Consider the following 137,827-nt stretch of genomic DNA (forward strand, 5'->3'; position numbering starts at 1 on the left):
ACAAGGGCCAGGGCAGCGGTCTGCACCGGAATGTGTGATGTGTGACTCAGGCGGCAGCTTCGGATTCGGGAGACAGCAGCTACACAGTACTACCACGTTTAGACGATAACCCAAATATCATGACAACTGGTGGCTTGATATTCAACCCTTTGACGGGACGGGATGCTTACCAATTTTGAGATACTGTCACGCCGACGCCGTCAAAGTAAAGACGATATGTTATATAAGCTTCTCCCACTCCTAAAAATAACTGCCTTTAACTTTTAAGTGCAAAAAGGAGTTTACAGTGGAGTACTAGTTTGGAGGAACCAGAATAACATGATCGAACAAGGACCGTCGCTATTGGTTGGGAGGAGATCATTGTAGAAGAAAGGCCAGTTGAAGAATAGGTTGGTGAAATCAATTACAATGTTGGTTGAACCGGAAAGAACATAGGGACACAATGGGGTTGTCTGATGAAAGGTCGGACGTGTGGGGTTGCTAGGTTGCCGCATAGCATCAGAATGATGGAGTTCGACTATGGAAACGAGATCGTCTGGTCGGTCGCGTGGAGGATGTCAGATCCGTTGGTTGCCGAGTGCAGAATATATCATAGAAACCTGAGGCCGATTGCAAATATATCGAATGGTTGTAAGTCAATCTGAGGATGTTGGGACTGCAGATCAGGTGCAAAGGTAGTAATGGCTGTACATACACCAATGTCGTTACGTGGACGCCGGCTAGTATGGAAGGCGTGAATCGTGACAAGGACGGGAAAGTATAATTATAGGTAGGCCTAACGTGGTTCGAATGATGTGCGCTGGCCGATAGTAAACATAGAGACAGGCACGTGCTCTCTGATGGTGGTGTTTAAGCCGTCCGCAACCCCTTCACGGACCAGGGCCATCGCTACTGAGCAGTGCTGTGTCACCCTACTGCACATTCCACTCGCCCATGGTGTCGCTTGACACACGCTATTGTTCGCCACGCAGCGTTGAGTGGGGAAGCGTCTCGCCTGCTCTGGCAATGAGCGTGTCCACGCAATGTCGACAGCAGGGTATTACCTGGATATGCGCCAGTTTTACTGTGGGCTTCATGCAGTGCATCGGTTCAGGAGTTCGCATTGTGCGGCTATTAATTTTGAAACACAAGGGCGTGTACTCAGCAATGGAAGGATTTGAACATAATTTAACTTTCACGCGGAAAAGTGGTTGATACAAAAGCAGGGAAAGTCATAACTGTAGTCATGGACAAGATGCAATTATTGTTGATATACTCAGAACGCGCCGTGAACTTCTCATCAATAATATCTATTTTTGTATGAGGTTTATGGTCTTTACCTTAAAACATCAATGATACTTAAGACATGTTTGCAATGCACTCCTCTTCAAAAATATATATTTGAAATTAAGTCAAAATCTCAAGACCTTAGGGGATATGCTCCGGACAAGAATATATTTAAACAAACAAAGGGCAATAATTCTACAAATAACAAAGACAGAGTTATGGTTCCTGAATACTTCATCAATAAGATATATCTGTGAAATACATCTGGAGTCATTACCTCAAAAGGCGTTTTAAGTATGGACCGGGCAAAAAATAAACTTAAAAATCAAAAAGGGCAATTATTAGAAAAATACCAAAGACAGAATTATTCATCTTGTGAACTGCACTCCTCCTCAGTTAGATATATCTAATTACGAAGTCAATAACTCAAGACTTTTGGAGTTATTCTCTTGACAAAAACAATTTTACAAAATATGGTGAAGGAAGATAATAAAATAAATGTTAAATATAGGATTAAAACTTTTGCGTACTTTACTTCCCCTCATATATTTTTTCATCTATTTTCCAAGTTTCATTGAAACCCCTTGAATATATATTTTTTGTCCGGCGAAACAGCTTCTTTATTAATGCATAAAATAAAAGTGAAAGGGGAAGAAAATTTATTCATGTGCACTGCCGTTATGTATACTGCCCTTTGCCAATGGTTTAAGTTTCGCGGAGTGAGCGAAGCGAGTGAGCCCTTCTTAATATTTCAACTATTACTTCAGGCCACCTAACTGTCTTTGAATACTACCTCATTGGCTGTCAAATTGCCAACACACAATCTGACGCAGGGATTGTGTATCGGTTGAGTGGCAGTAGGTGGACCCTTTAACGCGCGCGGAAGTTGAAATTCTGCCTAGTACATAATGATTGCCTATCTGCAATTTCATTGGCTGAAAATGTAGGTTGTTTTCTAAGTTATTTATATAAACCCGCTGTATGGGAAATTATATAAAACTGTGTGACGTCATTTCCAGTGTTGTTGTTTAATGAAACACTACCACACTTGAATTATGCTTCTGGTGTTATTATTACAGATGTTGTTCAGTCTCCAAATACGGAACTACATTACAAACGAGTCGGACATTAAACTGCATGTAGAACTACTTGTTCTTATAGTTCTAATATTAGCGAATGCTTTCATTGTTAAGCGCATCTCCAGCCGAGCGGTCATTGTTAAGATATTAAATTTGAAATTTGAAAAATTGCGTCTGGTTGTGCGAGATTGAAGATCGCGGTGGATGTTGAGGGTTCCATCCGCGACCTTGAGGAAAAGGGTGAGCTATTGTCCCGGGAATTGCTAGAACTTACCCCCAGAGCAAAATCGTCAAAGAAATCGAACGAACTTGACTTCGACGATCTGCTGAAAGAGAGGGACATTCTACGAAGGCAATATATATTTATTTATATATGATATCAAATGTACTTTTATGAAAAAGACAACTAGCTTTCTAACCTTCAAGCCTTTTTGTATATATATGCATGTCATCATATAGTAATAATTCAGTAAGATACATGTTGTAACTTATCCTTATCTATGATTTCTCATTCCAAATTAATTCCATTGCAACGGTAATTGCCAATTTATAAAGGCTTTTCTTTGGCAGTAAGTAACGTCATAGTAAGATAGAAAATCAGCTGATAACACCAGAAGACAGTGATTTTTTGGCGCAATTTACAGCCATCTAAATGCTGTTTCCCCTAGCGAAAAACTGCTCATTTCCCCCAAAAATCGATAATAAAAATAAACACAATCTTGATAAGACTAGCTCTTTTACAGCATAATGTATGCATACAAAAGTAGAACCATGTATATTTGCAATTATATTTTTGTGTTTAGCATGATTTTGTATTTTTCCCAAATTCGGTGAAAATAATTCCAAAAAAATCACTTCAAGAGTATAAACAATTAATGCAATGAAGAAATTGAGAGAAGGAAAATTAAAAAAAGAACTAGTTAAAGGCACAATTCATCTGGATGTGGTTGCAGACTGAAGGGAGTCATACTTTTTTGTAGGGAATACTACATTTGCTTGTAACCTCTGCTTTAGTTATGAAGGCTTTCATCGGGGATTTCAGCTGTAGGATACGAGCAATATTGAACAAAGTGTAATCAAGACATGCGAACTTCCTCGATGATTGCATTGTTAGAACCTGATACTAGGAGTAACGCTAAAGAGGATAGTAAAATCAGAGTCTGGCCCTTCATGACAAAATGCATTATGTTGGGCAAGAGTTTCGAAATTGGTAGAAGAGATATCTCACAACATGTAAATTTCATGGCTGAAAGTGGAAAATCTATAACAAAAGATGTTACTTACTGTTTAAGGTTGACCCAAATATGGCTAGATAAATGAGGAAGTTTTCTGCAAGAGTGAGCCTCTAGATGAAACAGGAAAAAGGTGGGAGAACGTTTGCAGTCCCAGATGCAGTGCTTAGCTTCATAGATCTTCACATCAATTGCTTATACTGTACGGGACAAGAAAAGCACAGAAATATAAATTTGGTACCTTTGAATCAAACAAGTCTTGTAGAGTTTGGTGTTCTTCAACTAATTGAAAAAGACAACTAGTCACTACAAATTTAAGGAAATCATTGTACTTTTCTTTTTAACTTCGAACTTATGTATGTTATATGCTAGTTTTGCAGAATTGTTTAACTAGCTATACAGCGGATGTTATATCATACAAGTTATCAGTCAATGTGTTAGTATGCTTATTTTCAAAATTGTCGGTTCTCTGATGAGCATGTAAGGTACTGGACTTTGTTTTATTTATTGTAACTTTTAAGGCAAGCCATAATTATTTTTTCGAATTACTGCTTGTTGTGTTAGTTACTTGTCACATATGTATTCGTAATTTCAATTATTTTCTGTTTCTCTGCAACTGGGTCTTTTACAGCACGACCTACGGGCATTGTTATTCATAAATGTTGTCACTGGTAACATGTGTACTTTTAAATATCTTAAACGGTTATGGCCAAATAACCCCAATAAGAACCCATGCTAATACAATACTAGTAACTTTTTTGTTTTTAAATCGCATCCTTTTGTTAGCTTGTTTTACTTCTTTGATCAGGAGAATACATATTTCTCATTAATTGCTAAATTAATCATCTAAAGCTACTACTTAAATGTTCTCATATGAATATTAACGTTTGCACATAAGATGGACTAACGATACTGGTCCAGCATGCTTTGCCAATTTGAAAAGAAGTTCGCTCATAATTTCAGGAATTTTACCATGAATGAACTCAGACGTGTTTATCACTTTATCATGCGAATGGTCATAACTCAGGAACCACTTACGCAAGACAAATACAACGTCAACATTTAGCAATGCCATTTGGTACTCTCCCATTAATTCCTAAATTGCTTTTGAAATATTTTTTCACAATTGTTCATCTTAATATTTAAGCCATGTTGGTAAAAGGGTCAAGGTTACACTAAAGAGACAAATGCCATGCCATTGTTTGTATACTCAATAATCCCTAAAATCCATCAACTGTTTTTTTTAAAACTTCGCACAATTGCTCATCGTCTAGGGACCCTCATTTCAAACTGACTCATGGTGCATTCCTGGGATCTCTAAAAGAAACATGTGTTGAGTATAAACTGTACACTGGGATCCAGTAAAATTAACAGAGATCCCCGACTTGTCAACCATGAGCACCCATGCACCCATCAGCTGAAAACTCATATAGAAAACCCTGCAGCATTCTACTTAACGTCTGAAATTTTATAACATAAATAAGAATCAAACGTCATGAGCTGCTAGATTTATTACAAATAAAGTATACAACAAAAATAAGAAATGAATTATCTTAATAAGCAAATAAAATACAACTTTTTAAACAACGTTTGTTAAAATATCCATGACTACACCATTACAAAGTCAAAAAGCAAACAAAGAAAGAAAACAATACATATATATATGCTATTAAAGCAAATGTGAGTACTAGCTGGCGTAAAATACAAAGCTACCTCGATATCACAGATGGTAGCGTTACGAAATCCACTCTTACACTTATTTGTACAAGCACATCAATCAACAAAAACGTACGATTAGTTTACCTTCTTTAGAAATAAACAAAATAAGATAATACATGTACCTATACCAATATTTAAATCTAAATTTATTTGTAACAAATTATCATTCAAATTATGAGAAATGGAATTAATATTTTAAGGCAAGCATCTTAAATTGATTTGCAAGTATTGAAATAATGAAATTTTAGTGATGACCCTCAACCTATCGCGATATCGTAATCAGAAAGGAATGTGTTTTAATGATAATAAAAATATTAGTAATAACGGTAGCAATCCTTATTAATGCACAATGTACAAGTGAAGGGTCAGATAATTCAGCAATGACTGAAAGGTATAAGTATGGTTTCATTGAAATCCAATCCGTAGTTTTTAAAGTATTCCCCGGCTAATTGTGTGTGTTAGTACCAATAAAATTAAAATTCTGGTGAAGTGTTGAGAATTCAATAAGTATGTGAGGTATAATTAAAGTTTTTGCGCACTGCACTTCCTTTCATTTTTATTTATATTCAAAGGACGGACAACGCGGCGACTATATTTTCTCCCTTCAGTGAGCATAAAAAAGCACAGTCATATGATATAAAAGCAAGAATTATCAAATACAAACATGATCTTATAATATCATTAATATGACGTCATATATTTTCAAGGTGGACTTTTCTTGACATATTTCGTTGTAGAACATCTATACACATTGGGCTAGTGATATTATAGGGAGGTACACATACTTGCAATATAGTGTAGCTCCATTTTAACGTAGCAGTTGAGTTTACAACTTGCTTTAAGCTTGAACTTGAAGGATCGCTGATTATAACTCGCATAAATCACTTTCCTCCTGGTACTGTAGATATCGTTCTATTTTCGCATACTCAATGTATATTTATATTACATACATTATGTTTATATGATGATTTTTTTTTTAATTTGTCCTATTCTGCTACATCACAGTGTTCTAGTGTTACAGTAAATGTGCACTCATATAAATATCACATAAAAACACACACAAATTTATGACGGTAAAGTTGGAAGGTAGTTGGTAGTTGGGGATTCGAATAATCAACTACTTACCAGTTGCCAGTTGGGGATTCGAATATTCAACTACCTGCTAGTTGCCAGTTGGGGATTCGATAAACACTGTTTTAATTCACTTTTATTCGTATATTCGCCAGTCGGTTATTCGACCATTTCCAGTCGATTATTCGCGAATGTTCAACTGCAAACCAGTCAGTAGTTGGGGATTCAGTTTATGCCTTTATGTATGGTTTTAAAGGTCACATATGGGAAAATTAATCGCCAAATGTTTCTGTATACATGTACACATGTTTCTTTGCGACAAGCACTGTTTTAATTCACTTTTATTCGTATATTCGCCAGTCGGATATTCGTACATTTCCAGTCGATTATTCGCGAATGTTCAACTGCAAACCAGTCAGTAGTTGGGGATTCAGATTACGCCTATATATATGGTTTTAAAGGTCACATATGGGAAAATTAATCGCCAAATGTTCCTTTATGCATGTACACATATGTATCTTTGCGACAAACACTGTTTTAATTTACTTTTATTCGTATATTCGCCAGTCGGATATTCGTCCATTTCCAGTCGATTCTTCCCGAATGTTCAGCTACTGACCAGTCAGTAGTTGGGGATTCAGATTATGTCTATATATATGGTTTTAAAGGTCACATATGGGAAAATTAATCGCCAAATGTTTCTTTATGCATGTACACATATGTATTGTTGCGTTGGGTTATGGTGCGTTGAAGTACAATTCGAAAACAGTTTAACTTTTAATCAACTACATATTTTAGGTTCTAGACAACATACATCCATAATGATGCAGACAACAGTTTTACATCAAGTCTATAGTGCCATGAATTATATCCCTTGCTAGATACTATAGCTACAACTCCTCCCTTCTTTAGACAATTGACGATGATTATTATTCTTTAACAATCATTAAAGATCTCACTAATGCAATAATAAACTCTTATAGCAAATGTCTGCATAATGTATCTTAAACATCTTTAAACAATTAAATGTAACTATAATATTCAGAATGAAACAAAATCATACATAATCTCATAAAACAATTATGAATAGCACAAGAATTTCAAATAAATTTTTCAATGGACCTTACTTAAGGCAATCTAAACAATTATAACAATGAACAGTCTCTATGTCTTGCACAATAACCAATTAACTTTATCAGCCCATGTCATAGTCTTTGAATTTAACCGGTACACGTCGATCCCGCTGTGGTCTAGTTGGTAGAGTATCCGACAGCGTAGATGGAACATCCGTGAAAGCATCAGCGTCTCCATGTGGTAGACTTAACGCAGGTGGATCATCATTGGTTACCTCTGACGTCTCAACTTCTGGTTCCCGGAATTCCTTCACATGTGTGGAGTTTCTGACTCGCGTTACTCCAGATGGCGATTCAAGTGTTACTTAATTTCCGTACTTCTCCACAACTCTATACGGTTCTGGTTCATAATTAGTGCTCAGTTTGTTCGTTTTGTCTTGTTTCAACAACACTTTCTGTCCTTGTTGAATATTTCTCTGTTCAGCACTTCTCTTAGTATCTGTATATACCCTACTTTTCTCTTTCCTGAACATGTCTCTATCTCGTACTTCCCCATCATTCAACGAAAACTGAATTTCAGGTAACTTAGTTCGGATCTTTCGGTTGAACATCAATTCCGATGGTGGTACACCTGTCGTACTGTGTGGTGTTGTGCGGTAAGCTAGGAGAAACTTTCGGATTTCAATCTTCCAATTCTTCCCTTCGGCATTCGCAATCTTGATACGTTTCAGCAGAGTTCGATTTTGCCGTTCTACTTCACCGTTGGCACTAGGATGAAGTGGCGTTGTTCGTCTATGCTCAATATTGTTCTCGAACAAATACTTCTCAAACTCATCTGACACGAATTGTCTACCATTGTCACTAGTTATGGTCACTGGCAGTCCATGAATGATAAACATTTTCTCTAAACAGTCAATTATCTTCTCAGACGTAATAGTCTTGATAATGTATATTTCATAGTATCGACTATAATAGTCCACACACACAAGTATGAATTCTCCTGAAGGTAATGGACCCATCAGATCTATCGCAACATCCTGCCAAGGCCCAGCTGGCAATGGAGTTGGCGTCATTGGCTCCGGATTACTTGATCCACTGGCTAGTTGGCATCCGTGGCACGTTTTGACAAAACGTTCAACGTCTTGATCCATCTTAGGCCATCACACTTTAGTCCTAAGATTTTGTTTAGTCCCTACGATTCCTAAGTGTCCCTCATGTGCCAATTCTATGCACTTAGTTCTCAGTTTCTTTGGTACCACTATACGCGTTCCCCTCAACACTAACTTTCCTAGAGTGCTAAGTTCGAATCTCACCGGCATATATATCGAGTTTTGCCACTGATCAGTATGAATTGACTCATACAAGTCACACAGTTCTTCATCTGTAGCTGAAATTCTCTCGACTTCCCGTGTAGACAACGCACTTGGAGTTGCATTGGTTGCAACAAACCGAATAAATCCCTCTGTTTCACTCTCGTCTTCGCTCTTGTGTACAAGGCGATCCTTGTCAACTTTAATCCTAGATAAGAAGTCTGCAATGTTTGCTTTGCCTGGTGCATATCTGACAACGAAACTATATGGCAGCAATCTTAACATCCATCTCTGGATTCTTGCAGATAGTTTGGACTTTGCAGAGTAAATGACTTCAAGCGGTTTGTGGTCCGTAACAAGTTCAAAATCAACACCATACAAGTATACATGATGTTGATCTTGTACTAACACTGCTCCGAGACCAACATTACTAGCATCTGTCACTAATTTAGTCTTACATCCTGGCTTAAAGTATGCCAATGTTTCTGTGTTTGCCATTCTTCTCTTAATCTCATTAAATGACTTCTTTTCTTCACTTTTCCACTGAAACTGTGCATTCTTCTTTGAGAGTTTTCTCAATGGTTAAGTTACTGTAGCAAGATCAGGTATGTATCGCGCACTAAAGTTCACCAATCCAAGGAAACTTCTGACTTCTGAAGCGTTCTTAGGTTCTGATGCATTGATAAGGTCTTTAACACGCTCTTCTGTAGGCCCTATGCCTTTATCAGACACAACATGTCCCATGAAAGTTATCTTATTCATGTTGAACTGTGACTTTTCAAGGTTCACCGTGAGACCTTTAGCTTTCAGTGTTTCCATACAGGTTTTGAGATTTGCATCGTGATCTTTCTGACTTTGACCATGTACTATACTGTCATCTGCAATGTTTGCAACTCCGTCACATGACTGTAACACCTGAGTTATTATGTGCTGGAACATTTCCGGTGCTGCGTTTACTCCAAAACTTAACCTCTTGTAGCGGTATAGGCCCTTATGCGTGACAAAAGTAGTTATGAAACGTGATTCTTCGGCCAATGGAATTTGGTAGAATGCCATATTTAGGTCAATCTTACTAAAATAACAGCTATTATTCATCTGTACCAATATTTCATCTACAGTTGGAATCGGATGTCGCTCTCTGGTTATAGCTTTGTTGGCTTGTCTCATGTCAACGCAAATTCGTATGTCCCCTGATGGCTTTGGCACCACCACCACCGGACTCACCCACGGCGTCGGACCCTCGGCCTTTTCTATAATATCTTCTTCTTCAAGTTCTTCAAGCTTTTCAGCCACCTTCTCTCTTAGTGATATAGGCACAGAATAAGCTTTCTGAGCAACAGGCTCTACATCTTCATTAATGTGAAGCTTCAACTCAAAGTCCTTGAGCTTGCCGATACCCTGAAAACAGTCACCATACTCAGTCCTTATGTCTTCAACATTATACACTGTCCCTATTTTCAGAATGCCTAACTTCTCGGCAGTTTCCTTACTGAGCAGAGCTGGAGCTTTCCCCTTTATAACATAGAAAGTCACATTGGTTAAATTGCTAGAATTGTCGTTTAGCCACACATCAGCTTCAAATTCTCCCAACAAATTTAAGGGTGTGTTGCTCCCATATGCATACAATTTCTTCTTAGTTCTTTTTCGCAAAACCGTAAAAGGTGCTTAATATATATATCAAAAGGTATTATGTGATGGACAAAACCTACCCTATGGGCCACAAATGACCAAGTAAAGAGCCAAAACTCAAAACAATTTTGTTGCATGTAAATGATCAAATAGACTAGTAAATGATAATATCATGATGGTAACGTTTGTCATTTCTAAATGAACACAACACTATACAAGTATATGTTGTAGGTGTAGCCATGGATCACCAGTCTCTTAGTCTCTAAGATGGAACAAGCAGCACCATCTCATTAACTGGGCGTACATATGTAGTCGGTTTCCCATTTTTGCCAACAGTCCGCACTTCCGCAGTCCTGACAAGTCCATCGTTGCTGGGTTCTGCCCGCACCACTAGACCCATAGGCCAATAATTTTTGTGTTCTTGCTTGTCTCTGAACAACACTACATCACCACACTGAAGATCTCTCTGCTCTGCTGTCCAATTTTCTGCGTACTTGCAATGTTTGAAGGAACTCAGACCTCCACCGCTTCCAGAACTGTTCTGCCAGGATTTGAACCCGCTTCCACTGTGCCCGATACATGTCTTTAATATCAGTTGTTATAACTACGTCCACAATACACTCACTTTTTTGTGTAAGGATCAGTGCTAGATTTAATGGAGTAGGGCAAGAAGAATCTGCACACACTGGCACTAATGGTCTTGAATTAATAATGGCACTCACTTCCGCCAAGAACGTAGTTAAAACCTCATGTGTAAGGCTGTTTCCAGGTAGATCCAACAACATCGAATCAAGAAATCTTCGCGTGACGCCGATTATTCGTTCCCATACGCCTCCACGGTGTGATGAATGAGGAGGATTCAAAATCCACACTGCACCTTCCTGGTCCATATATCTTCTAACACTGTCATTGACGTTGACGCCTAAAACGTCTAACGCTCCCATGAAGTTGGTCCCGTTGTCTGAACGATATACCTTGACCTTGCCACGGATACTGGTGAATCTACGTACAGCATTGATGAAAGAAGAACTGCTCAATTCCTCAATTACCTCGATATGGACTGCTCTTGATGTAAGGCAGGTAAACAGAACAGCCCAACGTTTGTTTGCAGCTTGACCGCCCCTCGTACGTCTGCTCACGACTTGCCATGGACCGAAACAGTCAAGCCCAACTGACGTGAAAGGAGGACCTGGCCTCAAACGATCTGTTGGCAGATCAGCCATCTTCTGACATCCCAATCCTCCACGAAGTCGTTGGCATTTCACACAATGATGGATGACAGACATAACAAGCCGCTTGGCTCCTGTTATCCAGAACCCTGCTTCTCTAATGGCACCTTCTGTAAAGTGTCGACCCTGGTGTTTGACCCTCTCATGGTAATTTTGTACTACCAATCTAGAAGTATGGTGTTTACCCGGAAGGATAATGGGATACTTTTCGACAACTCCCAAGTCTGAATTTCGAAGACGCCCTCCGACCCTCAACGTCCCTTCTTCGTCTATAACTGGATTTAAGCTTACAATTGAACTGTCTTTTGGTATTCGACTGTTATTCTGTATAGAGTCAATTTCTTTGAAATACACCTCTCTCTGGACTGACTGAATCACAATTTTCTCGGCAAATTTTTAGCTCATGATTTTCAACGTGCTCATTGTCAATGGAGTCACTGGCGCCATGTAGCTTCCTATAAACACGTCGCACAAATCTTTTCAAGACCACCAGTGCATTCACCAATCTACTCCACTGAGAGAAAGTTTCAAAGCCTCTTGTGTTTAGATATGTCTTAGACACAATATTTGTTTTTATGCACTGTATGACTGGACGTATCTCTGGGTCGTCTGCTGGAGAGTGAAGCTGGTACATGTCTTCTGTGTCGCGTGTCTCGGTGAGAAGAAAACTTGGTCCGCAAAGCCAAATGCTGTCTTAAAGTGTTTCTGCCGGTGTGGGTCTCGTACCCAGGTCCGCCGGGTTTTCTTTAGTAGGCACAAACACCACTGATCAGGTCTCGAGAGTTTTAGAATTCTACTGACACGGTTTTCTACGTACACATAGAACCGTCTCACACGGTTATGGAGGTATCCGAGTACCACTCTACTGTCTGTGTAAAATCTCATTTGTCCAACTGGCATGTGTAAGTGTTCACAAATGATGTCCGCTAATTCTACAGCTAATACCGCTGCACACAACTCTAACCTTGGAATTGTATGTCCGTGTTTGGGTGAAACCTTAGATTTTCCTATGATGAAGCCAACACTCGTGTCTCCATTTGCATCTATTGTCTTAAGGTAGGCGACAGCAGCTATTGCTTTCTCGGATGCATCCGAAAATATGTGAATCTGTTGGTCAACTGTAGCACTAAGTGACCCTTCAAGGTAAGTTCGTGGGACTTTCAAGTCCTCAAGATGTTTTATTGATTCGCACCATTTTACCCATTTATCCCTAGTGTCGACTGGCAATGGCTCATCCCAGTCTGGAGATTTCGACATCAGGTCCCTCATGATGATCCGTCCATGGACTACGACAGGGGAGATAAATCCCAGAGGGTCAAAAAGACTGTTCAGTGTAGACAAAATACCGCGTCTTGTGCATGGCTTGATTTCTTCAGAAATTGTGAACGTGAAATAATCAGAATCTAGGTTCCAGTTCATTCCAAGACTTCTCTGTACAGGGAGATTCTCATGTCCCAAGTCTAGATTTTTTAGATCTTTCGCCAGATCTTCTTTCGGGAAAGCCTTCATGACCTCTCTGCTGTTTGATGATATCTTGTGTAGCTTCAACTTTCCACCAGTATCCAGTGCCTGTTGAGTCCGTTTCATCAAGGCTATCGCCTCTTGTGGAGTCTGCAGTGAAACAAGACCGTCATCAACGTAGAAATCTTGTAGTACAAAATTAGCCACATCTGACCCGTATGTGTCTTCCACCATCACTACACTCTTGTGAAGCCCGTAAGTAGCTATTGCAGGAGACGGGCTGTTCCCGAACACGTGCACACACATTCTGTATTCTACTAGTGGCAACTCAGGGTTGTTGTCCTTGAACCAAAAGAACCTCAGGTAGTTACGGTCCTTCTCTTCAACATGGAATTGGTAGAACATCTGTGGGATGTCGGCAGAAACTGCAACGGGCTCTCTTCTTAATCTCATAAGGACACCAAGCAAGCTATTATGTAAGTCTGGTCCAGTCATTAGCACTCTGTTCAGTGATAGACCCATATATGTGGCTGAAGAGTCAAAGACCACTCGAATCTGATCAACTTTCTTAGGGTGGTATATACCAAATATAGGTAGATACCAGCATTCAGTGTCCGACATTACTGGAGCTGCTACTTCAGCATGGCCATTGTCTATCATTCCCTGCATAAACTGCATAAAATGACGTTGCTTTATTTCATTCTTTCTCAAATTGTCAACCAAGCGGTTCATTCTGTTCAGCACCATGTTCCTATTGTTTGGCAACCTTGGTCTAGAAGATTTGAATGGCAATGGTGCAGTCCAACTGCCTTTACTGTTTTTCTTGAACCCTCTGTCCATGATTCCTAGAAATTCCTTATCTTCGATAGACGTGCCTATTTTCTCATCTCTATCAGTCACTAGGAATACTTGTGATTCCTCATCGCTGTCCAAGTTGTCATTCAAATGTCTACCAACGTTTTTGACTATCAGCTTATTTTGGCACTCTGGAAACACAGAACTTCTCCCGTCTACGTGTACGAATGTCTTCTTCACAGTGATGGTCGGCTGATGAACCTTGCCTAGACATGTCTCGCCAATCACAACCCAGCCTAGACTTAACTTCTGTGCATACGGTGAACCTCTCGGACCAGTCCTCTGTTCAAGTACGTGGTGGGCCTCTGGCAAGTCCCTCCCCAATAGAAGCAAAATCTCTGCTGATGGATCGACTTCGGGTATATGAGCCGAAATGTCTTCTAGATGTGAATGGTAAAGTGCGCTGTCTGGCGTTGGGATCTCATCTCTCATATTTGGGATCTGATTGCATTCAGTCAGGGATGGCAGATTCAGTGAGGATGAACCATCAAAACTACTGGTGACAAACATATCAGAGTCAGCCCTAAAACCTGTATGGCACTTCAGTGTATCCTTCTTCAAATAAGTTGAAGAACTCGGGCCGAGCTAGCGACCTATTGCTTTGGTCGTCTATGAGGGCATACATCTTTTTCTTTATGACTGGATTGTTTATGCTATGTACTGTCACTAGAACTACCTTAGCACATGATTTTCACATGGAGATGTTGCGACCACAGATCTTTGTGCATGCAGAGCGAATGTCGCCACTCCCACTGTCGGCTGAACGAGCCTCCCCGCCATGCGCATGTAGGGCTGTTGGATGGCTGTTTAAGTTACACACAGTGCATATCACTCGTTCCTGGCATGAATTTGCCCTGTGATTGGTCGACAACCCACATTTGAAACATAATTTATTGTCTCTAAAGTACTTTTTTCTGACTCCAAAGGGCTTGTTAATGAAAGACCTACATCCATTTAGGTTGTGGCCAACCACATTGTGGTAACTGCAAGTATTCATGTCAGTAGGTGCCACTGCCACTTCTGTTTTATAACTTCGGATTCTTTGTCCTTCGTTGACACTATCTCTAGAGTTCTTGACCTTTTTCCCAATACTGTCTTTTTGTGTGTTTTGCTCGTAAACAAAGCTTGGATTGTTCAACATTGAACTCATGTCACAAACAAACATTGCAAACTCTGAGAATGGTGGATACACAACGTCATTTCTCTTCATGTACTTGATTGCTCTATGTGTCCATTTTGACTGAATGTGGTATGGCAGCTTCTGGACAATGGGGTTAACGCCTGTAGATGAGTCGAAGTACGCCAACACAGAACTATACGTGGGGCTCTGCTTGGTAGCCTGTATCTCCGCCAAAAGGTCACTGAGATCATATAATTTGTGCTGATCTTTAGTTGTGATTCTCGGGAACTCTGACAGTTTACGTTTAAGGGTCATTTCAATAACTTCCGGAGCACCATATCGCTCGTCAAGTCTCTTCCAGACCTTAACAAGGGCTTGCTGAGGGTCGCTTATATAGGCCGTTTTGATGCTGATAGCATGTTTCTTTGATTGAGGGCCAAGCCACTTCACTAATAAATCTAGTTCCTCTACACATGTGGCATTCAACTCACTCACTACATTGCTGAAGCCCTCTTTCCACATCAAGTATTTGTCTGCAGCATCATTAAAGGTATACAGTCTATTAAACAGTAGGTCTTTCTTTATCAGAAATTTTGACAGTTCGGTTGCAAGCGACGGGATTTGTTCATCGGACTCACGGTGAGACACTGACCCAGCAACACTTTCGACATAGATTCTCGTTCTTTCCTCGGGTCGAACCTCAGCGATTTCATGGACACTTATAGACCCCGGATTTGTTTCAGTCTCTTCTTCTTCACAGGCCCTTTGTTCCTTCAACGTATTCAATTCTGCCTGAATCTCCGACATCTCCCTCTCTATCTTAGCTGCGGCCATGGCCTCCTGCTCTCTAAGTGCTGCTTCCTTCTTTCTTAACAGTAACTCTTTCTCTGCATAAGCAACACGTCTCTTCGCTCCTTCTGCCTTTATCATTGCCTTTGATGCGTTTGAGGTATTTGATCTATTTGATCTCACTGACTTGACCTCAGCTTCTAACATTGTCTTTGCATGTTCAATGTCCTTTAGCACTTTCTCGACATGTCTATTATACTGACTGTCTATCTCGTTATATTCACTAATAAGTCTCTGACCTTCATACGAACGTGATTGTTCCAGAAATGTCACATAGTCTCTAACCATCAGTTTGTACTGAGCGTAGCTCAAACATAATGTGGAATGTATGTCCTTCAATAGGTCTCTATTTTCACAATTTGTATCTACCTTTGCAATGATATTGTCAACTGTATGCTGTTCTGCTGACAGCTGGCTTTTGTATCGTTCCACTTTCTCTGTGAAATTATCTAATGCTTTCCCCGTGAGCCGTATCAGGCGTCTTTCTTCAAGGTCGACCCCAGGGTCCTCTGTGTCTTTACTGGCCATCTTGCTGTTCGTAGGTTATTCACTGTTCTGTGGCACGAGAAACAACTAGAGTGCGGCAGCTATCTTTTATTCTACTCATTCGTTCGATCGTGAATAACTGAAAATAGAACCAAACCAATGTTCAAGATTCAGTTAACACAACATTTCACATAAGCAATTTCTTAAACAAATAACAAACAATAATCAAAATATGAGACAAGAGTGAGTAACAGAGCTTACTTAAGCTATACATCAAGAAGGTACGTGCCATACTAGCTTAAACAGCAATATGTCTCCATGCTAAGCTGAAAAACTGCAAAAGTAGCTTGCAAACAGGTTTCACGAAAACTACTTACAAAGTGATTCGACTCGCAAAATACAAAGAAATGCATGGTATTATCGCAAAACCGTAAAAGGTGCTTAATATATATATATCAAAAGGTATTATGTGTTGGACAAAACCTACCCTATGGGTCACAAATGACCAAGTAAAGAGCCAAAACTCAAAACAATTTTGTTTGCATGTTTCTTCACGCGGTAAATATGGACGACAAATTTACCTCCTCAAGAAAGAGCTCCCAAATACAGAACAAGCGGAGTAAATCATGGCACGAACGAAGCGACAGTCAATACAGAGTTGTTCCCCTTATTAAACTGCAGCACAAACTTAGAACTGTAACTATCTGTTACAGAACATGTATCTTTGCGACAAACACTGTTTTAATTTACTTTTATTCGTATATTCGCCAGTCGGATATTCGTCCATTTCCAGTCGATTATTCGCGAATGTTCAACTACTAACAGGTCAGTAGTTGGGGATTCAGATTATGTCTATATATATGGTTTTAAAGGTCACATATGGGAAAATTTATCGCCAAATGTTTCTTTATGCATGAACACATATGTATCTTTGCGACAAACACTGTTTTAATTTACTTTTATTCGTATATTCGCCAGTCGGATATTCGTCCATTTCCAGTCGATTATTCGCGAATGTTCAACTGCAAACCAGTCAGTAGTTGGGGATTCAGATTATGTCTATATGTATGGTTTTAAAGGTCACATGTGGGAAAAATAATCGCCAAATGTTTCTTTATGCATGTACACATATGTATCTTTGCGACAAACACTGTTTTAATTTACTTTTTCACGTATATTTGCCAGTCAGACATTCGACCATTTCCAGTCGATTATTCGCGAATATTCAACTGCTTACCAGTCAGTAGTTGGGGATTTAGATTATGTCTATATATATGGTAGATGCATAAAGAAACATTTGGCGATTAATTTTCCCATATGTGACCTTTAAAACCATACATATAGACATAATCTGAATCCCCAACTACTGACTGGTTTGCAATTGAACTTTCGCGAATAATCGGCAGGAAATGGTCGAATATCCGACTGGCGAATATACGAATAAAAGTGAAATAAAACAGTGTTTGTCGCAAAGAAACATATGTGTACATGCATACATAAACATTTAACTATTAATTTTCCCATATGTGACCTTTAAAACCATATATATAGACATAATCTGAATCCCCAACTACTGACTGGTTTGCAGTTGAACTTTTGCGAATAATCGGCTTGAAATGGTCGAATATCCGACTGGCGAATATACGAATAAAAGTAAATAAAAACAGTGTTTGTCGCAAAGATACATATGTGTTAATGCATACATAAACATTTGGCTATTAATTTTACCATATGTGACCTTTAAAACCATACATAAAAACATAAACTGAATCCCCAACTACTGACTGGTTTGCAGTTGAACATTCGCGAATAATCGACTGGAAATGGTCGAATATCCGACTGGCGAATATACCAATAAAAGTAAATAAAAACAGTGTTTGTCGCAAAGAAACATATGTGTTCATGCATAAAGAAACATTTGGGGATTAATTTTCCCATATGTGACCTTTAAAACCATACATAAAGACATAAACTGAATCCCGAACTACTGACTGGTTTGCAGTTGAACATTTGCGAATAATCGACTGGAAATGGTCGAATATCCGACTGGCAAATATACGAGAAAAGGTAATTTTATTCAGCGTTTGTCGCAAAGATACATATGTGTAGATGCATAAAGAAACATTTTGCGATTATTTTTTCCACATGTGACCTTTAAAACCATACATATAGACATAATCTGAATCCCCAACTTCTGACTGGTTTGCAGTTGAACATTCGCGAATAATCGACTGGAAATGGACGAATATCCGACTGGCGAATATACGAATAAAAGTAAATTAAAACAGTGTTTGTCGCAAAGATACATATGTGTACATGCATAAAGAAACATTTGGCGATTAATTTTCCCATATGTGACCTTTAAAACCATACATATAGACATAATCTGAATCCCCAACTACTGACTGGTTTGCAGTTGAACTTTCGCGAATAATCGACTGGAAATGGTCGAATATCCGACTGGCGAATATACGAATAAAAGTAAATAAAAACAGTGTTTGTCGCAAAGAAACATATGTGTACATGCATACATAAACATTTGGCTATTAATTTTCCCATATGTGACCTTTAAAACCATACATAAAGACATAAACTGAATCCCCAACTACTGACTGGTTTGCAGTTGAACATTCGCGAATAATTGACTGGAAATGGTCGAATATCCGACTGGCGAATATACGAATAAAATTAAATAAAAGCAGTATTTGTCGCAAAGAAACATATGTGTTCATGCATAAAGAAACATTTGGGGATTAATTTTCCCATATGTGACCTTTAAAACCATACATAAAGACATAAACTGAATCCCGAACTACTGACTGGTTTGCAGTTGAACATTTGCAAATAATCGACTGGAAATGGTCGAATATCCGACTGGCGAATATACGAGAAAAGGTAATTGTATACAGTGTTTGTCGCAAAGATACATATGTGTAGATGCATAAAGAAATATTTTGCGATTATTTTTCCCACATGTGACCTTTAAAACCATACATATAGACATAATCTGAATCCCCAACTACTGACTGGTTTGCAGTTGAACATTCGCGAATAATCGACTGGAAATGGACGAATATCCGACTGGCGAATATACGAATAAAAGTAAATTAAAACAGTGTTTGTCGCAAAGAAACATATGTGTACATGCATACATAAACATTTGGCTATTAATTTTCCCATATGTGACCTTTAAAACCATGTATATAGACATAATCTGAATCCCCAACTACTGACTGGTTTGCAGTTGAACTTTTGCGAATAATCGGCTTGAAATGGTCGAATATCCGACTGGCGAATATACGAATAAAAGTAAATAAAAACAGTGTTTGTCGCAAAAAAACATATGTGTTCATGCATAAAGAAACATTTGGGGATTAATTTTCCCATATGTGACCTTTAAAACCATACATAAAGACATAAACTGAATCCCCAACTACTGACTGGTTTGCAGTTGAACATTTGCGAATAATCGACTAGAAATGGTCGAATATCCGACTGGCAAATATACGAGAAAAGGTAATTTTATACAGTGTTTGTCGCAAAGATACATATGTGTTCATGCATAAAGAAACGTTTTGCGATTATTTTTCCCACATGTGACCTTTAAAACCATACATATAGACATAATCTGAATCCCCAACTACTGACTGGTTTGCAGTTGAACATTCGCGAATAATCGACTGGAAATGGACGAATATCCGACTGGCGAATATACGAATAAAAGTAAATTAAAACAGTGTTTGTCGCAAAGATATATATGTGTACATGCATAAAGAAACATTTGGCGATTAATTTTCCCATATGTGACCTTTAAAACCATACATATTGACATAATCTGAATCCCCAACTAATGACTGGTTTGCAGTTGAACATTCGCGAATAATTGACTGAAAATGGTCGAATATCCGACCGGCGAATATACGAATAAAAGTAAATAAAAACAGTGTTTGTCGCAAAGAAACATATGTGTTCATGCATAAAGAAACATTTGGGGATTAATTTTCCCATATGTGACCTTTAAAACCATACATAAAGACATAATCTGAATCTCCAACTACTGACTGGTTTGCAGTTGAACATTCGCGAATAATCGACTGGAAATGGTCGAATATCCGACTGGCGAATATACGAATAAAAGTGAATTAAAACAGTGTTTGTCGAATCCCCAACTGGCAACTAGCAGGTAGTTGAATATTTGAATACCCAACTGGCAACTGGTAAGTAGTTGATTATTCGAATCCCCAACTACCAACTACCAACTACCTTCCAACTTTACCGTCATCACAAATTTTCCATATGCGAACTTCATCACAAAAATTTTGTGGTCAACACTAGCAAGTTCTAAATAATTATACCCGCACTGACAAATTACTGTTCACCTTGTGAAATGTGAACTAGATATTACAATTGCACTTAAATGACTTTTTCCACAGTACTCTTCGATAAGTCAATAGGTTCATTTACTGTTGTCTTGATGGGCTGAAATGGAAATATTCAAGCGATAAATTCATTGGCTATTGTGGTCACAAGATTTGGAAGCCAATATAAAACGACTGTGTAACTGCATATTTTTATGAGTTTAGAGTCTTTATTTAATCAACATAGGGTTGGAACGCCTTGTTTGCACATATATTATAATAACTATGGTATCTTATTACAGCTTCATATTCTCCGTTCTATATTCTGGAACAATGTATATTGTATTGGCAGTTTCTTGAATGTATGGCTAGTTTTAAACCAACAGGTGCCCATCTATACAACAAGAGCACCGCAAGCGGATGCCAGTGCTTGTCTTTTTTTCTCAGTCAAGCAAAGCAAATATAAAGTCAGAAGCATGTGGTCTTGTGTACATGTGTAAGTCTTATTTTCCTAACTTTTGTTTCAAGATGTAGCCAAAAGGGGCTTCTTAAGATGGCGATAATGATAACAATTCTGCCCCTGTATATCACCAAGTCTGCGGCTTTTACCAAAGAATGACTCGTGTTTCTAAAGAGTACTCACTACATATCAACTGTATATAACTCCATCGCTGTAAAGTATTGACTTCTTCCCCACCATCATGCTTGTCTTGACGTCGATTATTTCTCAAACTGTATAGAGCACAAACAAAACAGTTTCAACAAGTGTACAATTTCTATAGTGAAAGACAGTAAGTTTAAAGGAAAGGGTAATATGTAAGAGTTATAGATTTGTCTTTGTCCATTTTAATGACCTATGTTAAGATATGTCAATTCCCTGCTGTACATCCCTTGTTTATGGCTAGTGTGTCAAAGCAGTGGTCGAAATTCGTGTGTATTTGTTAATTAGCTCAGGAACATTTAGAGACGACACATTCAGATTAGATAATCTCATCGTCTCACTAAAAATGACAATTTTTGTATAAATAATATGCATAGCCAATGTATTTTACGTATATATGACCGATGGAAAAATCAATGACAAACAAAAGAAGAAAGATGTGTTTTAACAGTTGTATAAGTGATCTATTTCCATCCATTCTAGATACATGTTAACTATTATTATATCTATATTTTGAACCATCATGGTTACAGCAGGACATTCAGATCTGATATTGATCGACAGCAGTGGCCAATAAAGATTAAGATCAATACACGGAAGTTGTGTACAATACACGAATCTGGTGTGGGTCCCTAATATTGAAGGCTTAAACTATGCCTTTAAATGTTTAACACTTAACTTGTCTTCATTCTGTCTAGCATATATTTGAATCGCCCCCTTCCTCAACCACCACTTATCTCCGTAATAACTACTTCTCTCCATATTCAGTTTCTGGTTTGAACGTTCGAGAAATAAACACCTCTCATGTTTTATTTAAAAATTTAGGCAAATAATGTGTTCAAACATAAGGCAACATACGAGACACAATAATAACACACACAGGTGGGTAACAAAAAAACTAAGACAACTTGCCACGCGCAGAAGTAGTAGGTTGTGTCTTATTAACATAATGCATTTAATATGCATACTCCCAGGAACCTTTTCAAGTGTCTATTATTGCATGTACACACAATTTAAGTCGTGATGGCATCACGGCGGGGTCAAGCCATAATGGACACAGGCAGACCTTGATAAACTCAAATAAACAAACAAACAGTACAAGCGTATGTTATGGTCTACAGAAAATTACACAGGCATGCATTGAGTAAGTCGATGGCCATGCTGCTTGCCTTAATGATTTAAACGAAGTTCAGTATAAGTTAAACACTTATGAAGATAACCATATTATCACATTTTTGAGGTCTTGTAATATGATCAAATGGAAAAAAAATATGTCTAAAAAAAAATAATAAAAAATAAAGAAATGACAGAAAGAACTGGACAGAAATCTTACAAAAAGTACACTATTGGTTTCATTCTACAGTGGAAACTAACTCAACCGGACAAGGTCCGGACTGGGCAAAATTTCCGGTTTAGTGAGGATTCCGGTTTAGTGAGGATTTGATGTACGGAGTAAGTTTACTCAAAATATTAACTTAGTTAACCTTAAAAGGCTTTTGTCCTCTAGGGACAGTTCAATTCTCCGACGTTTAGACGGAGGTTCAGACATGATTAAAGCACTTGCGAAAGTGATAAGCATAATTGAACATTTCTGCGTTTTTATAATCATCTTTATAATGAAAGAAAGGCTATTAATATTATTTCCATAACTCACTGGACACTGGCTTAGTGAAATTGAAATGGTACGCTATTTAGATAAGTAAGCTAAACAAATACGTTAAATATGTAAGATGTCTAGTAAACTTTAGTAAACTTTTGAATATTTTTACGTTGTTTTTTTCCGACAGATGAAGACGATGATCACAATGATGATCACAGATATCGCAAGTATGCCAACGGTCACTCCCACATAAAGTCCAACCTTGACGTCCTCTTCTTCGTCTGAAATAAATCTATGGAATACAATATATATTATTAATGTTGTTAAATGTATGTGTGTTTTAAATTCAGGTCTTCTTTTAATGATAATAAAGCTTTAATTGCTTGGTGAGTCGCATTCATTAATATGAACTCCAGCAATGAGATTTTTAGCATGTATTTGTCAACATTTGTTGAGAGTGTTCATAATTTTTCTATTTTTTCCTTGTATAGAATAAGCATATATAATATATAAAACGCAAATTTGTTCTCGACATCGGATCGCCCGCCCAAAGCCCGCCCGGTTTTCTATATCCCGGAAATTTTCGATGAAAGATCCGGCTAATGCTTTGTCAAACATTAATTGATTGTTAATTAATAAAATCCATTTTACTTGTCATACGTTTTTGTACTGACACCAAAGATGGTCAAAATCTTAGTTAAAAAATCTAGGGTAAAAAGGTGACATAACTGGTTAAAAATCGAATGCCAACGGTAGTCTGTTTTTAATTAAGTTCAACAAAGGGAGCAAATAAACACATTTAAAACAGTTATAAACCTAATGCTATACATGTGCGTATCGTATTTGGCAGCATATGTAAACGGTTTCCTGACGGCTTTTATGGCCACGTTCAAAGCGTTTTCACGACGCCCTTATCGACGACTTCGACACGAAGGATGTGGCATTACGTCAACTTTTATTTCGAATAAGGCAAGTTAATAAGCTTAAAAAATGGTAATGTTAACAATAATAAATCACCTTTTGGAATGCACACAGTGTCTTCAGTTTCGTGACATGACAATTTCTGCACCCATCCCTCAGGACAAACTGAACAGTTCTGACATGGTGTCACCTCGGAATTGATGTTGGAGAAGGCCTTCCCATTAACACATCTCTCGCATGTTGTATCAGTGTGACTGTTCGCTGTAAGTAATGAGCATTAAGATTAGTCCTCTTTTATCAAGCAATAAAAAGAACATGAGAATGTTATTATTTTGCATATGTTTTTAATTATGCACTTTAATTTCCTGGTGAATTACACAAAGTCGAGACTTTGCTAACTATTAAGATATAGGAATTATGTTTGTGTAATACAGATAGCGATTGATATTATCATGCAATCACCATAAATACAGTCTCAATAATCGATCCGAAACAATTAAAAAAAAACCGGCTACATGTAAATGAAAAAAAAATGACTTAGCAGAGAATTAAAAAAAATCAAAACTAATGTATTCACAATCAATCAATCAATCAATCAATCAATCAATCAAATCTTTATTTCCTCCTATACAGAAGATATGCAAATACATTTACAATTTGTGCTCTACCATTGGGCGATATAGAACAAGTATGTACATTGGATGCTTTTGTTTTCAGGTTTTGTATTCTATTTTTTTCATCCTATAACGGGTCCACATTGTTATTTGAGCTAGTGATTTAATAAGTGATTATAAACATAGCGGAGATGAGTATAATAACAGGTATATATAAGAATACGATACGTATGCATTGCATACAAGTATTGCTGTGTAACCACCCTAATGAAACAGAACAGGAGGCTTTTACGGCAATAGGTTTCATGCTGTTCGGTTTAACTGTATACGTAGATTAGTTTAGGTAGAAGTGATTAGGATTATGGTTATACTCGGTAGTTGATTAGCAACCAAGCTACAGTTATTGTGTTAAGCGCTATTAAATGTCGCTTAAGCAAACTCTAGTCAAAGTATGCACGTATACACCGTAATGTATAGTTGTATGAACATTGCAGAAGTAGTGCGTTGTTGTCCGTGTCTATAAAAGCTTCTAAAGGTGCTCCGAGAAGTCGCAGAGTCCGTTGTATATGTTCGAAGGTCTGCACCACACTTTTGCTATAATCCTTGCTGTGTGACGAAAACAACTTTTTCTGGAAATAGTATACATAATAGCAGGTGATATACATGGATGAAGAATACGAAATAACACAAAATCGCAATCATTCGAAGTACGGAAATCACAGCATAACTTGCATTTAAGTTTTACAGCATTGTTAACCATGCGTTTCCAAGTTTGTTTATCTGGGGTGGCTCTTTCTACGGAGAAGTAGCTATTTAGCACAAATTGTATTTGGTCAACAGCTTACATATACTAGTATCCGGTATAAATATTCCGACATATTCGATCTGGTAGAGATAGGCAGTCCTTGTATCTTTTTGGCTACGAAGTGCTGGAGACGGTTGATGGCTAAGGTGTCAACGTTAGTCATTGAGTTCCAGAGTTCGGAGCCGTAGAGAGCAATGGGAATTACTCTTTTTTTGTAAAGACTTGTGGATACTAAGGGATTCACACCGAGAGGGTGGACACCCTGGCCCACCATTGAAAAAAAAGCATTTCTAGCTTTCTGTTAACGTTCTGAAATGCGTGTACGTATTTTAAGACTGCCCTCTTGGGAAATGCCTAGGTGCGTTATTGATGTAACCTGTTTTATTTCTTGGTCCCCATAGATGATGCATATTGGTGGGACTCGGCGGGCTTGAGTAAATACGAATACGTTAGATTTATCGACATTGATATCGACGTGCCAACGTTTGCAGTAACTATACACAATATCCACCATGCATTGCAGCTTATACGGAGATAACGAAATGAGAGAGATGTCGTCGGCAAATGTTGGGCTGCCGCAATTAATAGACATCAGCCGAGAGCCATGCTTACTTAATTATCTCTAAGTCTTGTAATAGGCTGTCGAGATAAACCAGAAAGTAAAAACTGGACAAGACTCCCCCTTGACGCACGCCGCGAACTACGTCGAATGTATCTGACATCAGGTCTTGACAAACACGTACGGTACATTTGAGAGATTCGTAAGATGACTTTATGACCCTTAGTAGTTTACCTTTAAGGCCAAGTCGACCTAATTTGAGGAGTAATGCAGAGTGCCTCACTGTGTCAAAGGCGGCTTTCTGATCAAGACAAGCAACATATGCGTTGCTACCTTTGTCTATAGCATAGACAATTGTTTCTTGGAGATTAAAGGATGTGGTCCCTTTTGGAATCCGTTTCGTTGTGGGCTTGGGAAGGTGTTTCTTGCTGACGACACATGCGAGTTGATCCGTTTGGCCATTACTTTTTCGAAAAAAAATCAAAAATACGGGAGTAATGATATAGGTCTGTAGCTAGAAGGTTCACGTTTGTCTTTGCCTTTACCTTTATATACAGGGATGATAACGCTGGTTTTCCAATCTATTGGTACTTTCTCGTGCACCAGGACTAAATTGAATAGTAATGTTAGCGCTTTTGTAACAGCAAGTCCGCCAAATATCACATGTTCATTCAGTATACCATCATGACCAGGGCTTTTTCTCTTCGCGAGGGATTTGATTATTTTTTTAACTTCATCTAAGCTAAATGGGGTGACGGTGTTGTTAGTGGTTTTACATGTAAGATAACTCTAAAGTTCGGACAAATCATCTTCTGATAGGATGCCATGCTCGTTTGGGTGACTAAAAACTTTTGAAAAGTGGTTTTTAAATCCGTATAACTTGTGGCGCCTATTTTCAACTCTGAGCAAGTCTTAAAGGGTCGTTTGCTGTTTCGTTTTAACAACTTCCAAAACATTCGATGGTCTACTTCTGCTGTTCGATTAAGTTCGTCATATAATTGATTTTCTTAGGATTCGCGACAATTCCGCTGTATTCTCCTGAAAGTGCGTTTGGCTTGTTTTTAGTTTGTGAATGAGTCTGACATTGTACTGCGGGGTCTGCCTTGAACTAACCATATATGCCGAGCGCGTCGGGCCTGCGCATGCGCCGCTTTGACCTCTTCCGTCCAATACGGTTTGGCTTTTCGGTTAAACATACTTACAGGAAGTTGTGAGGCGGCCTGTTTTAAAGCATTGCAAAGCAATGAGTTAATAAAATCAGGGAGCATCCATCGGTATTTTCGTTCGTGATGCTATTAAAGTCGCTACTTAGTTGGCTTTGGTAGTTCGATATGTGCCCTTGTGTGCATTTATTCCATATCATACATGTTCTATGCACTGTGGGTTGTGAGTTTCTCCCTAGGTCGAGATTTATAGAAAATATATTGGCGCATGATCTGAGGTGAGTATGTCTCTTTCAGGTATAACCGAGAATGAGTGAAACATATCTAATGATTAATTATGGTCTAAGACATGATCAATTGTCGACTTCGTCGGGTGGTAAGTATATTCGTTGGTATTTCCTAAGTGCTCTTTCAGCGACGTAATGGTGGGGTTTTAGCTATAAACTCTGTAGAAATACGAGATTTTGGGGTCGATGACTTTGGGCTTAATTGGGAGTTTATATGCGCGTTGAAATCTCCGGCCAATATTACATTTCCCATCCGGGAGTAGAAGTTAAAGAGAGCACAGACGTCTTTAAGGGTTTCCTTAAATAATTCAATGTCGCTACAAGACGGCATGTATATGCAGAAAAGATACGTCGGAACCTTTGTGAGAAATAATCTCGACCGCTGGTATTCTATCATTACCTATGGTTGAGATTTTACTTATTTTACAACCAATATTGTTCCTAATCATAATTGCTGTATCTCCCTTACAACATTTTAAGACATTAAAGTGGCCCAGCGATTCATCAATAGTGTAGTATGAGTTATAATTCGGATTAACACTATCCAAAAAATGGGCTGAGTGAGGTAACAACTTATGCTCAGTAAGAAGGGCAATATCAATCGTATCGCCATCAATTATTTTTTATTAGGATTATTTTAATCGTCGGCCTTATTTGAACTACAATTACACGAACGTTAATTTTGAATTAATAATTATCAGGATTTACAAAGGGCATGATAAAAAAAGATTCTAACAAAAAGTTCCAAAAGGGCCTATGCTCTACTGGCATGGCTTTTGTGGTCATATCAATCTACAGCATGTATGTATGGGTAAAAGGCAACAGACATATAGTTTATGTTTTTTGTTTGGGTTACCTGAAAACGTAGCACGTTCAACATCTGAGCCCAGAATTGTAAGCAGATTAGTTGCTGAACTATTTTAATATGTGCCAAGTAAAAGTCATCTGACAAAAAAAATACTTTCAAAACTGTACTCATAGTAAAAATTTCTGTAGTTTTAAAAGTAAAAAAAGTTGGTCAAAAGGTCAAAGTCAAGGGCATCCTAGGAAAACATTGATCAATTTGAACAGACATTCACAATCAATTGTGCTGAGATGGATGCACGAACACACAAAAAGATTTTCAAACCTTTCCAGATTTATGTTTACCAAACCTGTTAACCCTGGGTGTGGCCAGTAATGACACCAGGTGCATAACTTAAACATTCACAACCAATTGTGTTAAGATGAATGCACAAACTACAGAACTTAAAGCTAAAAACTGGCCTTTGGGCTTTCAACAAGAACAAGGCAGAGTAATTCACAAAATCAACTGCAGAAGCAATAAGCAAATTGTCTCACAAAATCCTAGACTTGCAAATTGTCTCCCTTAACTCTAGACTTGAATTTACATGTACATGCAAACTTGGCTAAAAATAGAATTCGCTCATGCAGACCTGGCTAAAAATACAAAGCATTTCTTTAAAACTTTCATGGCTCATAATCTAGGCATTTATGGGCGGATCTGGCTGGTTTTCGAAAGGAACCGAGCTCTAATGGATATCTAGATACTGTACAAGTTTCATCGAGATACAATCAAAACTGAAGACTGTATCGTGTTCATAACCAATTGTTTACAGACGCAAGAACGCACGAGCGCACAGACGCACGGATGCACATACTACGTACACATTACCATCGCATAAGCTCTTCTGGCCTTTGGCCAGTAGAGCTAAAAACGAAACGCGACACATGGTTTACACCTTCCTTAAATGGGTACACTGGGGCATCTGACATGTCTTCTGGCATGTCATATATTACAAGCCTGCTCTGGCATCTATAAGTAATGCGTCGGACTTCTTAAACAGAGTGCGCAAGTCCCTCCACCATTTCCAAAATAAAACTGGTATTGGTTTTAAATATGTCCTTCATCAGGGCTTATTTCCAATAATTTAGGGAAACGACTGATCCCTATATAACTTCAGCAGCGATTAACTCTAGTTTTTTTTTTAAATTCAAATAGGACAATTTCAAAATAAAATAGTTCGGATTTTTGGTGTTTACTTTAGAGTGTACGCATGTGGGTGAAAGAAAATGCACCTTTTTCCTCTGGTTTGTATGCTTACTACTTAAACTATGAAACAAATTTAAATTATTTTTTTCCGATTTACGTTTTATCTTTTCAATTGAATGCCTTTGATTAATGCAAACTATTTTAATTCGCATTAAAAAGACTAAAAAAAGCAGTGGTTATATGATTCCAGCGTTCTGTTTTATCATATACTACCCAGAACCCTTTTGTGACAAGTTTGAATGTACATAAACGTATACAGAGTAAACTCTTTTTACTTTGTGTGATTGCATCCTACATTCGATGTGTCCGCATAGTGGATGAATGCATTTGGTCGTTGAAGTCGTACTTTTTCTATAGCAGGTGTTGGTATATAAATCTAATTGACCAATGGCTATAATTTAATAGTGTGTAATGATTGTTGCCTTGTAACACTGTAAGATGTGTGTTTGGTCTTGAATGCACATTTATTTTAAATAGGATTTCGGAAACAAATAGACTTCTGCGCCTGTCCCGGTATTATCCATTGTTTAATTAGAGTCAGAAAAATTGACCGATTGCCTTACTTGATTGATCTATTCAATGGACTAAAAGTATACCTTTATTTTAGTTGAAAAGCTTCATAAATAGAATATGTACAGCCCATATACAATTTTGTTCTGAATATCACTGAATGTGATATAAGTTTCACACGCAACATGGTGTCGTTGGAAGTCATAAACAAATATAAACGTATGCACATTTATCAGAAGTCATACTTAATTGTTTTGGCTGGTAGACAAGTTAAGAGTTTCATCTGATAAAAGCATGAAAGAAAGGATTTGCAAAATGCCGGAAAGGAGAATGTTATACCACCCTCTTTAGTACGCCAGATTCCGGCCCAGTTGTTTTTGTGTTATTCCGGATACCACCGTTAGGTACACCGTATTCCGCATAAAGAGGAACCCTGATTTGAACTTCCTATGAAAACAAGGAAGCACGAATGATAGTTAATAAAAAATAATTCCATTTTAAATAATCGACCTCCAATTTCAGGAACCATTGCGGAATATTTCGACTGGTACAAAATTCTAATGAAATATTACATTACAATCGCGTTCTTTCAGAAAAAATAAGACATATGGAATTATTATGCGGTTTTGCAGCCTTTAAAGGGACTGTGTCACAGATTGGCACCAAAAAAAAGTTTTTTTCTGCAACGAATCTCATGACAATTATCTAATAGAATGTGTTACGCTTTGATATCATAATTGTAAAAAAAGTACCCAAATCTAAAAAAAATTGTGTCGGAGACCGGGTTCGAACCCGTGTCGCCAGAATTGAAATCAAGCGTCTAACTCACTGAGCTATTAAGGCTAATTCTAAGCGGGTGACATAATTAATCTATACACATACCTCGGTAATATCACGTGAAAACACCGACTAGCCAATCACGCATAAGGAATGAATTCTACCTGGTAGACATATCCAGTATTTTTTTAAATGGAAAAATACGAAATAACTGCTGAACTTAAATTAATTGAAAACTATGTGGTACTTCAGTTAGTAAGTTTTCAATGCATTGTACACATCGATGCCAAGTTTATGTCATTTTTCGACAATTTTCTTTTTTCCGCTATTTTATCATCCGTGAGACAGCCCCTTTAATTGGTATTGCTTCAATTTGCTGCCTCAATTGGTGTAGCTTTATAAAGCCTTGTATGATAAAGTAGGTACACACACACACACACACACACACACACACACACACACACATATATATATATATATATATATATATATATATATATATACATATAAAGCATGGAAATATTAAACATAAGTAAAACAACAAACACATAAGTTAAAAAGACCATGACAACTACCTTCAAAAGAAAGGATATCACACGGAAGGAATAATAAATCCCTTATATCCAGAAAATACTTCTGGGATGAGACTGAGATTGAATTGTATACAATTAATCATAATTCAATAAAATTTAATAATTTAAATAATAATTGGCACTATATTTGTGGGTATCATATCACATGCGAAAGATGCACAAGAGCATTCCAAAATCGTCTCGCTCGCTCATCATGTGTATGCTATGGTTACACGATACATTTAAAGGTCAGAGTACATATGCTCGTGTCCGCGCAATAACTTACTTATGCATTGATAGATTACCATATAACTTTGTATGAATGTTTTCCTCATTGAGGTGATTTCCAGTGACTTTGCCCGGGTCCAAACCTCAAAGGTCAAGGTCGCAAGAGACATTTAAAGGTCAGTGTACACATTCTCCCACCTCAGATAAGTAGATCCATTCATTTAACCATGCTAGAAATTCTTATCTTGCCCATGGGCGAAGATATAATGCCCGGATGGAACTTCTTTTAATGGTCACCACAGCGTAATTACCTCCCTCGTTGAAGACTGTCGTCTGTAGCGCATCATGGAAACCTTGTCTTGTGGCAATATTTAGAACGCTAGTTAATTATTTCTCGCTTCAAATGTCACAAGAAAACATTTTCACGCACCTTTCAAGAAATAATGTTTCACTCTTCTTAGAACTATTTAAAGACCGATCAGACCATTTACATACTCTGAATCACTGCGCGAATATCCATGACAACTACGAATTATCGCATATTTTCACTAAGCACAAAATAGTTCCAGCGAAAAATACATTTTTTCTTAATTTTGTTTAACTGAGGTGGGAGAAAAAGCATCTACCATAGCCGCTAGTGTAAGATAGGTTCATCCCAACCCTCGCGCAGGGTGTTTTGCGGAAACTCGGTAAACCTCGTTTCCGCAAAACACCCTACGCTCGGGTCGGAATGAACCTATCTTACACTCTCGGCCATGGAAGATACTTATATGCTCGTGTCCGCGCTATAACTTTAGCATTGATGGATAACCATATAACTTGTTACAAATGTTGTCCTCATTGAGGCGATGTGCAGTGACTTTGGCCTGGGTCTTTACCTAAAAGGTCAATGTCACACGAGGCATTTAAAGATCAAGTTAACATGCTTGTGTCCGCGCTATAATTTACTTACGCATTGATAAATTACCATATAACTCGGTACACATGGATCTCATTGAATGACCTACTTATAAGAAACTTTTCTTGTGACAATATGACCATTTCTTCTGGATCTCATCAACTTCATTATGTAACTACTTAGAAAAACAAAATGTTCTAATAACAACAACGGCGGAGGATGTAGTCGTCCTTTGGGCTGCAAACAAACACAATTACGCTTTATTCAATGAAATAAATGTGTACAATACTCAATAGACTATAATAAAAATGTCATGTGTAGCATTGGTTTAAGACAAACGCAAAAAAAAAAACTTACCCATTTTCTTCACACCATATCCGGGCTTACACGGCGACACTTCTCGGCAATCTCCGACTATTCCTTTTTCTCTCCAGTACCCTAGTTTACACTCACATTTCGTGTCGTGAAATCGCGTACACGCCTCCGCCACGACTTCACCAGATTCCTTATCATTTCCTTTACATTTAGTACACCTTTTACAATAAAGTGCTCGATTGTAGTCCTCTGAAAAGCGGTCATAAGGACAGTCCATACATATTGCCTGGCCACCGTCTTTACTACAATGTTGAATCCAGTAAGCACCAGGCGGACACATTTTACACTGGATGGTTTCACGATTAACTTCTATTAAATAATAAGAGTCATTAAACTGAGCCGAAATTCCTGGTGTGAATACAGCCAGCACTACAACTAGTATCACGCTTTCCATTTTGGTTTTGAATTGTCCTGAAATGTAAAATGCATGTATTGAATACAATTTTAATGATACATTGACGATACCAATTTACATGTAAATGTTATCATTAATTTGGATGTGTACTTAAAAATACATTTTCCACATCTGGCCTATATAATGGTTAGAATTTTCTTATTTTGGAATGGTCTTTAAGAAATAAAAAAATAATAACTATAATAGTACTTATAGACGCATCGGTGTCGCATATAATTATATTTCAGTATGTAATTTATGTCCCTTTCTGCAAACACCAATCGTTTGCATTATCCTGTCTCTGACATCTTCGTTTAAATTGACAAATAAATGTCGCAAATACAATAAACATAACATTTTCGCAACAATTGCACATGCTGGAGCTTTTCGTTGTAACTTATAATGATTATTATCGAGTTGCTTCCCTTTCATTGTACAAACGTTAGCCAATTGTAAAGATCTTGATAACTTATCTGCATGTTATGCACCACTCAATTGTAACCACGCCCCCCCCAAGGTCCGGGGTTATACCGGGGATAGCCGGGGAAATGGGCCGTGTTTTTACCTTTCAGGTGGTCCCGCAGTGCCGGGTGGATGCGGTGGTTTTGTCTTCGTTAAGTATAGCGGGGAATGGGCCTTACCTAGGGTCCCTGGGGTGCGGGGGCATTTGGCGGGGATTTTACCATCAGTTCGTCCCCGCAGGACTGGGATTTTAGCCGGGGTTGACTGGACCGAAAGTCAAAGTTCCCGCTATTCCCCGGACGTGGGGTGGGGCGTGGTTACAAATGACTGGTGCATTATATAATGGTAATTTGCACATGCAAGCAATTTATTTGGTCATAATAGTCATAATAGGATAATTATTGACCAATCAATAAGCATTTCAACTGTGGGTTTGGGGTATTTGGTGGATTTGAGTGAGTGAGTGATTAAGTGAGTGAGTGAGTGAGTGAGTGAGTGAGTGAGTGAGTGAGTGGGTTAAGGGCATGTGAGTGGATTGATGGATGAATGGATGGATGATTGATTGATGGATGGATGGATGATTGATTGACTGATTGATTGATTGATTTATTGATTGATCGATCGATCGAATGAATGAATGAATGAATGAATGAACGAACGAACGAACGAACGATCGAACGAACGAACAAACGAACGAACGAATTAGTTAATAAATAAATAAATGTACGAATGAACGAATAAACGGATGAATGAATAAATGAATAAAAATTAATAAGAATAAATAAAACTATAAAAGTATGATTGAATGAGCGAACGAACGAATGAACGAACGAACAAACGAATGAATGAATGAATGAACAAATGAACGCGAGGACACACGGACGGGCGGATGGCAGAATTAATTACTGAATGAGTAACTGAATGAATGGTGCTTTTTACCTTCTAAAATTCATGATGAAAAAATAACGGCGCAAATTCTTCAAGAATTAGTGTTATTAAGCCTTACCATCATGTTGACCTACATTTAATATACTATAAATAGAAATCAACATCATGAGCTTTGTATTCAATATTAAAGGAAGCTGTATACGTGGTAAAATAAAAAAAAGTATAATCATTAATCATACGCTTATGTTCGCGGGTTGTTCTTTCAGTTCATGAGCAAATTAATTCCAGCAATTATTAACGTTATCAATGTAACATACATACAACATGTCATCCAATAAATTGTGAAGATATATTGAACATTGCATTCTAAAGTATTGATTGAAGGCCTTTCTAGATGCGTAGCTTTAAATAACCACCCCATGTCAAAGTGAAGTATTTAAAGACTGTTATCATCGTATGTTTTTGTTCTTCTTTATGATATGTGTTATTTTCCATTATATTATATTATATATGATAGTATATGAAATTTTACTGATATGTTAAATGAAGGGCGATTAACTGTCGTTATTTTTTTCAACATTAAAAGAATACATTGTTTCCCTGTACTCTCGTTTACCAACTATTTTACTACGAAGATTTATTAACTACCACAAAAGCTATCTATTATATTCGTTAAAAACCTTCAAAACGTTCAGATTTCGATCCTCAAGCAGTTATTAAAGAAATTACGTAATCACAATAAGGAATACTTTTTAATCAATTGGCTATATTTTAGGTTAAACTGTTACCCGAAAGTGACCAGCATAAACATTGAGAAGAACTGGTTGGAAATCTACCGAATGTACCTGAGCCGGAACAAATTTTACGATGTAACCATAACTTTTCGCAGAAATATATTCACGGAAACGCAAACTGCTTTTTTGTCCGCCATGTTGATGTAATTAGTATGTTTCGGAATGGGTTTTTCCATGAATTGTGGCGCGGATACAGTTATTTCCCCTAGCGAAACACACAGTTCAGAGAGGCCATTTCTTGTCATAGAGCACATGTCCTGTCATAAACAAATCTGGTTTCTACCATTTTATACGTTATCAAACATTTGGAAGTCTTGAACACGTAGTAGTTGATACAATTCACTTTTTGCAAGGTTTAGATCGACTTCTCTTCTATGAGTCGCTCAAAGAAGCGTTGATTTTTGGAAGAAGGTCGATGGTGACATTATCTATGTATGCATCACAATAATATGTTTTCAAGATTAGCTGGACCATAATCAAATTTATCAATATAATCACATTTGCATTGAATTGTCAACAGTGTATGAAACAGATTATCTAGCCGGAACTACTCTGTTAGAAGGTGTAAACGGTCAACAAATAGTGTTGCCAAAATCTAACTGAAAAGGGCTGAAACCAAGAGTCTCTTTTTGCAAATAACAGCAATTGGAACAGCCCTCTGCCCTCTTTCTCAGTGTCAAAACAGTATGACCGTATCATATTGTTCGATTGCTTGTGAAATCTTTGTAATGCATCTGAATTTCAAGATGACATATAGGCTGTAATTATTATTGACCTCTCTCCTGCATGACCTGTTGGATATGCCATAAGTTTGACCCCAGATCAGATCGAACTGAATTTTAGAACAAATGTGAATTTTTTTACAAGAGCCTTAACAAGTGTCTTGGTTTAAATATTCATTAAAATAATTGCTTCAGGGAAGCGTGTCGAAGCATACACGATTGTCAAAAGGTATTCAAAACCTGACTTAATTCTAAGTAATGGGCCAACACAGTATACAGATCCGTCTAAAAGGTATGCCTAGGCTGTAAATGACCTTTTAGTATTGTTTGGTTAGGATTTTCATATCATCTGACAAGTATGGCATGATTTGCAGTACCTAAAATATTTGAGACCAAGGCAACAGAAATGATTAATTATCTTATGATAGGTATTGTCTAGACCTTGATGACCTGACATGGGTGTTCCATGGGTTAAAATGAGTATTTTTCTGGCGAAAGACTTAGGTTTACAATTTGGTGGTCTACAATCCGCTTACCTTAAGCGGGGACAGGTCGCTAACGTCTCAAGCCAAATTAATTCCTATATATCTCATTTTGTTTTGAAATCTTCCTTACTTATAAAACTGATATGCATGTTACTATTGCCGTTTTCTAATTTTAAACAATTATAAATCCTTCAGACTTTTACCACATAATTCAAAGGTTTAATAAACCAAAATATATTTAAATATTGAAAACATGTTGTTTTTTTTCATTGCTTGAACTAATTAATCATCTCTTGAAATACAATGTTTTACTTTTTCTAAACTTATAAAAGTTTATTTTGTCTGGCATATATATATATATATATATATATATATATATATATATATATATATATATATATATATATATATATATATATATATATATATATATACCCGATTTATACATAATGTAAAACACCAGATGCATGTATACCACAGTTAAATGCAATTACATTTGGTCAGCCAAATCACCAAATGAATACAAGAGTTTAGTGCAATGACATTTGGTCGGCCGGATACACAAGTGTTCCCTGAATTATTTTGGAAGTCACAGTGAGTGAAGCACTTGGGAAACCGATTAACACATACAGCATGAACTTGCAACATGAGCAAAGTATGTCTTATTAACAACATGCTTGACAAAAAAGGAGCTTACAGACGTGGTCGACTGGCCGAGGAAAAACTGAGATAAACCCTCCTTCTGGGGAAAACTCAGAAACCTCTGCCCGTTTGTCATCCAGATTTACAGGATTTGTCTCGTACCACTAGATGTCGGGCCTCATCACCCATAAGCTCCTTAACAAAGATGTATAGAAAAACATATAATTTTATGATTCATGTATACGTATTTTATCAATTCATACAAATGTACATTACATGATTATGTTCTTTGAAGAAAAATGAAAAACATATTTATCATTCCTATAATGAAATTGCATAGTAACTGAAAACCTTTCACAATAAACATTTTCTTGTAAAATTTAACAATCAATTCAATCGATGTGAACGGATCGGTTCCCCAAAGCTTTACATTCATATTCGCACGAATTCCTCGTGCTTATCAATCGCCACCTGGCGGTTATTACATTATAAACAAGGGAAATTAATTTCCTTCTAATTCGTTTTACTCAAACGTAGGAATTATATTTCCCTGAATACCATTCTATAACCTCCTATAGAAAACAACAAAATCAATACTTTTCAATGGTATTATTTTGGAAGTCACAGTGAGTGAAGCACTTGGGAAACCGATGAAGTTCAAAGAACGGGTAAGAGGATAATAATAACCAAATATTCTTAATATGATGATTTTTTCCAAATATACTCATAATTGACATGGAAATTTAATCTTCCGTTTACAAACTAAATACCGATTTCAAACAATAAAGAAACCTTTACACGTGTCTTTGTTTAATAGATTCACTTAATTAACACCATGTTTTTGACAACTCCATCGTTGAACACATTTGTTTCTCCAGCAGGTCTTAATCAATGTTCACTGCTTTTGATATCGTCAATGTCAGGAGCAATTTGTCCGAATAATTTCATCTCATATATCCGTATAATATATCATAAACAGCATATCATGTATAGTCAGTATACATTTCGGATAAAATCATCCTTCATTTCAAATCAATTGAATCCTTTTTCAACAGTTGAAATTGACACAAGGTAGAATGAGTTCTAGCTATGTTAATTATCGAACTGTCTCTTATGGGCTTACTATACAGATTTATACCAAATACGTATCATTCATGAATACTGTACTTAAACCCATACAGTTGCAAGAGCGAAAGTCGCAAAACACTTGAGGCACTTCAACCTGATGAAAATGAATATATTATAATAGTAAAAACTTTAGCAGGCAAAATATCCCTTCTCCCTAAACCGTAAATTGATTCCTACTTTTCCAACTGAATGAATAACTTTCGTTCGAGAATAATACGTTTTGCCATCCACTTCTTTAGCAATTCAGGGAGAAGATCCACCTTGCCCGCCAAGCCTTCTGGTAAACCATCTGGTAAAATGTCATCCTTATGCATCTGCAAAAATAGACGTTTACACGAAAATGTTTCTGCAAAACCATCATTTATAATTTATTCACATAAATTAGTTCAGTTAACAATCATGGATTATGACTGATGCTATAACAATATGTTTCAACATATAATAACTGTACTGGTGAAGCCACCGTGTACTACAATTCATTCATTTCTGGCCAAGCCGCCTATGAATGTCTCTCAAGGCGAAGCCGCCTTAGCTCAGCGAAGCCGCTTTTGTACATTTATGCAAAGGGAGGTTATAAAATCCATATTAGTTTTCATCTACAAAATATTCTCCCTTAAAATCAATCAACAATATTTGATATGAATATCCCATTTGGACACAATAATGGCCAAAACATTGCTGACTTCCAATAAAGAACTACCAAAACTCCCTTTACTCGATCATTTTTTTTAGTTTGCGTATGACTCTAAAAAAGGCATCCGTCCCTGTTGAAGACGGATTCCAAGACCTAGAGAAAAATACTGTCAATTTAGCATTGTGTTCTGATGCAAACCAGTCTACTTCTTATATGCCAAACCTCTGAATAAATATGTCCAAAATTTCAAACGAGATACCCCAATCATAATAATCCACTATTCTAGATAAGAAGTCTGCCCTTTCATTTTGGTATCTCGGTATCCATTCTAACTCAAGCGAGATTGAATTTTTCAAACTTTGAAGATACTAATAGCTATATCCTGGAGAATTATTACATTCATATAAATCAACAAAACATCAATATTTACATATAAACTAGTACTGGTGAAACCACCGTGTACTATAATCATTCATTTCTGACGATCCCGCCATGAATCAGTGGATGCCGTTTTAAATAACTTCATAACAGTATCTATATATTAACTACTACTGGTGATTCCACCGTGAACTAAAATGATTCATCTCTGGCGATTCCGCCATGAATCAGGGTTGCCGTTTTAAATAACTTCATAACAGTATCTTTATATTAACTAGTACTAGTGATTCCACCGTGTACTAAAATGATTCATCACTGGCGATTCCGCCATAAATCAGCGATGCCGCTTATTATAACTTCATATGTTTCACATCCGGCCATTCTGTCGTTAAATCATCAATGTTGAATCATCAATGTTGCTTTTATAACTTTATAACAATATTTACATAAAAACTATTACTGGTAAAACCACTGTGTACTATAACAAGTAAGCTCTTTCGATTCCTCCATGAATCATAAATGTTGATTTTACACATTTAAAACAATATTTACATTCATATACTATTACTGGTATTACCACCGTGTTCTAAAACGAATCAGCTTTTTGACGATTCCGTAATGACTCTTCAATATCGTTTGTTAAAATCTTTATAACAATAATTACATATAAACTATTACTGGTGATGCCACTGTGTACTATAACAAAACATCTCTGACGATGCTTCCATGAATCAGCAATGCCGGTTTTTATAAGTTTATAACAATATTTGCATATTAACAAGTACCTGTATCATGACAAACAGCCACTTCAGACAAAGTACCCCATTCATCATACATGTGTTCTCCATACTATTCAATATCTTTCAAAACCAAAAACTCTTTTTGTAAACAATGTAATTGTTTTACGAAAAAATATCAAATCTGGACATACCAAATTAGCCCAATCAATCTTTCATGACATTTTACGAGCAGTTTTATTTAAAAACTTACTACTTTTGATAATCCTTGCGTATAACATAGAAATGCCTTTCCTACCGAATTTGAAATATTGTGAAAATTAATGTATATACACTTTTATATACAGTAAGTACTTGAATATGTCGGTAATATCACACCATTTACAAACTGAATATTGAATAATAAGTATATGAATTCCTTTTATATCGAACACATTTAACTGACATACACACGGACAGACTCCATAACGCTCCATACGCCTCATCATTGAACTTAAAGCCAATGGCTCTGCCATAATTATCATAATTTTTAATGCTTTGCAGATTTAACAGCATTGCTTAAAATCTTTCTCTTTCAATTCAGATCTGATTGAATTTTATTTATAATACTTATCTTTTATGTTGCCTGTATGGCCACAACTATGGGTGACGCTGTCTGGTGATATTATAACAGAAAAACCCAACAGTCGAGGGAAATACACCGGAAGCGTGGCACGTGAACAGGCGATGACATCAACCCAAAAAAGTTGTCACGAGATGACCAGCTTGACCAGCGCATGCGTTCACACCCACGTGGTTGAACCGCGGAATACTGTAGTCCCGACTTCTTTGTTTTGCATCATTATCCAACGTGTAGCTCGCAAAACAGAAATAAAATGTCACCTAAATATTCTTTAATAATATGTCAACGAAAAACACTCTTTATTAGTAAAACTCGAAGCACTAAATATGAAAATAGCGGAAATATTTTCTCTAGAACAAATTTATCGATGCTTTTAAAAACAAAAGAACATTTTCTCACTAGTAACACAGTACATATGAACTGAATAAACTCATCATTTCTAAATTTTTCACTTTTCTACTACGTATATTGAATAATTATGATCAAACATGTAATTCGTAATAACATATAAATCAACAAACATATTTTCAATACGACTTACCCTCTGCACGAGGATTTAAACCATGCTTTATACGGCCTATTCAGTAAACACGGACTGCTGGCCCAGGGGCGTAGCTTCCTATAGGCCGTGTAGGCCGCGGCCTACACATTATTTAGAAAAACCGAAAAAATAAAAATGCCAAATCTGCAATAAAAACTGAAGGTATAGGAGGGTGAGGGGCTAAAAGATGAAATTCCGACAAATGCGCTTTAATATATAGAAAACCTGGTATTTCAAATATATCGTTTTCCTTTGCTCTAAAGTACATTTTTACGCGACATTAATGTTTCGTATATAATTTATCGAAAGTTGCATACCAGTAGTCTGCGCGTTGACGCCTTACATTAAACATTACCAATCGGCTTGGTGAAAGTTTGCGGGCGCTTTATTATTGAAATTGTAAACGGTCTGGCGCCAATATTGCCGAACATATTCCTACGTATCCTGATTTCGATAGTCTCACTTTGACTTCAATTGATAGAAATACCAAACAACAACTGCTAGAAGGAACTTCGCAATCATGCCTCCAGTATCAGTTTCCACCCGAGTGTCCGAACTATGATGGACACAGTTCAGGACATTGGATTCTTGTTCAATTTTTCAGCAAATCTTCTAGCAGCGTTTCAGGACGAGCTTTCTAGAGAAGTCGCAACGAAAGAGGAAATAAACCGGCGCACTAAGCTTCGCTCGTTATGTGAGACACGATGGTTCAGTCGTGCGGACGCACTCGAAACGTTCCAAAATGCGTTTCCCGTAGTGTTCCACGCACTTGAAACTAGTATTGAAGACGGAGACGAGAAGGCCGGCCAGTATTTGTCCGCTGTACTGCGCTTTGAATTCATAATCACACTTGTAGTGGCGCAACATATTGGGTACTACCGTGAACCTGACAAATCTTCTTCAGAAGGAAGGCAATGATCTACTACGCGCTGTTGAAGAAACAAACGTCATTGTCAAATTGTGCAATGACTGGAGGGCTGATTCTGATGTATAGAATGGACTGTACATGAAAGCAACGGATATAAGATCAGGCTTCGACATTCAACCATCAATGCCAAGAAGAGTTGGTTGACAGCAAAACAGAGCAAATCTTGAGGTGCAAACACCATCTGACTACTTCAGATTAACCTTGTACAATGTCTTCAAAGACAGATACAGTGCACAACATTTATTGCCTTCAAAGCTTGAAATTCTGCAGAGCGACATGCTGCCATCAATTTATGCTGCTAAGGCGCCTAATCGCCACGAAACATTTGACACATTTAAAACAGAATGGAATGTGAGATGGAGCATCACAGCCGCAAGTTTATCTAGACTACAAGAGACCACGAAGCAGACCAACAAGGACCTGTATCCTAGCATATTTACAATATTCGAGGTTCTTCTTACTATGCCACCTACATCAGCTTCTTGTGAAAGGTCGTTTAGTGGAATGAAACGAATATAAAACTTCCTGCAAACGACAATGAAAAGCGACAGGTTGTCATCATTGACCCTAATCCACAGCCACAAGAGCATGATCATAGATGTTGACCGCGTCATCAATGTGTTTGCGTCGCGAAAATGCCGGAAGTTAGAGTTTTTTTTAATGATCCCGGAAAGTCAACTGTGCTGTAGAACCGACGTTATTTGCACAATTAATGCCATATATATATATATATATATATATATGTGGCATTAATTGTGCAAATACACATATGATTAACTTTGATTTTGGCAACAAAATGCATTAATATTGAGTGAAATTTAATTAATTAAATGTTCAATGTTTTAGTTCTATGGCCTGTTTTCTTTAGCTAAAATACGTACAAAATTAAGTTAAGGTAAAACATAATGATTTCGTTGCTCTCTTTAATGTTTAAATTTACAACAACGTAATATACGCCAAAACGCACCTACAATCACCTAGCTAAGCAAAATTTCCGGGGGTGGGGAGCATGTCCCCGGGCACCCTAAAACGTGGCCTACACAAATATTTTCGTCAAGCTACGCCCCTGGCTGCATACTGCCCGGTACGACCTCAAATTTAACAATCAATTGAATCGATGTGAACGGATCGGTTCCCCAAAGCTGAATGCCTTTACATTCATATTCGCACGAATTCCTCGTGCTTATCAATCGCCACCTGGCGGTTATTACATTATAAACAAGGGAAATTAATTTCCTTCTAATTCGTTTTACTCAAACGTAGGAAATTATATTATCCAACAGTTTAATTCAATGTCATTAGACCGCCCTTCCTTGATGTGCCAGATGTACACAACAGCTTAATGCAATGAGATTTGGTCTGATAGATGCACTAAATGCATACAAAGTTAAATGCAATGGCTCTCGGTCTGCCAGATGCACCAAATATATAAGGGTTACTGCAATGACTATTGGTCAGCCACCATCTCCGTGGCCCAGTGGTTAAGGCATCCGCCTACGGAGCGGGAGGTCGTGGGTTCGATCGCGGGCAAGGGAGCTACTTGTACCAACTTTTAACGTCTTTCGGTATGACGCATACCGAAAGACGTTAAAAGTTGGTACAAGTAGCTCCCTTGCATGGCGCTCAGCATTTAAAGGGTAGTGCTTGGAAAAGTGGTGTACTCAGTGCCGGTTTAACCCAGGAAAGTTGTATCACGTGTATCGGTGCTTTACAACGAGCACGTTAAAGAACCAAGCGGTCTCTTCGCAAAGAGCTAGGGTATCGCACCCGGATCTCTTGTATTTCACTCTGTTTCTTTAAGACTTCCAATGTCTGGATTTGACATTGCGAATTGCTGTCACTTCTATCTCATGTCACTTATGGCATTTAAACACAATTTAAGTCATGATGGCGTCACGGCGGGGTCAAGCCATAATGCAGCCAATGGGGGCGGGCAGACTTTGATAAACTCAAATAAACAAACAAACAAACAAACAAACAATTGGTCTGCCAGATGTAACATCGTATACGATGGCTGAATGGAATGATATTTGCTCTGCCTGATGTATCATGTGTATACAATGGTTAAATGGACTGGCATTTGGTCTGCCTGATGCACCAGATGGTTGTGCATATTTCCCTCTGAATATGTGTCAAGTTTCATTGAAATACCGTGAGTAGTTTATCATTTATTCTCCAGACAAGGGTGGCGACTTTATTGTCTTCCTTCGGAGTACATACTTTTTTTAAAAACAACATGAAAAAAGTTATTATCTAGCATACTATTATACATTTTGACACTGTGGATAATTGCTTAAAGCTAGTGCTAAATGTTACTTTCGCTATTGGAGAAAAACAACCAAAAGTGCATGCCAACACTCTTATGTTTTAACAGTTGATCATGGGGCGTAACTGTTTTACTACACATCAGGGAACAGTCACTGGCAACATGTGCACCTAGTTTCGTTTCAATATCTTGAACGGTTTAGGTCAAAGAAAAAAAATACCCCCCCACCCCCAACTGACGGCCAAAGCCTTATGCAATACCTGATAACAAATATCATTTAGTCATTAGGATTACTAAAGTCAAAGACTTGGGGGATTATTGAATTTTGTGCTAAATAATGGCAAATTATTGTTAGTATTTTGAGTTCAATTATATTACAATTAAAACTACAGGGACAAGGGCTCATTGGTCGAAAACTATTAAGAGGCCCAAGGCAAGGGCCCTAAGGAAAATGAACTGGTGACACATCATTAAAAAAGTACAAACAGCATAAGCATCACAATTAAAAATGATGGCTTTAGAACTGGATTTCTTATGACTCCAAAGATATTTAACTAGCCACATGCAGGATCATCTCTGGCAAAGACAAGAATTTCCCTAGTGCACGTGATCGGCATCCACAACTTCATTTTCTTGCTAGGGACCCCTATTTCAAAATAATTCTTGGGGCTTCCAGAATAAAAACATGTGTTGAGTATAAACTGATGATTGGGATTCAATAAAATTGTCAACCACTAGGATAAAAGCACCCCTAGCTGAAAACTCCTTTGGAAAATTCTGTAGTGTTAACTTCTGAAATCATAAGATAGAAATAAGATTCGAGCGTTGTAAGGTTCATATGAGATTTATTCCAAACAAAATATACAACTAAAAATTATAAATATCCTTGTATTATGCAAATATAATATACCTGAACAAAAGCCAACTTTTCGAACATTCTAAGAAGAAGAGATGAAAAAAGTTGCATGTAAAATTGCTAAATTTCAAAACACAAAATAAATGCCCTTTAACAGCAATAAATTGCAAATGATTTAATAAACTTAATAAAATATGAATTAGCGATACATGTATTGTTATGTCTATCTGTTGTTAAACATAATCAATGCTAAAATTGAAAGAAAATTGCATAAAAAAAACGAAAAAATAAAACACATTTTGAAAGGATTAACTACATACAGCATGCCTCGATATTTTTAGATAAAGTGTGTGTACTAGTAAAGAATATATATTTACATAGATTATTTCGATCTTTGAAATTAATAACCCACATTTCTTAACTTGTAAAATGTAAGGATTGTGATACTTCATACAATTCCATTGCATAAATTTTCTTTTTATATATTTGATTTTTTTCCTGGCTTCCTTTCAGGACGATCTGTACTAGTTTTGCAAATATGAACAAGAGATGTTTGTCAAACATTATGCCCCCCCCCCCTGAGCGCCATGTTGTCAGGATTATATGGACAATTGAATGAAATATGCATGGACCGAAATGACAGCTGATTTGTTGCCGTTAAGGCAGTTTTAAGATTATGACCATTAAAGTGTGAGGATAGAGTGTGTTATGACCATGACCTTTGACTCTATGAACTCAAAATCCAGAGTCATCAGCTGGTCACCAGAAACCTAAATGTTAAGTTTGAGGGCCATTGGTGCAGGCATTGTCAAGTTATCACACAGACAAGTTTTTTTCGTTCAAGGTCACTGTGACCTTGACCTTTGACCCAATGACCCCTTAAATCATAAGGGGTCATCTACAAGTCAGATGCAACTCTAAGTCAAGTTTGAAGGCCATGGGTTCAGGCATTGTTGAGTTTTCACTCGGACAACCTTTTACCTTTCAAGATCACTGTGACCTTGACTTTTGGCTCTATGAATCCAAAAATCAAGGGTGATCTACTGGTCAGGCTTAACATCCATGTCAAGTTTAATGATCATAGGTTCAGGCATTGTTGAGATATCAGTGGGAGAAGATTTGTTAACTTTTTTGCGTTTAAGGTTACTGTGACATTGACCTTGGCCTGATGACCCCCAAAGTCGATAGGGGTCATCTACTGGGCAGGCCCAACCTTCATGTCAAGTTTGATGACCATAGGTCCAGGAATTGTCGAGTTCGCTTTCAAGGTCACTGTGACCTTTGACCCCTAAAATCAATAGGGGTCATCTACTGGTCAGGCCCAACCTCCATGTCAAGTTTGAGGGCCTTGGGTGCAGGCAATGTTGAGTTATCACTCGGACAACCTTTTATCATTCAAGGTCACTGTCACCTTGACCTTTGGCCCAATGACCCCTAAAATCAATAGGGACCATCTTCTGGCCAGGCCCAACCTCCAAGTCAAGTTTGAGGGCCATGGGTGCAGGCATTGTCGAGTTATCACTCGGATAACCTTTTACCATTCCAGGTCACTGTGACCTTGACCTTTGGCCAGATGACCCCCAAAAACCATAGGGGTCATCTCTTGGTCAGGCCAATTCTCCAAGTCAAGTTTGAGGGCCATGGGTGCAGGCATTGTCGAGTTATCACTCGGAAAACCATTTACCATTCAAGGTGACTGTGACCTTGACCTTTGGCCAGATGACCCCCAAAAACAAAAGGGGTCATGTACTGGTCAGGCCCAATTCCAAGTCGAGTTTGAGGGCCATGGGTGCAGGCATTGTCAAGTTATCACACGGAAAACCTTTAACCATTCAAGGTGACTGTGACCTTGACCTTTGGCCAGATGACCCCCAAAAACAAAAGGGGTCATGTACTGGTCAGGCCCAATTCCAAGTCGAGTTTGAGGGCCATGGGTGCAGGCATTGTCAAGTTATCACACGGAAAACCTTTAACCATTCAAGGTGACTGTGACCTTGACCTTTGGCCCGATGACCCCCAAAAACAATAGGAGTCTTCTACTGGTCAGGCCCAACCTCCAATTCAATTATGAGGGCCATGGGTGCAGGCATTGTCGAATTATCACTCGGACAACCTTTTACCATTCAAGGTCACTGTGACCTTGACCTTTGCCCGATGACACCCCAAAACAATAGGGGTCATCTACTGGTCAGGCCCAACCTCCAATTCAATTATGAGGGCCATGGGTGCCGGCATTGTTGAGTTATCACTCGGTCATCCTTTTACCATTCAAGGTGACTGTGACCTTGACCTTTCACCCGATGAGCCCCCAAAACAATAGGAGTCTTCTACTGGTCAGGCCCAACCTCCAATTCAAATATGAGGGCCATGGGTGCAGGCATTGTCAAGTTATCACTCGGACAACCTTTTACCATTCAAGGTCACTGTGACCTTGACCTTTGGCCTGATAACCCCCAAAACAATAGGGGTCATCTACTGGTCAGGCCCAACCTCCATATCAAGTTTGAGGGCCATGGGTGCAGGCATTGTTGAGTTATCACTCGGACAAGCTTTAAAATTATTTTACCATTAAAGGTCACTGTGACCTTGACCTTTGACCCGATGACCCCCAAAATCAATAGGGGTCATCTACTGGTCAGGCCCAACCTTCATGTGAAGTTTGATGATCATACGTCCAGGAATTGTTTAGTTATCACTTGGACAAGCTTTGGTCTACCGACGGACCGACCGACCGACCGACATACCGACATGCCTGTGCAAAGCAATATACCCCTCTTCTTCGAAGGGGGGCATAATTAAATAAAGCTCTCAGTGGCTAATTTATGTTGTATATATTTGTAAATAGAACATGGCACGATGCAACAATTTATATTATATATATTTCTCGTAAACAGGAAAAAAACAATAAAAGTAAATATTACCATAACAAATGTGATCACTAACTAGCATAATATACGAGCAATCTCCATATAACAGATGACATGAAATAACAAATATGAACGAAATCTACTCTTACACACAGTCCTGAAAAAACACACAAAAAAACTCATGAATATACAATCATGCAGTCAGAGTAACAAGCTGATCAATAAAACAAAAATAAACTATTATTTTACCCTCTTCCAAAATTAAGAGAAATAACATGTACCAAAACCACATAAACGAGATTGCCAAACACGTGTACGAGTATTTCCATTTAAAGTTGCAGTTGAGTTGGCGAAACTACACTTAAAACGTATACTTGTAGCTTGCTAATACCCTCATAAGTCCCATTCTATGAGATATCGCAGTTTTCAATATAACCTTGTACAATGTACAAATACCTGTGTGATGTAGAAAAGACAAAGAAGCCCACACGTATATGTACCCATTCAAGTGCCATTTCCCAACCTCAATGATATCTGCAAAACACATTTTAAACTGACCCAAAAAGAAAATTCACGTGGTCCCTGTTTCTGAACCTATCGCGATATCGTAATCTAAAATGACTTTTTTCTTCTAAATCAGGTTTAACTTCTCTGTTCACACTTTTTCCACAACTAATACACACAGGGTTATCACTCAAATTAACTCCCTTTGTTAATAATTCTCTCCCTTGATTTCCAAGTTCCTTCCCTTGAATGATAGGTTGTCTCCCTTGAGTGAGTTCTTCTGACCAGCTAGAATCTGTGAGCAGTAACTGTCGTTTTACAAGATTGGCGTACATCCCCTTTGCTTGCAGAAGCTCTAGGTGAGAGCCTTGCTCCATCACCTAAAATTTATATTTCAAACATGAATGCAACACTCAAAAATTGTTTAATCAAGAATAAGAAACTCTTTGGATGATAAAAATGTACAGTGTACTAGAACACTTAATGGTGTCAATCTGCATGTCGCATTAATGTCAGCCAAGGCTATCAGAAATGTTTGCGACTACCGCGCAGAAATTGTTAAATTTATGTATTCAAAATCAAAAAACATAAATATGCCGGCGAGAAAAATCCAGTGGGTATAGCGTCGGCTTCTAGCAGTCGCATTTGTGCACTGAGGTGCCAATCGGTTAAAATGAGAAAGAAGTTAAGATGAAAAAGCACAACTGAGTGCCAGACCTCGTGATAACCAAAAATCACTTAATTCAAATCGTGTGTTCTACGTGAAAAAAACGAGACAACAGCTTTCTTAATTTCCTTACCTGTCCCTTATCAATGACGATAATCTTATCCGCCCTCTCCACGGTGCTTAACCTATGTGCGATGACAATAACTGTGCGTCCTGCCATATTCCTGTAGAGCGCCTGCTGCACGAGAAACTCGGACTCGGCATCCAGTGCGCTCGTAGCCTCGTCAAGTAACAGGACACGTGGCTTCCTCAGTAGGGCTCGGGCAATTGCAATTCGTTGTTTTTGGCCCCCTGGTAAAATATAGTGTACTTGATTTCAACATATTATATTCAACATATCTCTCTATGTAAATATATATTGTACACGTTAAATACAATTTCGATATTTGCATTAATATATTGAATCGGATTGAAATGAAAGCATAGCTTATAAAGTTTCTCTCTGTGAGAATTAAATTACACATTATGCAGAATAATGAGAAGGTTAGACGATTTCAATTACATGTATATGTTGTTAATGAAAACATGCCGACTATTAGCTTAAGAAAACGAAAGAATGCGTTTGAATTTATGTATAAGAATGATGATTTTGGCAACAAAAAGAAGAAAAGAGAGCATGGATGAAAACAAAAGTAGACAGAGTGAGAATAGTATGCAAGTTTGATGATAGTTAGATTGATGATAGTTGGGTACATATACCGTTTGTTGGAAAGGGTCAAGTCTGGGAATATAAGATAATCAGAAGTGTTTCGAGTCTTGTAAGAAGTTATGAACAAAACTGAAGATTTTAGAGTTGCTCTCGTTGTTAAGGGTGGGATCACTATTGAGAATGATATCAATGTCAACACGTGTGATTTTAGACATATCACGAATTAAAGTTTGTCCAATATCCGTATACAAGGGACAATGCAGGAAGGAGTGAGTGCTACTTTCAACTTCCCCACATTCGCATAGAGCAGAAATTATTATGTTTTTGCAAAGCAGGTGATAGTTAAGGGCACTACAACTAGTACGCAGTCGAGTGTGGAGTACCTGCAAGCGCAGCTACCGTTTTAATAGTATGGAGGGCAGACTGAAGATTGATTAGAAATAGATCTCTTGAAAGAAGCAATAGAAGGGCTGTCCCGCACATCCCGAGAAAGTTCATTCCATGCACGCACAGAAGAAGGAAGGAAAAAGGAAAAGTAAGAACTAGTACATGACATAACCGTTCTTGTATTAGATGCATTTCGTAGTGGATAATTATGAGAACTAACAGTTTGGGGTGTAAGGGATGATAAATACTCAGGTACAAGGCCGTTGTCCATTTTATAGAAGAGAAATAGTTTGTGATTGAGTCGTCTCTCTGAAGAACAGAAATAGATACTAGCTTTGTTGCCCCACATACGATTCTACCGGCCTCATTTTGGATCTTTTGAAGTTCAGTTTTTTCGTAGTCTGTACAATTATCCCAGACTGTATCAGCATATTCAAGAATTGGGCGAATGTATGAAAAATAGATAATTTCTAGACATTTTCTGTCCAAACAGAATTTTAGCTTTCGCCTGATGCATATGCTTTTGAGAGCTTTACTTCTAATGTACTCAAAGTGCTCGTGCCAAGTACAGTCACTTGAAAGGACAAACCAAGATGTTTGTGCGAGTTTGTTTCTGAAATTAGTTGACCATACATAGTTAACTCGGGATAGAAACGAGGTTGTCGTTTTCGGGAAAACAAATTTGACATAGTGTGCTTGTTGAAAAGTTCTTGTCTTTTATTAACCATTTAATGGGTTGAAGTAGAAAACCCATAGCACTGGTGTACGCTAGTAATACATATGCCACCTTAAGCTAAACAACAAATAAATACCACCATTATTTCTAAGCAAACTTGAGGGGTTCGGGGGGGGGGGTATAATTCTTCTAATATTGATAATTTATGTCATAATTCTTCTAATATTGATAATTTATGTCGATAAAAGGACCTTTTATAGGTTAAAAACAACAACCATATGATAGTACTGGTATCGTTTGATTAAAGTGAATGTATATTTATAATTACATGGACAATTGTTTGTTATAATTACGTAGACAATTGTTTGTTTCAGTGTAACATTGCGATAAATTGCACCTAGTGAACTCTTAAAAATTCTAAGTAAAAGGAATATTTACTTTAAAGTAGTGAAATATCATTTTGTTCATTTTCCAACTTGCAAAGTGAAACAGAAATATTCAGTCTGAGAAGATAACTTTTGACCCCCCCTTCCCCCCAAAAAAAAATGTGTATTACAAAAGACGGTCTTAATAATATGCTCTTTTTCAGAATTCAGTTATTTTGATGGAGTGTCAAACCTGCCAATGATTGGTAATCACAGGGTAGATTATATTTACCTGCCATAACATATGCCCATACCTGACATTTGCACTCCTTTCTCTCCAGCCTGTGTATTGTATCCATCTTTTAGTTCCGAGATAAACTTGTGGGCGTTGGCCATCTCCGCAGCTTCCTGGACACTGGACATTGTCCACTCATGATCAGCTAGGCCATACCGGATATTCTCCTCTATGGTCCGAGCATACAACACCGGTTCCTGGCCCACCAGGGAAATCTGTAATAAACACAAATAACGATGAGCTCCCGAATGAAATCAATGGTCACCTTGACCACCCATGGCAAGCTATATCATACCAGATATTCTTATCAAGAATCCGAACATACAACATTAGCTTTCAGCCATCTGTATGGATATCTGTAAAACAGAATAACACATAGTAACCGTTATGGTCTCGTCCCAGTAGGGATATCTCTAATACAGTTTAACACAATGCGACATCTATATGCTTTCGATATCAAGGGTCACTTGGTAATTGAGACACTCATGGTCAGCTAGGTCGCAATGGATTATAAGTATCTTCCATGACTGAGAGTGTAACATAGACTCATCCCAACCTGAGCATTAGCTGTTAAGTGGCAACGAGGTTTGCAGAGTTTCCGCAGAACACCCTGCGCGAGGGTTGGAAAGAACCTATCTAACACTAGCGGCTATGGTAGATGCTTTTTCTCCCACCTCAGTTAAACAAAATAAAGTTAAAATGTATTTTTTTCGCTGGAACTCTAGTGTGCGTTGTGAAAACAATGTGCGTATCGATATGTGATAATTCGTGGTTGTCATGGATATGCGCGCAATGATTCAGATTATGTAAATAGTCAAATCGTTCTTTAATTAGTCCTGAGGAGAGTGCAGAATTATTTCTTGAATGCTGCAGGCAAACTTTTTATGGTGCCATTTGAAGCGAGATATAACTAATTTGGATTTTAAATATTTTCACAAGACAAATTGAATGTTTCCATGATGCTACAGATTACGGTCTTCAACAAGGGAGGTTATTGAGTGATGACAATAAAAATGGAGTTCCAAACGGGTACTTATTTTATCTTTGCCCGTGAGCAAGATAAGGATTTCCAGCACGGCCAAATTATTAGATAAACTTATCTGAGTTGGGAGAAAAGAATATCCAGCATGGCCAAATATTTGGATCTACTTTGTCTGAGATGGGACAAATTCTCATCTATGTTCGTGGAAAACAAAACTGGCTCCGGGACCACTAGGAATGTTTTAGAAAACAAAACAAAGGGTACACCAAGCGGATGCCAACCCTTCTATGTTTGTTGTTCCAACTGATAAGAGATACAATTCAAGATTTATTTAAAATAGCCAATTGGCATTATATATATATGTGTATATTGCCACTAGTAATATAATATGTGCACTAAAAGGGTTTTATGATAATATGAGAAATGTTTTTTAGTTTTAGTTACGGTTTAAGTTATGACTACACGGTCTCAAAGGCTTCCAATTGCAATATCCATTTCATTATATGACAACTATTAGTATTAGTATGGAAGCTGGGTTTTTTCACTAGATGTTTGGAACATGAAATGGATAGGCACGTTATGAAATGTATTATAGTTTTACATATGTCGTTGGTTAAAACATATCACATATTTTTCTTTCAAACAATGTAAAAATGTTAAAGGGCAGATTTGTCAATAAGAATTTGCCAGATGCGGCTCATTTGTTTGCATTGGGATGACAAAATATCATTATTTCTCTTCTTTTGAATACTTGTTTTTGGAAAATAGTTTTTTCTAAGGAAATCAACCATAAAGAACTAAACATTGATTCCGATAAATTCCGTAGTAAGGGACAAATAGGTAAGGCAACTAAATAAGATAACGTATATAATTAAGTTTTGATTTAAACAAAAATTATTTAAAGGTTTAAAGTACAACTTTAAAATCAAATATAGCAGGAGCTTAAGAAAATAAAGGTTTATTAAAATGAATTAGTATTGTTTACAAATCAATTCTTTGTATGAAAAGGATGCAGTTATGGAGGATAGCTTGCACAATCTACTGGATCAGCCCCGACACTTCCTTTTGCTGTTCGGAAAATAGAATGAAAATGCTCCCTGAAGTCGTTTCGTCCCTCATGCACAGAGTTCCTGTTCTCACAGTTCATGCTCCATAGCATACCCAGGAGACATGCTCTCAAGGATAAAAGTAGCATGCCTTCCTCTGTCCGCACGGAGACTGATGAGGATGAGAAGTGTACTGCCACCTTGTTTAGTTTATAAAGAACTACTGCATCAATCAAGAACCTCTCTTGTGTGGAATTTGATTCGTCGAAAATGATTATCAATCAGCTTGTATTAAATTATGTTGACATTTTAAATGGGGGAAAAGATATTTTGTGAACTTTCGGATCTCATTCTATATTCCAGGTTTTTGAATTTGCACATCCCTTATTTGAAATTAGGTTTAAAAAAGGTTTAATAATTTTGTTGGCTTCTTTTTTGTTACGTTTGGGGAATGAAAAGAGTTAAAAAGTAAAAACGAAATATCTGAGTAAAATTGCGACTATATTTACCTGCTTATGCAGAAATCTATGATCATATGTGTGTATGGGCCGTCCATCTAGGAGCACCTGTCCACTGTCTGTCTCGTAGAAGTGCTCCAGCAGGTTTACGCACGACGTCTTGCCCCCACCACTACAGCCAACCAATGCTATGACCTCACCGGGACATACCGAAAAACTGAGGTTCTGTGATATAAAATCATTTAATTATATTTACTAAATATGATTATCGGAGGGATAAACACCAAGTTTCATACGATGTGATATTTAACAAGAACACTTTAATCAGATGCTAACGTTCATCCGTCTTTTAGTCATTTTAGGGAAATATCTCAAGAAATACTCGATCATAGGAATTGTTTAACATGTGCATTTTGGCACAATGGGAGTGTGTATAAGTTTCATGTTCATATCTAAGACATTTTCTAAGGTTTGGCCAACATTAAATTGTTTGCATGACAGTGTCAAAGTCTGAGGCATCAATCTATGACTATTCATTCCCTGATCTCTTTAAAAAACAAACAAGCAAATCATTGGACTTTCTTAAGTTTATAAACGGTTCAGTTTTCAAGATGACTTCTTGACCATTGCATGAGTAAAATAACAAATCGTACAGCTATTCACACAGAATTTATTATTTTTGGAAATGGCATGAAAGTTTCAATGCATTGAAATTCTGTGGATCATGACAATTCAAATGCAAAGAACTGAAATCACTGGAATATTCCAGTTCATGTACTTTAAACCTTGGGAACCTGCTCATCAAGCCTAAATGGGCAGGTGAGACACACGTCCCTGAACAAAATACGGCTCTGCACTCTGTGACATGACTGGATTCCTTTGCGAAGATAAACTCACCTATATATTACATGTTCATACCTTGAGTACCTGTACATCAGGCCTGGATGGGTAGGTGAAACAGACGTCCCTGAACTCAATATGGCCCTGCACTTGATCACATGACTGGGAATTTTGGTCACACTTGGACTGTTTCCCTTGCTGACGTTGGTCACCCTGATGATGTACATCCGGTTCTTGGTCTTTGGATCCTTGGTCATGTATGGCTGGTACACGGTCTATGTACTCGAACACCTTCTCTGAGGCACCAGCTGCCTCCATCAGACCAGTGTATACAAAGCCCATAGACTGGAAAACATGTTACCAAACAGAGGATTACGAGCACTTACAGTGAGTTAAAATATGTAGATTATGAGGGATCATGCCTTTACCAAGAAACATATGAATAAAACAGGATTATAATGCAGACTACACATTGAATCGATATATTAGCCAGTATTATTATATGAAAATGTTAGACTCATTTGGAACGGTTATCCTGTACACCTATGGTATTGCTTTTAACAAAAAAATATTTGGCATTTACAACAAACTGTTAAAGTTGAATTGATTTTTATATCAGTGTACCCATTTTTTATACTTCCAGCTTAAAATAATTCTGAGTAATAGCCACAGAAAGGGTATTGAAGAATGTGGTGATACTTAAGCATGCAGTTCCAAACTTACATTGAGACAATCCCCAAGCTGAATTTGGTAGAGTATAAAGGAGATAAGGGTTCCTCCAGTTAGATGACCACTGATAACGAGATGACCACCATAGTACAGCACTGCTACGGTAAGACCTAGTTCAAACCACTGAAACATATAAGTAAAGATCCCCCAGTTAAAACATAGTATTATACTGAATTTATTGCAACAACCCCAAGCTATAACGGGTCAAGTCTACAGGAGAAAGGAGTTCCTCAAGTAATACGTCCATCTATAACAAAATGACAATCAAAGTACAGCACTGCTATTGTAGGACCTAACTTAAACCACTGAAACAGAGCATATGTCTGAAATACATTGAGAAGATCCCCCAGTTGAAACAGCGCATATCACTGAATATATGGAGACATCCCAACCTGTAATTAGAAAGTAGATGTACCTGTAACTTATATACATTCAGCGCGCTCGACTACGCCACTATGACTTAGAAGTGAATACAATATTAAACCATGTAATATTACCAAGTTTGGTCCCTTTATGTCAAACCTAACTAAAATTATTCGATACATAAGGTGACTTTGATGCTGCCCTCCCACCAGCCCGCCCAAACAATGACACAAGTCATTCAAATAACTTGATTTCCCATTATGAAAATGTGGTTAAGAATATACAAATATGCCTTTCAAAAGAAAAAAAAGAAAACAACAACAACAAAAAAACCAAGGGCCATAATTTGTATTTAGGGTAAAATGGAGTTATGTTACTTGTTGTAAGATGGTCGTAAATAATTTTGAATTTTATAAAACGCATTGAATGAATGGTATAGAAGTTTTTTTTATTAAAATCCCATCTTGCCCTTAACATTTTCTTGCCTAAAACTTTATTTAGTCAATCAGGGGCCATAACTTGTATTAAGGATATGGAGTTATGTAACCTCATTGGGTAACGGTCCTGAACAATTGTGTGAATTATGAAGGGTATAGAAGTAATTAATAAATATCCCAACCTGCCCTAAGTTCCATAGTCAATCAGGGGCCATAATTTGTATAAAAGATAATATGAAGTTATCTAACCTCATTATGTGATGGCTCTGAACAACTGTGTGTTGTATTAAGTCAATTGAATGAATGGTATTGGAGTTTTAAGTGAAAATCCCAACTTGCCCTAAAACTTTAACCTGCCCTAAAACTTTAACCTAAGTCCATCAGGGGCCATAACTTGTATTAAGGATAATATGGGGTTATGTAACCTCATTGTGTGATGGTCCTGAACAACTGTGTAAAGTATTAAGTCAATTGAACAAAGGGTATAGAAGTTATTAATAAATATCCCAACCTGCCCTAAAACTTTAACCTAAGTTCCATAGTCAATCATGGGCCATAATCTGTGTAAAGAATAATATGGAGTTATCTAACCTCATCATGTGATGGCCCTGAACAACTGTGTGAAGTATTAAGTCAATTGAATGAAGGGTATTGGACTTATAAGTGAAAATCCCAACTTGCCCTAAAACTTCAACCGGACGCCGACGCTGGGCCGAGTAGTATAGCCCACCTATTCTTCGAATAGTTGAGCTAAAAACTATTAAGAGTTCATTATTCATTAAATAATTGATATTAACCACTATCTAATCGTTTCAATGTTAGCAGCCAAAATAGCATGTGGACAACTTATCCAACATTAATGTAAGTGTCCGATGCGTCCAATTGTATAAAACTGGTCGATTCTTTAGTTTAGATTAAAGTCGCCAAAAAGATATTCATTGGTCAAATTCTTTTTCAAATACTCTCTGTTGACCAATGAAATTGCTTTTATGTGAACACTAGCTTAAGGATAACCTGTTTTATACAATTGACTGCATACTCTCACGGTCATTTTGTGGCAATAGATGTTCAGAGAAAATAAAGTTTCACATTTCACTTACCATGGAGCATATGGTGTACCCAGAGTACATGAAGGCCTGTTTCATGTAGAGTTTGAATGTTTCTGCAAGCTTGTCCGCATACCTCAGTACTTCCCCCACCTCGTTAGCGAAGCTTCGGACCGTCCTCATAGTGGAGCAAGCCTCTTCCGCTACATTGTTGGCCTCTGCTAGGCTGTTCTGGACCTTCTCGGCTAGAACCTGAGACAAATGTTGAGTCACATGTTTGCCAAAACTGATAGGTTTCCTGTTACAAATAAGTTAATCTTTACATCTTCTGGGCCAAATAATTAAGCTGCTTTTCATCTCCTGAGCAAAAAGATCAAGCTTCTCGTTTTTGTTTAGGTTTTGAGTTTGTAAATTGTCTGTAATGTTCTTGTTGAGTTTCCTAGTCTAGTTTTTTTCAATTATATTTGGTAAATTTTCAGATATAGCTGTGCAGTAAAAACTAATATAGCTATAAATTAGACACAAAAAACTTAAAACATGTAAAGACATATATGCTCGTGACAGATGTATTCAGGTATTAAGTATAATTAGTTAACTCTGTTATATTTATTAACAGACTATTATCCTATTTTAATCATCTGACTGTTTGAAAGACAATGGGTGTCTGGTCAATTTAACAATTCAATTCCATACCTTATAATATTTTCCATACACATTTGAGATACCGATAATGAGAGGCAGTCCAATCAATGTGACAACAGTCAGTTGCCATGACAATTTCATCATGAAGAATACCACGCCCCCCGCCTTTATGAAATTTCGCAGGAAGATGTTCACATTGAGTGCGAGGGCGTCACTCATTGTGGTCGTATCGGAAGTGAGGCGAGATGTTATGTCTCCTGTGAATCAGATATTAAAAATATTTTCACCAAAATTTCTCAACAAATCATTGTTTCTGAAGAAAATGTACACATTTAGAGCAAGGGTATCAATCATTGTGGTCGTGTCGGAGGTGAGGCGAAATGTTATATCTCTTGAGAAGCATATGTTACACAAATGTATCAGTAATTTAACCCAAATATATGAACTAATCATTGTTTCTCAAGAAATTGTACGCAATGAGGGCAATGGCATCATTCATTGTAGTCGTGTCGGAGGTAAGGCAAGATGACAACATATATCCTGTGAATAAGATCATTTTGATTATATAAAAAGTAAATTATTTCTCAATGATAACGAAACATTTCATTATAACGTTGTATTGATCACACTCGTTGGTATAACATTAAAAAAGAATATGTATTTTATTGCAGAGAAACAAATGTATCCGCAGCAAACTCGCTCCTCCTTTTTGGTATTCCTGATTATGAATCTAACATGTTGTTTCATTTTCAGACAATCATTAATAACCTACAATGATTAGTTTAAATGTAATACAAATATTCATATAACAAAAGCATATATTGTGATACAAACATTACTATACCTGTCTGCATTGTAGTCGATCAATTATTTTTCATCTTCATTGAATTATCATTAGAAAGAAACCTTATTCTCCACACCTGTCTGAACTTTGTCAAAGAATCCAATCTCTTGTCTGAGGATGGCTGTGAACAGGGTATTCCTGATACGGATGTTGATTTTCCGCACTGCTATGAATAGACACAGGCCGCGGATACCGGCTGCAAGGGCACTGTAAAGTTAAATATTGAAGCATCACTATAATTTTTACTTACAAACATAAAATATTTTATCTTAATAAATCTACAGACTTCAAAAAACTTAAGCACCGATCATGATCGTCTAATGTTTATTGATTTTCATTGAAAATGTGAATTAACTCAATATTTTAGGGCAAATTTGTAGGCCTAGATACACAAGCGCAACTGTTTCTGGCAACAACTGTAGTAAGATGCATGCAAACAACTATTTAGTAATAGCTATGTTTAAAAAATGGCACAAAAAGCCTAAAGCAACAATGACATTTGATGCTGTGGCATTTTCTAAAAAGAAATTGAACATTAAGAATACTAACATACCTTCCAGCGGAAATGAGAGCCATGATGACAATGGCATGGGTAAACTCAGCCTGAGATTTGTCTATCACGATACCATCGACCACCCGTCCAGTGTAGAAGGGGATAAAAATCTCACCTAGGAAAACATGGAAAACACATTAAAATAGCCAATATCACTCCTGTTAAATGACATCGATGAAGTTTGCCTAGGACTTGTTGATATCAGTATTATCAACAGTCCGCCCAGGAGTCCAGTTTATGTAGTTGGGGAAGAATAATTCTAAAGAGGAAAATAAAGTAACGATGTTTCATGCCAATCGAACAACTTTTAAAACCATTCATACAACATATTATTTCTATGATCTAAAATGCAATTACTTAACAGTGTGGTCTGGCCAGGTACTTCTAGTGGTGGTGATGTGTCAAGTACAAGATACCTCTTTAACTGTGTGAGTAGTTCGCTCCACAAACTTTTATCAACAGGTACAGCAACCTTACAGTGACTCAAATATACACATCTTCAAACTTTGTTTGCATGTGTTTAATTATAGCATTCAATGTACATGCACGTATATGGACATATAGTCTATTCCATGTTTTACGGCGTACTATACCTGTTGCAGATAAGGTGAGGAATACAAAGCCAGTGGCGATCAGTGGCCAGTCTGGCATTGAGAATTTAACGATTCGCAGCACCGTTCCTTTCTTTACCTTTGAAGGTGCTGAAACAAAATACCATATTCTACAATAATGAAGCATCAAAATTGTTTCAGCAGATAACTATAAAGGATAATACTGTATATGCCTTTGAAATGAAAGCACCGGATTTTTTAATGGCAGTGTTTTTAACTGAATACTGTTCCTTACACTCCTACATGAATAAAAGTTCATTCTCATGAGTACTTTCAAACAGTGACAATAGAGAAATTCAATGAGATTTATAAAATCCAATTACCTGAACTTACCCGCTTTTTCTTTTCCATTTCCACTGTCATTGTTGTCATCATTCTGTAGATGCTTATCTTCAAATCCATCTGTATCTGCGTTTATCAACAACGTGTGATGTGAAGCATCATACTTGACGTTTCCAACTGCTCTCCATTGAAATATCACACATGTATCCGCAAATAACGTCCATCCAAACAAAGCCCAGAACCACTTATCGCCCATAAGTGTTTCATTTTCCGAGACACAAAGAAGTTTCACCAGTGTAAATATTGAGAAAATACATGAAAGACCAATTGTAAAATACAGCTTGGACTGAATTTTTGCTGAGGCATCTTGTTTACCCCATATAGCTCCTATCACAATACCCATAATCACAGATGTTCTCACAATGACCAGAGACCACACATCAAACGTTGAGCGAGAAAACGAAAACATGGAAAATGCATAGGAAAAAGTGTCATTAAACTGATTGCCATGGGAATATAAAACGGTCGTCACAGTCAGATCGATCAATGAAATCATGAAAACTATTAACAAATTCATAAGCCTCTTCATTTTCGCTTCAGCTTAGTAGAACACAAGAGATAAAATGAACAGAAATTTACTTTAATTACCGAAAATAGAACCGGGATATTGTATATAAGTATGTTTTGTCTGTGGATTAAAACTAAATACTGGTAAAACAGTCAGGAATTAGAAGAAAACATATCTAAAACTATTATATTTACAAAAGAAATCAAGTCTCGATTCTACAACATTTTCATTATGAGACGTCCCTATATTTAATCAAGGTGTCCTCCATCTTTGAGGTTCACTCTCTTAGACAAGAAAACTGCGCCAACAATGGTGGCGACGACAACAAAGAATACAAAGATGTAGAACGATTCCTCATCAAAAACATCCTCAAATGACGGAATATGACGGGTAAGGTGTTCCACTATCTTTTGTTTTGCAGAGTCTTTGGGCAACATCGTCAATCTGGAAGAAATAATAAATAGTGATTATGATTTCCATACATAAAATATATTTGGTCTTCACTAATTATATACCCGGTATTTAAAGGAGTCATCACCTCATCAGACTCAGACTCAATGTCAAATTTGATGACCGTATGTCCATTCTATGAATGCTATGAGTAATCACTCGGAAAAGCTTTGACAACCTTTTTGCATTAAAAAGGCAACTGTGCCCTTGACCTTTGGGCTTGATGAAACCTTAATTTAATACTGAATAGGGGTCTATCGGTCAGGCCCAACCTTCATGTTAAGTCTGATGACCACAGGGCCAGGAATTGTTAAGTTTTTGTTCAGGGTCACTGTGGCAATGACCTTAGACCCCTTAAATTAATGGGGCTCATCTACTGGTCAGGCCCAGCTTCAATTTTTAGTTTGATAAACATATTTCAAGGCATTGTTGAGTTATCACTCGACAAGCTTTGACAACCTTTTTGTGTTCAAGGTCATTGTGACCTTGACCTCTAACCCGATGATCCCTTAAATCAATAGGGGTCATCTACTGTACATGGTCCAAGTTGAATTGCTTTAGCTTTAAAAATAAGAAAGTAGGTTAAAATGCCACAGTCAATGTCATTAGAGGACACTATTGATACTTGTTCACAAAACTATACACATGGTCCAAATTTGACTGCTGTAGCTTAAAAAATAAGAATGTAGGTCTAGAGGTCAAAGTCAATGTCACCCAAGAGCAGCATTGATATTTGTTTTAAAAACTGTACACATGGTCTTAATTTCATTGCTGTAGCTTCAAAAATAAGAAAGTAGGTCAAAAGGTCACAGTCAATGTCATCCAAGCACAAACATTAATATTTGTTTTCAAAATTGTTCACATGGTCCAAATGTCATTGCTGTACCTTTAAAAATAAGAAATAATGTCAAAAGACTGAGGCTACTTGGTAGAGGACTTTCCTTTGATGCTATGTAACAAATATCAAAAGTCTAGGTTTTAAAAAAGAATACATTGAAAGTTTTTTTATATATATAAGTATATATGGGGAAATTAAGACCCCTGAAGAATGGCAAGTCTACGACCCCAGGGCATAATTTGAAAAATATTGGTAGTACATGCTTAATGTACATACAAGATATCAAGGGTCTTGGCCTAGCAGCTTCAGAATGGCAGATTTCCCTTAATTAGTATATTTACATTTACCATTTATTTCAAAATCATGAAAGTTAAAACTGCCACCCATAAACCAATTTTACAGTTTACTTTTTATACATCAGATAGCAGTAATTGATTCATATCATTCAAAGATTTCACTCCACCTGATTATACAAGATACTATAACATTACCCAACACATTGCCATTAATCATACATGCCATATTTTCTGGAGACCATTCAGGGGGATTTGTTCAAAATGCTGAAAATTTAGGGGGATTTTGGTTGTATTCAGGGGGATTTTTTAGCAGGTTTTTAGTTGGCAAAATTTTAAAGTATTTTAGACGCAAGTATGAAAAAGTGTATTCACATATAGTTTGCTTTGAAAACCTCTTAACTTTTTCATTATACAGAATTATTTTATGTCATGATTTATCTTTTTTTTTATGATACACTGTCATGTCATACTGTAATGCACTTGCAGAACAAAATATGGCATTAAATCTTTTATTCAAAAATATGTACAAAATTTGTTTAAAGATATTTATTTGGGAAAATTTAAATGAACAACAATAATAATAATAATAATAATATGAAGTACAGAGATGTATAAGGGATAGGAAAACAAAAATTAAGAACACTACTAAGAATTATTCTTGCCAGGAAAAAACTTTTCCCCATTACAAACTGAAACAACTCTTAAATAAGCAGTTGCTCAATAATATAAGCATTATAATTATTTTAACTAATTTATACAAGTATTTTGAAGATAAAAAATCAAGAGGTAAGATAAAAAAAATAAAAAAAATCTCCTTCTGTTGTGTGAGTCCGTACAGTTGGGCAGCGATTTCAGTCAGCTAGCATTTAACAAAAATATAAGTAAACAACAACAACAAGATACAAGTTGTATTAATTCATGTTCATATTCAGATAGTTATATTGTTCACCTATTCTTAAGGATGACAGATATTTTTTAATATGTTTAAAACACATGAAAAGAGCATGTATGAATTGCATTGCTGAATGCATATAGCTTTTCTGGTGATGATATACCATAACAAAAAATGTTCATGAAGTAGCATTTCGAAAAAAAAAAAAAATTATGATTTTGATATGGCAAATCCTTCACATAAAATTGTTTTGTACCAAAAGTGGGTAGTTTTTCAAATCAGAATTCCGGGTTATAGCGCATATTGCAACAATAAAATATCATAAAAAAAACAAAAAATATGACCAGACAATGTTATTTTGTATTTGTTCTGTGCACAAAAAATAAATATCCAACAAATAATTATAATTTTAATTTGTTTTTCATTTCAACAGTCGAAACTTAGCAATATATGAAGGTCACCTACAAGGCTTTGGTATACAGGTATTCAACAATCAGACTACCTCGGAGATAACCCAAGTTGTTACGTTTGTATTAACAAGGTTCATCTCAAAGCTAGCGGGAGATGGCCGAATTGTTACAATTGGCATAATTGTTGTCTGTGTCAGTCAAGTTTCGTTTAGTTTGAAAGGAAAAATTCTGTGTTGTAATGCATTTCAAGCTTGTTTTGTGCAAAATATACTGGCACTTAAATTGTAAAATGTGTATATAAATCTTTATTATCCATGTCAAACATAAAAAACTTCTGTAAATACAATTTCAATATCCGTTTAGACGTTAGGGATTAGAAGAATCTCGAATAAGTTATAACACGTATTTTTGTGTACTACAACACACTGTAATGTCATAAATTAGTGTAAATACATCTTCAATGTAAAATGTATAGTTACTGGTACTTTTATAAGGGACATAGGATAAAAATATACACACCGTTCGCCACTGTACAGCTAAATTCAAGCCAAAGCAGTTGAACAACTTAGATTACGAACTAAGCATTTTGTAAATAACAATGACAACTTTTTACATAAGGGAGATAATTATAGTTAAAGATGCGACAGACAACAGAAAAGGCAGAGAGCAAACACGGTTAATCAGTAGCCTCCCTTGACGACATCGGCCCCCCGCATAGTTATAGTAAAAATTGCAGACAGTAATAGCGATTCGTATCTTCCTTCTATGATATTGGCACCACACCGCAGTCGGGTGGTTTTAGTAATATCATTTATCCATTTACATGCTTTTCAAGATATGCACAAGATGGAACTGAGTTGTCTTTGCTTAAAGTTCAAACAAAGCGAGCTGTAAAATACTAAATTAATTTGTTTCAATACAGCATCGCCCTAATTTCGACACAACATCAGCCAAGTGCACCGTTATGCCGATTTTCAGGCCACATCGGCGCGATGTGAATGTTACATGTACATGTATTTGTGACAGTACTTTGTGCGTGAATCCTTGCTACAGCTCAATTTTTTTAAAAAAAATGTAATTACGGCATATAATTATGTATTTGTAGGAACTGTCCAATGTGAATGTCGTTTCGATGCATCCAGGTGGTACCAATTTACAAGTGTTCTACAAAATAGAATCTATTGTATTATAAGTTAAGTAATTTGTGTATGCTTTGCTCTCACACAGCGTTTGTATATGAATTCACTGCCATACCCCCTGCTATCTTGTAGAGCATCATCAGACTGTTGAATACACGGCGGCCTCGTAGACAGCTCAGTGTTAAAATAATTTCTGCCACACAACCTTCTTCCTTTGTCTTTTAGTTGCTTCTGATGAAGAGTGCTCATAGGCTATGCCAAGATATTTATCAGTTGTTCAAAATGACTGAGCTGTCATCAAACTTTACAGATGTTGGGTACCTGTGAACTTTGCGAGACACAATGCACAATTAGTTGTCCTGGGGTAGAGTCTCCATCATTCATGGAACACAAAGTTCGACCATTATGTGAGTTTTCAAGTTTATCTTATAGATCGTTGATTTAGTGTAGAATACTCCACGTTGACATAATTTCGCCTTGGCAACAGCCTTGTATGACATGGAAACGATCTGACAGTAGAACGGTTACAAACACAACCTTGCAAATAAGTGTATGCATTTATCAGCAATTTTAGAAACTTGCCACTTCTACAGAGTCATCGCAACTTTGTACAGGGCACCATGATGTACTTTGTCAAACTCGCCGGCTTGTCAACAAATGCAGCGTATACTTGGGTTCTATGTTCAAAGTGTATACAAATACCTTGATTATGTAGCTAACAAAAAGTAGCCCACCCGTACCGGTGGCATTTCAATGCTTATATTTTGTTTGAGAATGCTTTGATTGTAGTCCAGTTCATGACGAAATGTTAAGGATATGCAATAGTGGATTTGACTCTTCATAATTCTATTTAATATATAAGTTTTGGTCATTTAACATTTGTCTGTATCGGTGGTCCTAAATTTTCAATCGCTATTTTTTTTTAAAATAACCAATTTATACATGTATGCGCCATAACAATTAGCATTTGAATGTTTATCTTGTGAAAAATATTTTTGTCATCGTATCTTATAATTTCTTACTTTTACAGGGAACATGCGAAAAAGGTAACTAGGCCGGAGGAAACATGAGAGTCTCGATCGACAGAAACTGCAGTCTTGAAAGTCACTCTGGGCCCACGTGGGATGAGAGAAAGCCCATTGGAATGACTCTATGATGCTCGCTGCAAAACGGATGGACTTAGAATAAATAATGGTTTCGTATAAAAAGTACTGCCTGACATCACAGTGTACTTAGTACGTCGTCTTGCTATAATGTATACTATTTTCACAAATGATACTTTTTAAAAGTACATGTAAACAAGAAAATATTATTATTTGTCAATACATTTTCGCTGTATACATCGAATTTGTTGATTGCATGTTCCTCATGTTCGTTTGCTTACCTTTTAAAATAAATTGCATTTTAAAATATATTCATTCAAATTTTATTTAGATAGTCTTTGTAAATCTTCCGAAGGTTTTAGGGAAATGGCTGAGGAGAACATCATTCAGTTGCAAGGATTTTAATTCAGTTAAATAAGAAAACAAAAGTGTAACAAAAACATAATTTAACGAACGTGACTGTATGATTTTATTTATTGACTATAAACTTCGTATTAAACAGTGCCTGACATAACACTTTTGCTAAATAAGCTTCCATCATAACTCTTGAACCGAAGTGATCACTTAAGTGAAAATGGTTTATGATGTCACTGTCCGTAAAGAAGTCATTCCTTTTATATCTTTTTGGTATCACTTTTAACCACACATATGCTGTATTCATGTAACAAATACTCAGTCGCATAACCATTTATTTTGTGTAAGGACATACTAACAATCTTAATCAAAAACTGTCAAGTAAGAGCCAATTTAGGCTTATGTAAGCAAAGAAAATATAACTACGAAGGAACTACAATTTTAAACAAACTGATTATAGGATACAATTAAATATTAATATTTCTCTTAAAATATTTTGGTTTGATATCGTTCGCCAAGTGAGCTTTAATTGTGTCCTCGATTCGATCCTAATTCCGGGAAATAAACCTGTCCAAACCCGATGACCCAGATTTTATATTTAACACATAGTACATGTTTTTGGTTCCCTGGCTGCTTGTGTTGTGCCGATGATCGATTAAAATCGACAATTGATCGGAAAGGCCTACGTCGGCGACAATCAATAGTGAAATTTGAACAATCGATTATAGAAACAAGGGACGTGTTACCGCTAGATACTTATTTTCTGTTTCTGGTTAATGCTAGTTTATGTTGAAATGTGAAGATGTTACTACGTTGAATTATCTTGTCATATTCTTATTACAAATTTTCTTTGTAATTTAACTGCTAACGGATTTGTTCTCAACTTCTGATGTTTGTCAGTGGTTTAAAATTGGTTTTAAAACCGTTTATTACTTACAATGTAAGAATTTAGTTTTCTCAGTTTTCTAAAGAAAATGTTCTTGTAAAACATACAGACTATTCAACTGCTAACAGGGGCGTAGCTTCCTATAAGCCCTGTAGGCCGCGGCCTACACAATTTTTAGGGGAAAAAAAACACGAAAAAATAAAATTGCCAATTCTGCAATAAAAACTTGATTAATATATCGGAAAACAGGTATTTCAAATATATATTGTTTTCCTTTTCACTAAAATACATATTCATACGACATTAATGATACGTATATTATTTGATGAAATTTGCATACCAGTAGTATGCGCTTAGACGCCGTTCATTACATAAAACATTTTTTTAAGGTAAAACATAAAGATATCGTTACTCTCATTAATGTTTTTACAACAAAGAATTATACGCTAAAACGCACCCACGACCATCTAGCTAAAACGAAATCCCGGGGATGCATGCTCTCGTACCTCCCTCCCCAGAAAGTGGCATACACATATATTTTCGTCAAGCTACGCTCCTGGCTAGTTGTACTTGTTATGCACCAGTCAATTGTAACCACGGCCCCCAGGTCCGGAGAATAGCGGGGACTTTGACTTGCGGTCTAGCCAAGCCCGGGCAAAATCTCCGCACTGCGGGGACGAACTGCTGGTAAAACCCCGCAAAATGCCCCGCACCCCAGAGATAAGGCCAATTTTCCTCTATATTTGGCATGAAGACAAAACCACCGCATTCACCCGGCACTGCGGGGCCACCTGGAAGGTAAAAACACGGCCCATTTCTCCGGCCCTGGGGTGGGGTTGGGGGGGGCGTGGTTTCAATTGACGGGTGCATTACTGACTGATTATTTAAAAGAATTTGATATCTTTATTTGTGTTTATCTTACACATGTATACAATACTAAATGTGAGACAAAAATTAGAGCCTGTGGTCTCATGTTCTGTAATTATAACTTGTAAACATTTAGATAGTTGCGTTATGAATAAATAATGTAATTTATACAAAGAAATGTACAAACAGCAATATTGTGAGGGAACATTGGTGCTTAAAACTGGTGCATGCACTGTGTCTATATGCCTTATATATGATGACCAAAGATAATAAAATAATGATTAGATCGATTAATAATCGATCATTGATCGGTTTCATAAACCGATTATCGATAGTAATTTTTCTCTCCAATTACCAACACTACTGGCTGCGGCCAAAATCTAAACATAGATAGTACGCAAACACGCAGTATATTCGCACTAAATTAACCGCATAACATACTATGAATACTCCTTACACCGCTAATAAGCAGAACGCAGTCCATTGCTATTGGAGTAGATTTGTAACTACCGTCGGGGACGGACACTGGACGTCGGTAATTTAGATGTATAATGTTGATGTAAATAAGGTCGTTGACCACCACTTTTCTAACAGCACTTTAAGCACTAAAACTCGATTGAATAGACAATACATTTCTGTAAACTTTTTATATAGACAATTTTGCATATAGTTATATTGTCGAAAAGTGACTCTTTTTTACGTTTTCAAGATTTCGGTTTCTTATTCGAGGTTTGGTCCCTTTTAAAAGCGCGCTTTAAGTACTAAACCTCTCCTGAATAGACAATGCATTTCTGCTAACTGTTTGTGTGGACCAGTACTGAATAGTTATTTGATAAAAAATAGATAATTTATAAAGTTGAAAATTTACCGGTTCTGTTCCTTAGTCGAGTTTGACTAAGGAATAGGGAACAAGTTCCTTATTCCTTATTCGACTTATTGTGCGTTATAATGTACTTGAAACACTCCATCCCGCTGAATAAGACAACGCATTTATTCAAATTATTTGATAAGAGCGATGTGCAATTGATATTTCGTCAAAATAAGCATATGAAGCAAAGTGAAAAAGCTTCTAAAGCAATTGATAGGACAAGACAGGTGTGAGGTAAATAGACTACATCGATATGGCTGGTTATCAAACTTCTGACTAAATTTGGTGATGATTGTTTGAATGCTTTAGCTACTGAGCAGACAAGGCTAATTTAAAATTATTTCTATCATTAAAGGGCAATAACTCTTGAGTGACAAGAGCGATATGGCTGGTTACCAATCTTGTCAGAGGTAAAATGCGCATACAAATTCTGACCAAATTTGGTTATGACTGGACAAAGGCTTCAAAAGAAATTGAGCGGTCAAGACTGATTTGAGGTATCTTCCATAGTTGAAGGGTGATTGCATTCGAGTGATTACAGTGATATGGTTGGTAATCGAACTTGTTCGAGACATAATAATAATTCACATTCTGATAAAATTTGGTGATGATTGGACAAAGTCTTCAAAAGTATTTAAGCGGACAAGACTGATTTAAGATAATTTCCTTGACTAAAGGGCAATAACTCTTGGTGACTACAGCAATATGGCTGGTTATCAAACTTGTCCGAGATACTATACCGATACAAATTCTAACCAAATTTGATGATGATTGGACAAATGCTTAAAATTAAATTGAGCGGCGAGACAAATGTTAAGTAATTTCTATAGTTAAAGGGTAACAAGCAAATTCGTTGAATTGATATCCCCCGCCTGATTAAGTAAAGTTCATGAATTGGAAATGAAAAGTAGGTGGAATATTCCTATATGTAATATAAATGTACATGTAATATGGGAGAAATGGACCGTTATGAACGTTTTATATAAAGTTGAGTTTGTTTAGAATTATTTGAAATAAAAGTTTTGTATATAGAGTAACATTTGTAATAGTTTCTATGAATGTGACACAGTTTTAAACATGTCCGAGTTCATCAAGGAAAACATTCTGCTCACGTTTCATGAACATTAGACAATACATAATGCCTCTAATGTGTTCCAAAGATTTTTCTCAGATTTGAGTTACTGACCTAGATTTTGACCCCATGTGACCCACTTTTACAAGCGGTCCATATTTCATCAAGGGGTACATCCTGACCAAGTTTAAACATAATCTGACCAATCATTACGATGAAATGGTTCCTGACAAGATTTTTCTAAGATTTGACCTAGTGACCTTATTTTCGATCATATGTGAGTCAGTATAATATACGTCCAAGAGTTCATCAAGGAAAACATTTTGATTAAGTTTCATGAATATTTGACCATGTGTAATGCCTCTAAATTGTTCCAAAGCTTTTCTAAGATTTGACCTAGTGACCTAGTTTTTAACCCCATGTGACCCACTTTTATAAGTGGTCGAGATTCGATTAAGGGGAACATTCTGACCAAGTTTGAACATTTTCTGATCTATGCCTGATCTGACCAACATATGGTTCCGGACGGACGGTCGGAAGAACGGACGGAAGGAATGACGTACTGACGGACAATGCCAAAACAATACCCCCCTCCTGAAACCTTCAATTCGGCGGGAGATAATAACTCTTGAATGACTACAGCGATATGACTGATTACATAATTTGAATTATGCCAATGTTCATTCTGACAAAATTTGGTGGTGATTGTTCAAAGGCTTCTAAAATAATTGAGTGGACAGCATATTGGACGCACACGCCGGTGTAACGTTGTAAAGTGACCCCCATAGAATAATGACCCCCCGGTCATTATTTTATATAAAATAATGACCCCCGGTCATTATTTTATATAAAATATTGACCGGGGGGTCATTATATTATGACTGGGGGGTCATTATATTATGACTCCTCACACGTAGAAAAATGACCCCTCACGTAGAAATGTGACCCCCTATAGAATAAGGACCCCCCCCCCAATCCAAACCTTGACCTAACCTATCTAAGGTACACTTGCACAACATAATTATCTTCATCCATAGACATCGGAGGAGAGATGGCACCCGTCCGTGCATGCGTCCATACTGCACGTTTTTTTTTGACCGCAGTTAGATGGAATTGATCCAAGCTTCAGGGATTACCACTACCGATGCCTATTTGTGTGGAAAGAAAAAATGGTTAAAGTCTCCGACCGAGAATCACTTGCCCCTCACCGTTGTGAGTTCGACGCCTACCAGGGTCGTGTATGGGTGACAGGCATACAAACTGTGCGCTGCTCAGTTTATCATTTAAAACATAGGCGATGGACTGCATAGGAACGTTCCATCAACAAAATACGCAACTACTTGTTGTAATTTACGGCCTGTTTGAATATCAACAATCAAAAATATTTATAATCACAGAACTAGCTAGTTTTCAGGGGGCGAGGGTGGCTGGATTTCAATCTAGTATCGTTGGACTTCTTACCAGAACTCGTCTAATCCTGATCTGATGTAACATACTTCGATAGCTTCCTCGCCTAAGAATCGAATCTGTGCAACTGGATTAGGAGTCAACTATATAAACCTCTCTGCGATTGAAATTAAATAATTATTAATTATACAAGCAGAATCACTGTAAGTGCACTGTAAGTGACAAGTGTTTGTTAGTGATTTGAATCATTTTCGTAGTCATCAAAGTTGTATAGTGATTAAACGTCCCACACAGATTAATGGAACTAGCAATGATGAATGACTTAAAAATATTATCCCTTTTTTCTTTTCATGACCATTCGAAAAGTGGTTTTAGAAATCATTTAGCACAAAAAGGATAAGCAATTCATGCAAAAGATCTGAGTTACAGGTTAATTACAGCAACCTCTTATTATCATAAATGTTCTTTCTTCCCCAGGACTGTGTACCATTGGAACAACCTACCACTTACTGTTGCCCTCCTCCCTACCCCTGAGCAGTTCAGTGCAGCTATATTTAAGAAATGAACGCCTTCTCGCGTCGGTTCACGATTATATGAATACAACAAGTCTCGTGCATAGTTCGTAAACCCCGAAGGGGTTTACGTTAACTATGCACGCTACTTGTTGTATTCATATACCCGTTGAACTATAGCGAGAAGGCGTTCATTTCTTATATTTATATTATCATTTATATTATTTCTACTTATATCAAAAGAATAATAGTCGATTTATTGGATTATCTTCTAAGAAAATCGATTGCATCTTATTAACACGACGATCGCGTCCGTTATTCGGAAGAGCGGTGGCCAGCCCATATGACGTCACGGAGACTTGTTTATTTCGTATGTGCCAATCAGATTGCGTGACGAAATATCTCGCTCATTTTTTGAAGGAATTTAACATTAACTTGAGATATATTTTAACCTTAATTAGAAGACGTGTCGCGCACACCACCCAGATCCGCTCGTCAAAGGTCAAGGTCACACTTGGAGTCGGCGCAAAATCCGTGTCCGGAGCATAACTTCTATATGGATGGAGGGATTTTAATATAATTTGGCATAAATGTTCTCCATGGCAAGGCGGTGTGTCGCGCGAAAAAATTATGTCTCTGTGGCAAAGGTCAAGGTCACACTTAGAGGTCAAATGTCAAATAACAAGTTCAAGGTTACATAGACCTTAAAACTGAAAACGGTTTCCGCTCAATAACTTAATTATTGTTCAACCTTCAGCTGCCAAACCTGATAGGATGATCACCCATATTGAGTAAATGACCCCTATTGTTTTTGGGGTCACAATATCAAAGGTCAAGGTCATTATCATTCTTTCATCTTCACAAATGTCCATTATGAATCTTTCTGTGAAAATTTAAACCTACAAAGCGGGCTCGACATCTGCCCGTGGGCATGCAGAATGTATTTCTAGTTAACCCTTTTAAACATTCTTTTAAATCTTTTTAAACTACTCTTTAAACCTTCTTGCGATTTTGACGCGCAACCATGTCTACGTCCCCGGGGGTGTTTGACATTACCGGAAGACAGACAGACAGACGGACGGACGGACAAACGGACAGACGGACGGACATACTTCTAATTTTGACCTAATATGACTCAGTTTTAAACTCACTCGAATTAACTAGCATTCTGACCAAATTTTATAAAGATTCATATAAAAATGTGGCCTCTAGAGTGTTTTTACTTTTGTGTGAATATAGATACGGGTCTTGGTAGCATTATCGTTGAATTTGCTAGATCTGATTTTATCACATGACATCGCTTGTTTTTCATGTAATATAATCATTACGAATTTCTTTATATTTAACACGTGTAATATAACTTTGACGTGACTCATTTCCGCCAATACATTCCATATAGAAAAAAGGCGTGAAAAGCGTGCGTACTCATAGCGTTAAAAAGGGTTTATTTTATATGTTTTATTTTTATGTTTTAAGTCATGTGATAAAACGAATCTCACATTCGTTGTCAAAAAATATAATATTTTATTAAACTCGTTCAAGAAAATGTTATAAAGCTCGCCCGAGGCTCGCTATGTAACATTTTCTTGAGCTCGTTTAATAAAATCTTATATCATATGACAACTCATGTGAGATCCTATATATCCGTGGTTCGGGAGTGTTGTTCGGTATATAATAAGGACAATTTCATAAACGAAAGGACTTTTTATTTAAAACTGTATGGAATATAGAGGCGAATCCAACAAAACGTCCCAGGGTGTTGACCTGTGCTTTGGTAAAACTACATGTCACATATGTTTATATCTTAAGCTATTATTTTAGTTAGTAAATCACACAAGGTATATTTAGCACGCATTGTTATGCTCATCAGATGCAATATGTTAAACCAAATTTAGCATAAATTGTATCGTTCTCCACTGAGTTGTTGATTTATTCTTGCACGTGTCACTTATCAATTAAGTATGTTTTCGACATCGCTCCAGTCACATACTATATTGAAAATATTTGCATCCACCTCGTCAGATAACCCACGCAGCCCTTCTACATTGTAAGGCGTGTTAGTAAAAGCCTTCACATATACAGTCTTTACACTTTTGTCAAGTTTTAATAGCAAGGCTTCGTCTGCGTAACAATTCACTAAAGCAGCATCTAATATGTCATCACTTATAAGGGCGTGGTATCTTTCTGGAATGTGGTTCCGAATTCGTTTGTATGGCTTTCTTGAGAACTCTTCGCCATCTACCTCTAGCACCGGGACAAAATGGTCGCTGGAATTCTGAATGTACACTGCTCGACCCCTTAAATTACCACCAATGAGGCCTAACGGTTTGTATTCTAACCAACGCCACTGTTCCTTACTGCCATACTGTGAATAAACATACACAACGCTTCTGGTGAGAGTTGCAAAAGCAAATATCTCCACTTCTGTTCCCCAAGTGTTTTCGGAGGCCATCATTGACGTGTCTAGATATCTGGAAACCGAATCACGTGTAATGCCTTTCATTAGAGTTTCGTTTTCTTTCATGAAGTCAACAATCGCTTGCCTTATCAAGCTATGGTGTGTTTGTACGCCAAAAACTAAATAACTGAATGTTCTAAACAAACAATTGCCATCCCCACGCATGTTTACAGTTTTAGTAGGTTTGGCGTCTCGTCGTATATATTTGTCTGGACCGGATGCATACGTGTTTTTGACTGCCGACTTAAATACACTCGAGATTTGTTCCTGCCATTCTTGATTAGATGGTCTGAATTGAAATGGTTGGGGTTCTTGATTAGTAGATTCTGTAGAATTGGTAGGTTGTGTTGCAACATCTTCTCGCGATACTCTTCTCTTTTTTGGAGGGAGATTGCAGTCGTCAGATTTATCGTTTCTTTTTGCAGGTCTTTCAAACGCTTTCTCGTTTGCTTGGGTTCCTGTTTCTTTGTTTATTAGACTGTGGTCATCTTTTGGACCTTCAGTTGGTCGCTTTTCTGTGTTATCTGTAGCAGCATCGTCATTACTCTGCCTATAGCGATTCAGTCTGTTCCCACTTACACTTGTTTTCATTCCTTCTAGGAAATAAGTGCCTTTTCCAGTTACTTTTGTTATTTTGAATGGTCCTTTCCATTTTAGACCCAATTTCCCTCCTTTTCTCGTCAATTTTCTGGTGTTATGAAGAAGGACTTGGTCGCCGACTTCAAAACCTGCTGTATCGTCTTTAGGTAGTGAAGAATCGTAATATTTCTTCTGCTTCGATTGTGCCGTTTTAATATTGGACGATGCTTCTTTTCTGTTGCACGACAGTTTAATGAACGAGTCTATTCTTTCCTTTAGTGACAATTCAGAGTCTTGGTTATCATCCGATTGCATTGCTAAGTCTAGTTCTATTGGTAAGCGTGCGTGCCTTCCAAACACAAGATAGAATGGTGTTTGTTTCGTCGACTCATGTTTAGACGTTCTATAGGCAAACAGTACGTATGGTAACTTAATGTCCCAATTTTTCTGCGACAAATCTACACTGTGCACAAGCATATCGCACAAAGTCCTGTTAAATCTTTCAGTATGTCCTCCTGTTTGTGGGTGATATGCTGATGCAATTCTATGTTCTATCCCAAACTGCTTGCAAAACTTTTCATTCAAGTCGTTGCAGAATTCTCTCCCCTGATCCGTTATTAATACGCTGGGGCAACCATGTGTCGTGACAAACTTTGTGAATACTGATAGTACAGTTTCAGATGACTTGTCTGGAATCCCTTCTGCCTCTACCCATTTTGTCAAATATTCTGTTATAACGACAATGTACTTGTTTCCTGAAATGTATAAATGTAAGCATTTTACAATACTTATTTTAATCAACGATGCATTGTCAAAGACAATACTAGTATATCCCCAGCCGATAGATGTTTCTTTTCAAGTTTGAGTTTGCATAGAAACTAGAATTTCATTCTGCATGTCTACGGGCCAGCATCGCAGTTTTAAGATGTTGCATAAAAATTCCCTCATGCATATAGGATATCCTCTAGAAAAGCACTTCTAATGACCTCTGTTATCTTTACCTTTAACTGGAGACCTGGTTGATGCGTGCGACACTAGATCTCATGGTAGTTAACATTTGTGTGAAGTTATAGTAAAAAAAATCTCTTCATGCAGTTACCAGATATGCCCTGCACAAGCATTTATCAGTGATCTCTAAGAAGACCTTTACCTTTGACCCATAAACCCAGTTCATGCGCGCAGAACTAGAACTCATGGAGGTGATCACTTGTGTGAAGTTTTTACAGAAATTCCTCCATTTTCATTCAAATTGGAGTTATGGTCCGTAAAAATCAGGACGGACACATGCACGCACATATAGCGAACATCAAAACCTGGCGACTAAGGGTCGAGTTCACCGAAGGTGGGCTCGACAAAAATGGAAGGAAAATAAAAAAGCACTACTCTGTTTCTTAATAATATCTTTCTCAAGTTTACAGTTGATATGTTCTATACAAACTACTTTAAGAAAAAAATCCCCCATTCATTTCGCTTGAAAATTGCAAATTGCTAGTCAAATGCTATAACTCTTAAAAAAAATAATTGAAATCTGGCCAATAGTCTTCAAGAAATAGCCCGGAAACAAAATTTGGACGGACGGACAGACGGGACAGACGGACGGAGGGCAATCCTATCTCGGTTACACCGGTAGGGGAGTTCCATAAAAAAATTCAATGTACTTTTGGAGATATAGTGGAATCCAGTTAGGTTAAAGATGTGTTGAATGTTTTTTAAAGCAGACAGACAGACGGACGCAAAAACGAAAAAAATAAATAAATAAAAAGACGTGCATAATCTCCATATTGCCCTTTATCACTATTCCAAGTTTCATGAATTTTTTTTAAGTATTTTGAAGATATCGCGGGATCCAGATTTTCGGACGGACGGACGGACAGACGGACGGACGGACAGACTGACGGAGGGCATTCCTATAGTCCTCGTAGGGGACTAATAAGCCTGATCATATTTGACTGACAGGTCATAAACAGCTGGTACATTGACATATCAGCTGGCAACCGTCGACGGCGTTTAAGTTACAGAACTATCAAAATTTAATTTAATAAACTATGGTTTTCCCGTAAAAATACAGAACTATCAAAATTTAATTTAATAAACTATGGTTTTCCCGTAAAAATACGACATATATTTACAGTGCTTAAAAAGAAATGCAGTTGCTTTCGCACATGGCCCTGTTTCACATGGGCGGTCGCTTTGCTTGTAACTAATCGTAAACTGCGTAAAATCTATTTCAGTTTACCACCACTCAACAGGTGCATTACCGATACGTCTCTACCGCTCCAGTAACTAAAAATCTCAAGTTAAACTGACTACAATGTATTACAACGTTTCAAATGAGTACGGTGGTACAGAGGTGAAATACCCAGTAGGTTGTTTTCCACCATCATTTAGCATTAACTTCACCGTCAAACCACGTGAAGACTGGACATGGTGATTTTATCAATATAAGTATATTGTAACTTAGCAAACTGATCCTTATAGAAATATGAGTCGCATCATTACTTTTATGCATAATAGTGACTAAAAATGAGCAGTGCAACCGTTGGTACTATGTGAAGGGCGTTTTCTATGTGTAGGGGAGATGTAAAATTATGACCCCCAGTCACAGTTTATGACCGGGGGCACAATATTATGACTCTGCCTCACACAGAAAATAACCCTCATATAGTGGTTTGTGTGAGACTCATTTTCCTATGTGTGGAGGAGTCGTAATATTATGACCCCCGGTCACAGTATTATGACCCCCCGGTCATAGTATTATGACCCCCGGTCACAGTATTATGACCCCCGGTCATAGTATTATGACCCCCGGTCATAGTATTATGACCCCCAGTCATAGTATTATTACGGGGGTCATAACATTATTATGCCCTGTGGTGCCGCATAGCGGTGTTGCCGCATAAAGGTGGTCGGACTCGTTTATGCGGTGATTTTCAACGCATATAGAGGGTGACCACCTTTATGCGGCGACATGCCACGCATAAAACAACTAGATATGTGTCCATAGGACACTGGTGCACCCCTACATGATGCTTAGTAACATGTTATATCATTTGATCTTTAGCGCATATTAAGTTTGTCTTAAAAAGGTTGTTGTGCTCAAGCATGAAGAAAACTAATAAATAAATAGCAAAGTTTTAGTCACTTTTGGGAAATTTCAAACTTTAAAGTCCCATAAGGCTTTTATTTTTATGTTAAAAATGGGTTTAACATTTGTCTAAATAGGGAATGTCAACAATAAAACGTAAAGAAACACTCACTTTTAATTATCCTACATGTAAACATATAGTAAAAAGAATTAAGGGAGGTAATAAAATATTTTGTTTTCCTTATAATGCTTATTGGATATACAAATCTGTTAAAAAGCTTTAAGAAAACAGTTATTTCTTATATAATTTAACTTGAAAAATATATAATTTCTTTAGTATACTTTAGTCACAAAAATAGTGGCAGCCACTCCAAACACAAAGGCCTTATGAGGCTTTAAATTTGAAGGTCAAGGTCATTCAGAGGCCAAGGTTATCTTCATATTAATTTTTTGAAGGTCCAGTTCAAAGCTTTGTTGTGTTCAAATATGAAATTAATAAGTATATTAATACCAAAATTATTACTTCACAAATATTTCCTTATATAATGTATAGTGAATAAAACAACAAAGGGCCATAATTCTGCTAAGACTAAACGCAGCAAAAATTCCTGTCTGTACGATCATCAACATATTAAGGTTGATCATCTGTGAAAGTTTGAACAAAATCCCCCAAGCGGTGTAGGAGGAGTTGCGTTCACAATTTTTTTTCCATATATAATGTATAGTGAATAAAACATCAAAAGGCCATAATTTTGCTAAAACCAATCACAGCCAAAATTCCTGTCTTTACGATCATCTACACATTAAGGTTGATCATCTGTGAAAGTTTGAACAAAATCCACCAAGCGGTGTAGGAGAAGTTGCGTTCACAATTTTTTTCCCTATATAATGTATAGTGAATAAAATATGCCCCCACTTAAGATGGAATGACCTTCGGAACTTAAGACTTTTTCAGAGGAAGAGAGAGTGAGTACATAAAACTAGATCCTGGTCTGGTTGAAACTTCATAGAAGTAACTAGTAATTATCGTTTATGTTTTAATGGGTTTCTTTATGCGGCGAAAGGGGGCCTTTCTGCCGCCTAAACATGCCCTCTGCATGCGTTGAAAATCGCCGCATAATTTTGTTTGACCATCTTTATGCAGCAACACCGCTATGCGGCACCACAATGCCCCGACATATATTGTCTACGAGTCAAAGTCACCAGGGTCTACCAAAGCAGCCCAACAAACCGACAGACAAAACTTACCCTGATAAGAGGTTTCTAGAGGACCTATAAGGTCCATGCCCACTTGCTTGAAAGCCTCGGCGGGAACTGTGATAGGTCGCAGTGGCTTCTTTGCTTTCTTCAGGTTCACCTTTCTTTGACAGTTGTCGCAGTTCTGTATAAACGTGTGTACATCTTCGAAACATCCTTTCCAGTAAAACCTAGTCGAAATCTTTTCCCATCTGAAACAAAGCAAACATAACTATTAGTCCAGATAAGTTACCAAAATACAGTCAACCTTGCCTTAGCGACTCACTGATTTAGACAACTTCCTGCCGTATACGACCCTGTTTACGACCGCCTGACGTAAAAAAATCTATATAAAGTCACTGACTGAATTAAAAGACTCCCTGTCTGACGCCACAAACGACCGTAATGTTTGCACCCCGTGATGATAATATGGCTTAATTAAACGAATTTCATGCATTTTTCAGTCATTAACATATAGCGCTTCGGATCTTGGATTTCTTACCAGCGTGTTAACTTTACTGTGTGCTATGGCAAAAATGTTTATTTTTCTCTTTTATTATCTGAGTTAAGTCAATTTAACCATAACTTCTAATATGTCCAAAATTGGACGATCTGTGGATGCACGAGTTCATTTTATATAATCCGTACGAACAACTTTTCTTGTGAGAAAATCGAATTGGAGCTACCAACCTAATTAAAATTTCGAAATTTCAAAATCCCTGCTCCTTTTAGTATTACCAAACAATAATAAAATATGATGGAAATATAATCTCATATAAACCTATCCATTACCCGATGAATAAACGCGGGATTTGAAAACTCAACCGATGTGCAGTAATATGATATCACGGCAGACAAAATGGCTTGCAAAACAAGTAAAAAGGAATTAGACAAATAATAATGCAAATACGTATACATATTCTAAATAGGGAATATCTTATATCAATTTAAATACCATAATCCAAGAAAAAGACAGGCATCAGGATTTACAAGAACAAATAATAAATTGAAACACTTGACGTTAGTGGACCTGAATTAAAAGACTCCCAGTCATACGTGACCTTTTTGTTAAGGTCTCACGGAAAGTCACCTATTACAAGTTTCACTGTAGTATCATTACTAAAAATAAAGCTAGCCATGGATGCACCTGAGACAAGTTGAAATCCAATACATGTTGTTCTAAATGTTCTAAATGACGATAGAATTATTAGAATTAGTTTTGAGTTTACATAAGCAACTTTCAATGACTGTGGCGTAGTGGTATAATGGAAGAATGCGGAACACTACACATGTTATGATCATGGGTTCGATCCTCATAAGTGCACAGATACAACCTTTTCCTTTTCGGCGGAATTCAAATACTTTCCTGGCATTCTTATAGTTTACTTGGAGGATACTGTCTACTTATTATGTGTACTCGGACCTTATTTGAATTATACATGCAAAATCGAGATAAGTGAGGTTCTCGTGATTTAGATTTTTACATAACATTACTAAATACAAACTATGTAATTCTTTCCAAAAATGAAATAACAAGAGCTGTCACTGTAAGAGACAAATGCCCCCCTAGCACATTGACCTTAATTTGACCTTTGACCTTGAAGGATGACCTTGACCTTGAAATGTTTGAACTCAAAATTTGCAATTCTGTGAAGTTTGATTCAAATCCATTCAATAGTAAAGAAGTTATGGCTGAGACACGAAAAAATTGAACTTTGACCTTTAAGTGTGACCTTGACCTTGGACCTGGGGGACCCGAGAGTTGGATGCGACACACCGTCTCATGGTGCTTTACAATTCTGTGAAGTTTGATTCAAATCCATTCAATAGTAAAGAAGTTATGGCCAAGACACGAAAGATTTGAACTTTGACCTTTAAGTGTGACCTTGACCTTGGACCTGGGGAACTGAGAGTTGGACGCGACACACCTTCTCATGGTGCTTTACAATTCTGTGAAGTTTGATTCGAATCCATTCAACAGTTAAGAAGTTATGACGAAGACACGAAACGGGACGGACGGACGGACGAACGAACGAACGGACGAACGGACAGACAGTGCAATCACTATATGCCTCCCACTTTGTGGGGGGGGGGGGGCATAAAAAAAACTTCCTCACTTGAGGTTCGAACCCACAACCGCTATCGTCATAGATCTGAACGATACCACTGGGCCAGCGACTCTATATGAGAAATTAATATCTGTAATTTCATTAAGTACAGAGCATTTTAGAGGACAATTAAATTAAAGTGAATATGCTAATGCATCAAGTAAATAAAATACTTATCAAAACAATAACATTTACCTGGAGTCATCCGATCATTACACCCCTATTTATTGACAATAAACTCGTATCTCATAATCAGCTTTTTTAAACGGACTATACTTTAATATTGCACACTGCATATCAAAATAAACCAGTATCATTTACTATTGGCATGAAAAGCGGACAATATATAGACAAAACACTTTATTTCAGTTTTATCTAATAATGGAATGATCCAAAGACCTGTTCACCTATATTATAAACTTTAAAATCAAGTACCGTTATATATTCTTTACCTTTTTCAGTATAATGGTTTTGTCAGCGAAAACCAAAATATTGCGTTCGGACTGTTCTCACAATATATTTACAGTTATTATAATCGAAAATTAATCATAACTGATACAAAGATCTAGAGCTTAATGTTAGTTTGTAAAACGACTCATCTGATACGCCTTATTTATACATACATGACTGTTTTAAAGCATGAAATAACTTTGAGAGTATCCCCTGCCTGTCGGTTGTTCGCTCTCAGTGTCCGTGTCCGTCATAATCCGTACAAGTCTAATAACAAGATAGTTGTCTCGTTATAACGAGATACTTAGTCGTTTTTACGAGATATTTATCTCGTTATTACGAGTTCAGTCACGTTTTGACGCTTTTGTTATTCAGCTTTCGTACTAATTTAAATAATCTTAAATGTCATATCTAACACAGGCTCACAGGAATCACAAGTTCCTTTTTGGTCATGATAATGAAATCATTATATCAAACTTACGTTTTTGAAACTCCCAAATGTCCTCCGTGATCTGATGCATGCATGCTCTGAATGATGTCATCTGTCTTCCCTTTCTTAACAACTTGCAAACGTTTTGATGAGCTGGTTTTCTTATAATACAACCCGTCATCAAAAATAAAAGGTTTGCACTTTCTACGAAAATTCCTCTTTTTGTTCTTGTCTTTTACAGAAACGGGATACTTCCCATTTTTTACAAACTCTACAACATCTGTGTAATCTTTCTCGTCCATGCTGCAAGGTTGGACTGACTGCTTACCACAGACCTTTATATATACACGCGTTTACGTAGAACTGCTTTCGGTGTCGCTGTCGTTTTCTTTGATGTTGAACGAGCGGCTTTTCTGAGGTAAATCAAAGGAACTATTTTTAGAAATGATGCAGTCTGCATAAAACATAAAAAACACCGCTCAGTGACATCATGGACTTTGATGTAAGTCATGGCACGAACAGTGACTGCTTAAATAGCTCCTCAAAGCCTTGCATTTTTAACACATTCGTTTTAAGCAATGCCTCCACGGTATGAACAAAGGCTATCTAACGTCAGATGAAGTAGAACAATGTTGTCTTTGAAGTTGAATCATATACAGCTACGTTAAAGCGACTTATGTATATTGTATTACATTGATGATAATTTAAATGAAATTCAAATGGAAGCAATTTTATATTTCATTTCAATAGATGTAGACACAGCAGCTTCTGCAGCAGTATCATGCAGCGGCTCCAGAAGCAAAAACAACAACAACAAATATAAAAGCCATAGAAACACGACAGTGACTTGAATTGATATAGATATGTTAGTAACAGGCTAAGTGGGGGGGGGGGGGTCAATATTTTACAGATAAAATCGGGGGGTCATTATTTTATAAGGGGAGTCAGTATTTTATAGAAAATGGTCATTATTTTATATAAAATAATGACCGGGGGGTCATTATTCTATGGGGGTCACTTTACAACGTTACACCGGCTTGTACACGCATATGCATAACTTCACATCACTTCCCATCTAAAAAAAAAAATCAATTCCTTCAAGCAATTTTTGAGTTAGTTCCAGGACAAAATTTCATTAAAATAAAACTGAACAAGGGGAAATCAATCTGAAATGAAGTACCCCCGAGTAATGATCACAACTTCACATTCCCATTTATATGTGTACCAATTTTCAAGTTTGCATTATAAAATTGAGAAAGGGGAGGTAACATTGCAATAAAGTGCCCTAGATTTATAAAAACAAATATTGCAATGTGCACAACTTCATATCGGTATCAATGTTCGTTCCTATATTTAATAAATTCTTTCAAGTTATTTTTTAGTTTTGAATCCAGCTCCGGAAAAAAGGAATTCAGAAGTAACATATTGTTACACATTTTGCCTTCGTCAGGATGGCTTCTATTCTAATTGACCGTTGGAACAATTTCGTCAAAGACAACAAAGACTTCATTTCCGAAGACGTCTAATTTATGGCTCCCTTATTTAAATATACATGAAACACATGCATATAAATTAACTGGTTCATAGCGGCGCAACGCAGTGTCTCTTTGGAAGCAAAACAATCATTATTATCATGTCTGCGTAATTATAATCAGCGTTTTATCTTCTCAGTAAATAAATAATATTAGCTTTTAAATAGCAATGTAACTGTAGAATATATTTAGTTTGTGTTTAAAATAGTGCCTACCAGTTTTGGAATTACATATGGCGTTGCCATTTTAGGATTTCTAAGATCTTGTCGTGTTAGAATATTAATGGTTGAGTGATCAAAAATATAAGATATCCACTGCCAGATTGCGCCGCCTTATATACTCGACAGTCGGTTTGGATTTTAGGAATTAGGAATTCTGACCAATCAAAAAGTCTTTAGGAAATTACCAGCCAATGGCATCGGTGCTTGGAATTCCTAACCCTAGAAGGCAGTACTTCGGTCGAGCAAACAACAACAATATTATGCATAAATATCGAGTTCAACATACAAATATTAACAAAGGGCAGTAACTGTCGTCATGGAAATATCAATTTAATGCTTTGTGACCTTGGTTCATTTGCAAAAGTCACAATCAAAATAATTTTCATAACCTTGGACTTCCGAGTTAGGAACGCGCGGATGTTACAAAATAGTTCAAATACATACCAGTTCAGAGTAATGCATCATGTGATGCATCTGTTGATTTACGATTTGCTATTAACAAATAACATTGTAAGACAGTTTAAAATTACATTAAAAGTTATAAATAATATTCATGTTCTGAAAATGAACCGATGTATCATGCCGCACTTGCAAGTTCCCAGGTCTCAAAATGGCGGAAATGACAGTTCCATGACAACTTTAGGAATTCCTAAAATCGGTAAATACTTCGAATAAACGTTATTTCACAAGATAAACTATGAATGATTACTTGCATACATTTGCATTGTATTATATTATTTGTGGATTAACATGTATACATAGTGTTTATGAGAATGAAACAGCAATTAAAGATGCACTTTTGCAGAGTCAGTTATTTATTACAATATAATATCAAGTTCTTTTATAAAATGTATAATTACAAAATGATCAGACTCTTTTACCAATATCAATGTTAGATAATGACATGAGAACATTAGGATTAGCATGATACTTTTCTGGAAGATATTTGGATCATAACTATTCTAGAAATTTCAAACAAGAAAAGAGTTGTTTATTTTAATGATATTTTATTTGACACATTGGCACTTTTCTATATCTAGAACGTTACTAAAGATTTGTATAAATATATCTTTAGTTAAATAAAACATCTACCGTAGTTTTCTTAACTACCAAAACTTAATTTAACAGCGTTTGTTTCTACTAACTTCACCATGCAAATCCTGTTTTAACAGTATAATACATACTCTATTTACAAGAAATAATGTGAGGCATATACTAACAAGAAGCATACGCTCAATGAGCTATTGAGCTAAGCTCCAACATGAAGAACTAACATACTTAACATATCAAAACATTACAAAGAGCTTTAACTGGAAATAAATCATTTAGTTTTAAATAGGCACACTACTGGAACAATTATTTACAATAGCCGTGTCTTAATATAGCCGTTCATAAGATTACAAACGTACAATATACAAGACACAAATATCTGTATTTAAAGTCGTGTATATGATAACAAAAAACATGAGCTCAATGAGATATTTTCCTATATAAATAACAAACATACATGACATATCAAAACATAACAAAGAGATTGTGACCTGGAAATAAAAGCACATAGTTTAAAATAGCTACAAATATTGGAATAAGTATTTACAAAAGTTATTCCTTATTATATCCATGCAAACAGTTACAAAAGGTAAGACGGGTTAGAGCACTACACACTGTGATAACATCATAGTTTTCCAAGCTGTACGACCAGTCCTTATGCGTATGGTTCAGCTAGTTAAGATACCATTGTAAAATGGTTAGTTCTTTCAAGAGTATAACTTAAAGGACAATCGATTAATCGTATATATTTAAACAGCAAAATTGTAAGTAACATTATATACATTATATACATGAGAATTACAGCATGGTCCTGAATGTGTAGTTGGTAAAAATATTATAATTAAAAAAGCTTGATAGGAAAAATCTTTGGAATGTATTGCTAAGAAGAGGTATTATATTTATCATAATTTAAATACTACTAGATTTTGCTGCTATTATCAGAAACAGTAGCACACATGGCTTGGTTGGAGGCATGGTTGCTCCCATGATTGGGTCAATCCTTACCGACAGGTAACCATTCAAATCTCTGCCCGGCCACTGTCCTGACAATATCAGCACCTACCATTGTTTTAGAATGTTATTTGAAAAATGCGAAGTCGTAACACGTAACACGAAATCAATGTACATGCCGAAAAATATGCCACATCTTGTCTAGTGGTTGTAGGCCATCCCACTGAAAATAAACCTACTTTTTCGTGGAGATTTAGGATAAAAGATATTCAGTGAAACACTTTATATTTCTCAATTTTTGCCTATTTTTAAATTATAAAAGAGTCATTGCCTGGTTGGCCCCACACAAAAAGAGCTCACCCTATATTTAGTTGTTCTTACTGATGGTTCATCTACACAATTTTCATATTTCAGAATAAAATTACATACGAAACCAAAAACATTTAAGAAGCAATTTGATGTATCAACAAGAGCTGTCGTAAGACAGCGCACACGACAACGCAACTTTGACTTAGAAGTGAATACAATAATGATGTAATATTACCAAGTTTGGTTTCTTTATGCCAAACCTAATTAGATATTTTCGATACATAAGGTGACTTTGATGCTGCCCTCCCACCAGCCCACCCGAACAATGACGCAAGTCATTTAAATAACTTGTTTTCTCTTTATGAAAATGTGGTTAAGAATATAAAAATGTGAATTTCAAAAGAAATTAAAATAAAATTAAAAAAATCAAGGGCCATAATTTGTATTTAGGGTTAAATGGAGTTATGTTTTTTTTGTTGTAAGATGGTCGTAAATAATTTTGAATTTTATTAAGTGCATTGAATGAAGGGTATAGATTTTTTTTTATTAAAATCCCAACTTGCCCTTAACTTTAACTTGCCTAAAACTTTAACCTAAGTCAATCAGGGGCCATAACTTGTATTAAGGATAATATGGAGTTATGTAACCCCATTGTGTGATGGTCCTGAACAACTGTGTAAACTTCACTGTGAAGTATTAAGTCAATTGAACGAAGGGTATAGAAGTTATTAATAAATATCCCAACCTGTCCAAACTTTTACTCAAATTCCATAGTCGATCAGGGGGCATAGTTTGTTTAAAGAATAATATGGAGTTATCTAACCTCATCATGTGATGGCCCTCAACACCTGTGTGAAGTATTTAGTCAATTGAAGGAAGGGTATTGGACTTATAAGTGAAAACCCCAACTTGCCCAAAAAAGTGAACCGGACGCCGATGCTGACGCTGGGGCGAGTAGTATAGCCCTCCTTATTCTTTGAATAGTCGAGCTAAAAACCTTTAGATTGAAGCATTTCTTCAATGCAATTTATACATCATAATAAAACATTTCTACACAAAAAAAAACATTCAAACATTTCCGTGCTGCCAATATTTGACACAAAGTTTATAAGAGTCTATATACATGGAGTACTGGCTACATTCACTAATAACTAAGCACACATGAATCGTTTACATGCATTAATATATCATCGTATCTTCCTAGATTTTAATTGTATCCAATTTTATAAGGAAAATGTGTAATGCACCTCTCAATATTATTAACAACAAAGCAAAAAAACTTGGAATATAGGGAAGGGTTTAGAGCCCCACTAGATAATGCTTTATACTAAATTTTTAAGCTCAATGCCTGATGGTTATGGGGAAAATGTGTTTTTCTTTATCACTAGCCTTGTCCCCCAGGCCGGCCACGTTTTTTTATTAACCAACATAGCTTGAATACATTTGCTAAATGATGACCTAAGAAACATTTCTGTACAATTAATTTTAAATCTTGCAGGTGGTTTCTGCGAAAAATATTATCAAAGTTTTTTTAAATATTCCAATACTAAGTCTCTTGGTGAAAACTAGCCTCGCAATCTGTTACTAATGCTTTTGAGTTTAGTCTTTAGTTTCGCCCCCTAGCCAGCCAGGAATTCCTCTCATTGTGCTTTACTATTGTACAAAGTTGAATTAAATGTCATCTATTAGTTTGCAAGTTATTCTTCAAACAAGGAAAAGTAACAAAGGGCAATAACTCTGTGATAATTACTGTTTAATGAAAATAAAAAAAAATAACTTCTTTAAAGATTGTTACCTACTGAAAAAAATGCTCTTGATCAAAAGAGTCTTTTGCTTTACAACATAGGCTTAAGCATTACAATTTAAGAGTTTCAAGTGGAGGTTTTCGTTAGGGATGTGCTACCTTAAAATACACGATAGGATTACGGTGCTTGTGCAACTGCACTTCCTCTCATTGCCATATATCTATACACCAAATTTTATTTCAATCCCATCAGTAGTTCTGAAGTTATGCTCCGGACAAGAAAAAGTAACAAAGGGCATTAACTCTGTAATAAGCCATAATAAAGTTATAGTTCTTGTACTCTGCACTTCCTCTCGTTGTGCTTAACCATTTAATTGAATTTCATCCATTTGTGTTCAAGCTCCATACAGGAAAAGAAACAAAGGGCAATAACTTTTATAAATTGAAATAGAGTTACATGTATTGTTCTTGTTTTCATTTAATCATCCGGACTAGGAAAAAAGCAACGGACCGACCCCCGACCAGGGTGACTCCAATATACCCAGTTCAAACTTTGTTTGTCAGGGTATAACAAACATACAAGCTATTGCATTTACATATTTATCAGAATTACAGAGTAGTAAAACAGTATTCTGAAGATAAGAGTTTATTTTCAAGATGTAAAAAGTGTAATTAAATAGTTAGTATATTGTCTTTGAATGTCAGAAGTCTTATATCACGGGTTTTCTGACATTCACGGTTTATCCAAGACGAAAAACAAAAGTTGACAAAATGATCATTCTGTGAGAGTGCAGCTGGTATGAGAATATATATGTAAAGACTCACATCAAGATTCATGTTATATACATCAACATACAATAAACAATTTGCGAAAAAATCGCAAAAATTGATTATATTAATCGGTAAAATATATAAAATTATCACAGATAACTTAATCAAACAGGATCGTGAATTATATAAACAATGTTAACTTATGGCTGGAATAATGAACAGACAGAGAAATCATTATTAGGCGCTCCCATTGAAAGCTTAAGCTTAGTTTCAACAAAACACTTAAACAAGAGTCTGATATGAATTTGAAATACAATTATAGTAAACCAGTCTTCCACATCACCATCTATATAATGAAAGTCTCAACATGAATATATGACAATAGCTCCATATATATTGTAATCAGCAATACATCTCAGTAACATCATAATACAATATTTAGTACATTGCAATACACAACAGCAAAGTGGACAACAACAAACAAATAAAATCTCCAGAAATTTAAATGCAAATCCCTGAAACACTTATTCACAGCCAAACACAATGACCCAAACAATGGAACTGAATGTCATAGTCTCAATAATCTCAAAATTGAAATCACACCAAAACATACAGCCCTGACATGACTATCGATAACACTTGAAGTGCATCAAACTGAAATCACATCAAAGCACACAGCTCTGACATCAGTCAGACATGAATTTCAACAAAAATAAACCAAAAACAGCGATACCTATAACAGTTAACAAAATGATCAATATGTAAAAAGAAATTACGGAATGAATAATTGAATAATTGCTTAACAAAACATAGCACGAGTATGGCATATCAGAACATAGTTTACAAATCACGGCTACATGTAATATGGCATAGTTCAGTTCCTTCCCCGAGTATGGCTTTTCTTGGAACAACCCTCATCAATAAAATGAAATTGTTTGTGCAATACAATTACATTTTTCATGCATTAACAGACTGTCGGTTCACCAAAACACAGCTATAAGGTAAAACAAGGGGGGATCCTCAACTGCTGTGTTGATATGCTGAAATCGTAATAATCAAATTATAAATTTAGTGTATATTAAAGTCACAAAACTGTTTGGCCAATGAACAGTATTGTAAATCGGTACATTTATATTATATGAGTACAAAGTCTTCATATAATAAACACAGCTAACATTCTGTATGCACGTATACTTTCAATAACAATGGTATCTAATCATAGATTCATGCACTCCGTTCTATATTCTTGAATAATTATATGGGAAGTTTTTTGAATGTACATGTATGGGTACTTTTAAACCAGCATGTGCCCTGACTATACAGAAACAGTGCTACAAGCAGAAGGGCGTGTTTGTTTTTCTCAGTTAAGCAAAGCAAATGTATTAGTCAGATGCACAGTGTCTTGTCATACATAATAATATTGTTATATATAACATGTGTACCAAGTTTGGTTTTAATATTTCTAACGATTTTTTTTTGCCACTAACGGTCACAAAGGTAGCACCTAATAGAATACAATGGCTCGAAGAGCTAAATATTACTCACTTTACTTCAGACTTGTCAGGTGTACCACCTTGCTGTAGTAGGTTGGCTTGGTTCACATCATCAAGGTTTTCTTGACGTCGTTTATCTTGCTGTAGTAGGTTGGCTTGTTCCTCGTCATCATGGTTTGCTTGACGTCGTCTATCTTGCTGTACTGGGATGGCTTGTTCCTCGTCAACATGGTTTTCTTGACGTCGTCTTTCTTGCTGAAGTGGGGTGGCTTGCTCCTCGTCATCATGGTTTTCTTGAAGTCGTCTATCTTGCTGTAGTGGGTTGGCTTGTTCCTCGTCATCATGGTTTTCTTGATTTCGTCTTTCTGGCTTTAGTTCGTCATCATGCTTTTCTTGACTACGATTATATTTCCAGCAGCACAGAAAAAAAGAATTCAAAACATTTTCATCAGATAACCAATTCCATTAGTTTAATTTAAGTGACGAAATGTTTCAAGACAAAGTAAATACTGAAGAATGTTCAGTTTAATGAAGTGTTTAACAATTTACTTAAGCTTTATTGCGATATCACCTTTCTGGCTTACATATGCTTGAATAAAACAAAACAATATTACAACACTTATTTCCGTAATTAACTACTCTTCCCCATATTCAAGAATGAACTCTGGTTTCTGGTTCATATTCTCATAATTCATTTACAAAACTGTCGCAAATGATATGTTCAAACATTAGGCAACATACGAGAAACAATAATTTAAAATATACACAAATGCGTCGAACAAAAATCGCCAACACAAATTGCCACGCACAGAAGAATAATGTATTTGGTTAGCATATATCTTTAGGCCTCATCCCGGGAACCAGTGTATGTTATGGTATACAGAGAATGCCAGAATGCGTCATGCCTTATTTATAAAAAAATATCTACCAGTCAATTTTAAAATTCTTTTGGACAAATTGTTACAAAATATTTTGAAGACATTGAACATTTGAAATAAATGGTGACTTCTGAAAACAAAAAAATGTAGAGTAAAGGTTAAAATTGAAGAACACTGACAAAATGTATATAATCGGTTTCATTCTTGAATGAAAGAAAAGCGACTCAAAATATTTTTATAAGCTCACTTGGCAATGGAAGAGTGAAATGAAAATGGTCCATTAAATGAGTAAGCTAAAACATGTATAAAAGTAAGAAGGCTTGCACCTGCTACACAAGTTTTGAAAGAATTGATCGATTCTTTTCCAAAAGCAGTAGGAAATCATGACAGCAGCAATTACTACGACATAGATCACTCCCAAAGGTATGATAATAAAACTGTCTCCGTCTACTTCAACTGAAATAAATTAATAAATTCCATATAGTCATTATAAATATTGATACCGATACAAAGACAATAAATATAGTTTGAAAGCTGCACTCTCACAGATTTACCGCTTTGACATTTTTGTATTTTATTACTTTGTCTTGAATTGAGCCATTTTTGCGTAAATGTCTGGAAACCAGTAAACTATGAAAAAGGCTGACTCAGATAAGATCGCAGTTTATGGTCCAAAACTATTGTTTTATGAATAAAAGCATTATGCTTTAAGGAAATTCAAATTTTCGGCCGTTTCCTTCGAACAATTGCTATCTGTTCGATTGCGAGTTATCTTGTATGACTGAACTGAAGGCAATGATGCCAAAATAAGCTGATTCTGAGACCAAAAAAAATACATAAAAATATCAAAACTCTCAATCTGTGAGAGTGCATCTTTTAATGTATATCTTTATTAAAATGGTTGAATAATTCTGAGATAAAATGTGCCGACATCTTTGAAGGAACAACTTCCAGATCATCAATAATAAGTCTCTTAATTAATTTAACTTGGAATTTTTGCTTTGTCTTTGTTAATGCTGGTTAGAAATATTTCATTTTACAGCTTCAAGAACTGCCATAGAGGACCATTTCCTGATTTATTTTCCTAAATGGATAACGCTTAATCTAACCAATTCTGATCTGATATCAAAGGAGATTAATACCAAGAGACAAAAATAGCATTTTTGTTAGTAAAAAATCATAAAATTTGAAGCTAAAAACTGTTTAATATCATTTTTCGAGTGTTCTCGCCAGCAAAACCCAATTGAAATTTAGGGCAGCTTAATGTTTAGAACAAAAGCGCTGCAGAGCGAATAATTACGCTTGTCTGTTAACGAGTCAAACCAGGGGAATTAAACATTATTAAAGTCAAAGTTATTGACCTTGCTATACATGTGTGTTTTGTTCATGGCAATATTTGTACTATGGCCATAGAACGACGCCATCAAGGACCATCAAGGGCCTGACATTACGTCAACCCTTTTCGTAGAACAGACAAGCTAATAAGCACAATCCTAATGTTTATACATGTATTTACAATAATAAATCACCTTTTGGAATGCACACAGTGTCTTCAGTTTCGTGACATGGAAATTTCTGCACCCATCCCTCAGTACAAAGTGAACAGTTCTGGCATGGTGTCACCTCGGAACTGATGTTGGAGAAGGTCTTCCCGTTAACACATCTCTCGCATGTTGTATCATTGTGACTCTTCGCTGTAAGTTATGAACATAAGTTTATCAACCGAAAAATATTTGTCTAATTTTGCAATATTGTTTTCGTAACAGACAGCCCTTGCTAACCATTTTAATATACCAAAATCATCTATACAAATATAAATTATCATCACATCACCATAACTAAACATGGAAAAATTGGCCAAGTCAAAAAAATAAGTTTGAAATTATATTAAAATGAACTTAATGTGGACAATAAATATAATAATTAATAAGTGAATTTCAAGAATCAAAATTAATATACTACTATCACAGATTTCAGGTTTAATTCTGCAGCTTTAGATATTAAGTGGTCAACTTGTTTTGTCAAATGAAAAAGCAGTATTTCAAAAGCTGTCTCATACATTCATATAAAAAACAGCAGCCAGCCGTTATTGATTTAGATTTGGTAAAACAGTAACTATAAACAATGGCTGACCCATTTAGACGGTAGTTTACACATGAACATGTAGACCACTAAAAATTTACAATTTTTAGTTGCATCGCATTGAACCCTTTATTTTTTTAAAGAAAATACTAACAATCTGTACTCTTTACATTAAACAATTCATTGTGAACAATGCTTTTTATTTTTTATATTTGTATGAATTATGCCCTCTTATATAGTGATAATGAAATGCATCCTCCAAATTTCTGAGTATTTCTGAGTGAATACAATTATACAAGTAGAATTTACAGTTTAAAGGGTCTTTGCAAATAGAAAACAGTAGATTTTTTTTTAATTTGAATGTGATTTCATGAAATGTGGATAATTAAAATGGTGAAGAAAGAGAAAAGTTATCTTTGTATTAAGTCTTCATTTTAAGCAAAATGTAGCCTTCCGACGTAGCATATATGACATAAAAGAAATTGCCAAACACGCAATTAATTTTATCAACGAGCGAAAAGGGGACACAAAACGTTTTTAATTAACCCAAATATTTTCCAGTCAATGCGTAAACACTTTTTCGATAATTAAAGCCTGCTTTGTTTACTTCCGGGAAACATCAGTTTTTTTGTATCACACAGACACTTGAAAACGACAACGATTTAATTAATGCTTTGAATCAAGCCTTTACTTGCGACCATTATTAGATCAGCATTTTCCCGTCATTTAGGTGCTTCAGCAATTAGGTGTCTGCATGGTCGAAACAAATAAGGTAGAAATGTGGACGCAGATATATTCAACCACAAAAATCGAACCCCTTTATTTAAGCAGTTCATAGCAGAATCGGCAAATACGAAAACCAAAAAGGCATGATGGTGTAAACGTTCAGAACAAAACCTAAAATAATGTTTTGGTGGCAGTCGTTCTCATGGTTGCTTAAATATTACTAACACTAACTTACTCAAATCTGAATAATAATATACCAAGCATAAACTTAAATAAGGGTGGGCACAAAATTGCACCCAAACTGTTTAAAGCTATTCAAACCACAGTGCTGATTTCAAATACATAATTCTTGAAACACATTCAAAAGCTCAATAAGTACTCAATTAGTGTCTTGAATTTTGATTTTCATCCAATTAAAATCTAAGTTATGAGTGGAATACTCAAATGCTTCAATTCTTACCTGGGGCACTGATTAAATGCACTGTCCGTTTTTTGGGGAAACCATACTGTGAAAATATTTATCATGTGAAAGTCATGTGATAAATATAGCGACGTTATTTTAAACGTACTGGGTAGACGAACCCAGTGGATTTTGAATTGGAAACATAGTCATAATCTGCAAAAGATAAATGTGTAATAAGAGATGTGGAATATCAGTAAATAAGATTCAATGCGTTGTACACAATGCTTTCAAAGTTTCGACAATTTTCCATTTTTTGCAATTGAATCATCTGGTGTCTTGTCTCTTTAAAGCTGCACTCTCACATATTGAAAGTTTAGACAATTTTTTATTCTTTTTGTCCCGGAACGAACCAATTTTTGCAAAAATATGAGACTGCTGCCAAAATTCAGATCGCATGTTTGCATAATTATGTTAAAACAAATGATGTGTTATGCATTTTTCTTAAGGCTTTAGGAACGGTTTTAGCCACAAATCATTAATTTTCACACGTAAATATGATCTTTGGTCAGCAGTTTAATATCACTGGTTTTCAGATATTTACTCAGAAATTGGGTCATTCGAAGACAAAACATAAAAAGTTGTCAAAACGGTTATTCTGTGAGAGTGTAGCTTTAAAATCAAACAGCGTTAGAAAAAAATGAACGTTTCTCATGTTCAGCCTATTTTTAAAATCACAAATCATTCATTTTCAAAACCTATATGGTATAACCAGGCATTTATACACTGTCATTTGTTAATGATAAAATAAAAGGGCACGTAACACAGAGTTATCACTTTTGAATAATGAATGTTATTTGAATGTACTGAATTATTTCGCATACAATGTTACATATGAATGGTTCTTGATGTGTTATTGTGAGTTGAAAGGCCCTCTCTCCTTTCTTCACTAATGAAGTGAGCGGTACTCATAGGCGCAGAGTTAGGATGAATACAACAAGATAATGTAAATGAACTAACTTTAATATCTGATTATTAGTATGACCAACGTGCAAAATAATTATATTTTAATGACACTAAGAGTATGTTGGAACTGCCAGGGCATTATGTCCTCAATCAGCATGCTATCAACCTTTTAAGAGGAAAACTAAACCGATATGCACTGATTTCATACAATAAATTACGACCTTGATCGGCAACACATTATTTTTTTTACTTTCCCTATGAATTACCTGTTTTAAGTAAAAAAAAATATCAATCTATTGACTCAGTTAATACATTACGCTGTGGTAAGCCACATATGAAGAAACAAGCATGCAAATTAAAATGATCGAATCAGAAATTATATACAAGTAAGGCGTCCGGTGCTGAAACAAACATGGATAAATGAGGTAATGTCAAATGTGAGTAATCTTTGATAATCGCGAGACAGTCAATCCTCAGCGCAATCATCATTATCGATTATCGAGTTAATACAACATCACAGGTGTAATATTTAACGACGCACCGGCTATCAAAACAAAGTGACACGCGATTCGCGAATTCCTAATACACACAATTATTTTGACATGTTTGAACAAATAAACGTCCTGTTTTGTGAGGTAAAATTACGTTGACAACTAACAAATTTTCTCGATTTTTTGTCCGGTATCCGGAATATAGGGGTTACGGATTTGTAGGGATTTTTTTGCATTGAAAATAGAAGGGGAAAACCGGGACACTAAAAAAAGTCCGGTATCCCGAGGATTCCGGTTTTGTGGAGATCCGGTTTAGTGAGTTTCCACTGTATTAAGGATATGGAGTTATGTAACCTCATTGGGTGATGGTCCTGAACAATTGTGTGAAGTATTAAGTCAATTGAATGAAGGGTATAGAAGTTATTAAACAATATCCCAACCTGCCCTAAAACTTTAACCTAAGTTCCACAGTCAATCAGGGGCCAAAATTTGTATAAAAGATAATATGGAGTTATCTAACCTCATTATGTGATGGCTCTGAACATCTGTGTGAAGTATTAAGTCAATTGAATGAATGGTATTGGAGTTTTAAGTGAAAATCCCAACTTGCCCTAAAACTTTAACCTGCCCTGAAACTTTAACCTAAGTCAATCAGGGGCCATAACTTGTATTTAGGATAATATGGAGTTATGTAACCTCATTGTGTGATGGTCCTGAACAACTGTGTGAAGTATTAAGTCAATTGAACAAAGGATATAGAAGTTATTAATAAATATTCCAACTTGCCCTAAAACTTTAACCTAAGTTCCATAGTCAATCAGGGCAATAATCTGTGTTAAGAATAATATGGAGTTATCTAACCTCATCATGTGATGCCCCTAAACAACTGCATGAAGTATTAAGTCAATTGAATGTAGGGTATTGGACTTATAAGTGAAAATCCCAACTTGCCCTAAAACTTTAACCGGACGCCGACGCTGGGGCGATTAGTATAGTCCACCTATTCTTCGAATAGTCGAGCTAAAAATGGTAGTGTACCTTTAACAGCTGAAATAGGCCTCAAATTCACAGGATCTGGGCTCCATTTCGCCAACCTTAATATTCAGCATATACTCCCTAAATTAGATAAAATAAAATTTCATTTATAGAATAAAAATTACCCTCATTTTTTAGGATTATGTGAAACGTTTTTAACAGAAAATATTCATAATGAATTGCTTCATATAACACATTACACTTTCGAGAGGCGAGACCGTTCCCATAAAAGGGGCGGCGGACTTTTAGTCTATATACAAGAACATATAAAATATAAAAGACGACATGATATAGAGTCTGCTGATATTGAATCGATTTGGTTAGAAATAATTGGAAAACATTTATTTGCAAATCGTTTTTAGTAAATTTTGTTTATCGTCCCCCAAACTGGAGTCAAATGTAGATTGACATGTATGACTCACAAGTGGGAATTGCCGATACTTGTAATGTAGAGTATTATATTCTTGGTGATTTTAACATTAATCAAAAATACGACAATACTAAATGGTCTGACTTTACCGTGAAATACGGATTGAAAAATATCGTTACAACACCGACTAGGGTAACGAAAATATCATCAAAGATAATTGACCATATTTATACAAATTGTATTAAAAACGTGCTTAACGTTCATGTTACACCATTGTCATTAAGTGATCACTTTCCAATATTTTTCACTAGAAATAAGATAAATAATTTAAAATTTTTGAATGAATTGATCACAAATCGATATCTTACCTATGTTTTAAGAATTCCAATGAACAATTATTTCAAAATGATCTTATTTCATCAGGAGTTGATATGATCGAAACAATAGCCAATCCGACCGATGCTTTAAATGTATTTTATTCTATTGTAAATCAAGTATTATCTAAACATGCTCCTATTAAGCAAAAAAAAGTAAAACATGATTTTCAACCTAACTGGTTTACTGATGAAATAAAAACAATGATATTTGAAAGAGACGAGCACCATAGAAATGGTGAACACGACAAATATAAGATATTAAAAAATAAAATTACAGCCTTAATTAAAAGAAGTAAGAAGGCATTCTTTAATCAAGCGGTGAAGGATAAATAGAATCCAAGCTTTATCTGGAAAAAATTAAAGGATATTTCTCATTTGAAAAAATAGCAAGATAATTTTACCGGAGCAACTACAAATTGGTGATAAAAAAGTTTCTGGAGGACTCAATATTGTTAATGAACTTAACAATCACTTTACCAATATATCAAATATAATAGAAAAAACGCCCTTTAAACCCGAACGTTTTAGTTTACTGAAATATTACCTAAACGTTAAATTAGGGCACAAAACGTTCGAATTGAATTATATATCACCACTTGAGGTAAAACAGATCATTGATAAACTTGATATAAGTAAATTAACTGGGATTGATGAGATTGGCCCAAGAGTAATTAAACATTGCGGTGACATCATCACTCCATGCATTGCGTCTATTATAAATAACAGTATCATGAACGGAATATTTCCAGACTCTTTGAAAACTGCACGTACGTATATTACCATTGTTTAAGTTAGGATGTAAAGATGATCCAAGTAATTATCGTCCAATTTCGATATTGCCAACAATATCAAAAATATTTGAAAGGCACAATCAAAAATATTTGAAAGGCACATTGCATAACAAGTCAAAGATTACTTCCATTCTACAAACATTATACACACTAAACAGTCTGTATTTAGGAAAAACCATTCCTGTTGTACAGCGTTAACAAGTTTAATAGATGCATGGGTAAAAGATATTGACAGTGGCAAAATTGTTGGTGCTGTCTTTCTAGACCTGCGAAAGGCATTTGATTTAGTTGATCATGAAATTCTACTACATAAATTAAACTTGTATCATTTTTCTGAAAATTCGATAAAGTTGTTTAAATCCTACTTATCTAATAGAAGACAATTAGTTAAAGTCGGAAACATACAGTCTGGCTTGCTTCCAATATCATCAGGAGTACCTCAGGAATCCATTCTTGGTCCACTGCTGTTTCTAATATATATATATATATATCAATCACATTGCGCTTTGTAATACGAATATGAACATTGCTTTATTTGCAGATGACTCAACATTGCATGAAACCAGTAGTTTATAAACACCATTGAAAGTAAACTACAACAACATCTTAATCTCGTTGTCGATTGGTGCCAAATAAATAACATGTCATTGCATCCATCTAAATCCAAGTGTATGGTTATCGGAACTATATATAAAACAAAACAAGTTAGTAAATTAAATCTTACAATCGATGGAACAGCATTAGAAAATGTGACTGTGCAAAAACAACTTGGAATCTATATAGATAATAACCTAAAATGGCGTCTGCAAATAGAAATCGTTTGCAAAAAAAATCTCACTTTTGAAACGTCTATTGTTCTACCTCAATGATGAGATGAAAAGTTTGTTTTACAATGCGTATATCCTTCCAATTTTAGATAATTGTTGTCATATTTGGGACAAAGGAAACTCAAGTTACTTACATAAAGTTAAATCCTTGCAAAATAGGGAGGCAAAATCATTCTTAAAATTCCTTAACGATCATCTTCAAACGGATTGTTACAAGAACTTCAGTGGCTAACGTGTACAGACAGGTGTAAATATCACTGTGCAACCCTTGTCTATAATACCCTTTATGGAAAGGCCCCCAGGTATATGTCTTAATTGCTAATCTTTGCAAATAATAAACACTATTCTCTAAGATCAACTTCAAAACAAGATTTGGTTTTGATACAAACACCGCGAACTAACTATTTCATGGATTATTTTCGTACTACAGTATGACGGTTTGGAATACTATTCCAGATGAAATAGGAAATGCAAAAAAAGTTAAACACAATTAAGCATAAATACAAAGTGCACCTATTGAAATGTGCATATCATTAGTTTCAAAAAGGTATATCATGTTTTCATTATCTTAAAGATTGAAATAACTTTTGTTTTATAAATTGTTATGTTTTATCGAGTGTCTGTCGGTGTGTACATGATGTATATTGAAATAACTTAAATTGTTATGTTAATTAAAAATGATTTTTATAGAATAATTATATTCAAAACATATATAGTTCTTGTATACAAATGTAAATGTGCGATGCAGATGTTTTATGATTTACCAAATGCATTTTGTTTTTGTTTGTTTGTTTTTCTTCATAGAAGGCCACATTGTAAATAAGATGTTGTTATGGTTGAACCTGTAATTATGTCATAATGTGTTTATACCTTCTCTAAATAGAGATATTATTATTATTATTATTATTATTATTATTATTATTATTATTATTATTATTATTATTATAACCGTAGTAAAAACCGTGTCAATTTTAATTTGATTTTATTATTTGTTCAATGCGTGTTCTTTTGTTATCAAATACAAAATAAAGCATTTTCCAAATGATATTTCTAGAAAATAATGTTTTTCATTTAAATTCTTCGTAAAACATCAAAAGAAACATGTAAACAAGCCGGCATTTAACAGAACATGTGCCCTGCTATATTTAGCAATAAAGTAGATCATAGTTAGATCACTACGCGCAGTGATTCACCAGCGCTCAATCAGAGAGTTGCTTTGTTGCGAAACTCCGCCTACAAAGGTCAAGAAAGGTCGACCGGTTCATGCAAAATAAACTCAATTTTTATCGTTCAGAAAATCAAGTACGGATGTAAATATTTGATTTTATACGACATACTATTACTATGACTACGACCAATTAGATCATTTAGGTGCATCACAAGGTGAATGCAATGCAACGCAAATTTAATATTTTAATGTTTGAGAAAACTTATAATGACAAACACCATACATATACTTATTTACCCAATACTGAATATCATACAAGCACGTAATAGTACAAAATATTGATTCCTACTTTTAACATAACAAGGTAAACAAAACAGATTGAGTTTACTTAAAATTGATTATCACAGAATCTACAATTATCTGACAATCAAACTGTACTTAACTATTTTAATATGTAAAACAGCATTGTGTATATTTTAAGGTTCTGCAAATAACCCGGAAAAATGGTTCGACCCCCTCTGCAGTTTGAAATGAATATAAATTCCCTGTAGTTGACGTTGTTAGAACCATTCAATCATTGAATATAACAATGTATGCAGAAAGTATGAACATATTTAATTATTTAAAGTATGAGACTTTAAACTGAATTATAAACATTCAACAATACATCTATAACATATCAAAAAAATAAGAACATAAATTTATTCCACAAAACATTAGTTATTGATATTAATAAATAATATATGTTGTAAAATTGTAATATATTTACTATATAGCAGTTGAACAGTTCACAACATAATCAGAACAAGAATGTACTTTAATTATGATTACATTAGCTCATTCAGTTTAAAACTATATCCTTTGAGATGCAAGATGAACTGTGTTGTGCATTTACACCTAATTGTTTAGAACTTACTAGGCTTAGTTTTAATTTTAACAATGTCACGGTATTCTAGACATAGTTAATCCCCCCCACGGTAAGGGATTTGCGGCCTACTGACCAGATGACTGTAATAAACAATGCTGTATTGATCTGATCTAGTGATAAAGGAATACTCTGCAAGAAAATGGACACATCAGCCCTGCATTTGTTAACAAATAAAGAAAAAAAAGACCAGCCCTCCCCTAAGCATATATTCGAGCCCAGCTGGAGGGGGGGGGGGGGGAGGACTTCAGCCCTAAAGCCCAGGGCTTAATCCATGCCTGGGCTAACACTATTAGTTCCAGCATTATATACAGCGCTTTCACATTATTTTATACGACTCAAAATGAACATTCAATTACTTTCTTTTGTGCTAACATACAAATTTAACATATATCTATGAAAATTAAAAATATAATGGAATCAGGACCTGGTTTATTAGCTAAAGAAGATATGCCATCATATGGTACAACAAGAAACGCCGCAATGCGACGAAACCATGTTTTAATGATTGACAGAAGAACTTCAGCCTGCGTCTGTTCTTCTATTTTTAGTAACAGAAACCTTGACCCTAGGGACCCAAAATGCAATCCATTGAAGGGTATCCATAAACTCGGTCTTTATACTAAGTTGGGTCAGGATATGTCAACCCTAACTTAAGTTATTCAGTTTCAACCATTTTTCTATTTTTAGTAACAGTGACCTTGACCCTAGGGACCCTAATCGCAATCCCATGAAAGATCTCCATAAACTCTTCCTATAGACCAAGTTTGGTCAAGATATGTCAACCCTAACTAAAGTTATTCAGTTTCAACTATTTTTCTATTTTTAGTAACAGTGACCTTGACCCCTAGGGACCCTAATCGCAATCCCATGAAAGATCTCCATAAACTCTTCCTATATACCAAGTTTAGTCAAGATATGTCAACCCTAACTAAAGTTATCCAGTTTCAACCATTTTTCTATTTTTAGTAACAGTGACCATGACCTTAATCATAGGGACCCCCAACACAATCCCATGAATGGTCTCCATAAACTCTTTCTATAGACTAAGTTTGGTCAAGATATGTCTACCCTAACTAAAGTAATTCACTTTCAACTGTTTTTCTATTTTAGTAACAGTGACCTTGACCTTGAACCTAGGGACCCCAAACGCAATCCCATGAAAGGTCTCCATAAACTCTTCCTATAGGCCAAGTTTAGTCAAGATAAGTCATCCCTAACTAAAGTTATTAGTTTCAACCGTTATTCTATTTTTAGTAACAGTGACCTTGACCCTAGGGACACCAAACGCAATCCCATGAAAGGTCTCCATAAACTCTTCATTTAAACCAAATTTAGTCAAGATATGTCATCCCTAATTAAAGTTATTCAGTTTCAACTGTTTTTCTATATTTAGTAAAAGTGACCTTGACCTTGACCTTAGGGACCCCAAACGCAACATCATGAAAGGTCTCCATAAACTCTTCCTATAGACCAAGTTTAGTCAAGATATGTCATACCTAACTAAAGTTATTCAGTTTCAAACGTTTTTCTAATTTTAGTAACAGTGACCTTGACCTTGACCCTAGGGACCCCAATTGAAATCCCATGAAAGGTCTCCATAAACTCTTTCTATAGACCAAGTTTTATCAAGATATGTAATCCCTAACTAAAGTTATCCAGTTTCAACCGTTTTTCTATTTTTAGTAACAGTGACCTTGACCTTGAATCTAGGGACCTAAAACGCAATCCAATGAAAGGTCTCCATAAACTCTTCCAATAGACCAAATTTAGTCAAGATATGTCATCCCTAACTAAAGTTATTCAGTTTCAACCGTTTTTCTATTTTTAGTAACGGTGATCTTGACCTTAACCCTAGGGACCCCAAACACAATCCCATGAAAGGTCTCCATAAACTCTTTCTATAGACCAAGTTTGGTCAAGATATGTCAACCCTTACTAAAGTTAATCAGTTTCATAGGTGAGTTTGACGCCGCCCGTCCGGCCGCCCGCCCGCCCGAACAACGACCTTCGTCATTCTAATAACCAGGTTTCACTATGCTAAAACCTGGTTAAAAACATGACATGGTAATTCTACAATTATACTGATAAATAACATTTCTGCAAGATGTTTAAAAACGATTTCAATAATTTATAATAAGATAAGAAAAATTTGTAAAGTAAAGGAAATAAAGATCTTCTACAAACACTTTAAAAAAAACCCACTAGTGTTTAAATGAAGTTTTTTTTCATAAAATTTAACCAATTTCACTTATAAATTAAAATTTAAAAGATATTTATTACAGTTTATGATGAGAACACTTTGAGATGCATATGCAATTCCTGATTCTTAGTTTAAATGTTCTTGACGATTATGGTACTGACGTCACCGATACTAGATCCAATATGCAACTCTGGTATAGGGAACTGAAGTGATCGGTCCCAACTCTGGTATCCTGGATAAAACGTTACTGGTGAATACGGTACTGAAGAGATCAATCCCTGATGCCACTATGGTATCCTGGATAAAACATTTCTGGTGAATACAGTACTGAAGTGATCATTCCCAGATGTCACTATGGTATCCTGGATAAAACGTTACTGGTGAATACGGTATGATTAATCCCAGATCTGGTATCCTGCGTCACTGGTGAATACGGTACTGAAGTGATGGATCTCGATCTGAAACAGATATACACCAAACTGAAGTAATACACAAGGGTCAATTTGTTCACATTGACACAGATGAAGAGGCTATCACACTAACAAAATTTTAATGAAGTCACCTTTGTTAAAAATATGTAAATATTGCCTAAGACCACAATTATTTTCATTATATGTTTCATATAGACACTAACCTGGCGTTTCTCTTCAAAACAGTCTTTGCATATAATATTTGTACAAAAACACACTTCAGAACTCCTATAGTTCAATTTCAGGCTGTATGCAACACATACTGAAAATTTGGCAATGATATATTAAACACTTAAAGAATGAGTAAAAGCACCTGCGGTATTTTCATAACAAGACGCGGCAACGCCGCATTAAAGTCGGATTTTTTATTTGACGATGCAATTTTGCAAACCTAGGATTTGAGCTAGTGACCTAGTATTTTTAACCAAAAAGACCCATATTTATACTTATCGGAGATATCGTTCATACAAATAACCTGATCAACAGAAACTATTCCAGAACTTTCAAGATATTATGCAGGCAAATATTCTGACCAAGTTTCATAAAGATTTGACAAAAATTGTTGAACTTATGACACGGAAAGATTTGACCTAATGACCTTGAAATTGACCCGGGATGACCGATATAAAATATAAGGAAGATATCATGCAGACAAATATTCTAAGTTTCATCAAGATATGAAAAAAATGTTGAATTTATGACGTGGAAATATTTTTCCTAGGATTTGACATAGTGACCTAGATTTTGACCAGTGTTGACCCATATTAAAAAATATGCAAGATATAATGCAGACAAGCATTCTGACCATATTTCATCAAGATTTAATAAAAAAATGTTGAATTTATTACCGTGAAATAGTCCTTCTAAAGATTTGATCTAGTGACCTAGTTTTTGATCCGAGATGACACATATTCATTTATATTCCAGATAACATGCCGACAAATAGTTTGACCAAGTTTGATAACCAATGGATAAAAACTCTTGATTATATTACATAAAATGAATACTTTAGCGCAAAATTGTAAACGCACGAAATCCGGTTTTCGCCATTCTATAACCCGTAATTTTTCGTTGAAAAATCCGGCTAAACAGCAGAAATAGCCATATCCATCAAATGGTAAGCCACAAACCTATTTCCTCATGTATTGGAATAATCTGACCAAGCAGTTTTCCTTGTAGCTTTCAAGGGTGTCTATAAAACAGCACCAAAAAAATGGCCTGACTACTTTTTTAAGATTTTTTTCTAAGCAAAATAAGATTTTCCCACTTTATCGGTGTTTTATATAAAAAGAGTCAAACTGAAATGCTTCAACTTGCCAAATTTATGCTTTTCTGGTCCGCTTATATACATAGGTAGCAAAACTGTTCAGTTTAACAAAACAAGAGGGCACTGAAGGCCCAGTATCGCTCACCTGATCCAATTCAAGTTTGAAATAAGTGCTTTCAGGGCGAGGGCAATTGTGACAGGGGGAGGGAAAAAGTGTTTTTCAGGGCGATGGAAAGTGCAACGAGAGGGGACTTAATTAAAACAAATTTAGGACTACCTAAAGATCATCAAGAATAACATTCTGATCAAGTTCCATTACATATGGTCATAAATGTGGCCTCTCGAGTGTTAACATGCTTTTCCTATTATTTGACCTGGTGAGCTACTTTTTAAACGCACATGACCCAGATTCGAACTTGGCCTAGAGCTAATCAATATAAACATTCTGACTAAGTTTCATGAACATACAGTCATAAATGTGACATCTAGAGTGCTAACAAGCTTTTCCTATGATTTGACCTTATGACCTAGTTTTTGCCCACACATGATCCAGATTCAAACATGATTTAGGGATCATTAATATGAACATTCTGACCAACTGTCATGAAGATACAGTTATAAATGTGACCTCTACAGTGTTAACAAGCTTTTCCTTAAATTTGACCTAGTGACCTAGTTTTTGACCGCACATGACCCAGATTCCAATTTGGCCTAGAGCTAATAAGTATATACATTCTGACTAAGTTTCATGAACATACAGTCATAAATGTGACCTCTAGTGTGCTAACAAGCTTTTCTTATGATTTGACCTAATGAACTAGTTTTTGACCAAACATGACCCGGATTCAAACTTGACTTAGAGATTACTAATTTAAACATTCTGACCAACTTTCATGAAGAAACATTTATAAATGTGACCTCTAGATTGTAAACACGCTTTTCCTTAAATTTGACCTGGTGACCTAGTTTTTGACCGCACATGACCCAGATTTAAACTCTACCTAGAGATTATTAATATTAACATTCTGACCAAGTTTCCTGAAGATACAGTCATAAATGTGACCTCTATAGTGTTAACAAGCTTTTCCTTTAATTTGACCTGGTGACCTAGTTTTTAACCCCAGATGACCCAATATCGAATTCGTCCAAGATTTTTTTAAGGGTAACACTCTGACCAAGTTTCATTAAGATTGTGCCCAAATTGTGACCTCTAGAGTGTTAACAGTCAAATGTTTGATGACGGACGACGGACACAGGGCAATCACAACAGCTCACCTTGAGCACTTCGTGCTCAGGTGAACTAAAAACAATTAGTGATCATGTGTTTATAGACAGTCTAAACACCACTATATGCCAAACTGATTGCTTCATGGACAAATGGCGCAACAAAGAAAATGGCAAAAAGACCCACACAAAAACTGAAAGATTCATGACAACTGCTAGTGTTTTCATGTGTGAGGTGGCTACATGATGTAGAAAATGCAGAGATAGCATTATTATGCCCTATTCTATTCATATTTTTACTTTTAGTATCTGTTTTGAAGGCTAGATTTGACATACATTTAAGAGTACAGCACTTTACCATTGTCTATAAGTTGCTTATTAATATTTATAACTGATTTGCAATAAATATCACTCTTTTGAATCATTTACACACAAACAAGTACTACAGAGTTGACTAAAATCTTCATTCTTTTGAAATATTGGATTCAGAGCTGCATCTCCTGGATTCAGATTGCAAGACTACTGCCAAGGGCGAAAACGCGCAGCTAACTGGAGCTTATTGGCACATCATAACCTGCAAGCAAGACACAAAATCAATGTTTGACACAGAATAAAACGATCTGCTTTTACTGTTCAAGTATGAACAAGAGCTGTCACAGTATGTGACGAATGCCCCCAAATGTGACATTGACCTATGAACAAGGTCAGTACATGAAAAGTTGATCTTGCCTTTACGTGTCAAATACATACGGCAAGTTATTTTAAATTGCCTTTGAACATAAAAAAATACCAACCATACTTGACAACCTACACTGTTATGTCCTTATATTCAGCATTCCATTGTGAATAAACACTAAGAGTATCTTTCACCTTAGAGATAGAGACATGGGTCTTGTTCGGACACGTAGTCAAACACATGTGGCAAGTTATTTTAAAATCTGTCCATATAAGAGAAAGTTACAGCCTGGACACGACAAACTCTGTGTCCTTATATGCAGCACTCCCTTGTGAACAAACACTAAGTGTGACCTTGAACTTAGAGGTAGGGACATGGATCTTGCACGCGACACGTCGTCTTGGTATGTGAAACACATGTGGCAAGTTATTTCAAAATATGTCCATAAAAGGGAAAGTTACAGCCCGGACACAACAACCTATCCCTATGTCCTTATATATTTTTTGCAGCACTCCATTGTGAATAAACACTAAGTGTGACCTTGACCTTAGAGTAGGGAAAGGGTCTTGCACGCGACACGTCGTCTTGGTGTGTGGAACACATGTGGCAAGTTATTTTAAAATCTGTCCATACAAGGGAAAGTCACAGCCCGGACACGACAACCTATACTCTATGTTCTTATATGAAGGCACTCCATTGTGAATAAACACTAAGTGTGACCTTGAACTTAGAGGTAGGGACAAAGGTCTTGCCTGCGACACGTCGTCTTGGTATGTGGAACACATGTGGCAAGTTATTTTAAAATCTGTCCATATAATGGAAAGTTACAGCCCGGACACGAGTTATCGGACACACGGACAGACGGACGGATGGAAAGACGGACGGTGCGATTTTAATATGCCCACCATCGGGGGCATAAAAATGCTTGTAAACACTCATTTGAGGCATACACAACCTTTTATGTAGGCATAAATGTGATAAATACGCAGAAAAGTTCATAAATTTAAAGATTTTCAGGACAAAAACTATGAAATATATAGTCTTTTGGACATTTTGCAATCGGTTTTTAACAACTCAAAGGTTAATCTCAACTAATTGAGTACCCAGATGCATTATGAAAGCGTTGAACACAGACATGTTTAGTATTCTTTCTTACTTGGAGACGGTATTCCTTTCTCTGAATTCGTTGCCGAGAACCGGTTTGGAATTCCATCACAAGAGCACGTTTTGACCAGCATTGGTTCTTGTCCTTGAAAATACCTCTGTGGCTTCAGCAACCAGGCTGGCTATTGAAATAAACAATAAATTAGTGTTTTTAAATCTGCACTCTCACAGATTGAACGTTTTGAATTTTTTCTCTTTTTTTCTTGGAATGAACAATTTTTTGCGAAAATCCATGCAAATCAGTTATATAAGACTGTTGACAGAAAATTAGATCGCAGATTTTTTTTATTTGTTCAAAAATTGATGATTTATGCATTTTTCTTAAACCTTTTGTAACAGTTTAAGCCATAGAGCATTTATTTTTGAATGGAAATATGAAAATTTACGATCTGAATTTTTGTCAGAATCTTTTATCATTGGTTTGCAGATATTTACGTAAAATGTGCATTTCCAAGACAAAAAACAAAAAAAGATGTTTTTCTTATGCATAAGCTGAAAATCATATGCACACTTTAAATGAAACATCATTCTGCATCATATGTGTAGCAAGTTTTGATACTTGTTTGCATTTAATGTAATGTTTGCTTAAAAGAGCAAAAGGTGCAAATAGATGCACAATACAGACCAAAGACCAATACAAGTCAGCAGTTTCATTAGAAAATGATATTATCTCAAAGCCGCACCAAAAACAGTTAACAAACTGCATAAAAGAAATTCATTCAGGAAAGAAAAAAAACAGTATATCAATGAGCTTATACGATTAAGAATAGCTGATATTTGTAACCTCTATATCAATGGTTAAATGATGTCACGCTAATCCAATCAGAGCACAATATTGAAATTAACACTCATGTCATAACAGGCGATTGAAAATATCAAAGAGCAAGTAACATACTGGCAATTGTCTATGTTAAGAAGCTTCTCTAATTTTATTTCAGGGAAAACTTGACAAAAGTCCTGTTTATTTCCAAACTTATTGCCTCCAGTTAAACATAACATAGCAATACCTCCATTGCTGAAATCAGTCCACAGCTGTAATGCCAAAAATCTGGTGGCATGGATGCATTCTGAAATACAGAAAAAAGTTTGTAATTTGTGCTAATCTGACATATCCCATCAGTGATTTTTTTATGCAATTTACTGAATTCTAAAGGCTGTTTCCCCTTGTGAAAAACTGTCCATTTTTCCCAAAATTTTATATTTTTTTCCCAATTTGATAAATGCAGATTACGTTAATGAATAAACAAGAGGGCCAAGATGGCCCTATATCGCTCACCTCAGTAAAACTTTGTGCTATAGACTTGTTGATAATTAAAGGGCAATAACAGGGATTTGGCTTCTCTGATTTATGAAATTGTTACCTCGAGAGTGTTAACAAGGTATTTCCATATTTGGGCTCTGTGATATAGTTTTTGACCCCGGATTACCCATATTCGAACTTGAGCTAGAAATCATCAAAACATTCTTTCTGACAAATTTCCAGGTTATTTTGGCTGAGAATGTTGTCTCGAGAGTGTTAATAAGGTCTTTCCATATTTGGGCTCTGTGACCTAGTTTTTGACCCCAGATGACCCATATTCAAACTTGAGCTACAAATCATCGAAACAACCTTTCTGACAAATTTCCAGGATATTTGGGCTGAAAATGTTACCTCTAGAGTGTTAGCAAGGTATTTCCATATTTGGGCTCTGTGACCAAGTTTTTGACCCCAAATGACCCATATTCGAACTTGAGCTAGAGATCATAAAAAAACCTTTCAGACAAATTTCCAGGATGTTTCGGATAAAAATGTTTCTTCTAGAGTGTTAACAAGGTACTTCCCTATTTGGGCTCTGTGACCTAGTTTTTAACCCTAGATGACCCATAATGGAACTTTAGTTAGAAATCATCAAAACAACATATCTGACAAATTTCCAGGATATTTGGGCTGAAAATGTTACCTCAAGAGTGTTAACAAGATATTTCCATATTTGGGCTCTGTGACCTAGTTTTTAACCTCAGATGACCCATATTCGAACTTGAGCTAGAAATCATTGTAACAACCTTTCTGACAAATTTCCAGGATATTTTGGCTGAAAATGTTACCTCCATATTCGAACTCTTCCGAGTAATTACTGGGAAAAACATCCAGACCAAGTTTCGTGACAATTGAGGCAAAAATGTGACCCCCAGAGTGTTAACAAACTAATTGTGGACGGACGACAGACGACGGACAATCATCGATCCTAAAAGCTCACCCTCAGCCTACGGCTAAGGTGAGGGAAAAAGCAATGAATTTCTTAAAATATAACAAATCTTGAAAAGACTTACTCTTTCACGGCATAATGATTGCATAAAAAAGTTAAAACATGTATATATATATATTCGTCATTATATGAGCTGTTTTGGCCTCATTTTTATTTCCACAAAGTCAACTTTTTTTCCCAATTAGCAAGGCACAGGCGGTAAAAAAAAATCAAAAAAAAATCAACTGATTTACACAGAAATCTAATTGTCCCATAGTAACACAACTTCTTTGTGACCAAACATATTGCTAAGCATTAGTAGCACTGTATGTACATGACTTTTGTATTTTGTATGTCATGTTTCTTTGCCCCAATTTATGGAAATATTTTATAACAGGTTCAAGCTATTTAAGTCGGTTATGCTTAAGATTTATCGAGAAGCTGGGGCCTTATCGCACACACAATCTCCCACTTCACCATGGCTGTGCTTGGCAGGAGAGGAGACCCCTACCACACCCTCCCCGTCCAACCTTTAGGTTACTCTCTCTTACACTGTCACAGTGTTGCTTGGAAGGACAACCCTGCCCACCATTCTCATCAAGTTTTTAATTATAATCTCCCAGCCTAGCTACAATAATGAGTCATCAGTGATACCTTTTTTAAGGATGCAAACAAATATTTGAATAATTCGAATATTCGATCAAACGTTTGGTATTCGAATGTCAAAATTGGTATTCGAATATTCAAAAAAAATAGTAATAAAACTAATTCTCAATAAAGTGAATAAAACAATATTTTGCCTACAACACTGTTGTTGTTTGTTTTGTTTTTCAACGACTGGCCCCTAATGCCAGAGGTGTGAATGTGATGACAATACACTAAACACGTATCATATGTCATTTCGGGACATATCGGCGGGTACTGTAAAAAGTCCCACTACTTTTACAATAACTGACTAAGAATCGGCTTTAACACCAATGTTTTGTCTTGGCTGCAAATTAAGCTGTGCAACATAGCTCAAATCGCCGTGATGATATGAATGCCATGTGCTACAATAATGTTGTTACATCTACATGTTTGTGCTTTAAACTGTTTTCCATGTTTCGATACAGTGTTCGTGCTTTGAAATTTAAATGTATAGTATAGCGTTTTAGGATATATTTTCTCTATTGTTGAACACTGCATGAGACAAATCCAGATATGTTTTTGTTTTATTATTTTACTAGTTCCCGAGTTGGTTTGGGTTTCCCGTAATAATATTTAGTCATTCAGAGGTTAATCTCAGAATGAGGCTGCTTGTCCTACGGAAAGACCCTCCGTTGGCACAAAACGCTATTTGACTGGAATCTAATTTATCATTGTTTACTCGTATAAAGGCAGCGGAATTGAAATTATTCCATTTTGTTGTTTGTCTGTTTATAATGTATTGCTTTTTTCTTCCTGAAAATTGCGAATTTCAAAGGCTCATTTGGGGATATTCGGGGTCCGCCACGCGTACTGGATACGACAAAGTAGGGTAAAATTGCCCTGGCTATAACTTAAGCGAATAATAATAGTAGTTTACTACATCTTCCAAAATATGTATTTCGAGGATCAAATATTAGATCGAAAGAATTACCGAAAATTCGAATATCAATTTTGCCATTCGTTTGCATCCCTATTTTTTTTTTATTATTTTGACATTTCTTATGTATACCTGTAATGCAACAACTCTCTACCATTTAACACTGGGTGAAAGAATGTAAGATTATGCAACGATGTTGAAAAATAATGAAAAAATAGTTCAATATATTTTAATCAACAGTGATCTAAACTGGATTGAGTTTGTCATTAGAGTAGTTATTTTCACATTAATATATTCTGGGTCATGAATACCATTTATACAGGTATACAACCTGTCAGATTTGTCCCAGATTTACAGATATCAGCATGCTTGATAAACAATCGACACATGTTAAGTGTTATATGATATCTAAACATAATGACATAAACAATTATGTGTTTAAAAGTCATATGAGTGTGAATTTATAGCGGAGTTAATTTCAAATTGTGGCCGCGAGGATTCTCAGCGCAAGGAGTGTTTGCTACTTTTTTCTAGGATGGTGGACGTCTGGAGTCTGCCATAGTAAAACACAATTGTCAAAAGACTCGTTGACGGCCATTTAGAAGGACTATATCTCACCCCTGCTGTTTGTTGAGAGGTGTTGACACCTTCTTGTCCATCCTTATTTTCTGAATATCTGAAATGGCCATGATGTTGGTACCCATCCTATCACTTTTTCAATCACAATTTCTCACTCAGCCATGTTGTTGTTTGGCATGAGGGGACACCCCTCCAGCACCCTTCCCATCCAACTTTTGAGTAAAACTGGCTCCGCCATGGTTTCACTTGGCAGGAGGGAATACCCCTCCCGCACTCTCCCCGTCCAACTTGTTAATTTGATAACAATCTGTCACACAAACGTGGTGTTGCATGGCACAAGAGTTCTCCTGTCACACAATTCTTGTATATCTTTTTAGTTTCAATATCTCAACCAGCGTGTTGATAATTGAAAGGTGTTCCCATCCTTTGATCTCAGTCAAAACCTCACTCAGCCATGGTTGTGGCTTACAGACACCCCATCCATCTTTTCAGTGACAATATCTCACTCATCCATAGCGATTTCTGAACTGGTCAACTGCATGTCATAGGTTTATGAAATTGATACTTTCCATTTATGATTAATTTTACTGAATAGTGTTTTTACAAAAAAAAAAATCATACCTGTTACATGTACGTGACAAGCTCTGCTATGTGTACCGGTGTATTCCATGGTCATAATTAAATCGGTAATCCAACAGGAATAAATTCTTGGCAATTTCTATCCGATCAACAATAGTCAAACATTTAGTATTGTAAAATCCATAATGACAACTACTGGAGAATGAACTGTCAGAATAGTGACCTTCGTTTAGATTGGTAAACAATGCATATGAATATCTTTAATGAACAAGTGAGAACCAAATATATATCTCCTACAACCTATAGAAATATGATTTATTTGTCTTTTGTGTGTTTACCAAAAGTATTCATAGTAATTGTTTATAAGCATACCTTGAACTATTTTTATAACTACTGGGGTGCTATTTGGCATCTCGTAGTTTTAATAACATACCTACGGAAATGGCCAATTTTGATTTGATCTATTTTCCGACATGAATAACAGACAAACATAACATATCAAATAAAATAACAATGAGCTTGTGACAAATCTGTTAGGTCATTTTTCGGTTTGTCGATTTTCCATCCAACATAATTCCGCCTAAATACCACATATGTCGAATTTCCATTTGGCTGCCACAAATCCGCCTGTCCTGGTACAGTTTATTTGATTTACAATTACTGTTGTTTTTGTGATGTTTTTCTCATATAAATTAGTTAAACTAGAGGTAAAGTGAAGATAAAAAGACAAAAATAAAATGTTGTTGTTGTTTTATCGAATTTTTGGCTTGTTGTCGCCGATGTTCTCGTTGTACTTGGACGAATTGATACGCCGTCATCATCACATAGTACTACTTCACAATTGCACTTTTACTCTTGCTACTTATTATTATATAAACGTCACTTAATTTGGAAAGCTGTTTAAGTCTATTTTTTATCATTGTTATTATCATTACATCCTTTTCGTTACGTCAAATAGAATGCCAATGACGCAACTAAAGCTTCTTTTGCTTCCACAGAAATGTCTTCTTTCTCTCCTGCAAGGACGGCTAATGTGATTACCCCACAGATTATACCAAAGCATTTCAGGTGCTCTTCTGTTCTTCTTACTAGTGCATTTTGGCCTCTACAATATTTTTACATTGAAGTATGTAGTGGTCCACTGTTTCAGGAACCATAAAAGTATCACAGTTTCGGTCATTACTATCTGTAATCTTTGCCAAATGGTTTTTGTGATGACTGTGTCCACTTAGAGGCTGGTTGATAAAACTAAACGTATTTTTGTTTCTATCTCCTGTGCAGTTCCTCCTTCCTGGTATTGTAAAGATGTCCTGGAGTTTTTCTGCCTTTTGTGAGTTTGCATACTGACTTTCCCATTTGTGCTTGGAAGTTTCTTTCATTTGCCTTAAAACATCTCTGGAGTCCATTTTCTCTTGCAATGCTATATGCTCTGTGTTTTGGGCTTCTCTGGCAGCTTCTTTAGCCAGGCGGTCGGCTAGTTCGTTTCCAACAACATTATTGTGGCAAGGTACCAAGTGTACTGCAGTTTTGATTTTGAGTATTGTTTCTATTTTTGTATTTGGAGTTTTTTTTTTGAAAACGCTGACCTTATTACTGCTTGACAGTCTGTGAAGATATGAATGTCTGTTCTTTCAATGTTGGTTAGTTCGCTGGCAAAAGTAAGGGCCATCTCTATTCCAACTATCTTCCCGGCATAGTTATTACTCAACTTTGATACAGGTTTTTTTATCTGTATTGGTGCTGAATTGTAGCCATCCATATAAATAACTGCCCCTGCCCCCGTAGGTCCGGGATTGCCTAGAGTCGACCCATCAGTAGACATCAGCACATCTTCTTTACATTCCTCAATTATTTTGTTGATGTTTGCTACTTGGTTTTCCTTACTCTCTTTGAATTCTTCCAATGCAATCTTTTGCCTTGTTCTTGGTAACCCGATGACAGATTCGCTGTACTCAAACTCCTTTCAAATGTCACTGAACTCGATGCGGCCTGTTGTGTCCTCAGTAGCCACTCTATATGTATGTGCATGTAATATGATACCGGGACTTCCGGAAGATATACGATCATGAATAAAGCTAGTGAACGGTCATCTGTTGTTTCTAAGAATATCTAATCCCCGAACATATCATCTGGCGACGAGGATACTGTGATTTAATAGTGTAATATTTGGATAAATGATCATTTTTGTTTAACCAATGGATAAAGACGTTAAACAGTGAACATAAAATGAATAATCTTCCGAATTTTCCATCCTTTGATGTGGACACAGACAAATCAAACGCTGGCACGCGTTGGGAGAAATGGCTTGGGCGGTTAGAAAATTTATTTGTAGGATTAAAAGTGACAGATGATGACCAAAAACGGGCGTTGTTGCTTCATTACGCTAGTGAGAAAGTGTATGACATATACAATGTAGAAAAAAGGGACACGGATGCGACCTTCGAGGCAATGAGGAAAGAGCTTAATGATTATTTCGCCCCTAAAAAGAATGTTCAAATGGAAATATACAATTTTCGGTCATGCAAGCAACATGACACGCAGTCATTAGATGAGTTCGTGACAGAACTCCGGACACTTGCAAAAAAAATGTGAGTTCACAAACGTAGACAAGGAAATTCTACAACAAGTAATTCAGAACTGCAGATCGAACCAATTAAGACGTCGTGCCCTGCGAGGCATTATGCGACATATTAACAATGGGTCGAATGCTGGAGCAATCCGACCGACAGGCTGCTGCTATGGAGAATTCGGACACTGTGCAAAGGGTTTCACAACGACCACGTGGCAGTGTGAACAGGCGTGGACATAAACGAGAGCGCGGTGGTCAGCATTATGCAAATTCCGGCATGCGAAGAGGTTTATCGGCGAAACCACGTGATCACCCTGGCTTATCGGCGAGACCACGTGATCGCGCTCCACTGAATGAAAATACCTGTCGAGCATGTGGTTATGAATACCCACACAAGCAGACCTGTCCAGCGAAGGGCAAAACTTGCAATCTTTGCAAAAAGCCTAATCACTTTAGTAGGTGCTGCCGACAGAGGGGTATTAGGGAAGTTAAGCTACAGTCCGATTCAGAAGATGAATACAACTACCAAGTCAGTGTAAAAAGTGTTAGCAAAAACAACAAGACTCCGAAAACACTCATCTCAATTAACAATATAGCAATAAAAGTAACAATAGATACCGGTTCGAGTGTTAACATTATCGATGAAAACACATACGCATTCCTCGGAAAACCAACACTTAAAACGAAACATTTACCTAAATTATTACCATACGGAGGGGGTTCAAACTTGAAAGTGAAAGGTTGTTGTGAAATGACAGCTGAGAAAAATGACAAAATAGTTGTAGACAAATTTTACCTAGTCAAAGGTAATTACGGGACACTTTTAGGATTTCAAACGGCTTCAGACTTAGGTGTTGTTAAAATAATCCAAAATGTCAACATTTCACAGGAAACAATCGAAAGAAAATACCCAGGAATATATGAAGGTATTGGGAATTTGAAGCAGCAAACCGTGAAACTTCACGTAAACAAGGGCGTGCATCCAGTGGCACAAAAAGGCAGAAGAACTCCTTTTCATTTGCGAAAAAAGGTCGAAAAGGAAATTGAAACAATGCTCAAAAACGACATAATAGAGGAAATAAGGAATGAATCAACGCCATGGGTGTCTCCAATCGTGACACCACCGAAGAAAAATGGTGACGTCAGAATTTGCGTTGATATGCGATTAGCAAACAAAGCGATTGAAAGGGAACGACACCCAATGCCAACCATCGATGAGCTTATACATGATTTAAATGGATCAGAAGTGTTTAGTAAAATGGATTTGAAATGAGGTCTATTCATATACAAACGATTGAACTTTGGGACAAACTCCGCAAGCGAAGTATTTCAAAAGACAATAAGTTCAATAATAGCAGGAATTCCAGGAGCAAAGAACATTTCAGACGACATAATTGTATATGGGAAAAACCAAACAGAGCATGACATTGCATTAGACAAAGTGTTCAATGCACTTCATCTGAACGGGTTGACACTTTATAAACAAAAATGCGAATTCAACAAGTCAGAGATTACGTTCTTTGGTGTTGTTTTCAATGGGTCAGGGATCTCAGCAGATCCGTTAAAAGTGGAAGCTATCCGGAAAATGGAACAACCAACCAATGTGTCAGAAATAAGAAGTTTTCTTGGAATGACAGCATATTGCTCCCGTTTTATAAAGGAATATGCGACAATAACAGAACCTCTCCGAAGACTGACAAGAAACGAAACACCATGGACATGGGAACGTGAGCAAGAAAACGCGTTCGAGAAGCTCAAACAGGATCTCTCAAGTGACACAGTGATGGTGTATTTCGACCCAGGGAAGGAAATAGAAGTAGTGACAGACGCTTCACCGGTGGGACTTTCAGCAATTCTTCCCCAACAGGGCAAAGTCGTGGCGTATGCAAGTCGGGCATTGTCACCAACAGAGTCTAGGTACAGTCAGACGGAAAGAGAGGCGTTAGGTGTTGTATGGGCATGCGAACACTATAACATGTATCTTCGTGGTGCTCCATGCTTCACTGTCATAACGGACCATAAGCCGCTAGAATGCATATGGAAGAAAAAACAACCGCCTCTAAGAATTGAACGGTGGGGTTTACGACTTCAGTCATACAAAATGAACATTGTCTATAAGCCTGGAAAAGACAATCCATTGAAAGATGTTGGTAACGATAGAAACCTAGCAGAGGAATATGTGAATTTTATCGCCAAATGCTATGACATTAGATGAGGTAAAATCAGCATCGATAAGTGACAGTACAATAAGAAAGGCTATTGAGCTTACAGAAAATGGAAAATGGTACGAAATAAAGACACTAAGTGATCTAAAAATAAACAAAGAAGAATTATCTGCACTTAGAAGTGTGAAGGATGAACTGAGTGTACACTGTGGAACTGTACTATTGAGAAATGACAAGATCGTTATGCCTAAATCGTTAAGAGCGCAGGCTATCAAACTGGGCCACGAAGGGCATCAAGGGGTCGTGCGAACCAAGAGCTACATACGTTCAAAAAGTCTGGTTTCCTAATTTGAACGCTGATATCGAAACAGCAATAAAAGGTTGTTTGGCTTGCCAAGCAAATACAAAGGAACCGAGATCAAGAGAACCACTGAGAATGTCGGAAATGCCATCAGGCCCATGGATGAATTTAAGCGCGGACTTTTGTGGACCGTTACAAAATGGGGACTATTTATTATTTATCGTTGATGAATATTCACGTTATCCAATTGTGGAGATAGTCAAATCAGTATCGGCAAACGCTGTCATACCAGTGCTGGACAAAATAATAGCAATGTTCGGGGTACCAACAGTGATCAAAGCGGATAATGGCAGTCCATTTAACAGTAATGCATTTTCAGATTATGCAAAATACTGTGGATTTATTCACCGAAAAATCACACCTAGGTGGCCGCGGGCAAATGCTCAAGCAGAGTCTTTTAATAAACCCCTAATGAAATGCATCAAATCTTCACATGTAGAAGGAAAGAACTGGAAACAGGAGTTATTCCGTTTCTTACGCCAATACAGAGTGACGCCACATACGTCAACTGGTTTTACGCCGTTCCGTTTATTGTTTCAGCGGGAACCATCAACGCGATTACCAGATATCGCAAAACCAGAACAAGATGTTAGATTAGACAAACTCGCAAGGCGTAATGACGAGAAATCAAAATCCCACTCGACATCAGCATTGGTGACAAAGTGCTACTGCGAAATGAGACACCGTCTAAGTGCTCTACGCAGTTCAAACCAATGCCATATACGGTTACGGAAACAAAAGGACCTATGATCAGTGTAAAATGTGATTCAGGACATCGAGTGACACGTAATTCGTCTTTTATGAAAAAGGTTGAACCATCATTGGACGCCTCCAACATAAATAGGAATAACAATGACGATGATCTTGGGGATGATCTGATCGATAATGATGGTGGTCAAAATACGACAGAGGTTCACACCCGACCAACTAGGAAACGACGACCTCCGTCTTATTTAAGCGACTATGTGCGGAGTGTTGATAATAAGGTTTCATAGTGATATGGGCATAATAAACCCAGTGAAACCTGAAGATCGATGATATTTGATCTTTCGTGTGAGTTGTAAACATACATGAGTACAAAATTATCTTATATTGTTTTATTATAGTTAATATTGATAAGGCGTTTTAAATGAGTTTTGACATATGAACATTTGATAAATTCTAAAACATTCAGTATATATAAATTTCTCACAGTGAATATCTGCCAAAGACATACTTTAAAGTAAAGAAAAGAATGTGGACAAATAATGGACAATTTAGATGACAGACGATTTTCTTATATAACATTATTCTTTAAAAAAAATATGAATAAGATTGTGTACGTATGTGTAAATGTTTGGTATTGCTATGTAGTAGAAACGTATTATCTAGTAGTAGTAAATATAACCTTCGAACTGACCTCACTGTAGCACCAGTATCAAGTTTCAATGAGTTACTGATTACCTTGGAATTTCTTAAACCTGTAAACACTATAGTTAAGTTCACAGAATCAATTCCACCAGAGTATGTTAATAATCTAATTATCAATTGCAAAGTTATCAATGTGGTTTGCAATATTAAGTTTTGATATATTCGTATTATAATTATAACATACATGTATTACTTTTAATTAATGATTGTTGTTGTTATATTAATATTTTTCAAACAACATTCAATCTGAATTGAGGAGGGATGTTGTGTCCTCAGTAGCCACTCTATATGTATGTGCATGTAATGATACCGGGACTTCCGGAAGATATACGATCATGAATAAAGCTAGTGAACGGTCATCTGTTGTTTCTAAGAATATTTAATCCCCGAACATATCACGGCCCCTAAATTCTCCAAACCTACTCATAAGCATGGAGAAACATGTTGGTTTTTCTCTCTTGGTTCCTCTGTGGTTCAACCATCTGTTGAAGTCCTCCTTTAGTGGATCATCTGGCCCCTTCTCAGCTATCCGAACTTCCTCCTCTGCCTTTTTTCTTTTAATGTGTATGTTTAGAGGAAGAGTGTTTGTTAGTACTTCAAGTGTCTCCTTACTAGTGGAATGTGTGCAGCCACTTGCCTTCAACATAGCCCCTCTCTGGACCCCTTCCAATGGCACCAGTTGGTTATACTCTTCATGTCTTCATTAGTGTTTTTGACTGCTTCATTAGCGCTCTCGTGGCAGTTCCAAAACAGGGTTTCCGCCAGGAATTTCATAAGGCATGTCGGAAGGGGAGGGTTTTGGAGGGGTGTCCCCTCCCGACGTCGATTTTTTTTTTATTTTCATTTCCAAAATGGTGCAATTTCCTGCATCTTAAACAAGTTTACAGTTATGTTCTATGATTTAGAATTACCAACTCAAGTCCGATTAACATTAAACATATTTGTGAAAAGGTTTAATGGGTTCTCTTCATTAATTATTGGTATTTCTCAAGTTTTCCGACAATATCGATCGACTCATGTTTCGTTTAGTGCGGGTATTATTTTTATTGACACCGTTGACGTCACAGCAAAACGTGTAAAGCACGTTGCATGCTGGAACACAAAACACAAAAGAGCCCGGAGCAAAGCGACTACTCGTGGGTGTATTTGTATTTAAAGATGCAACAGCAAATATTATATTTTTAAAGCTGGGTCGGCTAAATAATAACTTAAAGGGAATGTAATGTGTATTTTCAGATTTATCTATCTTTTTTCTAAATAAATTAAAAGAACGATAAAATAATCAAAGTTTAATAATAAGCAACACAAAATATAACTTTATACTAAGCTAAAGACGGGAACGCGACTCAATTACAAACGACGACATAGCATAACCATTGTTTATAATAACACAGATATCTTAACACGGTTCTCAATTACAATTTAATAATTGGTTAACAAACGGACTCTGGACTAAGAAACAAAATAAAACGACACATGATTTATGTTACCGAAATCAATTAACACTTATTGTTTACTTTGCGTTCATAGATGTAGTTCATAGGAGTTGTCACGTGATAAATGGCGGCAGAACGCAATTTGAACACGCTCTCTAAAATTGTCAAAAAATAGTGTTAAAAAGTGGATTTTCTCGATACATTTATTGTAAAAAGAGATAGGAACTATTGATCTAGTGAACAGTGAAAAAAAATATCTAAAGATAAAGTGTTTTTTGTGACTCTGAGCCTTTTTTCTCTAAAAGCGCACAAACAAAGGATTTGGATTATGGCGTACCAGTGTGATACCGCCTAAACTTTAGGCTGTGTTTCCCAGAATATTTTCAGCCTATATTTAAGAAATCAATATATACACATATACACTGGAATATACTGGAAACGTGTAGTATTTTTAATAATTTGAACTATATGTCTAGCAAAATGTCTGAAAAAGAATCCAAAAAATCTTCAAAGGGAAACATCGCTACCGGAAATGGAACCCCGAAAACTCAACCAGGACCTAGGACAACACACGAGCACTCATAGTATCCTAGCGTGTTCATACCACCCTACCCCGGACCGCATCCCTCATACTACCCCCAGCCACCCGGTTTTGGAGGGTACATGCAACAAAGCCAAGACACGAGTGTACACGAACTTTTGAAAGAGGTAAACTCTCGTCTAATTACAATGGAAAACAGTATGACTCGACTTATGCCATTAGAGAATGATATCACTAACCTGAAATCCAAATTTGAAGTCGTCCTGGATGTGAACAAATCACTCTCATCAAGAATATCAGAAGTAGAACAATTCTGCCAAACATTTAGTGACATTGCTGATGACTATTTATCCAATAAAAGGAATATCCAAGAACAAATATCGGAACTTAACACATATAACAAAAAAATGGATTCAAAACTTAACACTTATTCCCAACAAAACGCAGACTTAAAATCACGGTGTCTTCATTTACAATGTAGATTCATGGAGAACGACCTGATTGTTTTTGGTGTAGATGAGGCCCTGCAAGGTTCTAATGGACCAAATTGTTCCTAGAGAAAATACGGAAGAAGTCCTTCGGGTAATGCTTCATCAAGAACTAGCTGAACGTCACGAAGTTTCTAGCCAATGTAGCGTCGACGTTACGAATATTAAATTCACTAAAGTGCACCGCATTGGAAGACCAAATCAACCCTCTTCAAATGGACGTCCCAGACCCATCATTGCCTCATTCGAATCATTTCCACAGCGCGAGGTTGTACGACGAGCCGGGCTAATACTAAATAAGACCCAAAGACGTTACAAAATATATGAGCATTTCCCACGTAAAGTGGAAGAAATCAGGAAAACACTGTACCCGATTGTAAGGGAGTATCTCGATTCTGGGAACAAGGTGTCATTAGTGCGCGATAAGCTTTATGTGAATGGTTCTCTATATGACCCTACTACGAAATCATTCAGCCGCCCTGGGAACCAATTTGATGGTACCAGACCACTCACGTCTGAGGCTCATCACAACGGAACGTCCCGGCAACTGTTCACGGAGTGGAATCAAGGCGGATATCACCACAGCCAGCATCGCCCCCCTGCACCCCATCCGTCAATGGCTCCTCCCCCTAGACAACCACACAGGCAGTACTCTAGCCATATACCGATGGGAGGCCCCCCACCGACGTTCCGTTCCAGCAACACGGTGCCCCGACGACCGGACGTTAGACCAAGGCCGCCAACCCCACCGAACTACTTCTCGGAACAAACACAATCCCAAACCCACCATCCATGTGACAACCGAGCAGGGTTTGAAACTCCGAATCGCTTTGCAGGGCTTGTCGCTGATACCCCTAACCGAACCATATTGACTGACAGTAAACGAAAGGCTGTGTCACCCCTCGAGCTTGAAACCGCCCCAAAACGCATCGATGACGCTGGCTCCCCTACACTCCCGACAGTGACCGAAGAGATCACCGACGTGGACCACAGTGCCGCCATCGAACTGGTTGTCGACCCCCCCCCGCCAAACCTCAACCCGCTGTAGACGGACTCCGAAACTAGGACAGGCAAGGAGAGTCATTGTTGATCTATAACTCCTTAAGTAGCAACAGTGATCTTGTGTATAATTGGCCTTGTCCAAACACTGATGATTTATATAACCATTGTAAAGCCTATATAGCTGTAGGGGATTATTTTCCTGCACGCAATTCATACCCTAACAATTCTGAATGTATTCCACTTACTAGCGATACCGAAATTCAAAATAGTTTTGTAATTGCATCCGATTATTACGAACACAAGCAGGTTGATTCAAAATTGTATCGATCAAAATTAGATGTTTTTGAAAATGAATATTGCTATGAATATGAGACTTTTGATCGTGTAAGTTATTGTGCTAATGCTGACGAATTGTATGTTAATCCATATAACATGAATTTTTTAGTTGATTGGTACTTGCGTAATAATTATTTATCTTATATAATGGTGGATAACCTGCTTAGCGATGTATATGTTAATCGCTACAATTTGAATTTTCTAGTTGATGCTTACATGAATAATGATTGTTTGTATTATGAAAATGAAAATACTAGTTGTTTAAGTAGCGATCTGGGTGTTAATCGATATCAATATAATACGAATTTTCTAGTCGACATGTATAAAAACCGTAAGTTGCATGAAACTGAAAATCTTTCAACAAATAGGTTACCGTTTGATAAAAGTGCTAACAATTACAGTGCTTCCTCAGAATATTTAAGTGTTGGTGAAAATATAGATATAAATAGCGTACATGCAAACACCACTATAAGAAATTTACATGTTCTGTCTCTAAATGTATGCGGTTTTAAATCCAAGCTGCATTGTCCCGAATTCATTGATTTAGTAAACCAATATGACATTGTTGGGCTCCAAGAAACGCACATTGATGATCTTGATTCCATAGCAATGAAAGGGTACGATATATTCACTAAAAATAGAAAATCTATTGTTACTAATTCGCGCAAGTCAGGCGGTATTGCGATTTTAGTTAAAAGTAATATATCTAAATATATAACGATTATAAACACTGATAGTAAGTTAGTAATATGGTTTTCCATAAGTAAAGAACTAGTAAAGACAGATACAGATATTTTATGTGGTGTAGTATATTTAGCACCTGAAAATTCGTTATATTCAATAGAGGACCCTTTTTCAAATTTACAGAGCGATCTTGAGACGCTTTCTCACCGATACAAGTATACTTGCTTGTTCGGAGATTTTAATGCCAGAACTAAGTGTTTTGATGATTTAACTTTTGTAGATAAAGAATTTGCTGAAAGGCAACACTTTGAAGCAGTTTACGATGAGTTTCTATGTGAACTTAGTAAGTTTGAAAACTCGAAAAATGTATTTATTAAACGCAATAATAGTGACAAATCCAGTAATAATTATGGAAGTAGGCTTATCGAATTCCTTCAGCTAAATAATCTTTATATTTTGAATGGACGATCACATGGTGATATGACAGGAAACCTCACCTGTAAAGGCGTTAGTACAGTTGATTATTTTATATGTACATCAAGCTTATTTAAGTATATAAACTGTCTTAAAGTAAATGCTTTTTGCCCAATTTTATCCGATGCACACAACTCTGTCAGTTTGACATACAACTTCGAAATGCAGGATAACATGCAAAACATTTTCAACAAGGGAGATAAACTGATCTTATGGAATAATGCAAAAAGTAATAGATTCATTGAAAGTATTGATCAACAAAAAGTATCGTCTATCCACGAACGTCTCAAAACATGCTCCGAATCAAATATTTTTACTCAAGAAATCGCAGATAACATTGTCGACTCATTAAATAATGTATTCAAAAATTCGTGCGAAAGTGCATTTGGTCTTACAAATTCCAGTAAATGTAATAAATTGAAAGATCATGAACATAATATCTTGCCAAAATGGTTCGGAACAAAATGTAAACAAGCACGCAGAGACTTTCACCGGGCTAAAAATATGTACAAACTTAATAAAAATATACAGAATAAGGAAAATCTAAAATGTAAAAGCAAATTATATAAATCAACGATGAATACATTCAAAAATAAAGATAAAAACAAAAATATTAATAACTTACGAAACTTAAAAATCAAAGACCCGCGTAAATACTGGAAGTGCTTAAGTAATAAAAAAATAAGTAAAAATGAAGCTAGCTTAGACGATTTGAACAATTTCTTTAAAGAAGTTAATTTTTCTCCAGATGTAGAAATAGCTGATATAGAAAACGAACACAATAATGACATTAACGAAGAAATTAATGCAAGAATAACCGTCGAAGAGATTGAAAAAGCAGTAAAAACACTCAAAAACAATAAGGCGTGTGGCATCGATCATGTTAAAAATGAGCATATAAAAAGTACGTTTAATATATTCAAAGATATATATGTAATTTTATTCAATTTAATCTTAGACAAAGGAGTTGTCCCACAGTGTTGGACAACCGGTGTTATTAACCCTATCTATAAAAATATAGGTGATCCTAGCCGTCCGGAAAATTATAGACCAATTACATTATTAAGTTGCCTTGGTAAATTGTTTACTTGTATGATAAATAATCGCCTCGATAAATACGTTGAATCCAATAACCTTACTGATGGCAGTCAAGCTGGTTTCAGAAAAGGATATTCAACAACGGACAACATGTTTATACTTAACCATTTAATACAGTATTTGAATAACCGAAAAAAGAAACTATTTTGTGCATTTATAGACTTAAAGCAAGCATTTGACACGGTATGGCGATCAGGCTTATGGCAAAAACTAATTAAGACAAATATTAATGGAAAATGTCTGCAACTTATACAGAACATATATAACAACATAAAATCGTGTGTTACGAAAGATCAGAATATTCAAACTTCTTTCCAAGTAATATTGGCGTCCGCCAAGGCGAAAATCTATCCCCGCTCCTTTTTTTCGCTGTTTTTAAATGATTTGCACTCCTATTTTACCCAAAATATAATGAATGACGGTGTTGATATTCAAGATCCTGCTCATAATGACAATATGCATATGTTCCTTAAACTATTTATTTTATTATACGCTGATGATACAATAATCATGTCAGAGACAGAAATAGGACTACAAAATGCTATTAATACATATTCCAATTATTGTGATCTATGGAAACTAACAGTCAACACCACAAAATCAAATATAGTTGTTTTTGGTAAAGGTCGACAACGGCCCTATGATTTTAAATTCAAAAATAACAACTTAGAAGTAGTAAACGAATACAAGTATCTCGGGATTTATTTTAGTAGAACCGGTTCATTTGCTAGCTGCAAAAAACATATAGCTTCTCAGGCAACACGTGCAATGTATAGTCTAATAAGAAACTCAAATCGCCTATCATTACCTGTTGACCTACGTATAGAACTCTTTGATAAAACAATTAAACCTATTTTGTTATATGGTGCAGAAATTTGGGGATTTGGTAACAATAGCATACTGGAAAGGGTCCAACTTAAATACTTGAAATATGTTCTCAAATTAAAACGATCAACACCAAACTACATGGTCTATGGCGAAACAGGCATGAAACCTTTATCAATCGATATAGAAGAAAGAAATATAGTTTTTTGGGGAAGATTACAAACACCATTCAACAATACACAAGAAAAACTCTCATCAATGATATATAAAGTTATATACAACTTAGCACTTTCATTAGATGACAGAGTAACAAAGAAAAAATATCCCTGGATATATTTCATTAAAACGATTTTCATCAAATGTGGCCTGAATAACCTATGGCTTAATCAAGAAGTAATAAATCACAAGTGGTTAAAAAACAATGTAAAGCAAAAGCTAACCGATTTATTTTTAAATGATTGGTTGTCGAATATGGAAAATGCAAGCAACAGTATATTTTATAGAATTTTTAAAAAGGACTTTGGTTTTGAAAAGTATCTCGCCAAATTTCCAAATAGACAGTTATTTTCATTCATCAAATTTAGAACAAGAGATCATAGAATGCCTATTGAAATAGGCAATTGGCGTAGAATACCACTCAACGAACGATTATGTACTCACTGCAATAGCAAACTAGGAGACGAATTTCATTATTTGTTTGAATGTCAATTCTTAAACGATGAAAGAAAACGGTTTCTAAAACCTTACTTTTATAGACATCCCAATACATTTAAATTAGAAAAACTAATGAATACAGGCAGTAAACAAACACAGATAAATCTATATAGATTTGTTAATATTATTATTTCAAAAATTAAGTAACTATATACAATATAGTGAATTGATAGTTATATATAGTGATTTGCTTGAAAATTTCCATTCATTATTTTGAGTTTTTGAATGTATGTATTACATATGTAAATATATGTATTGTAGTTATATGTTAATCATTGTCGATTTGCAGATTTTTCACAAACATATATGTATGACATGTGCTGTAGTTTAAATTATTATAATTATGTAAAACATTAAAATTCTCATATTGGCGTAACACGATGTTAGTTAGAAACAAGCAGTGATGTATTATTAACAAGTCAGGAAAACAAAATATTGAATTAAAAAACCCTTTGACTTCCTATCATTTTGTTTCGGATAGGTTTTCTCATATATTAAGGGTTTTTTGTATGACTCTCTCTTCTTTTACAGTATTTCGTTCGCCAAATTCGATTAAATATATCAATTTTCAATTAGGCACACACTTGTAAGATAATCCTTTTCTTATTTACTAGTGATTCAAAGGTAATATTTCTACTATTGATACAACCTTATTCATTGAGAATTGTCTAAAATGTTTTCTGACCTAATGTGAATGTCTCTCCGATACTCGTATTGGGTATCATATAAATTGTAGTTAAAAATTTACAATGTATCTGCCGCCATGTATGTATATATGTTTTGTATATGACCTCATTTGCCATGTGTATGGTATGAGCGAATAAACGGTGTTTGACTTTGACTTTGACTTGACTTTAGATGATTATAGGGATGAAGGTCGCAATTACGACAGTGGTGTTTTTCACACATTTCCATTTTGATAAAGAATAGGAGGAGTTTGGTTGATTGCACTGTTGAACCTCACCGACACGCCTTCATGCTGTCGTCGACAAATTGACACATCATCTGCAAACTCTGTGTGTTCTCCATTTACCGCGTCAACCCTGTCACTTGTGTAAAGATTACAAAGTGTTGGGCTGAGCACTGATCCCTGGGGGATACCGACCTTAGATGTTGATACTTCTGATCTGTATTCATTCACTTGAATGGAACACTTTCTGTCAGTTATGAATTCCTTCATGGTACAGCCAAAGTCTTCCATCAAATCCTAGATCTGTTGCTTTCTTCAGGAGACCAGCCCTCCAAACCCTTTCAAAACATTACTCAAAGTCCATTGCAACCAGAACTGTAACTTTCTTTTCATTTAGACCCCCCTGTGCCCCTTGTACTGCCCTGATAACTGACTGTCTATTTTTTTAAGCATTTTGATGTTTTGAAAATCCTTTTTTAAATTTATTTTCCAAGTAAGGCGGTATTTTAAGATCTTATCTAGTTGTTTCCCAATAGTACTTTCAAGTGTTATTGGTCTATATGGGCGAGTCTTGTTGTAATCTTCTTTGTTCGGTTTGGGAAGCATTATCTATGGATCTCGCTTAAAGCCTTCAGAGCTGCATTTTGCCAGCATTTTTGGAACAGGTACAGTAAACCTTGCTTCTTGATTTCTTCGCCTTTCTTAAGCATAATGCAAAAAAACTTTCTCTTCAGGACTCGGTGCACTTAGTGTGTTAATTTCCTTTAAAACAGAGTTAACCTCTTCCCATGTTAAGTCTTTTTGATTAAATCTATCATGGGCTACATTTGCTAGAGCAGCTCTTTCTCTTTCATCTGTCATTTCTACTTTTATACCTCAGCGAACCATTCTGGTAAGTTTTCTTTAACATGTTGGGTTTCACGTCCATACCTCTGCTTCATCTCAATGAAAACGTCTTCATCAGACACTGCAAGAGTATTATCTTGCCTTAGTATTGGTTGCACTGCCGCTCGTCTATCATCATTCCTTACTCTTTTTATTATTTTCCAAAATGTTTGTTAGTTGGCAAGGTCCTCAATATATTTTCTCTGAGCTTTCTCAACTGTTTCTTTATTTTCTTTCCGTGCATTCATCACCTCTTGCTCGTTAGCCGGATCAGCTCTTTTTTGATATTTTCTTTTTGCCTTTCTGCAATTTAAACTAGCTTCAGTCAGGTTATGGCACCAGTATCCTTTGCTGTATGGGCATACCACTTTTTTTTCCACTGTTTTTATTGTTTTGTCAGCACATTTCAAGATAGTTTCAACTAATGATTCATAATCATCATCTAAGCTTGTGTTTGGTAGTCTGTGTTCTAGCCTGTTTGTATGTCTTTATCACATATTTGTTCATATTCAGACCAGTTATCTTTTCTTTTAAATATTTTCTAACTTTTGTTGACCATAAGACTGACTCCACCTCCTTGGTTTATTCTTTTTTTCATTTGCAATCCAGTGCCACTTCCTTTTTACTGATTCTTTAATGTTGTTTCCTGGGTACCAAATTTCTGACAGGGCTAATATTTGTATTTTGCATTTTCAATAAAGCCAAATGATGTGTTCATAGATCTTATATTTGCATGTGCTATTTTCAAGAACAACACTACATATAAGAGAGATTATTAAAATTCTATAGAGTTGAATATCTTTTGTACTTTTCATCAAATTCCTTTTTTTTTTAGAAAACTATATGAATTTGTGCTAGATTCTTCATTTCAATCTTTCACACAAGTCCAAAAATGCTGGACACTTGCTGTAGCTGGCTGCGTGATCCCCGGAACAGTTTTTACACTTCCTTTTCTTCTTACAGTTTCCTGTGTGAGATTCTGCACAGTTCTCACAGGATTGGTCTTTTTTTGCAGATGGCCGCTATGTGTCCAAATTCTTGGCACTGGAAACACCTTGTTGGAATGTTACACTTGGTCCGGTATGCTTGCACTACAATTTGTTTCTTCTCTATTTTGATCTTGCTTTGAAAAGGTTTCTGCTGATCTTCATAGGAGAAACACTCAACGATTAGTATTGGCAAAGGTTTTTGAGTGTCCCTGTACCGCAGCCGCCTGTAGGTCACTTCCACACAGTTTGCAGGTTTACCCCTTCACCAACTAAGTCTTCTGATACACTTGTAGGCACGTTTCTAAGTACACACAAAGGTTAAGGGCAGTTTTCATGAACTTGCAATGTTTCTTCACCTGAATTGAAAGCTCCCTTTGGCCACTTCTTTGTCAATCTGGTTCTCTGTATGTACTCCAAATCCCCCATTTGACAGTGGATATGCGTATTTGGCTTTAACGTTCTTGTGTTTAAGTATTTCCTTCTTGATAACCCTACTGTCTTGGAAGTCTGATGGCGCTGATATACCATCGATGATGACAAAATTTTCAATTTGTCTATCAGTCTCAGCTGATTTGTTCTGTTTCGGCTGAATCTCCTCTGGTGTTTGTTTTCTGTCTGATTTGTCAATAACATTGATAGGGCTGACAACAGAGATAATGTTTGGTACAGGCACTATAATGTCGGTTTGGGTTTCGGTACTTGTCAATTGATGATTTCTCAATCAAGTTACAATCTTTTAAATTTTCAAGTTTAATCAAGAGGGAATGTTCGATAATACATGGAAAGAGGATCTTGTGCTTGTCTATTTTCTTCAAATCATCCACCCTCAGAAAAGAACATGCCAAGTGCCACCAAGAATTGCAGACATCACACTGGATCCAGGGTTTTTCAGGATATCGTTTGATCTGTTCAGGAGGCTCTACGCTTTTACAGGCACAACAAATTGTGTTTTGGTTTGTTTCACTCTTTACAGAAACAGGACTCACCGGCGAGGGTGATTTTTGTTTACTTGTTTTCTCTTTACCTGTCTTGTTTTTTTACCAGCCATTTTCCATATCCCAATCGTTGTGTTAAATGTTCAGGTTTTATTTTAAAATTGGATAAAATAAAGTTTTTACCTTAGAAAGTCTTCAAAATGAAACTTCAGCCAGCAAACCAGTATGTCGACCTTGACTTTGCTTACAAATCTCCGGAAGTCTTGATCAGCTGATTTCTGTCCGCTCACGGAAACTCTCAATCTCCACTCGAATTTCACCAAAACTACCGGTAAATCAAACTACTCGTTTTACTTATTCTGATATTTCTCAAATCAACTATTTAACACTCGGGCGCAAAACCTTTTCAATACTTTTTTTTTTTTAAATTTAAATTTTTCTGTAAAAGTAAACAACTTTCCGCCAAGTGACGTCACGTAGCATATGAAAATGCTGTTTACTAATCGCGCCATACCGCGGAGCAGGCAACAGTCTATGCGAATCACCTTTACGTCTTTTTTCAGGCTCATAGTAGTTGCACTTTTGAAAGAAAGTAGTGTTAAGTGTATATGTGCATATATGTAGCCGTAATAATGCTCTGCCGAGCTTTGCTCGGTTTAGAGCCCGTATTACATATATAATTCAATGATCTTCGAGCTTTTCTGGAACGGAACAAGAGATAAAATCAAACGTAAGACAATGGGAACAAACACGAAGGTGTTCTAGATATGCCAAACTATTTTCTAAAATCATGAAAATAAAAAGGATAACCCATCTTATCAATAAAGCAAAAGCCAACTGGAAAACAATACCATCTCTTAAATTTGACCAATTTGGCAAGGACTTGAAGAACCTGAAAATCTAGTCCAGGTATAGGAGCTCCTCAGAACATGTAGTGTTGTATTTATCTGACTATCTAAATCTTAATACAGCAATGGATTTGTTCTTAGTGATTCGGAATATCTTACTCTTGCTTTCATTTCTGTTTAACATGTTCTGTAAACCCACTTTTTGATATGTATCTACTTTGGATGGTTTTTAATTCAGAAAAATAAATGCCTGTATAATAAAACAAGTTTCGATGTAATATTACCGGTCTTAGTGGCATGTAGTCAGTGAATTATTATTATGTTACCATCTATGATATAACATTTAAATATTTTTCTTATTGTTACACATCTAATTGCTAAATCTGTAAATATACTGTACAGTAATGTAAAAAACGTCACTTTCAGAACCAATTAGTTGGTTTAATGGATAGTTTAATACCATGCACAACATCGGATGTAATCAGAATGTAATCAATTTAATTCATCTTTACTTGTAATGGCTACTTGTTGAACAGGGTTGTTTTCAACCCTGTTCAGTGTAGCCACAAACTCGACACTCACAACAGAAAATTCCTATTAATAATTACAAATGTCGCCAGCCGATTTACCACCAAAAATATAGTTTGAGAAAGTGCAGACTATATGTTGTGTTGTTGTTGTTGTAATCGCTTGTATTATATGTGTGTGTTTTATATGCTTTAGCCATTTAATTTAATCTGCCACTGCACACGATTAAATCATATAAGATATTGGACTGTTTACGATGTTAACTTATAAACATGTTATTATTCATTATCTTATGATTGTTTATATTTATATTTTCAGGACGCTCCGATATTATATCTACATTCGATAATGTTGAATATAGAGGTATTGAGGAACACTGTGTTTGTTGTTTGAACTATTAAACTGCTTCATATGGTAACCTGTACATATAGAGCCACCCTCGCTTAGGAATTACATATGTATTCTCATCTTAAAACCTGGAACATGGTCTCATTGATCTCAATGATCATAACAGTTTCCCTGCTTAAAACATCACGTGATAGCCCACATGGGAATAACAAACGTGCTAAAGTGCTGATGAGTTACCTGACGATATAGAAATAGAAGAGAGTTGGTGACATTATAGACAATGAAGAAAAAAAAAGTTTTGAAATTAAAGATTTTATGCTAACTTGATGATGTATAAATATATATATAGAGTGTACGTATAGACGGATGTTTGTGCAATTATTTTTGAAAATGGAAATTTATTGAAATGAATCGATTTCTATTGTTGCTGATTTGGTGTAAATATATGAGAAAATATCGAGGATTTAATAACTTGTTTAGGTGTTTCATCTACAACTGTTTGAAATTATTTAAATTTTCATCATTTTGATTAAGAAACTATTTCTCTTTAATCTGTTGTATTTTCGAAGTATTTTTGTGAATAACAAGGCAACATAGGCAAACTCTTTCTAATGAGTACAGTTTGATTAGTATATATATATATATATATATATATATATATATATATATATATATACTCATATGTAACACCATATGATGGAGTTCTGCTTGGATTGGTTACATTCTCCATCCTTGTTTGCCTTCTTACACAGCGACATTAACTTAATTGTCAATGAAATATTATCTTTTCATTTACCATCATGCTTCAATAAACCTGGAGCGGCCCCTGTGGTTGTTTTGCACGGGGACTCTTAGATTCACTGTGCAACATATCAGCACCTTATTAATACACACATGATCGTAAATCATAATGGTGAAAACCCGTATTAAACCCTGTTCATACAGCGCTATCAGCGCTTTGATTTTTACTAAGGTATCATGTTGTTGTTTTTTGTAAAGTAACCAAGTATATGTACACATATTATGAGCATTCAAATGACAAAAGTAACATCTTTTCTTTTTTCAGTCATTTGATGTGTACAATAAAATACCATACATGCCATATACCCTGGCGGGGGGGTGGGAATCCCACTGAATTTCGATCCATCAACCTTGTATTTTTCTAGAAGGTTACCAAAGGAAGCTTCCTGTAAAGTTTCATTGAATTTGGACTAGTAGTTTTTGAAGAGATGTTTTTAAAGCAAAACAGAAAGTTGAGAAAGTTGGTCATTTTGTTTTTGTTGTTGTTGATCAATCGTGACCCCTTGTTGTATTTTTGAAGAGGGTCATTGAATTTGGCCATATAGTTTCAGAGGAGATGTTTTTTAAGCAATTATTGACAAAATGACTGACGGACGGACGGTCGGACAGACAAAGACCGATCACAAAAGCTCACCTTTAGCACTTCGTGCTCTGGTGAGCTTAAAAGGGTACCGGATGTTTCGTCACCTTACCATTTCGTCTACCTTATTTTATAGTACAAAATGGGTAGTTGTTTCGTCAACATATTTTTACAGTTCGTCAACCTTATTATAAGTAGCAATTAATGCAACTATTATGTCCAATTTATTAGGTGTGAGCAAACACCAATTTAGGTAGAAAGGAATAATTTAGTAGACTAGATCATTTTATTGAATATTTTACCTTCTGATGTGTATGTTGATATGCGTAGTGTGTGAAATCGTTTATTACTCAAAACCGTGTTTTTGCATATTTTTTATTTAAAATAGCATTGTTAATAAATGAAGAAATCTTGGTGTTTAAAACTATTTAATAAATATAAACAGGATAGCATATATATTTTAACTCAACAATCTTAAAGTTAAAAAGTTAACAGTTATTTATGCAACTTTAATAAACACAATATTTGACACATCATTTACACAACAATCTCAATATATTTATTTATGTGACATACATGACTATGCATTTTACACTTACAGTCAGATTATGGAATTCATGGGCATATATATGACAAAGTCAATAATGAAAAATAAATGGGCATGAGTTAGATTCTGATTTTAATTCGTCATGTCACCGTCGTGTACGTCTTCTGAAGGAGTCGTTGGTCCCAGTCCCGCAATGTTGCTGATCGTCCGAAGTAGTTGGACGATGGTGGTGAGCTCGTCCTCCTCGTAGTGGATCCAGGCGTCGAAGAGTCGTCCATGAATTGAAGCATACTTACGTTGGATGCGGGTCAGCAGATGTTCGCTGAAAACTTCTCGGATTGCCTACCATGTGGCGGCCTCGAAGTCCAGCATGAACCACTCCACCAATGGCTGGCCTATGTGTCGTAGCAGACTTCTCAGCACCTCTATGTAGTCGTGTTTAGTTCTTCGTGACATCAGTACGTAGACAAGTGGGACCTGCTTTGTGTCCTCACCCTTCTTTACAAAGCAGTGGATGGTGGCGAGCTGGTAAAACGGATGTTTCACCAGCTTGAAGGTCCCGTCTATGAACCATCTCCTAGACTGTCGGAGGTGGTGTAGCTGCTGCTGCGTCGCGAAGATGATATGGCGCTGACCGTCGACCCGTATATCGTCAAGGATAAACTCCTCGCCGATGAATTCCCGCTCCAACTGGAATTCAAGGTCAGCTGGATCATCTGGGCGTTGCCATCTGTGATGGTTTGCCGCTCGCGCCAAGTTTCCAGGCTTTGGTAGGCTGAAGTCATCTGGTGTCGTCATCTGCTTCATAACTCGCTCGACGATTTGCTGCGGACTCGAAGACACGCTCCCTAGCGGCTTCCTTCACTTTCGTAGATATCTTTATCTTCTTGGCGGCACCGGGATCGGCCGGATGGACATGACCGACGATGCTTGGAGTGGACATATCGCCATAATTGCTTGACGCTTGCGGGGCAAGTCATCTTCTTGCTTTTTATACTGCACGTCTAGTTAGTGCGACCACCCTTGTTACGGCGAGCTGTGTATGTGTATCCGGCACTACTGACGAGCTTCTGGCCACCTCGCTCGCTGCCACCCTCTACGACCTCGAAAGTCACCGGTAAATCAGTGGGAACCTCTTTGTCTAGGGGCCTGTCCGGTAGCTGCTCATCTAGTGGATGAAGGGGTCGATCGAAGCTCCTGTTCGAGATGTCAAACGTCCGGTCTTCCAGGATACCATCAGCGGCGTTGCTGCTGATCGTGTCGCTGGCTACTTCGTCGGCGGTGGCTACTGTGTTGGCTTCGTCATATGCTCCGGACAAGAAAAAGGTAACAAAGGGCAGTAACTCTGTAGTTAGCTGAAATAAAATCGCGTTTCCTGTACACTGCACTTCCTCTCATAATGATCCATCACTGTATGAAGCTTTATTAAATTCCATCCAATTTTCAAGTTATGCTTGGACAAGAAAAAAGTATTAAAGACCATAACTCTGTAATTAGCTTAAATAGAGTTATGGTTATTCTGCACTGTACTTCCTCTCATTGTGTTTTACCATTGTATGAAGTTTCAATAAATCCCATCAAGTAGTTTGCAAGTTAATGTATGGAAAAAAATTGACAGCAAAAAAACAAATAAAGGCCATAACTCAGTAATTAGCTTAAGTAGAGTTATGGTTCTTGAACACTGCACTTCCTCTCATTGTGCTTTACCATTGTTCCACTGAATTCCATCCAGTACTTTTCAAGTTATACTCCGGACAAAAAAGTAACAAAGGGCTATAACTCAGTAATAAGCAAGAATAGAGTTATGGTTATTGTACACTGCACTTCCTCTCATTATGCTTTACCATTGTTCCACTGAATTCCATCCAGTACTTTTCAAGTTATACTCCGGACAAAAAAAGTAACAAAGGGCTATGACTCAGTAATAAGCAAGAATAGAGTTATGGTTATTGTACACTGCACTTCCTCTCATTATGCTTTACCATTGTATGGTATATACTCCAATATACCCCCTTCAAACTTCGTTTGTCAGGGGTATAACAAAAACAGCAACAAAATGGCCGACTTCCTGTTTTGCTTAAAAAAACAACATCTCCTCTAAAACTACCAGTCCAAATTCAATGAAACTTTACAGGAAGCTTCCTTTGGTAACCTTCTACAAAACACAACAAGGGGTCGCGATTGATCAACAACAACAACAAACTGGCCAACTTCCTGTTTTGCTTTAAAAAAACATCTCCTCTGAAACTACCAGGTCAAATTCTCTGAATTTACAGAAAGCTTCATTGCTTGACCCTCTACAAAAATACAACAAGGCATTGTGATTGATTAACAACAACAACAAAATGGCCAAATTCAATGAAACTTTACAGGTAACTTCATTGCATGACCCTTTACAAATATAAAACAAGGCATCGTCATCAGTAAAGATATGTTTTATTGCAACATTTTTATTAATGCTGTATCACAGACTGAGTCACAAAGATGTGGCCCTTCGCTTAGGTGAGCGTTTTAGGGCAATCATGGCCCTCTTGTCTAGTTATGCTCCAGACAAGAAAAGGAACAAAGGTCAATTATAATGGACAATATGTAATTAAAGCTGCACTCTCACAGACTGACTGTATTGACAACTTTATATATATATATTTTCTTGGAATGAACAATTCTTTGCGTAAATATCTGGAAACCAGTGATATAAGACTGATGACAAAATAAATAAATATAATATTTGCGTTCGAACATTGAAG

General features: G+C 36.3%; 6 protein-coding genes and 1 pseudogene across 8 annotated transcripts; 1 reads left to right on the plus strand and 6 right to left on the minus strand.

The window, feature by feature from the left end:
- Positions 1 to 7,562: 7,562 nt before the first annotated feature.
- On the minus strand, positions 7,563 to 8,591 carry LOC128230718 (uncharacterized protein K02A2.6-like). The gene is made up of 2 exons (XM_052943164.1): positions 7,955 to 8,591; positions 7,563 to 7,780 (listed from the first exon to the last, which is right to left on the minus strand). The coding sequence occupies exons 1-2, from the start codon at positions 8,589 to 8,591 to the stop codon at positions 7,563 to 7,565; spliced, it is 855 nt and encodes a 284-aa protein (XP_052799124.1).
- A 3,590-nt stretch (positions 8,592 to 12,181) lies between these two features.
- On the minus strand, positions 12,182 to 14,434 carry LOC128230719 (uncharacterized). Its single transcript, XM_052943166.1, has one exon. The coding sequence runs from the start codon at positions 14,432 to 14,434 to the stop codon at positions 12,182 to 12,184; it is 2,253 nt and encodes a 750-aa protein (XP_052799126.1).
- Positions 14,435 to 20,719: 6,285 nt separating this feature from the next.
- On the minus strand, positions 20,720 to 35,442 carry LOC128232728 (tumor necrosis factor receptor superfamily member 5-like). 3 transcript variants are annotated; one of them, XM_052946442.1, is made up of 6 exons: positions 35,350 to 35,442; positions 32,743 to 33,171; positions 24,016 to 24,180; positions 23,168 to 23,279; positions 21,381 to 21,469; positions 20,720 to 20,858 (listed from the first exon to the last, which is right to left on the minus strand). In XM_052946442.1, the coding sequence occupies exons 2-6, from the start codon at positions 33,152 to 33,154 to the stop codon at positions 20,836 to 20,838; spliced, it is 801 nt and encodes a 266-aa protein (XP_052802402.1). In that variant the 5' UTR covers positions 33,155 to 33,171; positions 35,350 to 35,442; the 3' UTR covers positions 20,720 to 20,835. The 3 variants fall into 3 exon arrangements, 2 of the variants coding, with proteins under 2 accessions (XP_052802402.1, XP_052802401.1); XM_052946441.1 differs by having other exon boundaries at positions 35,293 to 35,435; XR_008260566.1 differs by lacking the exons at positions 20,720 to 20,858; positions 21,381 to 21,469; positions 23,168 to 23,279; positions 24,016 to 24,180 and adding an exon at positions 30,271 to 30,357 and having other exon boundaries at positions 35,293 to 35,435.
- Positions 35,443 to 45,255: 9,813 nt separating this feature from the next.
- Positions 45,256 to 64,631, minus strand: LOC128231889 (ABC-type oligopeptide transporter ABCB9-like). The gene is made up of 13 exons (XM_052945142.1): positions 64,514 to 64,631; positions 60,592 to 61,552; positions 60,241 to 60,348; positions 59,648 to 59,762; positions 59,171 to 59,301; positions 58,302 to 58,507; positions 57,663 to 57,860; positions 55,757 to 55,885; positions 55,112 to 55,378; positions 54,245 to 54,418; positions 51,727 to 51,922; positions 49,409 to 49,626; positions 45,256 to 48,988 (listed from the first exon to the last, which is right to left on the minus strand). Exons 2-13 carry the CDS (start codon positions 61,127 to 61,129, stop codon positions 48,653 to 48,655), a joined length of 2,616 nt encoding a protein of 871 aa, XP_052801102.1. The 5' UTR covers positions 61,130 to 61,552; positions 64,514 to 64,631; the 3' UTR covers positions 45,256 to 48,652.
- A 20,929-nt stretch (positions 64,632 to 85,560) lies between these two features.
- LOC128231893 (uncharacterized) lies at positions 85,561 to 99,200 on the minus strand. Its single transcript, XM_052945147.1, has 6 exons — positions 99,141 to 99,200; positions 94,766 to 94,811; positions 93,027 to 93,191; positions 91,824 to 91,953; positions 90,672 to 91,016; positions 85,561 to 90,166 (listed from the first exon to the last, which is right to left on the minus strand). Exons 1-6 carry the CDS (start codon positions 99,162 to 99,164, stop codon positions 90,121 to 90,123), a joined length of 756 nt encoding a protein of 251 aa, XP_052801107.1. The 5' UTR covers positions 99,165 to 99,200; the 3' UTR covers positions 85,561 to 90,120.
- A 19,576-nt stretch (positions 99,201 to 118,776) lies between these two features.
- On the plus strand, positions 118,777 to 119,451 carry LOC128230720 (uncharacterized protein K02A2.6-like). The gene has a single exon (XM_052943167.1). The coding sequence runs from the start codon at positions 118,777 to 118,779 to the stop codon at positions 119,449 to 119,451; it is 675 nt and encodes a 224-aa protein (XP_052799127.1).
- Positions 119,452 to 135,212: 15,761 nt separating this feature from the next.
- The window catches only part of LOC128230721 (uncharacterized), a 3,876-nt pseudogene continuing 1,261 nt past the window's right edge, over positions 135,213 to 137,827 (minus strand).

This window comes from Mya arenaria, chromosome 4 (genome assembly GCF_026914265.1).
Source record: "Mya arenaria isolate MELC-2E11 chromosome 4, ASM2691426v1".
NCBI classification, from domain to species: Eukaryota; Metazoa; Mollusca; class Bivalvia; order Myida; family Myidae; genus Mya; species Mya arenaria.

What these genes read in the sequence shown, in the direction of transcription:
- LOC128230718 (XM_052943164.1), bottom strand. Translation starts at nt 8,591, where the DNA reads ATGGATCAAGACGTTGAACGTTTTGTCAAAACGTGCCACGGATGCCAA. An exon ending in CATGTTCAGGAAAGAGAAAA is followed by an intron (nt 7,781 to 7,954) that starts GTAGGGTATATA and finishes CGCCATCTGGAG; the next exon opens with TAACGCGAGTCAGAAACTCC.
- LOC128230719 (XM_052943166.1), bottom strand. Translation starts at nt 14,434, where the DNA reads ATGTTTGTCACCAGTAGTTTTGATGGTTCATCCTCACTGAATCTGCCA.
- LOC128232728 (XM_052946442.1), bottom strand. Translation starts at nt 33,154, where the DNA reads ATGGAAAGCGTGATACTAGTTGTAGTGCTGGCTGTATTCACACCAGGA. An exon ending in CACTGTGTGCATTCCAAAAG is followed by an intron (nt 23,280 to 24,015) that starts GTGATTTATTAT and finishes GATTTATTTCAG; the next exon opens with ACGAAGAAGAGGACGTCAAG. An exon ending in ATCTGTCGGAAAAAAACAAC is followed by an intron (nt 21,470 to 23,167) that starts GTAAAAATATTC and finishes TGCTCTATACAG; the next exon opens with TTTGAGAAATAATCGACGTC.
- LOC128231889 (XM_052945142.1), bottom strand. Translation starts at nt 61,129, where the DNA reads ATGAAGAGGCTTATGAATTTGTTAATAGTTTTCATGATTTCATTGATC. An exon ending in TGTATGGAAAATATTATAAG is followed by an intron (nt 57,861 to 58,301) that starts GTATGGAATTGA and finishes CATTTGTCTCAG; the next exon opens with GTTCTAGCCGAGAAGGTCCA. An exon ending in AGCTTGGGGATTGTCTCAAT is followed by an intron (nt 55,379 to 55,756) that starts GTAAGTTTGGAA and finishes CATGTTTTCCAG; the next exon opens with TCTATGGGCTTTGTATACAC.
- LOC128231893 (XM_052945147.1), bottom strand. Translation starts at nt 99,164, where the DNA reads ATGATATTGGAAGCAAGCCAGACT. An exon ending in TATTGGAAGCAAGCCAGACT is followed by an intron (nt 94,812 to 99,140) that starts GTATGTTTCCGA and finishes ATATTTTCACAG; the next exon opens with TATGGTTTCCCCAAAAAACG. An exon ending in TTTCAAAACTTGTGTAGCAG is followed by an intron (nt 91,017 to 91,823) that starts GTGCAAGCCTTC and finishes ATATAATCGTAG; the next exon opens with TCAAGAAAAGCATGATGACG.
- LOC128230720 (XM_052943167.1), top strand. Translation starts at nt 118,777, where the DNA reads ATGTCGGAAATGCCATCAGGCCCATGGATGAATTTAAGCGCGGACTTT.